This window comes from Monodelphis domestica, chromosome 3, assembly GCF_027887165.1.
Source record: "Monodelphis domestica isolate mMonDom1 chromosome 3, mMonDom1.pri, whole genome shotgun sequence".
Lineage (NCBI taxonomy): Eukaryota > Metazoa > Chordata > Mammalia > Didelphimorphia > Didelphidae > Monodelphis > Monodelphis domestica.
In genome coordinates, this window is record NC_077229.1 from 64790236 (window position 1) to 64921900 (window position 131665).

The following is a 131665-nucleotide window of genomic DNA, read 5'->3' on the forward strand; positions in this document are numbered from 1 at the left end:
GAATCTTCTCAGAGATGAAGAAGTATAAAAAGACTAAGCAAGAACAGACTAAAATAAAAAAAAGACAAATCATCCTTGAAGTTCAAACAAATAATCTGGGTGTCTTTTGTCATTCCATCCCTCCCCTAACCAGCCTCCAGAGTTCCCATTTGTTATAACCCAAGTCTGCCTCACATCTAAAGCATTTGACCAGAATGTGGACTTGCAAAGAGTGCTGGAAGGGTCATTTAATCTCCAAGGATGACAAGACTATCAGCAACGACAATGTGGGATATGAGAGGGAAAACCAGAACACAAGGCTCTCCAGTGTACAGAAATAGAGGCCCTGAAGGACAACTATCTTGGCAGGGAATGCCTTTCAGTTGAAGATCTTTGACTTTTACAAACTTAAGGCTGGACCTCCTCCACTCAGACATAACCCTCCAGAGAGGAAGAAAGAGTTCTCACTTACTTGTGAACAGGGCTCAAGTACAGGGCCTGAATCAGAGAATTTACCTGATGGGGAAGGAATGTCTCTTGTAAATGTGAACCCTGAGTGGGGGAAGGCAGATGTCTTTTTCTATGATAATTGAAGATGGCATGAATATCCTGGTTCTTGTTTGTTCTTCTCTGACTCAGTGGTGACAGATAACATTGGTGGAGATGCAGAGAATGGGGCCATCCCAGGGAAAGAAATTGTTTGTCCAGGATGTGGAATGAGTGAACCCAGGCATAGAGTCTAGGCTGTGGTTTGATAGCCCATGGAGCTTGACAGGAGTACCTGTGTAATCAATATGAGCCAAAAGAAGTGATGGGTAAAGGAGAAGAGATAAGAAACAGAGACCACTAGGGGCAATTGCTAGAGAATGGGATGTCTTCATGTTAAATACATATGGTTTCTTCCCATCTTAAAGCAGAAATGAATCAACCTCCCTGACTCAAACATGACTCTGCTCTTCCAGAGAAGAAAAAGAGTTCCTGAAGGACCATGGATTGAACCAAAGAACATACCTGACTTTTTTCTTTTCTTTAGCAAATTGCTGCTCTTTGTCTCCATGGTGCAGGAGTTAAAGAGAAGAAAAGGTGTGGGGGATATATTACAGAAGGGAGCCTTATTGCAAGGTAGCCTAGCTGAGCTGGGTTCATTCCTTTTATATGGGCCTTCATTTTAATTGCAGAAACCACTATGTGTGTTGTCATGGAAATGGGAACTTTGCTAGTAGAGACTGAGTCAGATGAAGACAGCAAATGGTGGGCTGTTGACTTCCTCTGAAGGAAAGAACCCTAGTATGAAGACTCAGATGGATTTGCTTCAGGATAACTACTAGTGTTAGATTCCCACCCTGTTGTTGTGGCTTCTCAAGTAGTGGGCATGTGGAAAAAGGGGAAAAGGTCCCTTTGGGGCTGGTGTCTAAGGAAGGATTAGAGTCTAGCATGCCCTTGGACTCAACTGTTGTGGAACCATGTGGGAGAGAGCTAGTGCCCATAGATACTCTTGAAGAAACTTTGGCTGGAGTAGGAGGGAGGGTCGTTCCAGAGAAGAAATGGTTGTCTGAGTTGTCTCTGGACATTAATTCCCTGTGGCAGAATTCACAGGCAGGACTGATCAGAGCCTGGGACACAAAGGGTTCCTCCTAGTGTCCAGCCTCAGAAAGACTGGTGGGCCATGTCCTCTCTGCTGGCCAGGGATAGATCCCTGGGAACTGCTGTCTTTGTGCTCTTGCTGGAGAATCCTGTGTCTAAAAGAGATGACTTGAGGTAGAGCTAAGATTGTGGAACAGAAGCAGGGAAAGCTCAAACTACTCTGAGAATCCTCTCCAACCACTCAAAGGGCACAGAGTTCAGTAACTTTCCTGCAGAAAACAACTTGGAAGGTAGACAGGGGATCTCTTTCACTGTGGTGAGAGGAGAATGTAGCTGGCAGCAAAGCTGTACTAAAGAGTAAAGGCACAAGGCAATAGCAACCCTTGCCAACTGCCCACCTACTGATTTAGGTCAGTCATAGTCAATTTTGGTACCCTGAGACCCTGCCTAAGCCAATTAGCAGAACACCCCTTGCCTAAACAGTGAATTTCCAAACCCTAGCAAAAGCCTGCAATGAGGTCTCAAAGCAATCTACGGAGTTGCTGGCTAGTGCAAGCCTGGAGGAGGCTAGAACTCTTGGCAAAGACTGCAGTCAGGCCCCAAACCCCAGTGTAAGATAGTCCACAAAGGATGTGCCTTATATAGATTCAGAGTGCAATGAAGCCCGAAGCCCCAGTGCAAAAGCATTCACAGTGCAACTAGCTCATGTAAGCCCATGAAATTTGCTCCTGTGTAGACTGAGGATAATATTTTAATATTAATAATATAAAAATGACAATTGCATATAAATTAGTTTACTTATTCAGTGACACAAAAATCAAACCACCAAAGATATTTTCTACAACTAGAAAAAATATCAACATTCACCTGGAAGAACGAAAGATTAAGAATTTAAATGAAGGGAATTAATGAAAAAAAAAATGATGGAATATGGCCTAGAAGTACCAGATCTCAAACTGACCTATATAGCTGAAATCATCAAAACAATATAATCCTGGCTAAAAAGTGACAAGATTCAAGCTTTGGGGATAAAAACTCTCTGTTGAATAAGAACTGCTGGGGAAACTGTTAAACAATGTGGCAGAAATGAGGTAGAAAACAATATCTCACTCCCTATACCAAGATAAAGTCCAATTGTTTTATGGTTTAGAAATAAATGGTGATGTTATAATAAAATAGGGGAATGTGAAATGATTTCTTCTCAGATCTGTGCAAAAGGAAATAATTTATGACCAAACAAGAGATAGAAAATATTACAAAATAGAAAATGATTAATTTTGATTTCATTAATCTTTTGTGCACATTAATCCAATATAACCAAGCCTAGAAGGGAAACAAAATGGGGAGAAATTTTCATAAAAATTTCTCTAATAAAGATCTTGTTTCTAAGTTTTGTAGAGAACTAAGTCAAATTTATAAGAATACAAGCCATTCCCCAATTGACAAATGGTCAAAGGATTATAAACTAGCAGTTTTCAGATGAAAGAATTAAAGGTATAAATAATCATATTAAAAAGGTGTAAATTACTCTTCATTAGACTTATGCAAATTTAAATAACTCTGAGGTACCATCTCACATTTATAAGAGAGGCCAATATGACAGTAAAGGAAATTGGATGTTGCAAAACAGACACTAGTGCATTGTTGTTGGAATTGTGAATTGATCCAAACATTCTGGAGAGCAATTTGGAACTAATTCCCAAGAGCTATAAAACTGTACATACCTTTTGATTCAGTAAAATCACACCTAGGTCTCTACTTCAAAGAGATTTTTAAAAAGCAGGGGGATGGGGTGGGATATGCAGGTAAAAGATTTCATTTACAAAAATATACCAGTCCCTTTTGTGCAAAAAATTTGAAATTAAGGTGTCCAATTGAGGAATAGCTGAACAAATTATGATATATAATTGAGAATGATCTAATACTAATGTGCTGTAAGGAATGATAAGGATGATTTGGGAGCTGGAAAGACCTACATGAACTGATGAAGAGTGAAAAAATGCAGAATCAGGAGAACGTTGTACACACACACACACACACCGCAATAGTGTGGGATAATCACCAATGAAAAAGTTAGCTACTGTCAGCAATAAGTGTTCCAGGAAAAGTCCAAAGGATTTATGACAACTGATGCTATCAACCACTAGAGAATATTTGAGTCAGAATGAAGATATTTTTCACTTGAGTTGGATTTTTATTTTAGGATTTTGATATATAAGTATTCTTTTACAGCAATGAACAATATGGAAGTAGGTTTTGCATGTATAACAGGTATAACACATACCAAGTGGCTCCATCTCCAGGATAAGGGCGTGAAGAGATGGTGATCATATGGATCTTATCATTTTGGAAAAAGGTTGGGGGAAAGTGTAATTATATGTAATTAGTAAATTAAAATATCTTTAAAAAAGAAAAATAGCCAAAAACATGTAACATCTTATTTCAAGGATACCCATCATATTTACGCATCATGAACCTGGACAATTCTCTTTAGTTCTAGGTATCTCCATTTTCTCATTCAACATATTCAAAGACAAACTCGTCCTTTCCCCTAACCAATGTTCTTCTAATTTTCCTGTTATTTTAGGAAGAAATAACCTCCTAACCTCTCAGGTTAACAATTGTATTTTCTCATACTCTATAGTTTCTATAAATTAGGAGAATTGCTTATTCCTCTGGGATCTGGGTCAGAGATACCATCTAATTTTTACATTTTGTGTGTCCTAATGAATCCCAAGGAATATATTCCTTTTGAATAGAATTTGGTTAATGAATGACTTAGCCTAACTGACTCACCACCTGTGGGGACAAAAATGGTGAATAGATTAGTGTACCACTTCTTAATTAGCTCTTAACCAGTTTAAGATGCCTTGGGATGGTCAGTGGATAGGCTGAGAATGAGCTCCTAAAAATCTATTAGATTGTGTAAACCTTAAAATTTCTTAGACTTATGCATGTTGGAAATTTCCCCATTGGGAAATTTCATACTTGAAAAAATTTCCTACTGATAGTAAGAACTCTATTGGAATATGAAACTCCTTGGCATGGGAGGATCCTTCTCCTCCCTACTTAAGACTACTTTAGGACAGGAACCTTTTGCTAAACAATGGAAAGGGCTTTGACCTATGCTTAAGCATCGAACAGGAAGTTCTTTGAGTCATGATTGATTTTAGAATTGATACAATAGAGATACTTGGAATGACAAAACCAGGTCTTGGAAACTACAATCTCCACCCTACTCAGAGTAACAGGATTTAGGAAGGGCTACAGCAAAGATCAAGATTTAATTATTTGAGAATATGACCTTCAACAGACATGTGCAAAGGGGGCAGACCTCTGGGCGGTCCTGGGTTAAGCTAGAGCCACCATTGGCACAGGAAAGACATCGACAGTGATTGGTAGATGTGAGAATTGAGGGGAGGGAACTTAGATTTTTTGCTTAAAGATAGCGGGGTCTGAGGACTGAAGGGGTTGATGCTCTGAAGGAGGTCTGAGAGGAGAGAGGTCCTGGAGGGAGGCTCCTGGAGAGGTCTTGAAGGAGGCTGTGGAAGGAGAACTCAGGAGGAGTCAGGAGGAGAATTCTCTGGAAACATTTCTTGAAAGGAGGCTCTCTTGAAGGTGGAGCCTGAGGTTGGCATGAGAAGCCTTACCTAGAGAGATCTTGGGTGAGTGATAAAACCAACTGACTGATTTATCTCTTAGGACTGAGGTCTAGGCCTTATTGGCTTGAGGCCCTTCATTCTTATTCCTTTCTTACTTTCTCTCTTTTTCTATTGATTAATCAGTGTATTATAAATTAAATTTCTCTATAAAACCCACTTGGCTTGGGCATATTCATAAATTGGGAATATATTCCCTGGCGACAATCTTATATTTATATAAACCCAAGACACAGTAGAAAACATATTTCAGTGGTCATCATTGATATATATATTTCCCTTGCTCCCAAACATTTTAATTATCACAGTTTATGGCTCCCACTCTCTTATCTACAACTATTTAATGCTCAAAACTAATTTAATTCTAACAATTGAGACAGCTCAGGTCTTCCCATGGTAGTGACAGAGCCATAGAGACATTATTGGTTATGATGCTGACCTAATAAAAAAATTGATATAATTATTTCCCCAGAATAGTCTATGAAAGAATTTTAAATCATAACAGTTGTGGTGGCTACTGAATTCTCATTTTGCTTAACAAGTAAGTTTCAAATACTGGGCCCATGTGGGAGCTTTTCTTCCACAAAGTAATGCTTTTTCCAATGAGTATAAGGTAGAGCAAATTCATCTGTAATACTTAAAATTTGTTGCCAAATATAATAGCTAAAATTTTGTTTTGACAAAAATAATGGTTAAAAATAAGATTTGTTGTGGTTGCCCTTTAAGTTAAACTATGAGTCAGTAGGCTATTAGTAGTTCTTAATAATATAAATATAATAAAAGGAGAGAAATGTATGAGGGAAATAGAAAATGTTTCCTAGCCTACCACCCTAAAGCTCCTATCTGAAGAAATTGAGTTTGCTCCCTGAGAATGTTCTGATCTCCAGGTGGAAGTCAGGTAGCCTCTTCAACAAGGGTCTCCTTAGCATAAGCCTCTTCCTTCAGCTCAAGTCACAATGCCAAATCTATATAACAGAATGATTCTTCAACCCAACTCACCAAAGCTTAATGTATCTTTGTATGGTTTAATATTAGGAAAACTAAGAGCAAATTGACCATATCAGTAACCAACCTAACCAAAATCACAGATTATCTCAATGGATACAATACCCATTCCTATTAAAACCAATAGCAACATAGGAATAAATGGACATTTCCTTAAATTGATAAGTAGTATCTATCTAAAACGATCACCATGTACCATTTATAGTGGGGTTAAGCAGTCCCAATAAGATCAGGAGTGAAGCAAATTCCTATTATCACTAAGCTTTTTTTTAATACTCTCTGCAGGTGATATGGTATATTTAGAGAATCCTAAAGAATCAACTGAAAATTAGTGGAAAGAATTAATAACTTCAATAAAATTGCAGGATACAAAATAAATCCATGCAAATCAGTATTTTTATATTACCAGAAAAGTCCATCATCAACAAACATAAAGAGAAGTTCCATTTAAAATCACTAGAATCTATTTGCCAAGATAAACCCTTGAATTATATGAACACAGTTACAAAAGATTTTTCACACAAATACAGATTGAAATAAATGGAAAAATATTCATTGTTCATGAGTAGACTCAACTGATTTAATACAAATTGCAGTTCTACCTACATTAGTTTGCTTATTTAGTGCCATACAAATCAAACTACCAAGTAATTATTTTATAGAACTAGAAAAAAATAACAAAATCCATCTGGAAGAACAAAAGGTCAAAAATACCAAGGGAATTCATGAAAGGAATGGTGAAGTAAGTTGGCCTAGTAGTAGTATCTCAAAGTGGTCAAAAAGGCAGCAATCATGAGAATAGTTAGGTACTGTCTCAGAAATAGAATGTTAGATCAATGGAAGAGATTAGAAAAATACTACATGGGGATAAATGACCTTAGCAATCCAGTGTTTGATAAACACCAAGTCCCTAGCTCTTGGATTAAGAACTCACTGTTTAACAAAAACTGCTGGGAAAATTGGAAAACTATGTCAAAAACTGGGTACAGAGCAATATCTCACACCATATATATGAAGATAAGACCAAAATGGGTAAGCTATTTAGATACAAAGAATGATTTCACAAACCAGTAACTCAGAAACCCCCTAGTAAACCCTGAAAAAATGATCTAATATTAAATCTGATGGGGTGTATGGGGTGTTCAGGGAGGGGTAGTATCTCTGGTATGGAGGGCTTGGGGCGTGTTGGAGCACAAAAGACAACACGGCCATCCAATGCAGCTAAGGAAGTCTCCAAGTGTAACGATTTTTCGTGCCAATGGACCCAGGCTTCCAATGCCGAGAGAGTGGGACTGTCTCTGTGCATCGACTTCTCTACTTAAATCTCCTTCACACACAAGTATCTTTGTGCACACTCATCTATCCTAACCCCATCCACCCTCTTCAAGACCTGCCGCGATGGGGGAGTGGCAACGCAACAGGTGGAGGTGACCACTGACAGTTGTAGTCAGGATCCTGCACGTAGGCAGCCCACCGACCAGTGGTCGCTCCACCTTGTGGGCAGCAGGGATGTTCAGCAGCATCCTGGGCGAATGAGCAGCCCTCTCTAGGGCAGCACTGCTCACCCTAATCAAGGGAGGGGACTAGAAAAGGTATCCCAAACATTTCCTGCCCTACAAACACCCCGTCAGCAAACTGCGGCTGACGGGTCATCCCTTTAAGTGGTCGAAATCAAAGAAAACAAAATACAAAGAAACTCCAGCATGGAACATCAGGACATTACTTGACAGAGAGAATACCCCAAGACCTGAGAGAACAGCTCTAATCAGTAAAGAACTGGTGCGATATAACATCGACATCGCAGCCTTAAGCGAAACATGCTTACCAGAAGAGGGATCACTCAGCGAACCCATCACTGGATACACCTTCTTCTGGAAAGGTAGAGCCTCAAATGAAGACAGAATCCATGGTGTTGGCATCAGCAAGAGGCTCATGAAGATCCATTTGCCTCTCAGTAAGACCAGTATGCCACAATCATCAGCGCATATGCCCCAACACTGACCAGCACAGAGGAGACCATCGAGCAGTTCTACTCTGACCTGAGTGCCGTCTGGCACTCAGTGACCACAAATGACAAGCTGATACTACTGGGAGACTTCAAAGCCTGCGTTGGCCAGGACCATGAGAGATGGAAAGGAGTGCTCGGCAAACATGGCGTGGGCAAAATGAACAACAGCAGCCTACTTCTACTCAGCAAATGCTCAGAATTCAAACTCACCATCACGAACATTGTGTTCAGAATGGCGAACCAATATAAAACAACATGGATGCACTCACGATCAAAACAGTGGTATCTCATTGACTACATCATTGTACGCTGGCGAGACATCCAGGATGTACAGATCACCAAAGCCATGAGAGGAGCTGAATGCTGGACAGACTACCGATTGGTTAGAGCGACTCTTCAAATGCGCATTGCGCCTCGCCATCCAAAATGCACCCAGACAGTTCGTGCATTTTACAACGTGAGTTGTCTTAGAGCTCCATCTTATCTGCAAACATTCCAGTCCTGCCTGGACGACAAGCTGTCTGCCAAGGGACCACTCACTGGAGGCTCAACCGAGAAATGGAACCAGTTCAGAGACGCAGGGAAGGAAACATTCAAAGGCAGTCCTAGGCCCCAAACAACGCAACCACCAGGACTGGTTCCACGAGAACAACACTGCTATTGAATACCTATTGAGCAAGAAGAACAAAGCCTTTATGGAGTGACAAAATAACCCAAACTCTGCTCCTAAAAAAGGACAGATTCAAGTCTCTCCAAGCCACGTCACAGTGTGAGATTAGGAAGATGCAAGATCGATGATGGGGAAAAAAGGCAGAAGAAATCCAGCGTTTTGCTGATACGAAAAACTACAAACAATTTTTCAGTGCCCTCAAGACTGTCTATGGGCCGTTAAAACCCACCACCACTCCCTTGCTCTCCTCTGACGGTGACACTCTCATAAAAGATAAAAAAGGAATCAGCAACAGGTGGAAAGAACACTTCAGTCAGCTTCTCAACCAACCCTCTTCAGTCGACCAAAGCGCCTGTAAACCTTAAAATTTCTTAGACTTATAAATGTTGGAAATTTCACCATTGGGAAATTTCATACTTGAAAAATTTCCTACTGATAGTCTATTGAAATGTGAACCCCCCTTTGGCATGGGAGGGTCCTTCTCCTCCCTACTTAAGATTACTTTAGGAAAGAAACCTTTTGCTGAACAATGGAAAGGGCTTTGACCTATGCTTAAGTATCAAACAGGAAGTTCTTTGAGTCATGATTGATTTTAGAATTGATACAATAGAGATACTTGGAATGACAGAACCAGGTCTTGGAAAATACAATTTCTACCCTACTTAGAGTAACAGGATTTAGGAAGGGATGCAGCAAAGGATCAAGATTTAATTATTTGAGAATATGACCTTCAATATACATGTGGAAAGCCAAAGACCTCTGGGTGGTCCTGGGTTAAGCTAGAGCCACCATTGGCACATTGAAGACATGGACAGTGATTGGTAGATGTGAGAACTGAGGGGAAGGAACTTAGATGGTTTCCTTAAAGATAGCGGGGTCTGAGGACTAGGGTGGTGGGAGAGGTTTTGCTCTGAGAGGTGGTGCTCTGAGAAGCTTGCTCTGAAAGAAGCTGGAGGTGGAGGCACCTGAGACTGTTTCTCCATTTTGGTCACATGAGTGATAGGGACTGATCTCTTTTCTTTGCCTCAGCTATCTAAGGGCTTGGGCCTTTTGGCCCAGCCTAAACAGAGGGGGTATTTAAGCCCTATTCCCTTCTCTCTCTCCCTTCTCTCTCTCTCTCTCTCTCTCTCTCTCTCTCTCTCTCTCTCTCTCTCTCTCTCTCTCTCTCTCTCTCTCTCTCTCTCTCTCTCTCTCTCTTCTCTCTCTCTCTCTCTCTCTCTCTCATACCTTTCTTCCTCCTGTTTGTAATTAAAAACTCCATAAAAGGTTGACTGCTGACTTGAGTTTCATTTAGGAATTACATAACTGAATTCCTTGGCGACCTTAAATTAATATATATCAGTCTTTTAAAGTGATTTCCTTGTCACACACCCTTGACCAGATCCCCCAAAACTGCACCATTGAACAACTTGAAGTCCCTCCTTAAATAGAGGAAGTCCAAAAAGCCATTAAACAAGTGAGTGAAGGCAAGGCACCCGGTAAAGATGGGATCCCATCTGAGGTGTACAAGGCCTTAAATGGAAAGATGGGAATTTTTCTACCTACCCTGAGGTTCTCTGACATGAAGACTAGAGGAAGTAAAGAAATTTGTATTTTGGGGGGAAATAGCAGGGGAATATAGGGTTTCATGCCCAAAGCAATCCATTCTTGGTCTCCTTTTGAAACCCAAGGGAGAAAACCTTCTGAATTCCTATTCTGGCTTACCCCCAAGTCCTTTTCCCAGTCTTTTAACTTGATGGAAAAGCTTCAGGATGTCAAGAATAGAAATAGGCTGAAATTGAATGAGAAATCTCCACAATTTCTCTCCCTAGAATTTGGTCCTAGGAGAACCTAGTATATCATTAGAGCAATTCATACCTTTATAGTATTATCAGCAGAAAGGCATTTGGCCTCTTCTCCTCTGGAATCCACTTTTGTCTACCTCTAGCTTTGGGGATGCTTAATCTCCTTTAGGACTTAGATCAAATGTCACTTTCTGGATGAAACCTGTCCTCAGCTGTACCATCTGTAAAAATAGACTCGAATCCAGGACTTCAATCCCCAGAAATCCTTGCTCCACTTCCCCCGAATGCCCTCTAGTCTCACTGAATTCTCACCTGGGCCGAGAGTGAGGTGGGGTATGTAAACCTGGTTGTGAATAGGCTCGGGCTCTTTTGGACTTCTGTTTTGGAGCAGATGCGTCTCTTTCATGATGTGAGGTTATCTTGTCTAGGCCTCTCTGGCCTAGGCATATGCTTTCTTATTCTGTATTTTCTTTAATCCTTAACCTTTAATAAACCTCATAAAAATATAATATTCCTTGCAGAGAGAAACTAATTTCTACATGCCTCAGTTTCCCTAAATTTTAATCTTTACACATCCCCCTCTCAGCTATTAGTCCATTCCTTAAGTCAGTTTATGTTTATTCTTTGTACATAGATTTGTATGAATACACATATAAGTATACATACATACACACATACATGCTAATACATATATATGGTTATATGTTCATACATTTGTGCACATTTAAGACCTAACTTTAATAGATTGTATGCATATACATTATATGTAGTTATACATATACATACAAAAGTGTGTGTATGATCCACCTTTATTATCCTGTAGGTCCACATACATATGTACATCTATGCATATACAGCAATATAGATATGTATACACATATAAATAACAGGCATTCCAATGATATACTTAAGGAAGTAAGAGGTTATATAATAGTGGTGAACTTCATAATGTAATGGATAGTAGGATACTTGAGTTAAGGAGGTAATTAATTACTGTCATTTGGAGTTGCACCAAAGTTTTTGGTTCCTAAGACCCATGGATAACTACTATCTTTAAAAGTAAGAAAGCTGTACTATTAGGTGTGGGTTCAGGAATGAGCAGTTCTTGATTCAATCTCAGCATCTAAGAAGACTTAAACTTCTATATTTAGATTTACAATTTAATGTTTTGGTTAAACTACATTTATATTAAAACCAAAATACATTTTGCGTTTAGTGATGAGATAATGTAGTGGTAGGATGTGAAGGATTGTAAGTATATATTCACCTGTTAATGAAGGGTAAACGGGTTAGGTGATGGGTGAGACTTCCTCGTTGGGAGATAATAAATATGTATAAGAGAACAGGGCTGTGATAACTGTATTTACTCCTAAAAGTAGAATGGAGCAGTTGGATCATGAGAATGATGAGATGACTGTCAATTCTTCTAGAACATTGATTGATGATGTTAAGGCTAGATTAGCTAGTAGTCATCAGGTACATATTAGGAGTAAATTATTTGTAGTCCTAGGGCAGGATTATTGTGAGGCTGTGAATTCATTCATAATTAGTGTTGGCTAGACAAAATAGTATTGAAGATGTAAGGCCATGGGTGATTATTAATATAGTAGCTCCTATGAAACTAAGTGTTGAGTGTATTAGGGCAGCAATGATAACTAGGCCTATATGGCTTAGTGATGAATTAGTGATTAAGGATTTTAAGTCTGTCTGCTGTTTGCAAATAGAGCTCATTCTAATTATGCCTCTTATGGATAGGATAATAAATGGGTATGATAAGTAGATAGTAATAGGTTTGGCAAAAATGGTGGTTCACATAAATCCATAGCCTCCTAATTTAAGTGGAATGGCTGGTAGCACAATTGAATCTGCAATGGGCTCTTCTACATGTGTGTTAGAAAGTCATAGGTATAGGCCATTAATCAGTGTTTTAACTATGAAAGCAATTATGCATATATATATATATATATATATATATATCATAGCATAGCATTAAATATTGAAAAGTTTATAGGATTTATTAGGATGTAATTTGTCAAAATGTGAGGGGAGGCTAAACTGTTGCTTAGGTTTAGTAAGAGTTCAATGAAGAGAGAATTAGACTCTTTGAGTATTTTTAATGTAATTAATCAGCAACCTTTAATTGAATCAAATCAAGAATGTAAAGTACCCCTACTTAGCACTTAGCTAACCATTGAGTTCATAAGTCCCTTATTAGAAAAAGCTCACTGGCCCCAAAATCTCCTCCCCCCCCCCAACCACAGGCAGTACTAAGCAAATTGGGAGGCTGTGATTGGTTCCCATGAAGTGGGGGAGTGACAGTATGTGACATCAAGAAAACTGCTTTAAAAAGGTCATCCCAAAGATTTATTCATTCATTCTGTGATTGTAAGGCAGGCTGAAGGGAGACTTTTGGAGGCAATCACTTTTTCTTGTACTCATCCTGGGCCTGAGCATTCTGAACTGGAGAGGTTTGCTGGGTGAGTGACTTGGGCTGAAGTAAGAGGCCTGTGTTTATGGATTTGGGGCTGAAGACTTCACCAGGACTTCCACAGGGAGATTGGCACTTGAGGGAGCCCTTGCCAGATGCTGAGCTGGACTTCACCAAATCAGGACTTATGGTGGTAGGATAGACAATTCTCTACCTCTTTCCTACATTTTCTCCTGTAATATCTCCACCTTTTTGTAAATAAAATCTGCTTATAGTCATTTTGACTTAAGGGCTAATATTTTGCAACTGGCAACCACAAACTTCTTTTTAAAATAAATAGTCAAACTAACGTTTTATACTTATACTACTAACAATGGGAGTGATCCAATAAGGATATAAAATAGAAAGTAAAGTCCTGTGTTTAAACATTCATTTTGGTTACTCCACCAGGTAATAATGATGAGACTTGGAATTAGTGTTTTTCAGATAGATATGAAATATAATTAGTTCTGATAGTGTAAAGGCTATAATTAAGGAGAGCTGCAAGATAATTAATATGGTTAGGTATGGGTTTTTTTCATGCTAAAGATTCTTTCTTTAGAGGATTTTGGCTTGCTATAATTATTAAAGGAAGGAGTCAGCATGATAGGATTAGTAGGGGGCCTGATAGTGTGTCTATGGAGAAGAAGCCATTAAAATTATAGCCCGTATCTATGTTGTGATATAATAATGATAAGCTGATAATTCTAATTGTAAGGCTATGGGTTGTAGTGTTGATTCATACTCAGAGTATTTTGGAATACCATACTAGTGGAATTAGCATGGAAATTGGTATTAAAGTTTTTTGCATTCTGGGAGATTAAGATTTCAGTAGGCATTGGAGATAGTGATACATATGGCTAATCCTACTTATACTTCACAGGCTAAGAATAATAATAGAATTAGGGGTGACATAGAGTTAGAAAATGTATGGAAGCAGGAAATGAGGAAATGAGTATGACTATTAGAATAAATAATGATAATATTATAGCCTCTAGATATAGTAAAATGGACATTAAATGTCTATATAGTAAAATAGACATTAAAATTAATCTATCGCTCAATTGATTAGGACTCCTATGAGAGAAAGAATGAAGGCTATATTTATGTTAATTATATTATAAGGTATTCATGGGTTTAAACCATGATTGATCCTGTCCAAATCAATTCTCTTAATTAGATTAAAAACCTATTGGGTTCATTCTAAGCCTTTTTGGATTCATTCATGATCTAAGCCTGCTGTTATTAGTATGATTAAGCAATAGGACTGTGTTAGTTTGGTGTTTATGGTAGGTAGCTGATAGATAATTGCCACAAAAATAAATTTTTTTAGAAAGAAACATTTCAGGAAAGAGAGCTCAATAACTCTTTGAATCTAGAAGATGAATTGTTTGAAGAGGTTGTCATGAAGATGCTTGAAGAAATATCCCTAGCATCAGAATGATTCATCATGAACTTTGGAGTATAACTAAGTGAACTTTTGGGGATTGAACACAAGTATTTTGAATATAAACTTGTATACCACAGGGGATTGCCCCTGAATTGGCTTATTGTCAATGCACCTAGCAAACATTGGTTTGTTCCATCTTTCTCTTTCATTTCCCTCTTATCTCTAACTATTGAATTTAGTTTAGCTAAAAGATTTAGCTAGAAGATCTTTAGAGATAGAAGATAGTTATGTAAAATGATTCATTGGCAAGATTAGTCACCCAAGGAATCACAGGGAGAATTGTGAAAGGTAATTCTTGGTCCTCTTTGCCTATTCTGAATTTATACTTGGAAAAAGGGAATTTTTTATTCTCTTTGCCTAGTGGGAGTTAACACTTTACTTGACAATAACTTAAAGTACCCCTGCTTGGGCTGGGTGGAGGAGCTAGCAAACCACTTGGAGAGTTCACACCTCAGTCAGCCAGTGGTTTATGGACTGTTTTGATGGGTATTTGCCTCTGATTTGGAGGGTTCACACCCTCAGCTTTTTATAAAAAATTGACCTTCAGAGCCTTTGATAAGAGTTGAAACCTTCAGAAGATGAGAGGTGTAAATACCACAGACACTGCCCCCTGGGCAGTGCTAGACAATTTGAAACTATGATTGGCCCCTGTGAAGAGGGGAGGAGACAATAAGCCACTATAAAAGGCCCTGAATTTCTGAGGTGATAAGGAAGTCAGCTTCAAGAAGGAATTGAACTTCAGAAAGGAAGTCAGCTTAAGGAATAAGGTCTGATCAAGGGAAAAAAATGGCCTCAGGAGTCATCTTCAGCTCAAGTCTTGTCTAGACCAAGTGTCATGATCTGGATCCAGCTCCACCTGTGAATTCTTGGGTTCTCAGCAGGTGAAGGAATGTTTAAGTGAAAATAAGAAATGGAAGACAGCTCTGCTTGTGTTTCAGCCAGGGGCAAGTTGTATCTGGTGGCTGCTCTACCATGCCTAGACTTGGTGTTTATTCTTATACCCATTTTCTTGGCACACAGATACATTAACTAGCATACAATTCAAGTAAAGATAATTGGAAAAGTGATACATTAACTTTTAACAAATTACTTCAATAACATTCTGAGATCATTCCATATTCTTGTAACTATTGTAACTATTAATTATTGACACGATGAATAAAGGTTCCATACAAGAGAAATGATTTCATCACAGGTGAATTAATTTACTCATTACCCTGTGAGGAGTCTAGGCTACATATACCCTCATCCAAACAACTGTCAGCCCCTGTAGTCTCACCTCAAAGATATCACTCTGCATCCAGAATAGAGGGAGCAAATACTAATATTTCTGAGAAGGGCATCAAATTGATAAAGGAAGGAAAGGGGAATAATAATAAAGCTTCCCGAAGGGAGAGAAGCTTTAAGGTAGGAAGATAGAGGAAGGATAGAAGTTTTGGATACCACGAGGGGGATGGCGGAGCCAAATTATAGATATGAGGTGGCAGGAATAAGTCAGTAATGCAGGCCTTATTAATTATCAATGAGCCACAGCAATACACCGAACAGTGGACTACTCAGAAGGCTTGTACCCGTCCAGTGATCCAAACTTAATACCACACAGGTCGGAGAGATGATAGAGAAAAGAAAGTGCCTGGCCGAAGGCCAGGTCTCAGGTGAGAGAAATAGAGAAAGATTAAAGATGGGGCTTGGCCATAGGCCAAGTGGAATCAGTGGGAGCTGAGATCCAAGTGAGGAAGAGAGGGAAGAGAGGAAGAGAGAGGGCGGAGCATGCTGTGGCTGTATTTAATCTCTTTGATATGCAAATATACACAATACATAGGGATGATTATCATTGGTCAATGACAAGGTATAGGTGTGGTTTCTCTTAACCAGGTGAACATAAAGAAACCTGTTTTCCCACCTAACCTGGGGGAAGTTGGGGTCAAGGGTCAGAGGCTTTCCCAGCCATGTGCAAGACTGAGCATGCTCAAGACTGAGCATGCTCTCTTCTAAGACAATGTGTACACTGTTTCTCTTCCCCCTAGACAGGTGTGGACAGCTACAAATAATTAGAGCCAATACTTTAAGGTAGAAAAGAAATTAACATTATCTAATTTCTTGCTCACAACAACCCTATGAAGTCTATCTGAGAAAAGATGAATGACTTGACCAAGGTCATATATCTCATATCTAACGTGGAATTTTAACTTTGCTCTTTCTGACTCAAAGTCAAATACCCTCTTTAGATTGAAGCAGCTAGGTGATTCCAGTGGATACAGGATAGGCCTCTGTTTTCTTGAAAGAACAGAAAGCAAAATGCCAACTTCCTTCTCACAGAACAGTTCTTTTTGAATTCCTTAAACACATTCTGTGGTCTATCATCTCCTAATTCACAGGTTTGAGCTGAGCAGGCTTCTGGAGGGTATTCTGGAGGGTATCTATTCAATAGATCCTCTTTCTTTCCCTCAATTTTCACATAGTTCTTCCTTCTTTTTCCAAGTAAGACTAATAAGGACTTGTCTGTAAACAAGTTGACTTCCCCAGTTAGGGGAGACTTTTTCTCACTTTGGAGCCACTGAGGGGAACATTATCATAGTCCATTCTCTGTCCTAGTGGAGCTTCCCTCAGTAGGCACTGTTTCATCACTCAATCTAAGAGTAAGATTCTCTACTCCTCTACTAAATGTTCAGAATCCCCATTGAGGGGTCTGTAAGAAACATAAGGGTTTATAATCTCCTCAAGTGGGAAAGCTACTGCTGCTTCTAGCTGAAATACTGGAGGAGCTGATGGAGGTTGAGGAACAACAGGGGGAAGTAAGCCCAAAAGTGTGTGTGTGTGTGTGTGATGGTATTGGTACAGGGGGAACAGAAGGAGAATGAGGTGGCCTTTGGGGGATTTGGGGAACAGAAGAAACCAGAAAAGAGGAAGGAAGGTCCTCAGACAGGTCTCCGGTCCTCTCCTCTCAACCCAATTCTAAATCCTTCTCCTCTTCCTTTTTTGCCTCTATTTCTTTTTTTAAAAAAAAAATTTTTTTTTTAATTTTGAAAATTTAATTAAATTAATTAATTTAGAATATTTTTCCATGGTTACAAGATTTATTTTCTTTCACTCCTCTCCCCAAATTCCCCTCTCTTAGCTGATGCAGAATTCCACAGGGTTTTACATGTGTCATGAATTAAGACCTATTTCCATATTATTGATATTTATACTAGGGTGATTGTTTAGAGTCTATACTTCCAATCATAACCCCATCAACCCATGTAATCAAGTAGTTGTTTTACTTCTGTCTTTCTACTTCCAGTTATTCCTCTGAATGTGGATAGTATTCTTTATCATAAATACCCCAGAATTGTCCTGGATCATTGCTTTGCTACTAGTAGAGAAGTCCATTACATTTGATTGTACCATAATGTATCAGACTCTGTGTATACTGTTTTCCTGGTACTTCTCCTTTCACTCTTCATCAATTCCTGGAGGTCACTCCATTTTACGTGGAATTCCTCCAGTTCCTTATTCCTTTGATCACAATAGTACTCCATATCAACATATACCACAATTTGTTCAGCCCTTCCCCAATTGGAGGGCACCCCTTCATTAGGCAGTCTTTTAGTACCCTTTCAGCATAGTTCCAAATTGCCATCCAGAGGTGGTTGAATCAATTCACAACTCCACCAGCAGTGCATTAATGTTCCAACTTTGTCACATCCCCTCCAGCTTTCATTACTTTCCTTTGCTGTCTTGTTAGCCAGTCTGCTAAGTGTGATGTGATACCTCAGAGTTGTTTCGATTTTCTGCTTCTATTTCTAAGAGCAAGTAGATCTTATACTTTTTATTTTGGGGTGTCAACATGGAAATCTAGAGATCCCCAGTTTATTTAGTTTGAGTGTAGAAACTCCAGGTTTTGACCTGGTCACAGGAGAGTTTCCCCCTGAGGGAAGGTCCCTCTTCACCAGACAGTGAACTTCCTGGTAATTTGGGTGGGAACAGCTAATCCCATCCAATATTAAACATCCCTTTTGTCCCAATGGTTTCTTCCCCCTAGGCTAAAGTCCATGACCAAGGTGACCCAGCCCTAGGCTGAGTCTTTCCCTTTTGTGTCCATTGTGGGGCCCCCACCCCTCACTATTATTCCTGTCTGGAACTTCTCATTTTCCTTTCTCACCATTGTAAAGTCAATCAACTGTCCCTCTAATCCTAAAGCCCCCAGGTCATCTAGAGTGGTATATAGGTTCCCTAAGTTCTTTTGTTCCTTGGAGTCCATCCTGAGTCGGTGGTACTCCCAGGGGCTGGTGACCAGAGCGTCTTGACTCCGGTGCAGTCTTAGAAATCAGCTCTGTTGTCGTAGTAGCAGCGCTAACCCCTTTTCCCTTGATTAAAGAGGGATTTTGACTATTTAATAGTTCTGTGTTTTTTCTAGTTGATATTAATGGAGGCCCCAGCGAGATCCGAAGTCCCCTCGGCCTGAGCCCTCCAGCTAACGAGGACCCCAGACTTGAGGTACCACACATAACCTGTTTGGGGTTGGGTCAGGAGTCCTGTTAGCAAGGGCCAGGTAAGCGGCTCTCTCGGAGGTAGGACTCGCATCTCCGGTTTGGGAATAACTCGCTCTTTAATTAAGGGATCCTTAGTCAAATTTGTCCATAGTCACTGGACATGGGTAACAGCTTGTCTGTTGTCCCAAAATTTGGTGGGGCGGTCAGCAGCCCAAAGAACCACCTAGAAATAAGGCCGCAAGTTACATGGTTTCGAAGTATGGATCTGATGCAAGCAAGTACTTAGAGAAGTGGCAAGCGATGACAAAGGCCAATCCGAAGGTAAGCTGGCCAAGGTGGGGTTCACTTAATGAGGAAAGGATGTTGTTTCTGCAGTCTGTTTTAAGTGAAGCAGGTCGAGAAATTGAAGGAGATGAAAGAGAAGTCTTCAACCAATGGCTCGAGGAGTACACCCAGAGAAAATACAGGTCAGAACGATCCGTAGAACAAGAGACGGTAAGAACAAGAGAAAGGTAAGGGAGGAGGAGGAGAATCAAGGTGAACAGAGCAGGGAAGCCACTAAAAAGCAAATAGCTGATTTACAGAAGGAGGTAGAAAGCCTTAAAGAACTCCTGAAAGGCTCTAGCAACCCAGCAACCTCTTTAGACAGCATACCTGAGCCCCTAGAATCACCTGAGGCACCCATCCCTCAATTCCCTTTTAAAATTAAGGGAAGGGAAGGAACCAAAACAATGCAGGTATCTTTTACTCCTTGGACAAAAACAGAGCTCAGAGCCATGGCCAAGGAATTCCCTAAGGCTAGAGAAAACCCCATAGAATTTGCCAAGGAATTTGAATTAACTCTCTCTACCTACCAGCCTGGCCTATCAGACCTTTACCAGCTAGCTCACATACTAGTAGGTTCAGGAGATGCAGCCCACTGGTTTAAAACTGCAAGTTGGGAGAACCCTTTAGAATATATTAATCAGTTAATGGCCAGAAAGGAAGGACCTGAAATCCATCTTCAGGAGGCAAAAAAAGATGGGAGAGGCTTTGTTAGAAGCAACCCCCAAGGCCTTTCCAAAATCTGTAAATTGGGGAAAAATCCAAACTTGCACTCAGAAAGAAGGAGAATCTGTATTTGATTTTTATAATAGATTTTTAGATACCTTCAGGGCAAATTCTGGACTTTCCTCAGATAGCCCAGACACCTTAATTACCTTTAACACCCTCTATGTGGAAGGGTTAAATAAGGCCCTTGCAAATCTCCTCAAGAGAGGTAAAGTAGACTGGAATTTAACTCCCACCCCTGACCTAGTCTATCTAGCAAGTAAATTCCAACAAACACTGACAGAAGAAAAGGAGAAGGCAGCAGAGGAAATGACAAAAAAAACTAACAAGATCATGAATTTGCAGTTAAAACACTGGGAGCAGAAGGAGAAAAGACCGACTGAACCCTATTCTGCTGAAAAAGCAGGCGGGAGGCAAGGAGCCTGGAGATGTCACTTTTGCCACCAGACCGGGCACTTTAAAAAAGACTGCCATCGGCTCCAGGGTAAGAGGGAAAGACGCCAAGGTAAGTTTCAATACCACTCAGGAAAGTTCCCCCAAAAGGAACTTCATGAGGAAGCCTCACAATGACGGGGCTCCGAGGGTATCAAGGGGGTTTTCACTGAGGTGTCCGCCTCCCCAGTGGGCATCACTCACATTGTGATTGTATCCCATCCTATTGAGATTCTCATAGATACTGGGGCCACAATGTCAGTTTTAAACCCCACGGCCTTTCCTAGCCCCCTTCCTCGGAGTGACCAAAAAGTTTCAATAGTGGGGATCACGAACCACGTGCAATCTGTTTACTTGTCTCAACCCCTCCCATTTATTCTGGGAGAAGTGAAAGATATGCACTCCTTTCTTCTTTCCTCAGATGCCCCCCTGCATCTTTTGGGTAGAGATTTCTTAGACAAATACAAAGCCACAATTGAATTTTCCCCAGGAAAGGAAATAAGGCTTTCCCTATCCCCATCGGATGCCCCTCCCACCTTCCAAATACTTACAGCTCCCATTATAGCCTATGATCTTCCGCAGCTGGAGGAAGTTCCTTCCTCTCTGTGGGCTACTGATTCTTCTGACATCGGGAGAATTTTAAGCGCTCCCCCAATACAAGTTCAGTTAGACCCATCCAAACCCCTTCCAAGGGTCCCTCAATATCCCCTCTCGCGGGAAGCGACAGAAGGAATTAGACCATTAATTGATAGTTATCTAGAGGCAGGTATTTTGATAAAATGTTCCAGCCCTTGCAATTCACCCATACTGGGTGTCCGAAAGCCTGGAGGCCGAGGGTGGCGCCTAGGTCAGGATTTAAGAGCAGTAAATGCCTGTGTTATCCCCAGAGCTCCAGTAGTCTCCAACCCCCACAACCTTTTAAATCAAATCCCACACAGTGCAAAAATTTTCACTGTAGTTGATTTATGCAGTGCTTATTTCAGTGTGCCACTACATGCAGACAGCCAATTCCTTTTTGCTTTCACCTGGGAAGGAATTCAGCTCTGCTGGACTGTTCTGCCCCAGGGTTATACAGAGAGTGCCACATATTTCTCCCAAGTACTAAAAGCAGACCTTGCTGGCCTTAAATTTCCATTTGGGTCCACCTTACTCCAGTACGTGGATGACCTACTTCTGTGTTCCCCAGATGCCCAGTCTTCGAGGGAAGATTCGATTGTGCTCCTTAAGTCCTTAGCACAAAAAGGCCATAAGGTATCTAAAGAAAAAATGCAGTTTGTCTCTTCACAGGTGAAGTTTCTGGGACATCTAATATCAGCTGAAGGGTGTAGCCTGGATCCAGCCAGAGTAGCTGCTATATTGAATTTCCCAAGGCCCCAAACAAAAAGACAGCTTCGAGGGTTCATGGGATTAGCTGGTTACTGTAGGTTATGGGTCCCATCTTTCTCTTTAGTAGCCAAGCCCCTTTTTGATCTCCTCAAGGCCTCATCTCCAGAACCTCTGATTTGGAATGAGGCTGCAAAAATTGCTTTCATGAACTTAAAGTCAGCTCTTTCTAACTCCCCAGCCCTGGGGCGTCCAAATTATTCACTACCCTTTCACCTTTTCCTTTTAGAAAGAAATGGGATTAGCCTGGGAGTTTTGAGCCAGAAACATGGAGACCACTTTAGGCCTCTTGGATACTACAGTAAAAGTCTAGATTCAGTGGCAAGAGGGCTACCATCATGCCTAAGGGCAGTAGTGGCAGCTTCAGATTTACTAGAACTAGTAGAAGTGACATTAGAATCTCCTTTAACACTGCATGTCCCACATGCAATAGAGGTGCTTTTGAACTCTCATCACACTCAGCATTTTTCCACAAGCCGCCTTGCAAAGCTAGAAGCCTCTCTCCTGGCTAAGTCCAACATCACCATTTCTAGGTGTAAAACCCTTAATCCAGCCACTTTCCTGCCAGATATAGAGGAAAGTGACAGGGATTGTACTGAAGGGCATGATTATGTTAACATTGTTGATTCTGTTTTAAGTCCACGAGAAGATCTCCAGGAAAAAGAACTGGAGAATCCAGATTTTTCCTGGTATACAGATGGCTCTTGTCTCCGAAATGAATCCGGCATTTTAGTGGCCGGATATGCCATCACTACCACTGCTGAAGTCATTGAAGCAGGGCATCTCCCTTCGGCAATTTCTGCTCAGCAAGCCGAATTGGAAGCAGTAACCAGAGCTTGTGAGCTGGCCAAAGGAAAGCGGGTAAACATATATACGGATAGCAGGTATGCATTCGGGGTGGCTCATGATTTTGGAATGTTGTGGCAACATAGGGGATACCAAACTTCCTCTGGAACCCCCATCAAGAATGGGGCACAAGTCCGGAGACTATTAGAAGCCCTCTTACTACCAAAGGTAATAGCAATTATTAAAATCTCAGGGCACTCACGAGAGAATTCTCCCCATGCAAAGGGAAACGCCCTAGCAGATCAGTATGCCAAAGAAGCTGCCAGGCAGCTCCCAACTACAATAGGTCTGACACTTTCAGATAAGGAAGAACCTATTTTTGAGAATAAGCTGACCCAGGCAGAAATTGTCTCAGCCCAAGAAGTCATGTCTAGAACTATCCGAGAAAAACTAGAGAAGGAAGGATGTGTTAGAAACAGGGATACTGGATTGTGGCAAGGACCAAATGGGTGTGTAGTCCTACCGGACCCTCTATGTCGCCCCATGATGGAGTACTTGCATTTCATAAGTCACTGGGGACCAGACAAATTGGTCAGCATCGCTCGCAAATAATGGTGGGGGAGGTTGAGGCGAGCAGCGGAGGATGTGTATTTGCAATGTCAAATTTGCCCTAAATATAATATCAGTAAGCCTTTAAAACCTATGCCAGGTAAATTCCCATTACCTGAGGCCCCTTTTCAAGTATGGCAAATCGATTTCATTCAGTTACCACCTCATGCTGGATACAAATTTGTTTTAGTAATGGTTTGCATGTTTTCTCGCTGGGTAGAAGCATTTCCATGCAGACAGGCCACAGCAACAGCAGTAGCCAAATGCTTACTGGAAAAGATATTTCCAGTGTGGGGAATTCCTAGGGAAATACATAGTGATAGAGGAACACATTTCACTGGTTCGGTAGTGTCACAGCTGTTAACAGCATGGCCTGTATTACATCATCTACATTGTGCCTATCACCCACAATCCTCAGGATTAGTGGAACGTGTAAATGGCATCATTAAAGTACAATTAGCCAAATTTACGGAGGACTTAAACATACCTTGGCCCAAAGCCCTTCCAATAGTTCTATTGAACCTGAGAGCCACACCTTTTGGCAAGCTCTCACTCTCACCATTCGAGATAATCACAGGTCGGCCAATGTCTCTTTTTCCACCCTATACTGACTCCATGAGCACCAAGGTTTCCCTCTTATCATACTGCCAGGGACTGAGGAATTCTTCCTCAGAAACACCCTCAACATCTAAAGTGAAGCCCGGAGACTGGGTATACAGAAAGAGGCACCTACGAAAGGATGCCCTACAAGTCAGATGGGATGGACCTCATCAGGTATTGCTGGTAAATCCATCTGCAGCAAAACTAAAAGGAATTGAAAGTTGGATACATCTATCTCATCTAAAGAAAGCCCCAACTCCAAAATGGTCAGTAAAGTCAATGAGTGACTCAAAAATACTGCTGACCAGAAGAAGAAGATAAAAAGAAGTTTGAACTGGCTAAGTATTCTTTTTCTTTTAAAATTTCTTTCATTCACATGTTATCTCTCTGAACCATAGAGGTATTAGTAAGTTTATTTCCATTGAGAATTTTATTTACCCTGAGCAAAGTCCCTTTAAGTAGAGAACCTAGAAAGGACAGAGCTATTCCCCAAACTTAGTGGAAATAAGAAAAGTTTAAAAAGGGACCATTTTTACCTGACTACGGTTTGAAAGTGACAGCTGAGAATTTGCAGCAAAGATTCCAGAGTGCTAATTTGTCTCAAAGTAGTATCAGAAGAGGTTAGGAAGAAATGATGACCTAGAAATAATTGTTAGTAATAGAAGATAAACATTTTAAATCTGGACCATGGTTATGGTTAAGTAGCTTAAAAAAGAAGAAGAAGAAGAAGAAGAAGAAGAAGAAGAAGAAGAAGAAGAAGAAGAAGAAGAAGAAGAAGAAGAAGAAGAAGAAGAAGAAGAAGAAGAAGAAGAAGAAGAAGAAGAAGAAGAAGAAGAAGAAGAAGAAGAAGAAGAAGAAGAAGAAGAAAAAGAATGAAATCAATTTCAAAATCCCTAGCATCTCAACCTCCCTAAAGGGGTGTGTGTGAGTTGAGTGTATAAGGTTTTAAAATTTAGGGAAAATTAGAAGCATTTTTAATAGTGAGAATTTTTCTGCTTTTATATTTCTACAGTTTGTAGGATTTTTATATTTTGGTAAACTAAGGCAATCTTTCTGATTAAGCATGTAAATTACATGATTTTATGATTTGTGTGGAAAAGACATTATTAAAAATTAATAAAATGGAATTACAGATTTAAGGTTAGCAGTGTGGATAATCCTTATAGTGAATAAGCATATAGGGAGTAGATCAAGTCCTGTTAAAGAATGTGTGTTTATAGATTTCTCTTAAGTTTTCTCTTGCAGCAGCAAGGAAGCTGACTGATACCAAAGGAGGAGCCTACCAGAGGACAGAAGTCTGCAAGAGAGGAGGCTGAAGGCATCATCAGGACCCATCAGAAGTGAAAGACTTAAGACTTTGGGAATTGGGGTAGTGTTTTGATTGTTAGTCAGTTTTTGGCCAAAGGCAGACTGCCTGCCCTTCTGGCTCAATTGTCAATTGAATTGGGAACTCCCCCAAATGCCAATCACCAATATCTGTGTCCCTAGACTTTCCCACCAGTAGGGGATGGAGTCCAATCCCATATAGCATTACTCATTTGTCCATGTTTGGTCAGCGACGTTCAGACTTGACCAAAAGGGGGGTGTGTCAACATGGAAATCTAGAGATCCCCAGTTTATTTAGTTTGAGTGTAGAAACCCCAGGTTTTGACCTTGTCACAGGAGAGGTTTCCCCCTGAGGGAAGGTCCCTCTTCACCAGACAGTGAACTTCCTGGTAGTTTGGGTGGGAACAGCTAATCCCATCCAATATTAAACATCCCTTTTGTCCCAATGGTTTCTTCCCCCTATGCTAAAGTCCATGACCAAGGTGACCCAGCCCTAGGCTGAGTCTTTCCCTTTTGTGTCCATTGTGGGGCCCCCGCCCCTCACTATTATTCCTGTCTAGAACTTCTCATTTTCCTTTCTCACCATTGTAAAGTCAATCTGTCCCTCTAATCCTAAAGCCCCCAGGTCATCTAGAGTGGTATATAGGTTCCCTAAGTTCTTTTGTTCCTCAGAGTCCATCCTGAGTCAGTGGCACTCCCAGGGGCTGGTGACCAGGGCGTCTTGACTCCCGTGCAGTCTTGGAAATCAGCTCTGTTGTCTTAGTAGCAGCGCTAACCCCTTTTCCCTCGATTAAAGAGTGATTTTGACTATTTAATAGTTCTGTGTTTTTTTCTAGTTGACAGGGGCAATCACTCCTCACATGTATATAAATGGAGATTTTGAAACTTTGACTTCATTCCCCAGAAGTCCTTAGTATTTCCCCAAATTCCTTATAATCTCTCCTGCTTCTCCACTTTGGGGAGATCACATTATTGGTATTTAAGTGGATGTATACTCCTCCCAGGATCTCTTTTTGACCTTTTTGCTTTAATTATTCATAAAACTTTATAAAATATAATATGTAGTTATTGTTATGGGCAAGAAGGATACCTTTGGGGTTCAGGAAGGATACCTTTTGCAAGAATGCAAGACTCCAAAACTTGGCTTAAAAACAAAAAGAAAAATTTATTAATTTAGAAAGTAATGTTGAGAATGGCCAGGAGGATAGCAAGGTGGGACAGTGAGATGGGGAGCAGGTCCTGGGAGGACAGCATGAATGGAAAGGCTGTTCCTCCATGGGGACAGCATGGATGGACAGGCTGTCCCCCAGAAGACATCAGTTCTGGGGATTTTATACTTTTTACAAGAGATGCTATGTCATGGTGTGGACATGACTTATAGAGTGTTAGTCCCTCAGGCATTTGGTGGGGTGAGGTGGTCATCTGACTGGGGCCTGCCTGGAGGCATAAAGATTCACCTCTTTGTCTATCTTAAGTCTAAAGGACTATCAAAGAGTATAAACATCTCAGGACCCTGGGTGGGGTCATTGGGTGTTTCTAGGTTAAGAGTCAGGAGGAGGCAAAGCAAGGGAGTTTCCCTGATAATAATTCACCTGGGTTTCTGGGGGTACAGTGCCCATGTCAGTTATTATATATTAATTTTAATCTTTACATTTTGACTTACCAGAAAGCAATTATAAATTCTCAAACATTTTTGAGCAGATAGCCTAACAGTAAAGATAGTAAGTTTGCGTGGTCACTGCCCACCAGGAGGGTCTGGTGGTAGAGTGTTTGGGGTGTACCTGTGCTCCTTCCCTGCCCTGTCACCTGCTGCTGCCTGCTGTTTCTCCTGTCCATCTGCTTGAGCCAGCATTCCTCACTGCTCTCCACCCAGCTTGGCGCCTCCTCTTGCTGAGACCAGACCCACTACAAAAGCCTGCCAATCCCAGCCATATTTTTTCCACAGAGGATGATGTTTCTTTCCATCCTAATCCCTTTCTACACTCCACATGTGTGTTTCTAGCCCACCATAGCCATTTTTCAGTGTAGAGAAAAGAACCCCACACCTTCCATTTTTCAAGCAGATTTTTTTAAGCTAACCCTGTACTCCTAGTTTAGAAGGTGTTAGTCAGTTTTAGGAAATAAGTCTGTTTTTTTCCCTTCTTTCTCTTGACACAAAAGGAGCAGTACTTTCCCTATCATATGCAAATACGCTATTGTTTTCCTTGGAACTTTTGCCCCTAGGGAGGAGGTGAAAGAAAAATATTTTTCCAAGCCTCCTAAACTAATTCCTTTCCATGCTTCCTTTTTATGCTTCCTTTTTTTTTTGAAAATAAAATGCTATTCCAAACCATTCTTCAAACTCTCAAAGAACAGTTTGAATTGCTTGAGCTAGCAAGCACATATTGGCTCTGCTTGAATGTCTTACTAGCAGCTTGTGGCAGTGAACTCTACTACTTAAACTACAAACCAAACTCCTAGGAGCATTTGGTTTTTCATTGGTCAGGAAGGGTTTTCAGAGGTCTGAACTTTCACTGCCTCTATGCCTCCATCTTGACTCTGCCTCCTGATTGCCTTAATTTGCTCCTCATTTGTGGTGAGCTCTCCCTTTTCAATTTTGATACTGATTATTTGTTATTTTTTCTTAATCAAATTAACCAATGCTATTTTGATTTTTTCATAAGGCAACTTCTATTCTTATTCATTTGTTCAATGTTTTTTACTTTTAATTTTATTAATTTCTCATTTAAATTTTAGGACTTCCAATTTGGTCTTTAATTAAATGAGGTTTTAATTTGGCCTCTAGTGTGTAGGATGAAATAAAATGACCACTGACCCAAATTATAATTAGAAACCTAGGGTCAGAGTGGATAGAAGATGCAGTCTTTACTCCTCCTCATGACGAAGGGGACCCCTCCCTAATGTCAATTCCCAATACATGAGAGCAGATACAATATTTTATAGATTCCTAATACAAAATCCCCACCCTACTCTGACCAATACCCCATGTTATGGGGGCTGAACTTACAATCTAGGCATGAAGGCCTACTCAATCAGAAAAAAACCCAAAAAACTGGCACAGCATGTGCTTCATCATGAGCTTGCACAGAGGAGTGGGGGAGAGGGGTGAGGCTATGAAAGGATAGTCATGTCCTCATGAGGGATGCCTCTGGCTCCTAAAAGTCAGAGGAGATAAGGAGGTAGGATATCCTAATGGTTTTCTTCCTTGAGATGAGGCCTCCCAACTTACTGGAGTCTGTGGACATAATAAGTACTCGAGGCCTTATTCTGAAATCCTAAACAGGCTTTCATTCCCTAATGGGGTCTAGAATACACATCTACCCATAGAAGAACAAATTAGTTCTTTTCTTTCCACACACCAATTTTTATTTGTACACCCAATTCATTGATTGGAATTTTCTCTATTTTATTGATGTTAAACATTTAGAAATATAAGCTTTCTCCCAAGTACTGCTTTGGTGATGTCCCAGTAATTTTGATGTTGACTCATTGTCATTCTCATGAATAAAATGATTGCTTCTATAATTTGTTCTTTAACCCACCCTTTATTTTTAACATTAGTTTTTTTAGTCTCAAATTAATTTTTGATTTACCTTTACATGGAACTATTTTTCATTATTATTTTTTTGCATTATGCTCTCAAGAGGATGCATTTGTTATTTCAGCTTGTCTGCATTTTTTATGCAGTTTTTCTGCCCTAATACATGGTCACTTTTTGTGTAGAAGCCATTTACTGCTGAAAAGGTATATTGTTTTCTATTTTCATTCAGTTCTATCCAGAGATGTATTACTTCTAAGTTTTCTAAGATTCCATTCTCTTCCTTTAGTTGTTTCTTGTTTAAATTTTGGTTTTATTTATTTAGTTCTGAAAGGGGGAAGCCAAGGCCCTCCACTAGTATAGTTTTACTGTCTATTTCTACCTGATGTTCTTTTAATTTCTTTTTAAATTTAGAGGCTATACCAATCAGTACATATATGTTTAGTACTGATATTACTTCATTGTTTATAGTATCTTTTAACAAGATGTAATCTCCTTCCTTATCTTTTTTATCATGTCTATTTTTCTTTTAGCTTTGTCTAAAATCATGATTGCTACTCCTGCTTTTTTTTTTTTTACTTTAGATGTACAATGATTTCTGCTCCAGTACCTCACTTTAATCTATTTGGGTCACCCTGCCTCAAATGCATTTCCTGTAAAAAAACATATGATAAAATTCTAGTTTTTAATACACTCTATAATCCACTTCCATTTTATGGGTAAATTCATTCCATTCACATGCTCAGTTATCATCACCAACTGTATATAATCCCTTCCATCTTGTTTTCCCGTTTTGATCATGTTCTTTTTCCTTTCCCTCTAACCTCAGCAGTGTCTTGCTTTTTATCTCCCCTTTATTTCCTCCTCCCTCCCATTTACCATCCCTCTTCTCTTGTTACAGTCCCCTCCTATTTTTTATACATTAAGATATGATTCTTTACCCTGATGAATATGATTATTTTCCTCTCTGAGCCAATTATGATGAGAGGAAAGTTTAAGCATTCCCAATCTCCATCATTATCCTCCCTTCTTCTCATGGTAGCTTTGAGATTCTTTGCTTCTACTCTGCTATCTTGACTCTGAAACCAGAAATTGCAAATTATTTTTTAAAAACATAGCATGAGGGCAGCTAAGTGACTCAGTGGATAGAGAGCCAGGTCTTGAGATGGATAGTCTTAGGTTCAGTTCTGGCCTCAGACACACCCTAGCTGTGACTAGCCATAAATCACATATCCCTAAACGACTAGCCTCCTCCTCCACTTACTGCTCTTTTCCTTGGAGGTGATACTTAGATTCAAGTTTATGACAAAGGATGAAGGGTTTTCAAAAATAGAAGTAAAAGCATTGAATAGAACAGGAAATTGAGATGTCTCTGTTTCTGCACCTAAGATACAATAACACAGAAAATCCCAATGAAAGAAATCCATGGAAAGTAGATAGGGGCAGGGTTTATTTTCCATGGTTGGTATAATAAAATGTTATTGAGAAATAATGATTCTTTGACAGATTAATAAGTTTAGAATCAGAATGGAAATTTAGGAGGAGGGGGTCAAAATAGCATGGGGATAGAGGAAAAGGCAAGGGATTCTGTTGTGCTGCTCAGCATTGAGTAGACTGTCCCTTTTCAAGGGAGGAGGATAACCCCAGCTTAGTGATGTGCTTTTTCTTGTTGCTCAGCTCCCAGTGAACCTTTTCTTGGTTCCCGTCAGAGCTTCTGGGGTTTCTCCTATGTGTGCACAGGTCACTCACTCCAGATTCTGAGCCATTCTTCATAAGTCTGGAAAAGAACATGTTGATGGTGACACAGAAATATAGGAGAATGGTGACAGGAACCCTGGATACAAAGACAGGGAAACTGAGTAGCCTAGCAAAGGCTTTGGGAAAGGCACTTGGCTTGCCTGCAATATTGTTGAATTTCTTCCATTATGTCTATAAATGAGAGTTTATTAAATCAAGATCCCCAATTGATTGAATATTTATGTTGGAAAATTTGTCCTAATCTACACCTCAAAAAAGGAATGAATTTCCTAAGAATCCAAGGGTAAGGGGATCCCAATAATGCAGACTTTGTGTGTATGAGGCAGGGATTGGGCAGACTCACCGCTGCAGGATTCTGTTGGTGGAGTTGAACTTGTCAGATCCAGAAAGATGCATATCTTCTGTGTACAGCACCTTGGGAATGGTGGTGAAAGACTGGAAGCTTAAGCTGGCAGCTGTGGCCAAAAAGGGAGAGGAATACCAATACCTCAATCCTGGATATCCAGTCAGCACACCCACTAACACCCTGTGTTTGATTGTTCTTTCAGCATTCCATTCCCTCTCCACCTACCCCAGCCCTAGAATGAAAACCTCACATCCTAGACCTGCTGATGCATCCCATAAAGCAGCCTTGCCCAGTCTTCCAATTTCCCCCTTGCTCTATGTCTCTTGAGCTCTAATCCCAGAGTAAAGCATGGCACGATTTCCAGGATATAACCCAGAGATCCAGTCTTTGAACCTGTTGTGCTTGAGAAAGCTGTTGGTGCTGGGGATGGAGCTGGAGGGGATGTGACTAAAGGGGACGTGGTTAGCACAGAAAGTATTGGAAAAACAGTTGTAAAGAAGGATAATTAATAGCATCAGCTTTGAATGTTACAAGATGGGAAACTAGGTATGAGACAGGGAGGCAAGGTATCTATTGGCTTGGATGTTATTAAAGTGGAAGGAATGTCAGAGGCCATCTTGTCTGTTGTTCTCTATCTGAGGAACAAACCCCTCCACAATGATCTCAACAAATGAACATTCACCAATGCTTTATGGTCCTCAGTGAAGGAGCAGCCACTACTCCTCGAGGCAGCCTATTCCACTTTGGGACAGCACTTACTGTTAGGATGTTTTTCCTAATCTCAAGCCATAATGTACATATTTACAATTTAGATTTCTTGTCTGGGACATAATGAGAAGCCTAATCTCTGTTCCATGTGACAGCCCTACAAAAGCTTGGAAGCAGTTATCATGTCTTCCTTTAGTCTTTTCTATAAGTTAAACAACACTAACTCCTTCACATCATATGACCATGAGGTTCCTCACCAGACTCCTTTGCCTTGGTGGTGAACATGATTTGGAAATCCTAAGTCAAAGGGGGCAGGATCAGTCCTGTGCTCCCCCGCCCCTGACACTACAGGGACCTGGGGGTGAAGGATCCTTGTGGCAAAAACCCATCAGGGCAGGGAATTCCTACCTAAATCAGCTATAGTTTCCTTATTGTTCAAATAGGAACAGAGGGATTTATTCCAAATTCCCACAGAGAACATCCTTCAATGGTAGAAACTAATTTTTCAAAACTTAAATCTCTGGTATTTATGACTTAGGGCTTCTAGATGATATGCAACCTCAGCTCTGCCCTTTCCTTGTTTGGAAAGTGCCTGTTTCTTAGAAAGACATCACCTCTGAAAGGCCTGGGGCCCATTCTTCTTTTAAACAGCATATATTTTGCCCACTTTCCATTTGGGACTAGGCCCCCAGAGGTGCCACATTCATAGCCCACATTGAGGCCCACAAAGTCCTCTGTGTGGCAGAATAAGAATAAAATATAATTGGGAGATATTTAACAAGATAAAGAGATTAGAGTCGTTAACATAGGTAATGCTAATCTGTAGTTTTTAAGCCAATATGCAGTCCACAGGAATCTGTATCTAGTTTGACACCACTGCCAGAACACAGAATCAACCTCTCTTCCTTACCTTGGGAGCCTCCAGGCTCTGTGGCCCACAGGGGACAACCAGGTGCTACTGCTGGGTCTGGTGCTAAAACCGGAAAAAAAGGAAAATTTTTCAAGATGGGCAGAATCTTCTAGCACCTAAAACAGAATGGTCCTCTATCACCTCTAAAATCAAATAGAAGCCATCCTGGAGCAAGATGGGCTCTCAAAGTATATCTAGTCCAATACCCTCATGTTATAGAGGAGGAAACTGAGGCCTGTAGAGTTCTCATGACTTGCCTAAGGACACAAAGTAAATGTCAGTAGCAAGATTTGATCCCAGATCTGCTGACTCCAGAATCATTTTTGCACCCTTAGCAACTTGCCCTAAACTATCACCTTCTGCCTCATGATGCCCTATTCTCCTTCCCACACTAAAAGGCCTGGCCAAACTAGAATCTCTCTGTTCCTCACATAGGGTACTATATTTCTCATCTCCATTGTTTTTCATTGACCCCAACTCATGCCTAGAATGCACTTCTCACCACTTCAGTAGAATCTCTCTTTCTTCCTTGCAGACCACCTTGCAAGGGATTCCTTTCTGATTACTACCAACTGCTAACACTCTTCCATCAAACTTGAATTGACTTTTGAATTTGGGCTACATAAGTGTGTGTATCATACACACCCATCAATGCTCATATAGATGTCATCCCTCACAATAAAATGTGAATGCTTTTAGAGAAAGGATTGCTTCCTTTTATTTTGACTCTACACCCCCATCACCTGACAGAGTAGCTGATACATAGTTGGAGCTTAACACATGTTTGTTGAGTAATTTACTGACTTTGAAGACAGTTTATCTTGTCATCTCCATCCAATTTATAGTAAAAGAAGAGGAAATATTAGAGCATAAGGCCATGGCTCTGAGGCAAGAGGGTCTAGAAAGATCTGGAGTCCTCATTTCTTAACTGGAGTCTTTTCTTCACAGAATCACCAAATTGTACAATGTCAGAGCTGTAAGGATGCTCAAAACACATATAGTTGAATAACATTCCCACCCTAATATGCTACACAAGTGGTCATTTAATATCCATTCAAAGGCTTCCTGCTGTGTCCGAAGTCTTTCTCACTACTTCCCCAAAGCTGCAAAGGCCACTTCTTGGATTCCTTCCTCATCACTTCTGAAGGATGTCATTCAGGATCAGGGGCTTGGATAATAAGGTCTTTGACTAGGTCACACAGTCACATTGGGGCCCAACTCCAGGTGCCAAGTGGGGGTATGAGCCCAAGATTCAAATGAATGTGAACATACTCATCAACACTGTGTAGGACTGGACTTCATTCATTATAACCTGGAATCTTAAAAGGGGACAATGTGGGGGAGTGAGCCCAACATGGCAAAAGAGAAAAATAAAGTTCGGGGTGAATGACCCAAATAAACAGGATCCCATTTGTTGGACCTGGTCACTTGGGAGACAGATCTGTTCCTTGGAGGAGAGACCTCTCTGAAATGCTATGAGAGAATAGGAAGCTTGCAGCGTGGGAGAAACAGAATGAGACAGAGACACTAAGTGTATGAAACAATCCACTCTTTTTCTGCTCTGATCCATAGAAAAATGGAGATGGTCAAACTAGATGCTCTCCCTATTCTCCTGGCTTAATGGGAAGGTTAGGGTCATAAATATAGAGCTGAAATAGACCTCAGTGGCTGTCTAATACAATGCCTTCCTTCTCCAGATGAGGAAAACTGATGCTCAAAGAGAGTAAGAGGCTTGACATTAAGGGCAGCATAGTAAATTGGGTGCTGTCTTTGGGAGTTTGGAAGACCTAAGTTTGAAATTTGCCTTGAGTACTTGCTAGCTGAAATTAATGTCTCTCGGTCTCAGTTTCCTCATATGGAAAATTCAGAAAATAGTAGCACCCATCTCCCAGGATTTTTGTGAGGATCAAATGAAATAACATATTTGAAACTATATAAATGCTATTATCATCATCATCATCAGGAAATCAAATCAGTCATGAAGATGAAGGGTAAAATGAAGGAACTGTTTCTATCTCAATAGGGACATGTCAGGAGAATGGGGAAATTGAGGTATTGCACACTCACGCATTTTGGTGGGGGCCACGGCCAAATGATTGTAACCTGTAGAGAAAGAGAAAGAGATGCACCATGTGAGGAAAGACAAAACTCTGAGGAGAGAAATCTGGGGCCATTAGGATTAGGCAATCAGGTAGTAAAACTATCAGGGCTGGTGCCAGTAGGAAGAGGAAAGGGTCCAGATCAGGAGTCTGCTGCACTTCAGGAAGAACATAAATTTCCACCTCAACAAAGCTCTCCTTGATTGCTTAATTTCCAGATATGTGATGGTTCCTTATATCTCAGGGAAAAGATAAATTCTTCCCAAGAAGCATGGAAAAATCTGGGTCATAACATCATTGAAAACTAGGTAATCAAAATGAAGAAATATGGGTCTCAAAACAGAGAGGGAATAGGGGACATATGGCCAAGCCAATTGAAATTAGCAAATGAAAAAGAAGTTAATTTGTAGGCCTGGGCTACTTACCATTGAAGGAGCATTTATGGAGCCATTACTATATGCAAAGGTGTTGGGCTAAGTCACTAAGTACCTCAATGGAAATTGATGGTTAAAACGCTGAGGAACCACAAGCCATCCCTTAGGTCAATTTCCAGAGAATTAAGTGAATCATATTGGGAGAAAGATAAACTATTTCCTCTGCCAGGGCAGAGGGAGATAGTGCAATCAAGATGCCAAATACTTACTGCTGGTGGATGCGTATAACTGATTGTTATAACTAAAGAAAGATGAAATGAGAGACAGAAATATATATATATATATATTATATACATATATAATATATATGTATATATATATATATATATATATAGAGAGAGAGAGAGAGAGAGAGAGAGACAGAGAGAGAGAGAGAGAGAGAGAGACAGAGAGAGAGAGAGAGTCAGAGACAGAGGGAAGGAGAGACATAAATATTTGAGTAGGGCAGCTCTATCTGGGCAAAAGTTGAAGGAAGGAAAGGAGAGATGTTTTGGGACCCATAGGGTTGGTAAAATGGTATTTTCATCATTCAAGGCACTTCCTTATTCAAGAGGAAGGGATTCATGGAGCAAATTTAGTTTAAGGAGCCTAAGAATAACCAAGCCATTTCTGATCTTTAGAAGTAAATCCTAATATTTTAATAGTTTTTCACCATTTTGAGAGCCAGTGTTCCCAGGAGGGATAGGAAAAAAAAACCATGAAGACAAAGGTTGTCTAAAAGGAAAGAAGAATTTGGGTAGGCTGGTAATTTTCTGGAAATGGAACCACCTAGAGAAACAAAGGGGCATGTTCCAATTCAAGCTACTCACCATCCACATAGAGGCTTTCATTATCTATCATGTAGGGACCCAGTCTTGTTATTCCATGGGTCTGTTCACTCAGCTCCCAGTAAATCTTCTCTCTGTCCAGGACAGGGATGGAGTAATCTTCATGGTAAGCACAATCGACATCCACTCCTGTTGCTGTCCTATTCTTCATAGATCTAGAAATTAATGATTTAGACACGAGGTATCAAAAACATGGCCCTTCCTGCAAGTCACCTGAACCAGACTAAAATGTAGTTCATACTTCCTCTCTAATTTTAAACTGTTGATGATGAACTAACTATATAAATATGTGTGGTTTTTCTGAGTCAATATGCAGGGCACAAGGACCTTGATGTACAATTTAGTGAACTTTGTTTCCTTTTGAGTTTGACTCCAATAGTTTATGTGTTATGTGAAGTTTAGTTATTCAGAGAACATTTCTTGAGAGAAATGGTCCACTTGGAAAAAAGATTTGGAAAGAATTGTAGATTTTGAGTTGAAAAGGACATCAGAACCAACCTTCTCATTTTAAAGATGAAGAAATTAAGGCAAAAGGAAGTGAAGTGGCTTGCTGAGAAGCACACAGTTTGGTAAGTATCTGAGAGAGAATTTTTTAAATTAATTTTTATTTTTAAATATTTTTCCATTTTCCCCATGTTTCAGTGTCTCTATGCTTCATTTTCTTTCCTTCTCTTCTTCAATTCCCCTTCCCAGAGCCAACAAGCCATTCCACTGGTTGTACAAATGGTTATCACTTGATACCTACTATTCCATATTTTTCTTTTGCATTTCTACTTCCATAGTTCTTTCTCTAAATGTGGTTAGCATTCTTTCCCATAAGTCCTTCAAGAGGGTCTTGGATTCTTGCATTGCTACTAGTAGCAAAGTCCATTACACTGAATTGTTCCACAATGGTTTACTTTCTGTGTACAATGTTCTCTTGGCTCTGCTCATTTCACTCTGTGCATCAGTTCATTGAGATTGAGAGAGAATGTGAAATCTGGTCTTCCCGATTGACATAATAGAATTGGCAGGGCTGTGTAAATTCACTGATATCTATGTTTACAAGTGTGTATGGGGTCTGGTTATTTTCAGTAATTTCTTTAGAGAAGTGGAAAGATCATTGGATTTAAAATCAAAGGGCCTGTGTTAGAATTCTAGACCTGACAGTATCTTTGACTAAAGAAAAGTCACTGGAATGTCCTTGGATCTTCATTTTTCATCTGTACATGAAGAAAGTGGTCCAGATGACCTTGAAAGTCCCATATAATTCTCTGACTCTAGAGAAAGGTAATGTTGATATTTTCTAAGCAGTCCTTCACTAAGCACCACTTGGTGATTCCCAAGTTATTCCTTGTATGTGGAACTATAAAGAAAAAGCAAAAACAGTTGCAACATTGTCTTTGCAAAGTTGTGGGGAAAGGAGTTTTTCTCCACTTGCAAAAGGCTAGAAGGAGCCCAGAATATTTCTAATGGCTTGTTGGTTGGGGTATTTTATCCACCTCAGCTTGGGAAAGAAGGAATTAGAACTGGGAAGTAGAGGAAGAACCACCCTGGACACCAGTCAGATTGGAATGTGCTGCTCCTTGCTATTTGAACCATCAGCTCCCATGACTCTCACCTTAACAAAGTCAGCCTGCATCCAAAATAGTGAGAGCCAAAGCTGTTTTTTCTAAACAAGGAGTTGATCTAGAAACAAAAGGAAAGGAAGAAACTGCTGAGTACCTGGCTAAATAGCAAGCCTGGATACCCAGGGCTGAGGAAGAAAGCTTGGGAGAGAGGAGGTAGAGGAGGTGTGGAGGTAGAGTCTCACCAGGTGTTGCAGGCCATCCTCAATGGAGTTGAATTTGCTGGAGCCCCTTTGACCCATGTCTTTTATGTAGAACAGGTTGAGGATGGTGAATTTGAGGTTGAAAACCTTCAAGTAGGAGCTCTCTGATGCTGTACAGGAGAGAAAGAGAGTCCCATGTCTGAGCCTCAGAAATGTTACATGAATGAAATAAAATGCTTCGTTAACCTTCAAGTTCGATTGAAATGTTGATTGTTATAATCATTATCATTATCATTACTCTGGCACTATAAAAACTTGTGGATTTGGAGTCAGAAAACCTGACTTCAAATCCTTCCCCTCCCACGTCCTATCTTTGGGCCTTAGTTTCCTCACGTGTAAAATGAAGAGGTTTGTCCACCTTCAAAGGTTAGAACTCATTATTTTAAAAAAAAATTGCAAAGAAATCTAAAAATTAATCTGGCAAAAACTAGGGATGAACCAGCATCTTGCATGACTTAGCAAAATGAACTTCAAATTAGTTAGATATAAAGGGTGAAATGATAAAAAAAACTAAGAGTAATGAGGAAAATTTTAACTTTCAAATTCATCGACTGGTAGACATTTCATGATCACATGAGGGATAGAGGATAGATAGCAAGATAAAATTTACTATGCTGTTAAGATGAAATGAAAAAATCACTCCTCCCAAACAAAACCAATGTAGGTAAAATTAGAAGGAATGAGGTAATGAGGTGAACCTTTGCTTCCAATTCTTCTGAAAAGGGTCTCCTTTTCAGTTTCCAACAATTCAAATTGGTAAGAGTAAAAGCTGAGGGTGGAGCCAAGGTGGTGGAGAAGGTACACATCCGCATGTGATCTCTATCAAATGACCCTTCACAAAACTGACATAATGCTGTAGAATGAATTCTGACGCAGTGCAACACACAAAAAGATAAACTAAAGTAAGTTTCCAGCACAAACAACTTGGAAGACCATCAGGACAGATGAAAAACAGTGTAGTGGAGGTAAAGGTAGAACAAATTGCACCAGGGCAGGACCCATAAAGGCAAAAAACCTTGGGCACCACTGAAGTAGCAGCAAAGGTCTCTGGAGGATTTGACTATATAGACAAGGTCAGACAATTTCTCAGAAAAAAAATTACAACGTTCCCTATGCAGGCTGCAGGTACAAGACTCTTGTTACTCTGCTCTTATACAGAAACAGCTCTCAGTCTGTGGGTAAGATCTCAGGGTGAGGATGAGTGCTAGCAGATACCAGTGCTTATAACTACAGGGGAGCAAGGGAGCTTGGGTCACAGGTCTAAAGGGGGAAAGAATGCATAGGGTTACTCAGAAACTAGAGCAAAGTTAGGAGAGTATTAAATATGTTGCTTACATTATACCACCTATAAAGAACTGAAAGCAGATAGATCCCGGGAGTTAGCTCTGAAGGCAGATGCATATAGAACCTGAAGAGGGCTCTATTCATCACAAGTCCATATCCCAATTTTAACAGTTTTTTTTTAATTAAAAGGCAAAGAACAAAAAAAGAAAATCAACATAGAAAGTTATTTTTGTGATAAGAGAAAACCATAACACAAACTCAGAACACCGATGCTGTGGCACACAAACTTCCAATAAAAACTAGTTATTGTTCTTAAGGCCCAAAAGAATTCATCTGGGAGCTCAAAAATGATTTTAAAAATCAAATAAATGAAGTGGAAGAAAAACTGAGGAATGAAATGAGAGTGATAGAGGAAAATCATGAAAAAAGAGTCAATGGCTTGGTAAAAAAGACAAAATATACTGAAGAAATCAATATTTTTTATGGTTTTAGAAATCGATATTAAAGCAAGAATAGACCAATTGGTAAAAGAGGCATGCAATGAAATGAAGAGATGAACTTTTTAAAAACCATAATTGACCAACTAGAACAAGATATACAAAATACAATGAATATAAAAACTTATTGAAAGGCAGAATTGGCCTTATAAAAAAAGTGGTACAAAAACTTGCTGAGGTTCAGAACTTTTTAGAAAATAGAATTGGTCAAATGGGAAATGAAGTACAAAAGCTCACTCAAGAAAATCATACCATAAAAATTGGAATTGGGCAAGAGGAAGCTAATGACTCCCTGAGACATAAAAAAAAAATCAAAATCAAAAGAATGAAAAATGAAAAGTTTTATGGGAAAAACAACAAACCTAGAAAATATATCCAGAAGAGATAATCTAAAAATTACTGGGCTATCTAAAAGCCACAATCAGAAATAAGACCTAATAAGACTTACAATCAAAACTACATTTCCTGGGAGCCCATTGACTTCCTGTTGTCATGTACTTTCTGTAGATAGAGGATATTAGCGAGTGGGAAGTCCTCTTGGGTGTCTATGTTGGGCTTGCAGCCAGAATAGTGGTGGTGGTAAACTACATGCAGAGATTTTAAATCGACTAATCAGCCATGGGCATGTGGTCTTTATTTTGTATTATTTCTAATGATCTTTAATAAAACTCCTGAAATATAATATTTTTATTATTGAGATTTAAATTTAATTTTTACATTGATGGAAAGCAGGAGGAATGAGAAAAAACTCTTAGTTTTTTAAAAAGATAGCCTAGATAAATTTGTTTTAAGCCATGTTTTTCCTGCCAAGGCTTTTTGCCCCCCCCCCTCCCGAACTCTAAGAGAACTCCAATCTCTCTATCTGAGCTGCTGCCCTGCTCCTGCAAGTTTGTTGGTATTTTGTGTTTTTTTTCTTTTCCTGTTTTTTTTTGGCAGTTGCCCTCCCTACTGGCTACTACTAGTTTGTGGAACTTAGGCTAGGACTCTTGGCTAAGAAGAAATAAGCCATTTCTCCCGTCCATTTGCTTGAGCCCATGTTCCTCATTCCTCATTGCTGCCCTTGGTTGCTTCTGTCTATACGGCTTGTTCCTGCTCCTGCTCAGGCTTTGACTTTGGCCTCAACCCCTGACTCAAAATGTAAAATGAATAATTTTGATTACTTTAAATTAAAAAGATTTTGTATAAATAAAACCAATTCAACCAAATCTAGAAGGGAAGTTTTAAATTTGGAGAAATGTTATAACAAAATTCTCTGACAAAGGTCTAATTTCTTAAATTTATGAGGAGCTAAGTCAATTGTAAAAAAATTAAACCATTCCTCAATTGACAAATGGTCAAAGGACACAAATAGATTTCAGATAATGAAATCAAAACTATCAATGAAAAAAAGTGTTTAAAATCCCTCATAATTGGAGAAATTAAAATCAAAACAATACTGAACATATATCTAACAGATTGGTCAATATGACAGTAAAGGAAAATAATAAATGTTGGAGGGGATGTGGCAAAATTGGGACTTTAATGTGCTGCTGGTAGAGTTGTAAATTGATCCAGCCATTATTATGGATGGCAATTTGGAACTATGCCCAAAGAGCTTTAAAAAATTCATACCCTGTGATCCAGTAATACCACTACTAGAATTGTATCCTAAAGAGATAATAATGAAAAGTATTTGTTCAAAAGTATTCATAGTTGTGCTCTTTGTTGTGGCAAATAATTGGAAAATGGGGAGGTTGATGGTATGTCCCTCAATTGGGAAATGGCTGGACAAATTGTGGTTCATGATGGTGATGGAATACTGAGCGGGCGTGGGTCCAGCCTCAGTCAAAACTCCAGGGTTTCCCAACTGGTGGGGAACGATCAGTCAAAATAAATAACAAATGGAAGATAGCTTAATCATTATGGCCTTGGGACTGCTTCGCATCTGATAGCTGCTCCACCATGCTCAGGCTTGGTTTTTATTTTTATACCCATTTTCTTGGCAATCAAATATATTACCTAACACACATGTTAAAAGAGAGATAATTTGAAAAGTGATACATTACATTTTAACAAATCACTTGATTAACATTCTATATTCTTGTATTGTGATTACAGACAGAATAAGGGTTGCACACAAGATAAATGATTTTGTCACCGGTGGCTTAATTTTCCCATTACCCTGTGAGAGGTTTTGAGCTAACAAACAATCAAGGAAAATTACTTATTGCTTTTAATAAAATGGAATAATTAATCAACAGTTCTTAAAAGACAATTCAGCAATCATATCATTGAGGTTGAGGGGTACTGGGAACACAATTCAAATTTAATATTAGACTGGCCATTTCTCAAGGTTTACTAGTGTGTTCCTGAGTTACTGATTTGTGTAATTCAGTCACTGAGGCATATTGAAGCTTGATGTACTTGTACTTATTGCATGGGCCGCTATGATTGATTTTTGTGCTGGCTCCATTAGAATGAGAAAGTTTTGGACTTGGCCTGTAGCTGTGGTTTTACTGAGAATTATATACCAAAGTAAAAGTTAACCCATGATAGTCTTTTTGGGGTTTGGTTTAAGTGTCTGATCTTTTGGTGATGTTTTGGGGAATAAGGGTACATGTGTTTTGCTCTTGCATTATTTCTTTTGAGACTAGGGGGAATAATAATCATGTCAATTCCATAGGTAAGGGACATTGATGAGAGAGGTTATGCAAAGGGGATAGAGTGGGCAATCACATCTCGCCAAGGACCACTCTGTGGTCTCCTGAGCTACTGTGCATGACTCTGTCAAGGTGTCGTGGCCTGATGGCTCTCAGAATAATACTACACTGTGTTGTAAGGAATGATGAACTGGAGGATTTCAATATCAAGTTGAAGAACTCCAGGAACTGATGCAGAGTGAAATGAGCAGAACCAAGAGAACATTATACACAGAAAGTGAAACATTGTGAAACAATTCAATGTAATGGACTTTGTTAATACAAGATAATCCCAATGCTCATCACATCAAGAGAAAGAACCATGGGAGTAGAAACACAGAGGAAAAACAACCAATCATTTGTTTATGTAGATACATGATTGGGGGGTTGTATTTTAAAAGATTATTTTATTGCAAAAATGAATAATATGGAAGTTGTATCAGTGATAACATCTATATATCCCAGTGAAAGTGCTTATTGGCTCTGGGATGGGGAAGGAAGAGGGTAGGGAAAGAGAATGAAATATGTAAACAGGGAAAATATTTTTAAAGCAAAATTAATTTGAAAAAATGAAAACAATTTTCTACCCAGAACTAAAAAATGTTTTTTTATAAAGTTAAAGTTTATAGTAGGAACTAGGTATTGAGCTAAATATCTCTCACCCTATACTAAGATAAGATCAAAATGCATATATGATTTAGATATAATGAGTGATCCCATAACTAAATTAGGGAAACATAGAATAGTTTATCTTCCAGATCTATGGAGAAGGGAAGAACTTAAGACTGTAAGAGTAGCATGCAAAAGATGAGACATGGAAAGTTGAAGAAGACATGATTGATGGTCGAAGACCATTGGAAGCAGAGGAGCATGGGAGTAGAAGAGGGATGGGGAAGAATGCCAGGGAAAGAAGGGTCTTTTTGAGGCTTGATCTCAAGAGGTATTCTTGCCTTGCTGGACATCAGTCAAGAGCCAGCTGAAAGATATCCAGGAGTATCAGCCTTGGGACTACTCAAGAAAAGATTTATAAGTGCCTGACAGCTGAAGAGAGATTCAGATCCCATCAGACCTATAGGGGCCTCAGACTCAACAGAGCTCCCCAGTCTAATAGCACCACCTGCCTTATCTTGCTTTAATCCCCAAATATTCTAGTTTATCTTAAAAAGACACTAGGAAGGGGAGGTGAATTTCTGGTTTGCCCAAGGTATCCAGAAAGAAGGACCTCGTAGGCTTTAGATAAAGGGACACCACTAACCTCAACCCAAACTGCCTGCTTCCAGATATCTAGTGTTTATTAAACCAATTTAAACCACAATCAGATTGGAAGAAAGGGATTTATTCAAGGAACTTTGAGGAAGCTAATTCTCTGAGGTTAGTGATCAGCCATTGCAAAGTGCTGGTCAGGAATCCCCACTGAGCCATGGACTGAGGAGAGGCTTACAATTCTAAAACACTCTGCCTATTAATTCTGAGGCAACCCTCCTATCACTCAGTAGGGGAAACCTGCCCCTAACTTACTTACACTGGCACATCACCCAGGATCACCATTTCCCAGAGATATTCTTCTCCTATCATAGCCCAGGAGAAGGGAGTGAGAGAGTATAACAGGAGTCATTCCACCTTGGCTCCTACCTTTCCTCACTCATCCATCTATCTGTAACAGCTCCCTTCAGATCAACAATTAGTAGGCAAACAATAACCATTACAAGATCAAACAAGAAACAGAGAGAATTGTAAGATATAAAATGAATAATTTTGAATTGAATTAAAAAGCTTTAATACAAACAAAACCAATGGAACCAAGAGTAAAGGGAAACAACAAACTGGGGAAAATTTTTTATAACAAGTTTCTGTGATAAAAGTCTCATTTCTGAAATTTATAAGAAAACAAACAATTCTCCAATTTGGCAAATGGTCAAAGGATGTGAAAAAACAATTTTCTGGTGAGGAAATCAAAAGCTATCAAAAATCATTTGGAAAAAATGTTCTAAATGAATCTGGATTTCAGAAATGTGAGGTAAAAAAACCCAGGGGTACCATCTCATACCTATCAAATTAGTCCATGTGAGAGCAAAGGAAAGTGATAAATTTTAGATACTATATGGCAAAATTGGGACACTATGCATTGTTGGTGGAGTTTATGATCTGAGCCAATTTGGAACTATGGCCAAAGAGCTAATAAAATTGTCCATAGTTTTTCATCCTGTAATACCACTACTAGATCTATATCCCAAAGAGATAATTAAAATGGGGAAAGGATCTACTTGTCAAAAATATTTATAGCAGCCCTTTGTGTGGTGGCAAAGAATTGGAAATTGAGGGAATCAATTGTGGAGTGACTGAATGGGGGTATGTGCTGGTGATGGAGTATTATTGTGCTATAAGAAGTGATAAGCAGGATAATTTCAGAAAAAGCAGGGAAGATCTTCATGAACTGATGCAGAGTGAAATCAGCAGCACAGGGAGAATATTGTACACAGGAACAGCAATATTCTAAGATGATCAACTGTGAAAGACAAAACTACTCTCAGAAAGGCAGCAATCTGGGACAGGTTTGAAAGACTGTTGACAAAGGATGTTTTCCCCTCTAGAGAAAGAAATGTGGGAGTCAGTTGCAGATCAAAGCATACTCCCTTTCATATTAGCTTATGTACAGTTTATGTAGCTCTGGTTTTATATGAGTATTCTCTTATAAAAATGACCAATGTGGAAGTATGTTTTACATGATAATACATGTATAATCCATTTCAAATTACTTACAATCTCTCCAAGAGGGGGAGAGAAGGGAAGATGGAAGACAATTTGGACATTATAATTTCAAAAAAACATATACTGAAAATTGTTACTAGATTTAATTGGGAAAATATAATATCTTTGAATAAAATTATTTTTTAAAATAAAGTTAAATTTTAAAAGATATAAGGCATCAGAGACTATTAAGCAACATGCTAATCAGATATGGCTTGATTTCTCAGCAATGCTGAATGACATACAGCTTCTCTAAGAGTATAGGCGATTTTCTATTGGAAATGGATGTCTTAACAAGGCTTATAAACAAGGGCAATAAGTAAATTAAGAGAGGAATATTCAGTCACAACTGAATAAAAGGATGCTTTAGGGATTTTATAGTACATGGGACATACTTCCCTTCCTTGAATTTTCTTATCCAGAATATGGCTTGATGGTCTGCCTCCAATCCTCACCTAAGATCATCCAGAGGCATTTGTCTCCTCATCTTCATCTCTATCCCACTTAGAGCTCCAAACTTGACCTTATTCACCAAAGTTTGATGGGCTACCAGGAGTCATGTGGAGACAATGACATCAGAGAGGTCCAGTTTTCCAGTTCTGACCTATGACCAATTCCAGGATCTCATGGCTACAGTAGCCTTTGGAAACACTCAGAGGCCATAGCATCATAGGACCAGGTCACTGAAACCACAGAGCCAGTATGTAGGAACCAATGCATAAACTAGTGACCAAGAAACATGCCTGGTTGAAGAACAATGCCTCAGAAAAGACAAGACTTTTGGGTAAATGCCTGGGATTTGATACTAAAACGGTGGGCCAAGTGCAAGTAATCACCAAAGGTCCAAGTGAATTATTAAGCCAAGATGAGGGAGAAGGTTGTGGAAACACACCTTAAAGGGAAGGTCCTAGAGCCATTCTTTTCCTCTTTTGCAAGTCAAGGTTGATAGATAAAATGATTTGCCCATATTTGCCTCATTCACCTTCCCCAAGTTCATTGCTAAAGAGCGCTGGAGCCTTTGGGTCTATCTCTATTCCTGACTCCTTGACACCAGGACCTCTGTGGCTCTGACCATAGAATTAACTAGCTGGCATAGTAGAGAGAGTGCTGAGTCTCGAGTCAGGAAGACCCGAGTTCAAATTTAAACTAAGAACTCATTAGCTATACGACCCTGGGAAAGTCAATCAGTCATTGCTTGCCTCTGTTTCCTCATCTGAAAAATGGGGCTAACTATACCACCAAATTCTTAGAGTTGTTATGTGGATCAAAGGAGATACTATTTCTATAAAAAATGCTTAGTCACAGTGCCTGGCACATAGTAGATGTTACATAAATGCTTATTCCATTCCCCTTCCCTTTTCCATAGGCAAGCAGTTGGTAGGTGTAAAAGATAGGTTTTGAAGACAAATTTTACTAATAAACTGGGATCTCACCAATCTACTCACTAGATCAAAGCAATCAATTAGTTGCCATTGATTAAGTGTTTATTAAGTGTCCAGCCCTGTCCTAAATACTAAGGAAGTAAATAAAAATTTAAAAACACATTCTTTGCTCTTGGAGAGTTCATAGAAAAACCTTCCCCAAAGTGCAAAGAGCCTTAGCCATTCAAAGTGAGGTGGTAGGGCTGAACTCTCTTCTTGACCCTGGAGAATAGCATAATAGAGTGGAAAGAACAATGACTCTGGAAGAAGAAATCCTGAGTTCAAATCTCACCTGTGATTCTTTCTACTTTTGTGTCATAGGGCATGCCACTTAAATTCTCGGGGCCTCAGTTTCCCCATATGTAAAATGATGGGGTTCAGCAAAGTGGGCATTGAGGGTCCCTTTCAGTCATGTCCAATCACCCTGAGCTAATTACTTTATTTCTCTAGGCCTCAGTATCCATATCTGTAAAATGAGAGGTTATATATAATAGCTGATACTTCAAAGTTTCCTTCCAACTTTGTGCCTATGTTTGATTATATAAAAGATCTTAGCAGTGGGAACCTCACTCTAAAACTCATCTTCTCCAGGCTGTACATAGAAAGGAATCAGAGGTACAGAAGAGTTCTTGAGGATTGATCTCTAAAATAATTTCATGTTTCCTCTGTAAGACTGGGAAACAAGGCCCTAAAAAGGGTAAACCTCCAACACAGAGACAGAGAGGAGGTACCTACTTACCTGTGGGCATAATAGTAGACACAGGGGTCAGGGGGCTCCTTATCAGTGCTACTGTGGTTCCTGGTGCTCCAGGGCTTTGGGAATGTGTGACTGGCTCCACACCAGCATTACCTCCTACAGGGGAGGGGAGAAACCAAAGCTCAGTCAAGTCATTATTAGTGGATTCACAAAGGAAAGTAAATTGTTGCTATTAATGGCTAAATCCAAAAACACATGGCTTCTCTGACTTTTCCCCACAGGGTAAATAAAATTTTTCTCTTCAAAGCACTGACTCACTGATGGACAATCCCCATATATATTTGATTTAGTGGAATCAGAATCCCATAATTAAGAAGAGGAGAATCATTTTAGCACAGGGACTGTGAAACTGCCCCTCCCATGGAGATGAGGAAGCCTGCAGAGATGACACTAATTCAACAGATATAGCACTAAGGAACAGTCCCTACAGTGGCCCAATGGAAGGCTAAAGAGAGGAAGGACCTGGGAGGAAGACCCTTCTCCTTAGAAAGACAGAAACCAACCCTCCCTGGACAGACACGCCCCATTTCTTCCAAGGCCACACCCCAATTCCTTCCCTGGGAAGCTTATTTAAAATATGCTTACTGGGGAAGAGGCTGGAAGTGGAAGGCACTTGATCAGAAACAGAGGCTGTGCCTGCCTTGACACTGCTGCCCTCTGTGGTTGTGTCAGAAGGACTGGGAGATGCTGTTGTGCGAAATTCCTGTGTGTTGGCTGGAGGCAGGGTGATAGCTGGATTTGGTGTTGCCTGTGGGTTTCTCTCTGACTCTAGAGTCAGGCCAGCTGGCCCTGGGTCCTCCAATGAATTAGCAGCCTCAAGGGAAGCTGTGCTTGTCCAGGCCTTGGGGGTACTTAAGCCTGGCCCTGGGCTCAGAGATTCATGAATGGGAGTGTGAGGTTCTGTTCCTAGTGAGGGTCCATCTCCTGTGGTGACAACCAGATTGGGAGAACTGACTTCTACTTGTGATGAGGAGCTGGCTGTCCAGGGTGCTAATCTTGACACAGTTTCCACATCGACATCCATGCTGCTAGAAGCAGTGACATTTGGTAGTGGAGAGACAAAGGTCACAGTAGGAGCAGTGCCTACTGCATCACTGGCCTCCAGGGTAGATATACTTTGACTTTGAATATTCAATGGGAATCCTGCCTCACTCTTCTGTGGGACTTCAGTGATGATCAGTGGGCTTTGAATTTCAGACAGCTCAGCCTGGGTCACATCATCAAGACTTGAACCAATATCAAAAGGAGTCGCTGTGGTCACTGCTGGCCACAGGGAGGAAGGGCTTGTGTCTCTGGGAGTCACAGCCTTAGAACTTTTTTGAATCTCTCCTAGATTTGTAGCAAAAGGAATAGATGATCTTCCTTCAGCTCCTGTGTTGATCCTTGGAGGAGCTAAAGTGCTACCTTCTATCACTTTTGCTGTAACAGTATTTTCTCTGATCTTTGTGGTAAAAGTGTTCACAGAAAGTGTTGAGTCTTTTTCTAATGCTCCACGTGGCTCACCATGAGCTGTTGTCCCCAGGACAGCTGAGTCAGCAGAGGTGACCAATGAGCCTCCAGGACAAGTGTCTGAGAGCACTGGGGATTTAGGAGTGGTCAGTGGGGCATCTGTGTTATTCTCTACCACTGAATTTAGGAGCTCATGGCTAAGAGTGAACACACGGGGAAAGGGAACAACGTCTATGATTTTTGTGCTGGAAATTAGGTGCATGGAGTCAGTCCTGGGGGGAGCTGGTCTCATGTTCTTGGTCATGGGGGTAACCTTAGATGAGGTTATAGTAGTTGAAGAGTGTGTGCTTTGCCATGTAGGAGTGCTATCTGTCCCAGTGAGGGTGAGAGCCCCAGCTTCAGCTATGGTTGATGAAAGAAGGACTATGCTTTGTCCAGGGAGAGTCACGGGCCTACTTGTGGTGGTAAGATGCAATGCTGAACTCACTTGAGAATCTGGGCTCATGGAAGCCATGGAGGTATCACCCATCATCTTGGCTGGGACAGACTTAGTTGTATTTTCCATGGCCAGTGGGAAGTCTGAGGTCTTCTCTAAGTCTCTAGTTAAGATTTCATAAGCTAAAGTCACCTGTGGAGTTGAGCCAGGAGTGGTACCTGACATGTTCAATACACCTCCCATAGTAGCAGCTGAAGACCCAGGAGGTCCAGGCAAAGAAGGGGTCAGCAAAGCACCTGTGCTCTCTTCCATTGTGCCCAGTAGATTTTGGTTAGGAGTGATCTCAGGATGGAGAGAGACCCTGTCTGTGACCTTGCTGCTGAAGATGACACTTATGCTGTCAGTCCCAGGAACATTGGAGCTCTTGTCTTCATCCTTGTAAGTAACCCCTGAAAATGTTACAGGAGATGAAGTAGAGAATTTGGATGGCAACATGGATATAGGATCAAGGCGATTCATGGTAAGATCTGTAGCTTCAGCTGAATTTGAAGACCATGGAACCACTGTTCTTGTACCAAGGAGAGCCCCAGAGATGCTGCTGATAGAGACAGCAGGTGCTGGTGTAGTCAACACCAAGTATGAGTCTGTCTCTCCTCCCAGCCTTGTCCCTGTAGTACCTGTGGTGTGGGGTGGAGAGGTATAGACAGCTGGCTTTGGACTGGAGCCTTCCACAGGGCTTGACATGAGGTCAGCAGTGCCCCCAGAAGGATGAAAATTGCCAGGGATGAGTGTGCTGATATCTGACTCTGTAGTGGTGCCGGGTCTACTGGTCTCCCATTCTGGGGTGATGCTGGGGGCCAAGCTATTCTGTAAATGTCCACTTTCTCTGCTGCTAAATTCAGTCACTGGTCCAACAGAGAATGAACCCTCAGCAGAGGTGGGCTTCTTAGGCTCCGGAGTGAGAGGTTCAGCTGGGCTTGTCCAGACTCCAATAATGGCAGTGCTTTTTCTACTCCCTAAAGAGGGTGAGGGGATAGTTCTGGAGTAACTAGTCCCTTCACTTAAATTGAGCAGAGAAGTAGAGGTCATGTCAGGTTGAAAAGTTACTCCAGGACCTGTGAAGAATATGTGCTCCCTCTGGCTTATTGCAGGGGTGTCTGAATTCGCTGAGAAGGTGCTGGACTCTGTTTTATCTTCTGCTGGTCCTTCTATAGGCAACAATGGGGTATTTGTGTCTTCTCCAGATGGTGTTGGAATAATGCTGGGAGCAGTGGAAGGTAGGGCATCTGAGCCTGGCTCTAGTGTGGTATGTCTCATTGACAAGTCTGGATCTGGTGTGGTTTCTGTGGCACTTATGGCTGTTGGAAATGAAGAGAGAGGCACAATCGAGGTTCCTGGGGCTGAGACAGCAATACTGAAAGAATCAACTGGAGTGGGCCATGGAGTAAAAGGGGTACTGGAACTCTCTCCAGGAGATATTTCAGCTACAGGTGTATCTTCAAGGGGTAGAGAAGAAATTGTCCCAGATAGGCTGATGTTTAAGGGAGCACTAGAGTTACGGCTAGCTGTGGGTTCTACTGGAGTCATGGAAAGTGAGGGCCTTGCAATTGTCATGGTGATTCCCGAGGATATCTCAGATGGAACTGAGTTTTCAGTGGGAGAGGACATAGTTCTCCTGTGTATCTTAAAGATGAGGTCACCTGTTCCAGTGGGTGCAGTGAGAAGTGGGGCTTGAGTGGCTGTGGCTCTTGGAGTTATATCCATGACACATATGTCTGTTTCAGTGTCTGAAATGGAATCTCTCCCAGTAAAGCCAATTATAGGGATACTGGTAGAGTCTGTTGGTTCTCTTCTCTGGTCAGATCCACTCACTTTCTTCAGTGTCCCTGAAGTCTCAATAGAGAATCCCGTGACCAAAGATGTTAAAGTTAGTTAAAGAGGTTGATGGGGGAAGTTTGGAGTCATTAGGACAGAGATCCCCAGAGCCTGTGAGAATTTCATCCTTCCTGAGAAGAGTAACCAATCCCTAACTCCTGAAATTAGCACCTTCTCCCTGACAAGTTCTTTCAAAACAAAAAGACTGTGACAATGATTAGGATCTACTTCTGCTCTAGGGTGGCCACCATGAGAAAGTATTAAATAGGATGAGACTGATATAGAGATGGATCTGTCCTGTCATCAGGCCCTCAGATGAGATAGGGATCTGTAACTTTTAAATTACTCCACCCTACTTAAACCTTACTTTAGGGGAAGCTAAAGTTGTAATCTCCTGATTGAACAATGAAGGTACTTAGTTCTCACCTTATAGTGAAGCTAGAAGGTTAAGCTAAGTCTACTTTTAGATCTTAATACAAAAAGGTGTTAAGTAACTTTAAAGGTGTTAAGTAACTATAAAGGTTAAATTAATCAACGAAGGTCAAGTAACTAATAACAGATGAACTTAACAAAGAAGTTTTAATTAACTCAAAAATCTAATCAAAGGAGGTGAGAACTAAAAGTATGGGCAGTCCTGGTGAAAGCCTTTGATGTAGTTGGTAGATGTGAAAGATTAGAGGAGGAGACACAAGGGTGAAAGGTGTATATATTAGGGATTTTTCATCTATAAACAAAAAAACACCTTCTTTCCCTGGAAAGGTGAATCTGGATGATCATTTCCTGTGAGCAGCCTGGGCACCACAGTTCAATCCTGGAACTCAGCCTGGAGGAGCTCACTCAGACAGCTTCCTTGAGATGGTCTCGTGGTGAGTGATAAGACCGACTTCCTTTTCCCTTGGGCTCAGGGAGGTCCCTTTGGCCAAGGCCTTTAACTCCTGCCTGGCTCAGCCTGAGCCAGAGCAGTTTAAATTAACTCTTTCCTCTCCCTCTCTCTTCTCCTTAATTCCTTCTCTCTCTATTAATTTAAATCACCATAATTTCCATCTGACTTGGGTATTTTATTATTTGGGATTTTCCCTGGTGACCAAGTAATTTACATTTTAAGTCAGAACTATAAAATTATCCTTACAGTTGTGAATTTTAAAACTACTCCACCACCCTACTCTCAAGCTGTACTTTAGAAGATATGATTTAGCTCTTTCCTGATTACTAACAATGGAGATACTTGGGTTAACAGAATCAAGTCTTGGGAACTATATATTTCTCCACCCTACTCAGTTTAACAAGGTCAGGATGCTTGCACCATACTCAAAGATTTTAATTATCTGAGGAAATGGCCTTCAACAGACATGTGCTGAAAAAGCGGACACAGCCCTGGGCTGTCCTATGTCAAGCTAAGCTATCATTGGTACAGATGAGACACAGGAAGGTGACATAAAACCATCTATATATGACATGTCACTGATTCTCTTCTCTCTTTTTCCCTGGAGAGGTGACTCTGGCTGGCAGCATCCTAGGCTTTCTGACATCTTGGAGTAGTGGCAATTATTTGTCTGGGTTTGGAGCTGTTTTTCCTTGAGCTGATTCAGGTTTGGGCATCTTGGCTGAGCCCTTTTGGAGTTCAGGCTGGTTCTTTCCTCCTTCACACTCCAAAACCTTACTTTCTAGCTCTCCTAATCTTCCCACCTGGTACTAGCCAGGTGGGAGGAATCCTACTCCTTTTCCTTCTTCCTTCTCCTTGATCTCCTCCACTATATCAATTAAATCACCATAAAATTTCCAGCTGACTTGGGTATTTTATTATTTGGGATTTTCCCTGGTGACCAATTAAATTTAGATTTTATGTCACAACACTAAAATTATCCTTTCAGAATTTCATGCTCAGACAAACTGCCTGACGTATACCTGCTCTGGCTAAATGGACAATGAAGTAGTAGTAATCATTTGTTAAGACTCAGCTACCCTATTCAGGGTTTTAGGTGCTGGGCATACATAGGCAAAATCATAAAAGAAGCCTGTCCTCTCGTAGCTGACTCGTATCATGGTATATTATATGTATACACACAGAAATAGACAAAATCCTCCACGAGCCCTTCTTCCAAAGGCTGGTATCACAGCATACTTCAGGACAGAAAGTAATGGGACAGAGGAAGTTGCCAGGTCTTACATCTTAATGCCAAACTCCCCCAACAGTGAGTGTCCTATTCTCAGACTATGAAGATGAATCCATATCATATCTCAAAGCTGGAAAAGAAGGGCCCAGGAGCAAGGATGAATAACAATATAATAGAAAGAAAGAAATAATATTTTACCCATGGCACCTAGGGTGGATTCATAGGTCAGGAGGCCACTGGTCACTGATGTCATGTCTCCTGGCTCTCCATGGTCTGGGATATAAGTGATGGGCCCTACAGCAATCTCATTCCCTAGAAGAATAAATGAGAACATATATCTCAGGAGTGGGGGTAAAAAGGACATTATGTTGTCCCCTTATATTCTGAAGGAAACTCCAAAATATGTACCCTCTTTACTTCATCCTTCATCCAGCAGAGAATCTCTCTAGTACTCCCATTTTCTCATTTTTTTTTCAAACTCTCCAGATCTAATGAGAGCTTTCCTACTTCCCCATCTGGAAAAAGCCTTCATTTTATCCACCTTTCCCTGAGAGCTATCATCTCCTATCTCTCTTCCCTTTTGTGACTGAAATCCTTGAGGAAGCTCTCTATAAAAGGTGCTTTCACTTCTCTTCTTCCTACTCTGTTTTTAACTACAGTCTGGTTTTCAAAATCATTCAAGTGAAATTGTTCTCTCCAATGGTATTAACAATCTCTTAATTGCATAAATCTCTCAATGGCTCTTTCTTCATCCTCATTCTTCTTAAGCTTTCTGCAGCCTTCGATACCATCATCCTATTCTCTTTCATTTTTATAACAAAACTCTCTTGGTTCTCCTCTTACTTGTATGACCACTCTCTTTAGTCTCTTTTGCTAGATTCTTATCTAGCTTAGGGGTGTATGGGGTGCTCAGGGAGGGGTAATATCTCTGGTATGGATGGCTTGTCGTGCCCTTCTAGGGAAGCTCTCCAGCCACTGACCCTCACCTGACAGCCAGCTCTCACTTGTGGCTCCTAATAGCTGCTAGCATGCCACACCCTGGGCAATGGCTTCGACAGGCTGGCTAAACCTTGTGAGAGTAGCCATCGGGTCGATGTCGACCCCTGGTGAACTAAGGCTTTGCTCACCCAGAATGTGAAGACTGCTTTGGTGGAACAGGCGGAAGAAACCAACAAGAAGGTTCAATGGCTGAGATGGCGATGCAGCAAGGCACTGTGGAGTGCTTAGGGTGTGATGGAGCACAAAAGACAACACGGCCATGCAATGCAGCTGAGGAAGTCTCCAGGTGTAACGACTTTTCGTGCCAATGGACCCAGGCTTCCAACGCCGAGAGAGTGGGACTGTCTCTGTGCATTGACTTTTCCACTTAAATCTTCATGCACAGGTGTCTTTGTGCACAAAAACGCACAAAGACAATCGTCATCCTCGGTTCGAGAGACAACCAACATATCTAGCTCATGAATTAATGTAGGTGCCCTATAAGGCTTTGAGCTGGGCCCTTCTCTTCTTCTATAAGATTTCCCTCAGTATTCTCATAAACTATAAGATTTAACCATCATCTCTATACTGATGATTCTCAAATCTGGTCATCCATCCCTTAACCTCTATGGTGATCTCCGGACTTACAACTGCTATTGAATAACTGCCTGTTGGAAATTTTGAACTGTGCATCTTGTAGACATCTTAGCCTCAACATGTCCAAACTTAACTCATTGTCTTCCCCTCAACACCTTCAACCCTTTCTAAATTACCTATGGCTATCCAGGATATCACTGTCCACTCAAATCATCCAGGCTCACAAGCCAAGTCATCATTCTTAAAAAAAAAAGTCTCATTTTTTCTTTAATGGAAACTCTAAACCAGAATGGCAAGAGGTAGGCAACCAGGTCATTGTTGACTGCTTACCTTTCTCACCCACCATATTCCAATGAGTTGACAAGATCCATAGATTTTGCCTTTATCATATCTCTCCCATATCCTCTGTCTCATATAACCCTGTAATTGCTCTGGTATTGGCCTCATGCCTTAACTATTGCAGTACTTTTCTATTTGGTCTCCCTGTCCCAAATCCCATCTCACTTCAGTTCCATTCAACTGCGAAAGTGCTTTTCCTAAAACCTAGGTCTGACCATGTCATTCTCCTACTCAATAAACTTCAATAACTCCGTATGTATTGCTTTAAGGATAAAATACAATACCCCATTTAGCAATCAAAGCCTTTCATGACCATCTCCTCCTTTTTTTCTGTTCTTCTTATATCTTATTCCTACTTGCCCTGTAACCCTCTCCTTTCTCTTCCTTGCACTCACTTTGCGATCTCAATTCAACTTTGGCTATACCAAATTGAATATATTCCTACTGTGTTGCACCCAGTTACTTTATATTGATACTGCAACTTCAAGTGGGAGTGGGGTTTGGGGGAGGATAGAGAATGTATTTTCAATATATTAGCTCACTCTGGGGAGGGGCCATTCTCAAGTAAAGCTCTGCTGTATAAACACAATGGCTGCAATTTTTATGAATATATCCATATGTCATGTTGTAATATTTGATCTTTGGAAGAAAAATCTGGAATACTTTCCTCATTTCCCTGAGTTTCTTCAAGTCCCTGCTAAGAGCTCCTCTGCTTCTTAGGTGATCCTTCTAAATTCTAGTGCCCTGCTTCTCTTGAATATCTCCAACTGATCTTGTTTTTAGATTGTGTGCACATTGTTGTTGTTGGCATATTGTCTCCCCAATTAGACTGTCAGCTTCTTAAGATTAAGGGTCTTTCTTCCTATACCCTGTGCTCTGCAGAGTGTGGGGAAACAGAGCAGACACAATGAATGGTATTCAACTCACTGACACTGATTCTGCCGAAGGAAATTTTCCCTATGTTGCTATTATTCTACAGGCTCCATATATGTTAGATTCAATACTAATCACCACAGAAGGGTCCTTGTAGCTCAGGGACCACCAGATTATGATACTATAGAGAGATGAGGGATCCTGAAATGCATTTACTGACCCAACAGGTGTCATACAAGGTCTTAAGTATACCAAAAAAAGCTCTAAGAGGGAAATGGGAGGGAAAGTGATTTCCCCTGAGATGTTAAGCTCTCCTCCCTGGACACATGTGACCCCCATCCTCCAGTGCTAAAGAGGAAGCCTGATTCAAGCATTCTTCCTTAGATAGAGCTAACAGGCACATGAGCAAAAAGAGAAGTTGTCTCTGCCCTAGCGCTGCTGCCTTCTGTACTGTGGGAGCTGGGCTCAGCGAAGCTGATGTCCAGCTTTCCTTTGTGCTAGCTGGGGTCAGGATGATAGCGAGAGTTGATGTTTCTCCTGAACTCATCTCAGACTCTACTGTCAGGCTGGCTAACCTGGAGTTCTCCAATGAGGAGGTAGCCCCAGGTGAGCCTGTGCTTGTGGAGGCTGCCCAAAAGGTAAAGGCAGAATGAGGCTTGGCCACATGATGTTGAGTTCCTTTTACCAAGGACTCTTTCACCAATAGGGGTGGCTTGTTTCCCCCTGTGATGAGGGCCTGGCAGTCCAGGAAGGTGAACTTGATACAATCTCCATATCCATGCTATAGAGGCAGTGATGTTTGACAGCAGAAGGATCCTGGTCACCACAGCACTGATCTTCACTACTGAAGCAATGCTGGCCTCCAGGGTAGCTGTGTTCTGATTTTCAGACTCCTGGTCAGCTGTCCCTGGTGCTCAAACAGTGACTTCAGAAAACATTTTAGAAACAAAGGTACCTAAGCTAGTCTGTACTCCCATTGAGTTCTCAAGTCACTTAAATTCTGCCTTCATGTTTTCAATTATAAAATGAGGATAATAATAGCACCTCCCTCCAGAGCCTGGTACATAGTAGATGCTTAATTAACCCTTTCTTCTTCTCTACTACTAACTCCTCTTACTCCCCCCCCCCTGTACCACCACTGTTTCTCAAATGTCAAAACTCAGTAACCAGAAAAGGGGGCCCAGGATAGATGCCACATCAAGTCATAAGTTGAAAGGTAAGCATATTTTTCATATGATGATGATAATAAAATGTAACACTTTTAGATTTGCAAAGTATTTTACAAATTTTATCTCTTGTAAAAAATCAATTAACCAACACTTATTAAGCACCCACACAAAGCCAGGCATGGTTCTTGGTATTGAAAACATGGAGACAAAAATAAAACATCCCCTGCCCTTGAGAAGCTTACAATCTACAAGGAGAGTTTATACAATGAGTCCTCATGGACTTAGAAATTTGTCCTAGGAAAGGAAAAGAACACAGACTTCACCTGTTATACAGACATTATAAAATCCTCTCTTTAGTTTTATACTTCAAATCCCTTACCTTCAGCCTAAACATGGATATCCTAAACATGGATACTAAATATCAGTTCTTAAGCAGAACAGTGGAAAGTTCTAGGCAATTGGGATCAAATGATTTGCTCAGTGTCACACAGCTTGGAAATGTCTGAGGTCAGATTTCAACCCAAGATCATCGATTCTTCTGGATCTCTTCCACTGAACCAGCTAGCTTCCCCATTCCCTTTAGTTTTTAAGCTCTCCATTAATGTTATTCCCCCTCCAGAGAGAGAACTGATGAATTCTGAGTGCAATAAAACAAATATTTTAATTTTTTTTACTTTTGTTGTTTTCTCTCCCCACAACATTGTTAATGTTGAAATGTTTTGCATGACTTCATATGGAAAATGGGTATCATATCTCTTGACTTCTCAATAGGGGAGGGAGGTAAAAGTTTTTTTTTTTTTAATTTTGCCTAATTTAATTCCTTCAATTTCTTTTTCTTACCTTTATTCCTAAAGCCATAATTTCTAATATGATGTTAAACAATAGTGATAAAGGGCCATCCTAGCTTCAACCCTAATTTTATTGGGAGACTTCTAAGTTATGCCCATTTGTGATAGAGGCTGGCACCAAAGAAAAAGTGCCAGGCTGAAGAGGGTGTGAAACTGATCACCTTGACAGGGGAGGGGCCCCAAGGGTTTCCTAATTGAAGGAACTTTCTGAAGAGAAACCTGAGCAGAATTTACCTCAGCTCCTGTTGCTCAGGGGTGAGTCAACCTGACTTTCTCTCAGGGGGCTTAGACTGCCAAGACCTGAGTTCCCCCCAAACTCAAGGAGGGAGGTGAAAGGACCCCCTTTCCCTACTTTTCTTTTCCCATTCTTTCCATGCTAGTTATTCTTTTGTATTAGCTGATTGAGTTGACATTAAAAAAAGTTATCTGTTTCTCAAGCTGAGTGTGAGTGAACAGACCAAGGGGAGTTCCTTTGATCTCAAGTAGTAGAGGGGGGACAAGAGTGAATCTGGGAGAGCAGCTTTAGCTAAGGAGGGAAGGAAGCAGGGGGAAAATCTTCAAATCCCCTCTTCTCTCTTTGAGCCAACCCTAAACATCACCTATATCCCTAAACCCCATTTTGAGAAGTGGGGGGTTATCCTCTCTTCCCCCTCTCTATAATGAAAGGCTCAATCCCTTGGGTACAACTTAACCCCTCTTTTTATATACACATTGCAGATGACACTTGCTGATGGTTTTAGATACTACTTGGCATTTTAAGGAAATATCCATTCATTCCTATGCTTTTTCTTTTTTATTTAACAGGAATATGTTTTGAATCTTGTCAAGGTTTTTTTTTTCAGCATCTATTGAAATTGAAATATTGAAATAATCATGTATTTTATATTAATTTTGCTATTGATCTGGTCAATTATGCTGATAGTTTCCCTTGTATTAAACTCGTCTTGCATTCCTAGTATTAATCCCATTCTGGCCATGGTGTATGGCAATGTATCATCTTTGTGATACATTGCTGGAACCTTTTTGCTAGTATTTTATTTAAGATTTTTATATCAATATTCATTAAGGAAACTGATCTATAATTTTCTTTGTTTTGCTCTTCCTCGATTAGGTATCAGCACTATATGTTATGTCATAAAAAGCATTTGGTAACACTCCTTGGCCAATTTTGCCAAAAAGTTTATATACCATTGGGATTAATTGCCCTTTAAAGTTTTGAGAGAATTCCCTTGTGAATCCATTTGACTTTGGGCGGTTTTCTTGGGGAGTTCTTTGACAGCTTAGTCAGTTTATTTTTTTCTGAAATGGAATCATATAAATATTCTATTTCCTCCTTTGTTAATCTGGGAAATTTATATTTTTGTAAATATATAGCCATTTCCACTAGATTATCAGTTTTATTCTCATATAATTGGGTAAATGATCTACTAAAGATTGCTTTAATTTCCTCTTCATTGAGGATGAAGTCACTCTTTTTACTTTTGATACTGGTAATTTGATTTTCTTTCCTTTTTTTTTTCAATCAAATTAACCAATTCTTCTATGCTATATGGGGTAGGAACTAGGTATTGATCAGTAACTAGTATCTCACACCCTATACCAAGATATAGTCAAAATGGCTATATAATTTAGATATAATGAGTAATACTATAACTAAATTAGGAAAACATACAATAGTTTACCTTCCATATCTATGAAAAAGGGAAGAATTTATGACCAAACAAGAAACAGACAGCATAATAGGATATAAAATAAATAATTTTGAATTAAATTTTTAAAAAAAAAGCTTCTGTACAAACAAAACCAATGAAACCAAGAGTAAAGGGGAACTACAAACTGGGGGAAATTTTTTATAACAAGTTTCTGTGATAAAGGTCTTAGTTCTCAAATTTATAAGAAAACAAGTTATTCTCCAATTTGGCAAATGGTTAAAGGATGTGAAAAAGCAATTTTCAGGTGTAAAAATCAAAGCTATCAATAATCATCTGGGAAAATGTTCTAAATTACTTTAGATTTCAGAAATGCAAGTTAAAACAATCCCAAGGTACCACGTCACACCTATCAAATTGGTCCAGGTGACAATAAAGGAAAGTGATAAATTTTGGAGAGTATATATCAAAATTGGGACACTAATGCACTGTTGGTGGGACTTGTGAACTGAGCCAACCATTCTATAAAGCAATTTGGAACTAGGTCCCAAGAACTATAAAATTGTACATAGTCCTTAATCCCATAATACCACTACTGGATCTGTATCTAAACAAGATAATAAAAAAAGGGAAAGCACCTGTTTGTACAAAAAATATTTATAGCAGCTCTTTGTGTGGTGGCAAAGAATTGGAAATTGAGGGGATATCTATCAATTGTGGAGTGGCTGAATGGGTATATGGTGGTGATGGAGTATTATTGTGCTATAAGAAATGATGAACAGGATAATTTCAGAAAAAGCAGGGAAGATCTTTATGAACCGATGCAGAGTGAAATCAGCAGCATAGGGAGATTATTGTACACAGTAACAGAAATATTCTAAGATGATCAACTGTGAAAGACAAATCTACTCTCAGAAAGGCAGCAATCTGGGACAGGTTTGAAGGAATTTTGATAAGGATTATTTTCTATCTCTAGAGAGAGAAATATGGGAGTCAGTTGCAAATCAAAGCATATTCATTTCCACATTAGGAACAGTTTCATTTTATGGTTCTGGTTTTATATGAATGTTCTCTAATAATAATGAACAATACAGACCTATGTTTTATATGATAATACATGTATAATCCATTTCAAATTATTAACATCTCCAAGAGGCAGGACAACAGAAGGGAAGGGGAGAGACAATTTCAAATTTATAATTTCAGAAATCATATATTAAAAATTGTTACTAGATGTAAATGGGAAAATATAATATCTTTGACTTCAATTATTTTTTCATTAAAGTCAAAAATTTTAAAGATAAAAAGCATCAATCAGAGGTTATTAAGCAACATGACTTGATTTCTCAGCAATGCTGAATGACATACAGCTTCTCTAATAGCACAGGTGATTTCCATTGGAAATAGATACCTGAACTCTCCTTGTTCAGATTGGCTTACTATCAAGGTCAATAAGTAAATTAAGAGAGGAAAATCAGTCACAGCTGAATAAAAGGATGTTTTAGGGATTTTATGGTACATGGGACACACTTCCCTTCCTTGAAGTTTCTTGTCCAGAAAATGGCTTGATGGTCTGCCCCCATTCCTCACATAAGATCATCTAGAGGTATTTGTCTCCTCATCCTCATCTCTAACCACACCTACAGCTCCAAACTTGACCTCCTCCCACCAGGTTTGATGGGCTGCCAGGAGCAATGTGGAGACCATGACATCAGAGAGGTCCAGTTTTCCAGTTCTGACCACTGAACAATTCCAGGATCTTCTGGCTACAGGAGTTCTTGGAAAAACTCAGAGGACATAGCATCATAGGACCAGGTCACTGAAACCACAGAGCTAGTATGTAGGAACCAATGCATAAACTAGTGACCAAGAAGCATGTCTGGTTGAAGAACAATGCCTCAGAAAGGATAAGACTTAGAGGTAAATCCCTGGGATTTGGCACTAAAAGAGTGGGCCCCAAGTGTGATTCATCATCAAAGGTTCAAGTGAATTATTATGCAAAGGTTAGGAAGAAGGTCATGGAAACTTACCTTAAAGGGAAGTTCCTACAACTATTATTATCCTCTTTTGTAGATAAGGATGTCAAGGCTCACAGTGATAAAGTGACTTGCCCATATCTGCATCATTCACCTTATTCCAAGTTCATTGCTCAAGAGCAGAGCCTTTGGGTCTGTCTCCATTCCTGACAACTGACACTAGGACCTCTGTGGCTTGGCCCATAGAAGTAACTAAATGACAAAGTGGAGAGAGTGCTGAGTCTGGAGTCAGGAAAGCCCCAGTTCAAATCTAATCTAAGACCTTATTAGCTGTATGACCCTGGGAAGGTCAATCAGTCATTGCTTGCCTCTGTTTTCCTCATCTGAAAAATGGGGCTAACTATAACACCAAACCCTTAGGGTTGTTATGTGGATTAAATGAGATATTTCTAAAAAATGCTTAGTCATATTGCCTGTCACAGAGTAGGTGCTACATAAATGCTTAGTCTCTTCCCCTTCCCTTTTCCATAGGCAAACAGTTGGTAGGTCTAAGAGAACTTTTGAAGACAAATTTTTCTAACAAACTGGATTTCACCAATGTACCCATTAGATCAAAGCAATTAATCAGTTATCTATTAAGTGATTATTGTGTGAACAGGCCTGCCCTAAATACTGAGAATGTAAATAAATTTTTAAAAACAAATTCTCTACCCTTGGAGAGTTCAGAGAAGGAACCTTCCCCAAAGTGGAAAGAGCTTTAGCCATTCAATGGGAGGTGCTAGGTCTGAACTCTCTTCTTAACCTTGAAGTACTACATAATAGAGTGGAAAGAACAATGACTCTGGAAGAAGAAATCCTGGGTTTAAATCTCACCTCTGATTCTTTCTACTTTTGTATCCTGGGGCATGCCACTTAACTTATCTGGGCCTCAGTTTTCCCATATGTAAAATGATGCATTCAGCTAGGTGACCTTTGAGGGTCCCTTCCAGTCCTATCCAATCACCCTGAGCTAATTACTTTACTTCTCTAGGCCTCAGTATCCATATCTGTAAAATGAGAGGTTATACATAATAGCTGATACTTCAAAGTTTCCTTCCAATTTTATGCCTATGATTAATTATATAAAAGACCTTGGCAGTGGGAACCTCACTTCTACCTCTAAAACTCCTCATCTCCAGGCTGTACATAGAAAGGAATCAGAGGTTCAGAAGAGTTCTTGAGGATTGATCTCTAAAATAATTTCATGTTTCCTCTGTAAGACTGGGAAACAAGGCCCTAAAAAGGATAAACCTCCAAAACAGAGACAGAGAGGAGGTACCTACTTACCTGTGGGAATAAAAACAGGGGTCAGGGGGCTCCTTATCGGTGCTACTGTGCATCTTGGTGCTCTAAGACTTTGGGCACGTGTGACTGGCACCACAACAGCATCACCACCTACAGGAAGAGAGGAGGGGAGAACCCAGAGCTCAGTCAAGTATTATTAATGTACACCCAAAGGATTGTTGCTACTAACTGCTAAATCCAAAAATACATGGCTTCTCTGACTTTCCCCCACAGGGTAAATAATAAAAATTTCCCCTTCAAAGCACTAAGTCAGTGATGGACAGTCCCTACATGTGTTAGACTGAGTGCAATCAGAATCCCATCAATAAGAAGAGAATCACTTTAGCACAAGGATTGTGAAACTATCCTTTGCATGGAGATGAGGAAGCCTGCAGAGATGACACTAATTCAACAGATATGGAGCCAAGAAAAAGTCCCTACAGTGGCCCATTGGAAGGCTAAAGAGAGGAAGGACCTGGGAGGAAGATTCTTCCCCTGAGAAAGACACAAACCAACCCTCCCTGCACAGACATGCCCCATTTCCTCCAAGCCACACCCCAATTCCCTCCCTGGGAAGCTTATTTAAAATATGCTTACTTGGGAAGAGGCCTGAAGTGGAAGGCACTTCATCAGAAATAGAGGCTGTCCCTGCCTGGACACTGCTGCCCTCTGTGGTTGTGTCAGGAGGACTGGGAGATGCTGTTGTGCAAACTTCCTCTGTGCTGGCTGGAGGCAGGGTGATAGCTGGATTTGGTGTTGCCTGTGGGTTTCTCTCAGTCTCTGGATTCAGGCCGGCTGGCCCTGGGTCCTCCAATGAAGTAGCAGCCTCAAGGGAAGCTGTGCTTGTCCAGGTCTTGGAGGTACTTAAGGCAGGAAAGAATCCTGACCTTGGACTCAGAGATTCATGAATGGGATTGTGAGGTTCTATTCCTAGTGAGGGTTCATCTCCTGTGGTGACAACCAGATCGGGAGAACTGGCTTCTACTTGTGATGAGGAGCTGGCTGACCATGGAGCTAATTTTGACGCAGTTTCCACATCTATATCCATATTGTTAAAAGATGTGCCCTTTGATATTGGAGAGGTAAAGGTCACACCAGGGCCAGTGCCTACTGCTAGGTCATCATTGGCCTCCAGGGCAGACATGCGTTGACTTTCCAACCCTTGGAGATTTGTCCTTGATGCTGAAGCAGTGACATTAGAAGGCATCTTGGAAATAATAGTAAGTGATCTGGAGACCATTTCGAGTAATTTTTCTGTTGGCAGAGTAGACAGTGCTTCTTCAGTGCTCAACTCATACTCAGGACTGGTGCTTTCTAAAGAGGAGAACAGGGTGGGAGAGTCTCCGATGGCCTCTGTTCCTGAAATGCTGCCTATGGAAGACTGGCTCTCCCCCAATCCTGAGAGGAGAGTGGAAGATGTTATGGTCATTGCTCCAGTTGCCTCAGTTGCAGTAGAAGACAATGGGAATCCTGCATCACTCTTCTGGGAGAATTCAGTGACGATTTGTGGACTTTGTATTTCAGACAGCTCAGGCTGGTTAACAGCATCCAGACCTAAACCCAATCCAATAATGAAAAGGAGTCACTGTGGTCACTTTTGGCCACAGAGAGGAAGGGCTTGTTTCTCTAGGCCTCAGAACCTTTTGGAATCTCTTCTAGATTCGTAGGAAATGGAATGGGTGAGTTTTTTTCAGTTCCTGTGTTGATCCTTTGGAGGAGCTAAAGTGCTACCTTCTATCACTTTTGCTATAACAGTATTTTGTGTGATCTCTAAGGTTAAAGTGGTCAAGGAAAGTTGTGTAAGTCTTTTTCTAAGACTTCATGTAGCTCACCATGAGCAGTAGTCCCCAGGACAGCTGAATCTGCAGAGGTGACCAATGAGCCTCCAGGATGAGTGTCTAAGAACACTGGAGATTTAGAAGTGGTCAGTGGGACATCTGTGTTTCTGTCTACCACTGAACTTGGGATCTTAGGGCTAAGAGTAACTACAGGGGAAAGGGAGACAATGTATATGATTTTTGTGCTAAAATTTAGATTTGTGGCATCAGTCTTGGGGAGAACTGATGTCATGTTCTCAGTCATAGGGGTAACCTCAAATGAGGTTTTGATAGTTGAAGAGTGTGTCCTGTGCAATGTAGGGCTGGTATCTGTCCCAGTGGTGGTGAGAGCCTTGTGTTATAGATGACAAAAGAAGGACTGTGAATGAAAACTATTGACCACATGCATGCATGAATACCACAAAGTACCAGGAGGTGTTTTGTCTATAACTGCAAAATGGGTGTGTAGTCAGAATTCTAAAAAAAGGCTTATCTTCTCCATCCCTTAAAAGCTCCATTCTTATTATCTGTCTTTCCTGATCAATCTTCCTCATATGGGAATAAAATATCCCATCTAGGATTTGAACTCAGGTCCTCTGGAATGAATGCATGCTCTTACTATTGTTATCAAAAACTCTCATGAGTCATTAAGGGATAAAGGACAAGGTTAACCTCCTCCATGGACATGTCAGACTCAGAGTCCATAACTGTGATGACTGTTTTACTCTCTGTATTTCACTAAATTATAACCCCATGTTCCAGCAGGGAAGATAATGAAGGAACTGTTCTTACCAGTGTCTGCAATAGTGGTCATGGTGGTCCTGGTAGATACTTTATCTGTGGGAATGAGTGGGACAGCTGAGCTGGTGGGCAAATCACTTGTGGACAGAACCACAGCCTCAGCTCCTCTGCTGATGTTCATTGTGACTGTGGATTCAGTCAGGGCTGGCTCTTCCATTGCAGTAGCCATGGCTGTGGTCTCTGAAGCAGATGTGTCCAGAGAGGTCATTGGCTTTGGATCTTCTCTACTGACACTGGAAAGACTTGTGGCTGAAGTGCTTGTAGACCCTGCTGGGAGCACATTGGTCCAGGGGAAGGCTGTGGTCGATGCTGTGGTGTCATGGGTAGCAGGGTGTGAAGGGACACCTATGGGGCTCCCTCCTTCTGTCCCAGTCCCAGGTAGTGTTGAGCCCTCTGCAATGAACATAGTTTCAGATGGGCTCATCTCCACTCCAGACCAGGCAGCTGGTGCTACCATGGTCTCTGGCAAGGCAGAGGAAGCAGGCAAAGTGATTTTTTCCAAGTCAATATCAGAGGCAGTGGTTGAGACTGTTGTTGCCAGAACAGAGTGTGTTCTTACTGCAGGGCTGGAAGTTGTAGTCATTATGGTCTCTGGCTCTCCAGCTGTGGTCATTATCCTGCCCTTGCTTTCTGCACTGGGCCCTGTGATCAGAAGGGTGGATAATGGAGTTACAGCATGTTTTGGACTATTGTCTATTTTTCATTAGCCTCGCAATGAAGGGGTCCATCCTTGCCTCCTACACTTCATAAATGAGGAAGGAATCAGTCCAATTTACTGTTAATAGATATATCTTTCTAAGGAAGAAGTCTTGTTCTGCTTGTCAGTTGCCCTCCTCAATTAAACCTTCCCTTTTATGACTTTTAAGTCTGTCTATCTCTTTTGTCTATCTCCCTCTTTTTCCCTGAAAAGGTGAATGCAAGGGCACAATTCTGTGTAGGGGATGTAGAAGTTATGTATGGGAATAAGTATTCAACCCTCTTTTTTCTATTCAGAGAAAAGTGAAGGTTCATATGATGCCTGCTCCCCCAACTCCTTCCATATCAGTGTATTCTGCTTCTAGAATACTCCAGTGATAAGAAATGAGTTCTACCTACTTATTCCTTATTTAATCACCAACATAATCCTTTTTTCCTTCCCTTTTCTCAACAAACAGGAAATTGGAAGGGGTTAAACAGTTGTAAAGTTGTTAAATTCTCATGAGGCAAAAAAGCATCCTCACACTTTTTTTATGTGTGGAATGACTCATTTGTGCCCCCCACTATAAAATGATTAAATTCATCCAATTTTGTTAAAATGTCAGTTTTAATGACATCTTTTCTAAGATGCCATTCCTATTATTCTCTCAACAATTTTCTTTTGTTTCTAGTGATAAAATTACAAGTAAATTCTATCAAACTTTCAAAGAAAGATCAATTCCAATCTTACATAAACTATTATAAAAATATTTAATTCTATTTAAATTATTGCTATTACATAGTATTGATACCTACACAAGGGAAAGACAAAGGAAAGAAAAGAAAATTGAAGATCATAATATACCTACCAATTCAAAAATATTAAATTTATAACATTAGCAAAATAATTACAGTCACATGTTTAAAAGATTTTCCACTTGGGGGCAGCTGGGTACTCAGTGAATTGAAAGCCAGGCTTAGAGATGGGAGGTAAATAGTATTTAGCTAAGACCAAGAGTTAGCAATACATATAGCAGAGTAATTTTAAGTGTCTGTTCAATGAAATTGGGAGTAAAATTAGGACATTAATTATCATCATTAATTTTAGAAACAATTCTATAAATGGAAGCTATAGTAATAAAAAAGACAGTGAAGAAATAAGTATAGGGTGGGTGTTCAGTATTTGCAGATCATATGATGGCCTGTTTAAAGAACCCTAAAGTATCAACTAAAATTTTATTTAAACAATTAAAATATTCAACTAAGTAATGAGATATTTAAAAACAAAACAATCCTCAATTTTTGTGTCTTACCAACAAATATCAAGCAGGAAGATATAGGAAAATAAAACCCATTCAAAATGACTATAGACATCACAAAGAAGAATTACATGAATAGGCTGGAGCCAAGATGGTGGATTAGCAGAAGCTAACCAGCGGAACTCTCCTAATATTCCCATCCAAACAATTGAAAATAGCACCTCCAATCAAATTTGACAGTGGCAGAGCCAACAACAGGTCAAAGTGAAACATGTTTCTTTTTTAAGAAAACTTAAGAAGTTAGCAGAAGAAAGATGTGACTCAGTGGGAGTGGGGCAGATCTGTCTGTAATACTCAGACAGTGGCAGCTGTTGGTAAAGGGGTCAGATATTCTTTGTTTCTCTTCTACCTAGATTTATCTCTGGAGTTGTTGTCACCCTTGTTTGAATACAGGGTCCCTGTGAGAAGGGATCATTACATTCTTTATCATACTGGACACCTACAAGTGCATCTCTCCTATCTTCTCCCATTTCCTGCTTTATGACCATGGAGACCTTCAGTCTTAACTAAACCTTCCCAGGGGAGGAAGTCAACCATCATTCATTTCCTATCTGTAGAGTCAGAGGATAATGATGATTGAGCAAGGGACAGGGTTCAAGAGAATGCAATTATTGAAGCAGGGAAGAACAAAAACTTTTTTATTGAAAACCATTGGCCAACATTGCAGAATGAAAAATCTGAAGGAGAGACACAGGTCTCCCTGGAATGCTTGGAGATCCCTTCTGTTTACCATGGTTACAAAGAAAACAAGGTTTGGCTTTAACTATAAAGGGGATAGGGATAATCTGCTTTCCAAGTACCATTGGGTATGTTTTTCCCTTTGAACAATTTAGATATGTTTTGAGTAGCAAAAACAGAAATAAAAACAAAACTCAACAGAGGCAAATGAGTAAAGATGGTTATTTCTATGTTGGCCATTTCTAACAGCATTCCTCATTCTGAGCCCCCAAACTCACTTTTTCTCCTCTGTCCTATACCCCTCCCTCCCAAAAAAGGTTAAAAATTTTTCCATTGTAATCTCCCCCAAAATAGAGAAATTAAGAAATTAAAAACTCACTGTTTGTGGATCTGATGCCTGGTATCTTATGATTATACCCTGTAGTTGGAGAGGAGAAAAGAAAAGAAGAAAAGAAAAAAATTCAGAAGGAATAAGTTTTGGAGAGAAGATGAAAGCAGGAAGAAGAGGCAATGAAGAGTTGATGAATAGAGGGAGGAGAGGAAAATGGCATAGAAAAAAAGAATAAGTCAGAAGAGATGTGAAGACAAGAGGTGCAGAACGGGAAAAAAGAAGACAAAAAAGAGAAAAGAGGGAGGATGAAGAGAAGGAAGGACAATAAGGAGAGAGGGGGGGCATAGAGAGAGAGAGAAAGAGAGAGAGAGAGAGGAGAGAGGGAGAGAGAGAGAGAGAAGAGAGGGAGAGAGAGAACACACAAATCTTTCAGTAGGGTATCTCTATGTGGACAAAAGGTTAATGGAGGAATGGAGAGGAGATGGTTTGGCACCTATAGGGTTGGGAGAATGGTCCTTCACCATTTAAGAGTAAGGGATTCATGCCACAATTCTTAATAGAAGGAGCATAGCCTCTTCCAATCTTGAGAAGTGAGCTCCCCATGTGTTCAGTTTGTCACCACTTTGAGGGTCAGTGATCCCAGGAGTGAGAGATAAAGAAACCAAGGAAACAAAGGAGGTTCAAAGGGATAGAAGAATTGGGGGCAGGTGGGTTGTTTTCTAGAAAGGGAACCACCCAGAGACAGAGAGGCATATGCCCCAAGTCAAGCTATTTACCATCCACAAAGAGGCTGTCTCTCTCTATAAGCAGGTGTCTTAGATTTCTTCTATATATTTGTTCACTAAGCTCCCAGTAAACCTTCTCTTTGTCCAGAACAGGGTTGGAGGAATCTTCCTGACAAGTACACAGAACATCCACTCCTGTTGCTGTCCCATTCTTCAGAGGCCTGGAAATTGATGTTTCAGATAAGAGGTGTTAAACAGAACCCTTCCTATGGGACATATGAATCAAATTAAAGTGTCATTTCTGAAGAAATCATAGTTGCCCTCTGATTTTAATGTGTTAGTTTAATTTAAAAAGTATTACATAAATGTGTATAGTTTTCTGAGTCAATATGCAGGCCTTAGGGACCCTGATGTATAATTTAGTGGCTTCATTTTCTTTTGAGTTTGACACCTATAAGAATTGAATTAATATTTCTACCCAGACATATATTTTACAAAGTTTATTAGAAAGGGTAGACAATGAGAGCCAGGCCTAGAGACAGAAAATCCTAGGTTCAAATCTGGCCTCAGACACTTCCCAGCTGTGGGAACCTGGGTGAGTCACTTAACCCCCATTGCCTAGCCCTTACTGCTCTTTTGCCTTAGAAACAATACCTAGTATTGATCCTAAGATGGAAGGTAAGGGTTTAAAAAAAAAGAAAGGGTAGAAAATTATAGTTTTAAATCTCATCATTCCTCTAAGTAACCTGACCACGAGATACCTAGCCTGCAAGTCTCTTCCTCTTCCCCCTTCCTTGCCTGCTCTCTTCCCCATCACCTTCTTGGTTCTCTACTCCCAAAACCTAAAGCCTTGACTTTTATTGACATACAGCACATACACAGATGAAAAACCTGGCATAACTGTGTTATGTGAGGAATGCTGATGGACACAAAGTACTCAAGGAGGAGGAGGGAATGAACTTCCTTGACACACACCACTGGATTCGTTTCTGAAATTGCATTATTCAGAAGACGTTCTTGAGAGAAGTACACCACTTGGAACAAAGGTTTAGAGAGGATTGTAGATTTAGAGTTGAAAAGGACACTGGAAGCTATCAAATTCAGTCCCCTCATTTTACAGAGGAATGAAAGTGAGGCTAAGGCAGGTCATGTGACTTGCACAAGGCCACAAAGTTGGTATGTGTCTGAGAGAGAATTTGAACTCTGTCCTTCCTAAATCCTACCACACTGGAGTTGGCTGTGCTCTGTATATTTAGTCATTTTTATGTTTACAAGTGTGTATGGGGTCTGATTTTCTTCAGTAGTTTCTTTAGAGTAGTAGAAAGATTATTGAACTCAAAGTCAAAGGGCCTGTGTTCAAATTCTGAATCGGACAATATCTTTGACATTAGAAAAGTTACTGAAATATCCTTGGGTCTTCATTTTTCATCTGAAAATGAAGAGAATGGTCCAGATCACCTCTAAGGTCCCTTCCAGCTTTTACTATATAATCCTGTGATTCTAGAGAAAATCAATGCTGATATGGTTGAATCAATCAATTTCTAAGCACTCATTTGGTGCCCTTCTATGTTATTCCTTTTACATGGAGTTATAAAGTTAAAGTGAGTTGAGTTACAACCTTGTCTTTGGAAGTTTTATGGGGAAAGAAGTTTTTCTCCACAAGGGAAAGGGTACAAGGAAACCCAGAATATTTCTTATGGCTTGTTTATTAGGGGATTTTATCCATTATAGCTTGGGTAAGAAGGAATTGCCATTGGGAAGGAGAAGCAGCAGCAGCCTGGGCAAAACCTGAGTCAAATGGGAAAGGGTGGTCTTTGCTATTTGAGCTGACATCTTGCAGGATTCTCACCTCAGCAAGATCACACTGCATCCAGAATAGTGAGAGCCAAGGTTGGTCATTGCAAACACAGACTTGAGCTAAAAATAAAAGGTGAGAAAGGAACTTCTGAGTACCTGGCTAGAACAAGCCTGGATACTCAGGGCTAAGGGAGGCAGCATGGGAGAGAGAAGGTAGTGTGTGTGGCAGGAGAAGGGAAAAATGGAGACTCACCAGTACTTTGATGACATTCTCAGCAGCTTTAAATGTTCCGGAGTCTCTGTGGCCCATCTTTGTTGTGTAAAACAGGTTGGTGATGGTAAAGTTGAGGGTGAAAATCTTGGAGTAGGAGCTCCCTGCTGCTGTACAGAAGGAAAGATACCACACATTGTCTGAGCCTTACAAATGTTATTCAAATGAGAGAAAATGCTTTGTAAACCTTCAAGTTCTATCTAAATGCCAGTTATTGTGATGACCATATCATGATCATGACTATTATTCCATGTGGCACTGTTCTAGTCTTTCCGCAGAGGAATACTCAGAAGAATGAAACTACTAAGGAAACTCTGAGGATTTCTCTAGCCATACACATTTTTCTGGCAGGATTAAAAATTATGGACTTGGAGTCAGAAGACCTGGGTTAAAATCATGACCCTGCCATGTCCTATGATTTTGCCTTAGTTTCCTCACTTGTAAAATGAGGAGATTAATCCAGTTTCAAAGAGAAGAACTCATTACTTGGCAAAAATGGCTGGGAATAATGAAAATTAATATGGCATAAATTAGGGATGGGCCAATATCTTGCATGATATAACACAGTAAACTCCAAATGAGTTCATGAGTTATATGCAAAAGGTGGTATAAAACAAATGAGAGTTTTCAGGAAAATTTTTCTTTCATATTAATGGACAGGAGGATGGTTCATTTTCACATGAAGAATAGATAGGAGAAAAGATAAAATGGAAAATGTTGTTAATATAAAATTAAATAGATTTTTCACCATTTCAAAACCAATGTAGCTAAAATGAGGAAGAAATCAGGTAATTGGAGAGAAAAAAAATCTTTGCTTCAAATTCTTCTGATAAAGGTCTCATTTCCTATTTCCAAGAATTAAAATGTATAAGAATAAAAGCAAGGACAGAGCCAAGGTGGTGGAGAAGATATGGATCCCTCATCTGATCTTTACCAAGTTACCATCCAAAAACCTAATATAATTCCTTAAACATGAATTCTGGAGCTGTATAACATACACAAAAAGACAAACATAATTTCCCAGCACAAATGAACTTAGAAGGCCAACAGGACAGATGGTATATACAGGAGTGAAAGTGGAAGTAGAGAACAGTGCACCAAGTCAGACCCCAACAAGCTAAGAGGCCTTGTCCAGAAATGAAGGAACAGCAAAGGCTTCTGCAGTATTTATCCCCAGACAATAAGGGGGAGAGGGATCAGACAGTCGGGTATAATTGAAAATCTGTTATCCAAAAAAAGAACTACATATCCTGAGAGCGCACTGATTTCCTGTCATTATGTACTTCCTGTAGACAAGAGAATAAAATGAGTGGGCATTGAAGCTCTGCCTCCTCTTTTGGCATGCAGCAAGTGGTGATGGTGGTGAGTGAGGATTTTGAAAATGACACTCATGGTTTTAATTTTGTATCCTCTGTATTCCTTGATTTCTAATGATTATTTAATAAACTGCCTAAAATATAATATTTTTTATTATTTAAGATATAATTTTAATTTTTACAGTTTATGACCAGATGGGATGATAAAAACTCAATTTTTAAAGATAGATAGCCTAGATCACTTTTTTAAATTAATGTTTCTCAAGACCAAGGCCTTTAGACCACCCCACCCTCTCAAACACTGAGAGACCTTGAACTCTCTTTGGAGCTGCTGCCTTTTTCTTTTTCAACTTTTTGTTTGGTTGCTTTCTCTGCCTACTGGTAGGGCTATTTTTTAGTTGGGGACTCTTGGCAGAGAAGATATTAAGTTGTTTCTCCTGATTCTACTCATTCCTGCTGTTAAATCCCAGTGGCTTGCTTCTACTCTTACTCCTAACTCTGGCTATTTCTGCCCAATCCTGCCTCCTGGGTTGTCCCAGCCATCCACTCCTGACCTTCTTGACCCATATCCCTCATCCAACCCAAGCCCCAGCCCCCAGGTCCCAGGCTGCTTGTAGCTGCCATTGTGTCTTCAGAAACACAAGCCAACTGGTAAGAACTGGGGTGTTCTTCCCTTAAACAATAATTAGTCTCCATGTAGCAGGGTACCCGGGGGGAAGGGAAGGAAAGAAGGAAGTTACTCTTCCAAATAGGAAGTTGATTACAAGCATGGCGTACTCTATGAAAGAGCAGTGCATTGCCTATTTTAAACAGCTACTATCATTCATGAGTGCACTGATTCTTTTACTTATCTTACCCTGAAATTCGGGGGAGATGTTCATCTCCCTGCAACTTTTTGCCATTTGGGCCTGCCCAGTTTGAGATTCCTAAAACCCATGTTCTCACTAGCTATGGGAGATTCCACAGTACTGGCAAAAGGGATCTGAATGGAAAGAAGAAGGAACTTTAAAGAGATTGGAGATTAAAATTTTAAGCATTTGCAGACTGCATTTTTTAAATGAAAGTCTTTGTATCTTATTGTACTTTCTGATTGTTTTGTTTAAGATTTAATTTTGTGATTTTAATTCCATATATTAATGTATTCAATACTATTCTGTTACACTGAATCATTATAATGTACTGGGTTTTATCTACTGTAATTTTCTGATACCTTTCCCCTATATCTGTACTGAACAAATATTACTGAATAATTTTTTTCCTATATTGGCTTTGTAAATTGTCACATAGAGGATGGATGGACTTCATCAAAACCTGGCTATAATTGTATAATAGCCTTTGGACAATGTAATGAGCTAAATACCTCAAATTGATTTTAAGGGGTCTTCAAACATGAATTTTAGATTTTTTCTCAACTCTGATAATTTTGCCTGCCTCTTAGTTATTTGTAACAAGAAGTAAGGTTCATTTTAGTAGCTGAAGTGAAATGAAATTAAAATTCCCACCTCCCAATGGGACATTATAGTCTCATAGCAAAGGAGCTGGGAAGTAGATCCCAGGGCATGGTACCTCTGGATGGCTTCCAAAAGAGGGGCAACTCTCATTTTTAATATCTCAGCTCACTGTACTTTTTCACCAGAATGATTTTATAGATTCTTGGTGACTTTTTTATACCCAATATAAAAACAGTACAGACATTTTATTTTTCTCGTCCCCTCTGTCACATTTTTGTAATGACGGCAGTCATAGATGTTTAAAACACCTCAAACAAGCTTGAAAATTGTTACATACCTGAAAAACTTGTGACAAGTATCCAATTAGCTTTAAAAATCATACAGCAGACACATGTAAAATATGATAGTGGATTTGTTTGCTATTGTCATTAAATGGGCTAGTATAACTTTGGGGACTTTGATACCTTTCAAATGTACATTACATTCTGAACTACTGTTCTTTATAAAAACTGTTACTTTGTGAAAATAATTTGCTTGCACTCACAGTGGATCATGGCCAGTTTGAAGAGGAAATGGATTTTATTTTTTTGGGTGAAAAACCTTTGTACTCTACCCTTCCTTAGCTGACACAGTGTGTCCATGATTATAAGCTATATATTTTTATTTATCAAACTTTTTTATTATTGTTTTTGCTTGTATATGCAATATACTATTTCAGGTTTTTAAATTTTTTTCTGTCCTTTTTGTAATTGAAGCACATTGTCACCAGTATTGATAATATTTTCTTTAACTTTTTTTTTAAATTTTACAGTAATATAAATTTAAAAATACATTTGTTTTGATGTCAATGCATACCCAAAATGCTTTTTACTATAAAAATTATGTTAATGATTGCTTAAAAAATACATGGGACTTTGTTTAAAGATTTTTTCTGATTCTAGGAGAAGGGAACTAAGAGCCATTATAGAGTGACATGCAGCACATGGTCAACAAGAGATCAAACCAGTCATACATAGATTGATGACATTCTGTGCAAAGAGCTCAAGGACTTGAACCTAGTGTGAGACTCAAGGTTGTGGTGCTTGATATATGTTAAGATGCAGGACTCCTTGAGAACCATATCCCTAGAGAAAAATATATGAAAGTACCTAAGAACTGACCATTCTGTCTCCCCTATATTTGAGAATGAAGGTAAAATCAGACCAGGAATGACACTTCTCTATCAGTCCTCTTTTTCTTTTTCATACTATGGCAACTTCTTGCAGTTTTGGCTGCAAATGGGTAAGTGAAATATTATTGCGTTTTGTCCTACAGACTTGTGGCATAGAAATCACTTTAATTGAGCCCTGATACAAGGACCCATTTATAGGTTTATTTTCTTTTACTTAAATTTTTTACACATAAGACTTTGATAGTATACTTCATCCACAAATTATTTTCTCTTTTATTTATATTTTTTTTACTTCTCTTGCCAATTGATTCATACACCTCATAACACAGGCACGAATTCCTAAGGAATTCCTGTGTTTTTCAACACCCTCTTCAGGAGGGCATGGATAATTATTCTAAATTGCAAAGTTTAAATTCTTTTTGAGAGTAATTTTAGAATAAGAAACATGCTATCTCTCCAAACCCAGAAATTGAAAGGTTTGGAGAAGGCACCATGAAGATGCCTCCACAGACCACATGCTGCACAAGAAGATCCAGAGTGAACTTTGGGGTATGGGGGGATGAAAGCAATTATTTTGTATGCATATTCTTATGCCAAAGGGGACTGCCCCCAACTGGCTTTTTGTCAATGATCGTAGCAATTATTGGTTTTGTTCTCTTTTCCTCTTATCCTCAAATTGTTGTAATTTTAAAGTTGATATGTTTACAAGACGCATCAGAGAGACTAGGCTTCCTCAGTTGTCGGGGGGTGTGTGTGTGTGTGTGTATAATTAAAAACCAGTTACCCTAAAAAAAGAACTACATATTCCAAGAGGCCACTGATTTCTTGTCATTAGGTACTTCCTGTAGACAGAGAAAAATATGAGTGCACTCTGAGGGTCTGCCTCCTCTTTTTACATGCATCCAGCAGTGATCTTGGTGAGTGGGAATTTTGAAAATGGCTAACTAGTCATGGGCAGGTGGTTTTTATTTTCTAGCCTCTTCATTCCTTGATTTCTAATGATCATTTAATAAAACTCCTCAAATGTAATTTTTTAAATTATTTAAGATATAATTTTAATTTTTACAGTTTCTCAGAAGGAGATTACAGGGATCCCTTTTCTGACTGTGAAGGCAAATCTCCTGTTGCATTGTTTGTATTCAGAAACAGATCCCAAGGGAGAGGAGTGCTAGAAGATAACAGTGCTTATAGCCTCAGGGGTGCAGTAGACTCTCCCTGGTCACAGTTCCAAGTAGGAAAAGATGGCTGGGGTTACTCACAAACCAGAGTATAGACCAGGAAGCTGTTGAAAACACCTTTGCTTGCATGATACCACATTTGAAGGACTGAAAGCAGATTGATCCCCAGAGTTAGCTCTGAAAGGCAGCTGCACAAAGAACCTGAAACTTAGAACAGAGCTCCATTAACCACAGGTAGAGATCCAATTTTAATTATCTTCTTTAAAATTAAAAGTTAAGGGCTGGAAATGAGCAAACAACAGAAAACAAAGTCAATATAGGAAGCTATTTTTGTGACAGAGAAAACTAAAACACAAACTCAGAAAAAGACAACAAATCTAGGAAGTGGAGTCAAGATGGTGGTTCAGAGAAAGCAAAAGTTCAAACCTCCAAGAACTTTTCCTCACCAAATCAAAAACACAATTCTTCGAGGGGACTGAAAACCAAATGTAACAACAGGACAGGGCTAGGGAATGCTCCTGCAGGACTCAACTTAAAAGGTATGCCCTACAAAAAAGCCTGAACTCTAGAACACATGGGTTCAAAGGGAAGGAAGAAGGAAGGTCCCAGGACCCTTCCTTCACCTACAGTGCAGAGACTCTAGCAGTGCCTGGAATTTCTAGGCTGGCAAGGGCTCTAGAGTCCAGAGGGGATTCCTAACTGGCACAAGGCTCAGGGTGTTGAACACAGGTGTCATAGAGGAAGCTGGAGAAGAGCAGAGCAGTAGCCTATTCACAGACTAAATATTCCATATCTTGCCCATCCTCCCTTCTTGAGGTTTTTGCCTCAGGGCACACCCACTTTGGCAGATCAACTCTGCCCTGGCTCAATCTTATCAATGGGGCAGATGAGAAGCCTTCAAAGGGCAGGGAATCTCAAGCTCCAACACACCTTCCCCTACAGACTAATCTGTGAGCCTTGAGGTATAAGCTTTAAGGGCAAAAGCTGCAACAAACTACATGGGAAAGTGAGAAGTCCAGCTCCTTTTCAACTTCTTCTGCCAGTTAGGGAAGATCTGACCTCAGGACTTATCAACACTATCATTCTAACCTAGTCAATCAGCAGAGCCGAGAAGTCCCTTCAGGCCAGAACAGTCAAAAATCTCAGAGTCAGCAAATAATGAGAGGGATAGGACTATAGGCAATTATGGAGTGCATGGGGAAAAAGGGGAAAAATATGAGTAAACAGGAGAAAAAGAAAAAAAGAAATTACAATCGACAGCTTCTATCTAGCAATGAACAAAGAGCAAATGGATCAGAGGAGGATCAAGGAACATGAAGCAAAAACACAGAAACTCCAGCAGCCTGGACATAGACTTTGGAAGAACTCAAAAACCAATTCAAAAAACAATTAAGAGACACTGATGACAAACTGAGTAAAGAACTTAAAAAGCCAAATAAGTCATCTGGAAACAGAATATAGTGTCTTAAATGCCAAAATTAACCAGCTTGAAAATGAGGCAAAGGAGCTGAAAGATCAGAAGGAGAAGGTTGACCAAAAAGCCAGAGATGAAATTCAGTCTTTAGAAATTAGAATGCAACAACTAGAAGGAAATGACTTCACAAGGCAGCAGGAAGCTATAAAACAAAATCAAAAGAATTTTAAAATGGAAGAAAATATGAAACACCTCATCCACAAAACAGGAGATCTGAAAAACAGATCCAGAAGAGACAACTTAAGAATCACTGGACTAGACAGGAAGATCATGACAAAAGAAAAATCCTGGACATCATTCTACAGGAAATTATTCAAGTAAACTGCCCCAACATTATAGAGCAAGAGGGAAAAGTAGAGACTGAAAGAATCCATAGACCACCCCCTGTACTCACTCTTCAACTGAAAACACCACAGAATGTTGTAATCAAATTAAAAAAACTACCAGACCAAAGAAGAAATATTACAAGCTGCTAAAAAGAAGTCATTCAGATACCATGGAACCACAGTTAGGATAACACAGCATCTGCCTGCATCTACACTGAAGGCCTGGAAGGCATGGAATATGATATTCAGGAAAGTAAGGGAACTAGATCTACAAGCAAGAATCAACTATCCCGAAAAACTGACTATGTTCTGGCAGGGGAAAATATGGTTCTTTAATAAAATACAAGACTTTCAAGCATTCATATAGGATAGACTAGACTTGCACAGAAAATTTGAAGCCCAAACACAGAATTCAAGAGAATTACCAAAACATAATTAAGAAAGGGGATAAAACCAAAAACAAAATTTTTTAAAGACACCCAATAAGTTAAAATGATTTGTATCCCTATAAGAAAAGAGGATATTGATAACTCTTTAAAATTTTTATTATCACCTGAGTAGGTAGAGGAATTATACATTGAAAGAACAGTGACAAGCTGTATAGGATGAAATGCCAAGACATATATATGAGTTAAACTAGAGTTTAAAAAGAAGATGCGAATACTAAGAGAAATGAGAAAAGAGACAAAGTGGGGTAAATGTATATGTCATAAAGAATCATATGTGGTGGGAGTAGGGGAGAACACCAATATATTGGAAGGGTAAGGAGGTCAGAGAAAGTAAATACTTAAAGTTCATAGCATTGGGAATCTCATGCCTCACTCTGCAACTCCTATTTTCAAGGCTGTGAATAGGAAGGAATGAAAGGCACCGAGGAGTTCTTACACTGTAGTGCTAAAGGAAAGTGAAGGAGACAGAGATGGTGCTTGAGAAAATGAGAACAGAAAGGAAAACCACAACGAACTGAATGAAAACTATTGAACACATTCATATATGAAAATTACAGGAAAGGGTACAATCTATTGGATATAGATGTGGTGTGGGTGACACATGCTCTGCTTGGATGAGTCACTGAATCACGTGGTTGGAGGAGGAAAAAACTACATCCTGATCTCTGGAGGGAGCTGTTCATTTTTGCAACCTCACCCCCTCAGCCTTGCATAGGGCCGACATCATAAAAGCTTGGGTCATCTAACCATCTATTTGCTTTGCAACTATGGACCCATTAGTTAGCCAACCATTCCATTGATATAGGGTTCTCTCTTCCCCCACCATGTCTGCTTAAAGAGTGTTCACCATGGTCCAATAGAAAGAACTTTAGACAAGAGTCAGAAGACCTACAATTTGAATCCTGGCTTGAACACCTTCTGAGTTTTCTTGGTAGAACCTCCAAATGGGTCTTTCTTAGTACTATCCTATTAATATTGTAGGCCTTATATTTGTTAGCTATAGACTAGGCATGATATGTGTTAGCTATTGTTGATCTGTCCAGTGCAGGTATGAATGGGTTGATAGTAACTGTAGCCCTGGACATGTTTCTCAATCCTATCCACAAAGTACTAGGAGGTGTTTTTGTCTACAACTGCCAAATGGGTGTGTAGTCACAATTCCAAACAAAGGCTTATCTTCTCCATCCCTCAAAAGCTCCATCCTTATTATCAATCTTTCCTGATCAAACTTTTGCATATGGGCAGAAAATAACAGATCTAGGATTTGCACCCAGGTCCTCTGACATGAATGCATGCTCTTTCTACTGTATCACACACCCTTCATGAGTCATTAAGGGATAAAAGATAAGCCTAACTGCCTCCATGGATATGTCAGACTTGGAATCTATAACTATGATGACTGTTTCCTTCCTATATTTCAATAAAATACAACTCCATGTTCCAGCAGGGAAGATAATGAAGGAACTGTTCTTACCAGTGTCTGCAATAGTTGTCATGGTGGTCCCGGTGGATACTTTATTTGTGATAATGAGAGGGGAGGCTGAGGTGGTAGGCAAATCACTTGTGGACAGAACCACAGTCTCAGATCCTCTGCTGTTGTCCATTGTGGCTGTGGAGTCAGTCAGGGCCAGCCCTTTCTTTGCAGTAGTCATTGCTGTGGTCTCTGAAATCACTGTGTCCAGAGAGGTCATTGGCTTTGGATCTTCTCTACTGACACTGGAAAGACTTGTGGCTGAAGTGCTTGTAGATCCTGCTGGGAGCACATTGGTCAAGGGGAAGAATGTGGTTGATGCTGTGGTGTCATGGGTAGCAGGGTTTGAAGGAACACCTATGGGGCTCCCTCCTCCTGTCCCAGCCACAGGTGGGGTAGATATTTCAGCAACGAACACAGTTTTAGATGGGCTGATCACTCCAGACCAGGCAGCTGGTGCTACCATTGTCTCTGGCAAGGCAGAGGAAGCAGGCACAGTGATTCTTTCCAAAAACGAAGTACCAGAGGGAGTGGTTGGGGTTGTTATTGTTGCCAGAACAGAGTGTGTTCTTACTGCAGGGCTACAAGTTGTAGTGGTCTTTACTTTTCCAGCTCTGGTCCTTATCCTGCCCTTGCTTTCTGCACTGAGCCCTGTGATCAGAAGGGTGGATAATTGAGTTACAGGATGTTTTGGACTATGGTCCATTTTCCATTAGCTTAGCAATGAAGGGGTTCCTACTTGACTTCTACACTACATGAATGAGGGAGGAATCAGTACAATTTAATGTTAATTGATATATCCTTCCAAGGAAGTAGTTTTGTTTTGCTTTTGACTTCCCCTCCTCGACTAGACCCTCACCCGTTCTATAATTTTTATGTCTTCCTATCTCTTTTGTCTATCTCCCCCTATTTCCCTTCTGAGTATTCTACATTTCCACATCTAATTCTGTCAAAGGTATGTATGGGAATATGTATTCAGTCCTCCTTTGTCCATTCAGATAAGAGTAAGTTTCAAGTGATGCCTGTTCTTCCAACTCCTTCCTCCATATATGTATATTCTTCTTCTAGAATACTCAAATTATGAGGAATAATAAATTCCACCTACATGTTCCTTATTTAATAGATGACATATTCCTTTTTCCCTCCCCCTTTCTCAAGCAACAGAAAATTGGAAGGGATTAAAAAGTTATAATGTTGTTCAATTCTCATGTGGCAGAAAAGAATCCTGCAAAATTCTAATTTTTTCAAGGCTCAATGGAGTTAAATACAAATTGTATGCAAAATAAATACAAAGAAACTGGGTTTATCATTCAAGGCTCTATGTAATTCAATTCAATAAGCATTCATTAAGACATTGTTGTTAAACCACAGAAAGCTTGGGTCTAGCCAATTTTAACTGATATGACTCCCTTCCATATACACTCTGACAACTGGAATCCTCTTCACACTTCATGTGTATCCAGAATTTTTCTTTCTATGTGTCTTGCTCACACTGTATTCTCTGAATGGAATATTTGTACCCTCCACTGTGAAATGATTAAATTCACCCAATTTTTAAAAAAATATCAGTTTTAATGCCATCTCTTCTGTGAAACCATTCCTGCTATTCTCTCAACAATTTTATATTGTTTCTAGTGGTAAAATTACAAGTGAATTCTATCAAACATTCAAAGAAATATCAGTCCCAATCTTACATGAACTATTATCAAAAATAAATAATTCCATTAAAATTATTGCTATTATATAGTCTAGATGCCTAGACTATATAGATAGATAGGGAAAGACTAAAGAAGGAAAACAAAATTAAAGTCCATACTATCCCTAATGAATAATGATTAAAAATTATAAAACATTAGCTAAACAATAGTCACTTTGTTTAAAAGATTTTCCACTGTTGCTGGACTGTATTCCATGAATGGGAGCTTGGTTCTGTACCAGGAAAACTATAAACATATTGCATCAGGTTAAAAAAATAATAAATCTTATTATAATAAATGCAGTAAACACTTTGGCAGGAAATACCATCTGTGTTTAAAATTATGTTTAAAAACTTCAGAATGAATAGATATTTTTCTCCATATGGTAAGTAGTATTTAGCAAAGACCAACAGTCAGCCACAAACATATATAACATAGTAATTTTAAAGGTCTGTCCAATTAAATTGGGAGAAAAATAAGAACAACCATTATCACCAGTAATTGTAGAAATAAAACTAAAAATGGAAGCTATAGTAATAAAAAAAGAAATTAAAAAAGGAGTGTAGTAAGGGGGGAAAATTATTTGTATTTGCAGATGATATGATGGAAAAAACAGAACATTCCTCAAGTTTTGTCTATTAGCAACCAAGATCAAGCAGGAAGAGATAGGAAAAGAAATCCAATCTAAATAAATAAAGAATTATAAAATATTTCTGAATCCATACATCACAAAAAGAATTATGTGAACAGGATTAGTGGTGGCTACCCAGCTGAAATCTCCTAATATTCCCATCCAAACATTTTAAAATAACAACTCCAATCAAATTTTCCACTTGCAGAGTCAACAAAAAGGCAAAGTGAGACATGTCGGTTTCCTAAGAAAACTTAAGAAGTTAGCAGGAGAAACCTGTGACTCAGTGGGTGTGGGGCAGATCTGTCCCTAACACACAGACAAGTAGCAACTGTTGGTAAAGGGGTCAGTCATCTGCCCGAAAGAAATTAAGAGGCTCCCTACCCCACCCCCCCTTGATGGCAGTGGGTATGGATAGCACTGATTGACAACTCTATTGTCCATATTCTGTTCTGCATCACAGGTTCCAAGGTAGAAAACAGTTCTACTAGTCCTTCACAAGGGATCTGGAGCCCTTCTCCAGTTCCAAAGGAAAGAAGAAGGCTAGTTCTTGCAGCTGAAGTGGACCAGGAGCCTCTTGAGTCTCTTCCTGGGTAAAGTTCAGAGTGCAGGCTTGGAAAGCCATGACCAAACCTATTGCAGAATCATACTACTTTGGAAACAAACAAACAAAAAATTAACAGCACTATAGAACCAGCTCTGAAAAGAACAACAGCTTGAGGCCATGACTTTCCTCCCTCCATTGAGCAAAGCTTCATTTTTATATGAAGTTCAAAATCAAGAAATGGGCTGGAAAAATTAGCAAACAACAAAAATGAATTTGATCATGAAAAGTTATTATATTGGCAGGGAAAACCAAGAATAATCTCAGAAGAAGACAACAATGTGAAACCCTCAAAGAAAACATAATGAAAATCGCTACTAATTTGTCCTAAACCCAATTCTGGAATTTCTGGAAGAGTGAAAGATAGAGGTAAGATATATAGAGGAAAAACTGGAGAAGAAATCTGTGAAAAGAGAATTAACACCTTGGCAAAAGGAGCCAAAAATATTGAAGGAAATAACATATTAAAAACAAAATTGGTGAAATATAAAAGAAACCTACAAATTTCCTGATGTACTCCTTAATAAGAAGGACTGACATAAAATGATGAACAATAATTCACAAAAAAAAGAATTCTTTAAAAAACTGAATTGGGCAAATGACTAAAGAGGTACAAAATCTCACTGATGAAAATGATTCTTTCAAAATCAGAATTGTTCAGCTATAAGCTAATGATTTCTTAAGACATCAAGAAACAATACAACAAAGGTGAGAGAATGAAAAGTTAGGGAAAATGTGAAATATTTCACTGGAGAAACAACTGACCTAGAAAATAGATATGAAGAGATGATCTAAGAATTATTGGATTACCTGAAAGCCATGGTCAAAGAAAGTGCAAGAGCATAATCTTTGAAGAAATTATCAAGGAAAGATGCCTTGTTATCTAAGGAATTGAAAGAATTCACTGATCTCCCCCTGAAAGGGATTTAAAAATGGAAATTCTCAGGAATATTATAGTCAGAGGAAACACTTCAAGGAGTCAGAAAGAAACAACTCCAATATCATGGACACAGTCAAGATCATACAAAGTATGGCTTCCAAGTTCAAGGGGTGACCAGTTTGGAATATGATATTCTGGAAGGCAAAGGAGCTAGGTTTTACAACCTAAAACAAACAAGCATTTCTCATGGAGAGACCTGAATTGCATAGAAAATCTGACATCTCAAAAAGAAGCCTCAAAGCAGAAAACAATAAGCATTAAAAAGTAATCAAAAACAATTCAATGAACTTAAATTGTTTATATTCCTATATGGGAAGATGACATAGCTAAGTCTTAAGAACTTTATGATTATTAAGGCAGTTAACAACAGTTTATGTATAAGAGGACATAGGTATCAGGCTATGAGATTGGAATGATTCCTGAAAAAGAATGAAGGGATGATAATGAAGTAACCCCAGAAAGACCAAAGATGGAAAAAAATACCCATCTGCATTTTAAGGGGACAGACCTGGTTTTACATACCCTCCAGAAGAAAAAGATGTTAGGGCAGATAACAAAATGCTTTCTGGGTGGTAAGAGACAAAAGAGGAATTTTAGGAATAGCAAAGGGCGCCTGGACTAACATTTGACTAAGTGAAGATAAACACTCCCTGGTTAACATCCCCATTGTAAATCTAAGAATTGTTCCCCCCCATCTTGGGTTCTGCATTCCTGTGTTAAGAGTTTGTTTCTTAGATAAGAATTCTGCAATGTATATAATTTTGTCTTTAATGTCAAACCAAGGCAGTTTTCCACTAGGGAACTCTGCCCCAGCTGGTAGATCCTTTATTTCTCTCTTTTATTAACAAATTATGGTTCCAATAATTGAAATTCTAGGTGTTTGAACTCATTTGTGAAATGTCCCACTTCAATAAAGAGGTATGCACTGGAAGAAGAGGGATGGAAGAGTTAGAATGGGGGAGATTTTTCACATAAGGTACAAAGAAAGTGTTTTTACATTGGAGGGGAAAAGTATACATTTTATATGTCATATATAATATTTATATATATTATAAATTTATACATTTTATAAATTAACAAAATTTTTAAAAGAGCTATTCTACAGTTGAGAAATGGTCCAAGAATATCAATGGGCTATTATATGCATACACACAAAGGAACAAAAGAAATAGAAAAAATCCCCCATGAGCTCTTCATCCAAAGGCTGGTATCACAACATACTTCAGGGTAGAGAGTAATGGGATGAAATTGTCAAGTCTTACAACCTAATGACAAACTCCCCCATCAGTGATTGTCCTGGTCTCAGATTATGAAGACAATTCCATATCTCAAAATTGAAAACAAGTGCCCAAGCAAGGATAAATACCAGTATAAGAGAAAGGAAAAATATTTTCTTACCTATAGCACATAGAGTGGATTCACGAATCAAGAGACCACTAGTCAGTGATTCAATGTCTTCTGATGCTCCATGGTCTGGTATATGGGTGACAGGCACTAGAAGAATAAATGAGAACATATATGTCAGCCACAGGAATGGGGGTAGAAAGGACAATATGTTGTCCCCTTATATTCTAAAGAAAATGCCAAAATATGTACCTTCTTTACTTCATCCTTCATCCAGCAGAGAATCTCTCTAGTATTCCCATTCTTTAATTTTGTTTCCAAACTCTCCTTATCTACTGGCAGCTTTCTTTCAACCCCATATGAAAAAGAGCCTTCATTTTATCCACCTGTCCCTGATAGCTATCATCTCCTATCTCTCTTCCCTTTTGTCACTGAAATTTTTGAGAAGGCTATCTATAAAAGGGCTTCCACTTCCCTTCTTCCTACTCTCTTTTTAACTGCAGTTTGGTTTGAGAAAGTCAAATTCTAATTTGACTTTCTCCATTTTGTGGCTTTGGGAAACTTCATCTCCCATAGCTATGAAATTGCACAAGCTGTCTTCTGTACCTGGAATGGCCTCCTTCCACCCCTCCAACTCAGACAACCCCCTTCCTCCCCACTTTGGTTCAAGACTCAGCTCCAGTACCACCTTCTACATGAAACCTTTCATGATTCCCTACACTCTTCCTCCATACCTACACCTTGTTAATAGTATTTTTAGTTTATATTCAACACATATTCATCTCTGTAATTGTTAGCCTTGTTAGAATATATGGACCTTGTTAAGAAGGGATCATTTCATTCTTTGTCATACATGACACCTGGGCATATGTCTCTCCTGCCATCTCCATTTCCTATTTTATATATTAGGTTTAATTAAACCTCTCCAGGGGAGAAAAACCAGAAGAGAAGTTAAGCATTAGCTTATTCCTACCTGAAATGCCTGAAGATCATGATGACTGAGCAAGACACATGTTTAGGGAGAGTGTAGTTATTGAAAGAGCAGAGGATAAAAACATTATTAATGAAAACTATTGGGCAACTTTGGTGAATGAAGAATATAGGGGAGAGGCACAAGTCTCTCTGGAATGTTGGGAGATCCCCTCAATGTATCAGATTACAAAGACCACAAGTTCTGACTCTTAATCTTGAACACGAAGGAGATAGGGATAGCCTGTTTTTCCAATCCCATTGGATAATTTCCCCCTTTGAACTAGTTATAGCAAAAACAAAATAGAGAAATGAGTAAATGAAGCTTCAACTTTAGCCATATCTAATAGCATATCTCATTCTGAGCCCCTATCACCACTTTTATTCCTCTGCCCTACATTGCTCCCTTCCAAGAAGATAAACAAATTTTTTTTTCATTGTAGTGTCCCATTAAATAGAGAATAAAGAAATCTAAAACTCACTCTTTGTGGATCTGATTCCTGGCAGCTTATAGTGATACCCTAGTTGGAGAAGGGAAAAGAAAAGAAGAAAGAAATAAATTCAGAGGGAACAAGTGTTGGAGAGCAGGTGAGGGCAGGGAAGGAAAAAGCAAGAACTAGTAGATGAAAGGAGCGAAGAGAAGAGAATAGGAGAAGAAAAAAGAGAATAGGACAGAAGAGATGTGAAGACAAGATTTTGGGAAAGATAAAGAAATGAGAAGACAAAAAAGAAAGAGAAAAGAGAGGGAGAGAAGAAAGAAGAAATATAAAAGGAGAGAGAGAGAGAGAGAGAAAGAAAGGAGAGAATTTGAGTAGGGTATCTATTTGTGGGCAAAGAAAGGAGTAATGGAGAGGAGTTGTTGTTGGGGCCCATAGGGAAAATGGTGCTTCAGCATTCAAGAGGAAGGAATTCATGGCATACTTGTTGGTTGAAGGAGCCTAAGAACAATCCAGTCTCTTCTGATCTTGAGTAGTGAATTCCCCATTTCTTCATAGTTTGTCACCACTTTGAGGGCCAGTGCTCCCAGGAGTGAGAGAGAAACCATGAAAACAAAGGAGACCCAAAAGGAAAGAAGAATTTGGGGCAGGTGTGTTGTTTTTTGGAAAGGGAACCACCCAGAGAAAGAGAGGCACATGTCCCAAAAGTCAAGCTATTTACCATTCACAAAGAGGCTATCATTCTCTATAACCAGGTGTTTTAGATTTCTTCTGTAGAGCTGTTCAGTCAGCTCCCAGTAAACCTTCTTTTTGTTCACTACAGGCTTGGAGGAGTCCTTCTTAAAAATGCAAAGTACATTCACTGCAGTTGCTATGTTGTTCTTCAGAGACCTGGAAATTAATGTTTCAGACAAGTGGTTTCAAATATAGCCCTTCCTGGGAGTCACATGAGTCAGAATAAGGATAGTTCCAATCTGATTTTAATGTGTTAATGTGTTAGTTTATTAATTTAAAAAAGCAATGTATAAATGTATATGGTTTTCTGAGTCATAATGCAGGCTATTGGGACCCTGATGTATAATTTCGTGGTCATCTCAGTTTCTTTTTGAGTTTGACACCACTGGTTTAGTTTCTGAAATTTAGTTATTCAGAGAACACTCTTGAGAGAAGTGGCTGATTTGGAATAAAGGTTTAGAGATGATTGTAGATTTAGAGTTGAAAAGGACATTGGGAGCCATCACATACAGCCTTCTCATTTTGTAGAGGAAAGAGATTGAGGCTAAGACAGTTTATGTGACTTGCACAGGGTCACACATCTGCTAAGTGTCTGAGAGAAAATTTGAACTCTGTTCTTTCTGATTCCACACTTAGCACTTTATCCACTACAATGGAATTAGCAGTGCTCTGTAAAGTCACTTATTTATGTCACTTATTTACATGTTTACAAGTGTCAATGGGGTCTGATTATTTTCAGTAGTTTCTTTATAATAGTGGAAAGAACATTGAATTTAAAATCAAAGGGCAAGCGTGCTCAAATTCTGACTATCTTTGACCTGGGAACAGTTATTGGGATCTGCTTGGGTCTTCATTTTTTCATCTGTAAATGAAAAGAATGGTCCAGATGACTCCTACTGTCCCTTCCAGCTTTTAATCTATAATCCTATGATTCTAAAGAAAGTTAATGTTGACATGTTAGTAATTCATCATTTTCTAAGCACTCACTTGGTGCCTCCTATGTTATTCCATTCATGTGGAGTTATAAAGTGAAAACAGATGCTAACTTATCTTTGGAAAGAGTAATGGGGAAAGAATATTTCTCCACCTGGGAAAGGGTAGAAGGAACCTAGAATATTTTAATGGCTTCTTGGTTGGGGGATTTTATTCATTACAACTTGGGAAAGAAGGAATTGCTATTGGGAAGCAGAAGAAGAAACAGCCTGGGCATCATCTGAATGAAATGGGAATGTACTGATCCCTAATATCTGAGCTAATGTCTTGCATTATTCTCACCTCAGTGAGATCCCACTGCATCCATAATACTGAGATCCAAGCCTGCTCCTTCGAAACAATACCTTGAGCTGGAAACAAAAGGAGAGAAGGGAACTTCTGTGTACCTGGCTAGAGCAAGCTTGAATACACAGGGCTAAGGAAGGTAGCATGGGAGAGAGGAGATAGAAGAGAGTGGAGGTGGAGTCTCACCAGGACTTGCAGGATATGCTCAGCAGTCTTGAATGTTCTGGAATCCTTTTGACTCATCTTTGTTGTGTAAAACATGTTGGTAATAGTGAAGCTGAGTGTGAAGGTCTTGTAGCAAGAGCTCCATGATTCTGTACAAAAGGAAAGGTATCCCATTGGATGAGCCTTGCAAATGTTATTCAAATGAGAGAAAATCCTTTGTAAGCCTTCAAATTCTATCTAAAAGCTAGTTATTGTGATGATCATTACCCATGATCATCACCATTATTCCAGGTGACAATGTTCTAGACCTTCCTCAGAGAAAAACTCAGCAGAATGAACCCACTAATGAAATTCTGAGGATCCCTCCAGCCATACACACTTTTTCTAGCAGTGTTAAAAATTGTGGATTTGCAGTTAGAAGCCTGTGGGAAGCTGAAAAATCCCCACTGGCTGACAAAGTTACAGTTTGGGAGATGGGCACTATAAGGCAGCTTCCTGAAAATGAGCCCCCCACTGATCCCACTCTGTGACTTCTCTCTCTCTCCAACTTCCCTTACTAATGGACTTGTTATGAATATTGTCTCCTTCCCAATAGAGGAATAATAATATGAGAGCAAATACAGGGATAACACAGATATGACTTGTTATGAATATTGTCTCCTTCCCAATAGAGGAATAACAATATGAGAGCAAATACAGGGATAACACAGATATATCCCACCTTAATCCCCTCCCAGATTATTACTCTAAAAGACTGCATTCACAGAATTCAAACCTAAAGATCATTACCCCCCACCCCCCTCTCTGCTTTCCCTCTCCACAGAGTTACACATTCATTCCTATTACAAGCCAGGCAAGCCAAGAACATCAATCACCTTCAAGATACATTCCATTGCAGACAGAAACCAGGCAACATTGCCAGGTGTTTAAAGTAACACAAAGAAAATAGAACTTGTAAATTGTGGAACCCCCAAATATGGTCTGTCTCAAATTATCTTCTAACCATGTACCTAGCTACAAAATGTTTTGTTATTCATCTTCTAAATAATTGTGATTGATTATGAAAGCTGACCAAAAGTATCAATGATTCTCCTTAGATCAGGGAGAACTAACCACTAGATCATTCTGTTTATATCACTCATCTATGGTACCAATATTTCATTGACTATCTCCTTATGCCATGCATCTGTTGTTAAGTTCTATGGAAACATATGTAGAAAATGGATTGTGTGCCAAAGAAGTATGTAATCACTAACCTATACAAATTGTATTCCTGTCATGTCCTATGTTTTTGCCTTTGTTTCCTCACAAGTAAGATAGGAGGTTAATCCATTTTCAAAGTTAAGTACTGATTACTTAATAAAAATTGCTGAAAATACTGAAAATTCGTCTTGCAGAAGTTATGGATAGACCAGGAGTCTTGCATGACATAAAATTCCAAATGGGTACATGAGTTAGATACAACAGGTGATATAAAATGAATGAGAGCAATGAGGAAAATTTTAACTTACATATTAAAGGACAGGGAGATAGTTCATGATCACATGAGAAATAAATAGGAAAGCATGATAAAATGGACAATTTTGCTTACATAAAATCAAATTGTTTTCCCCTTAAAACAAAACCAATTTAATAAATTAGAAGGGAATAGTGTATTTGGAGGGAAAAAAAATCTTTGCTTCAACTTCTTCTGAGAAGGATCTCATTTCTAATTTCCAATAATTCAAATTTATATGAATAAAAGCCAAATGCAAAGCCAACTTGGTGGAGAAGGTAGAAATCCCTCATCTGATCTCTATCAAATTACCCTTTAAAAACCTGATGAAATGCATTACCTGAATTGTGAAGCAGTATTATAACACAAAAAACAACAACTGATTTTCCAGCATAAAACAACTTAGAAAGCTAGCAGGACAGATGGTAGAGGTGGAAGTGGAGCACATTGCACCAGGACAGGCCCCACCAAGCCAGCAGGCCTTGACCACAACTAAAGTAACAGGAAAGGCTTCTGGAGCATTAATCCCCAGATAATAAATGGGTGGGGGAGTAGACAATTGCTTAGAAGGAGATTACATGGGTCCCTTTATACTCACTCTTAAGGTAATTCTTGTTGCATTGCTCACATTCAGATCCTAGTTTGTGGGAGAGATTCTCAGGGTGGAGAAGTGCTAGCAGAAACCAGTACTTGTAGCCAAAGGAGAGCAGGAGACTCTCCCTGGTCACAGTTCCAAGGAAGGAAAGAGTGCTTAGGGTTACTCACAAAGCAGAAAACAGACCAGAAGAGTATTAAACACACCTTCGCTTTCATGATTCTAAATTTGAAGGACTGAAAGCAGATTGATCCACAGTGTTAACTCTGAGGGCAGCTATACAAAGAAACTTAAACTTGGAGCAATATTCAATACACCACAGGTACAGATTCAATTTTAACTGTTATGTTTAAAATGGAAAGGAAAGGGCTAGAAATGAACAAACAGAAGAAAAAGAAATTCAACATACAGACCTATTTTGGTGATAGAGAAAACCAAAACACAAACTCAGTAGAAGACAATAAAATCAATGCTGCTGCATGCAAACTTTCCCATAAAAATAAGGATTGCTCTTAAGCTTAAAGAGAATTAATGGAAGAAGCTCAAAAAAGAGCTTTAATGATCAAATAGATGAGGTAGAAGAAAATTCAGAAGTGATGAGAGTGATACAGGAAATTCATGTAAAAAAAGCCAACACCTTGGTAAAAGAGGCACAAACAATATTGAAAAAAATGAAAATCTTTTAAATAAGAGTATACGAAGTGGTAAAAGATATAAAAATTCAATGAAGAGATGAACTCTTTCAAAAAGTAGAATTGACCATATGGAACGAGATACACAAAAATACACTGAAAAATCCCTTGAAAGGCAAAATTAGCAGTAGGGGAAAAAAGAGGCATAAAAATTTGCGGAGGAAAACAACTTTAGAAATTCTAATGGGCCAAATGAAATATGAAGTACAAATCCTCACTCAAGAAAATCATTCCCTGGTGTCTATCAATGGGAGAATTGCTGAACAAATTGTGGTATCTGATGGTGAGGGAATACTATTGTGTTGAAATGATTGTTGAACTGAAGGAATTCCATGTGAACCACACAGACACCTTCAAGAACTGATGCAGAGAGAAATGAGCAGAACCAGGAGAACATGGTACACAGAGACTGATACATTGTGACAGCACAATCAAATGTAATGGAGTTCTCTACTAGTATCAATGCAATGTTCTAGGACAATCTATAGGTATTTATGAGAGAATGCCAACTACAACCAGAGAAAGAGCTGTGATTGTAGAAATGCTTAAGAAAAACATTCTATTGATCATATGGTCTGATGTTTTACGATTGGGGATTTTGACTTTTTGACTTTTTATTTTTTTAACTTTGAATTGAAAAAAATATTTAATTAATTTAGAATATGTTTAACATGGTTACATGATTCATGTTCTTTTTCTCCCCTTATGCCCCACCCCCATAGCTGACACACAAATCCACTGGGTTTTTCTTGTGTCATTGATGTATCAAGAAAAGATAAGGACTGTAAAATGATTCTAAGTCACATGTATCAAAGAAAGATACATTGATCAAGACCTATTTTCATATTATAATTGCACTACGGTGACCATTTAGAGTCTACATTCCCAGTCATATTCCCCATCAACCCATGTGATCAAGTAGATATTTTTCTTCTGTGTTTCTATTCCCACAGTTCCTCCTCTGAATGTGGATAGCTATGTTTTCCAAAAGTTCCTCAGAATTGTCTTGGATCATTGCATTACTGCTAATAGAGAAGTCCCTTACATTTGATTGTACAAGAAGTGTATCAGTCTCTGTGTTGTCCTGGTTTTGCTCCTTTCACTCTGCATGAGTTCCTGGAGGTTGTTTCACTTCACATGGAATTCCTCCAGTTCATTATTCCTTATAGCACAATAGTATTCCATCACCAACAGATACCACAATTTTTTCATCCATTCCTCATTTGAAGGACACCATTATTTTTCCAGTTTTTTGCCACCACAAAGAGCATGGCTATAAATATTTTGGTACAAGTTTTTTTTTTTTCCTATGATCTCTTGGGGTATTAGAAATGCAGTGAGAGGTATGGCTGGATCAAAGGGAAAACAATCTTTTAAGCCCTTTTGGCATAGTTCCAAATTGCCATCCAGAATGGTTGGATCAATTCACAACTCTAGCAGCAATGTATTAATGTCTCAATTTTGTCACATCCCCGCCAACATTTGCTATTTTCCTTTGCGGTCATGTTAGCTAATCTGCTAAGTGTGAAGTGGTAAATCAGAGTTCTTTGGATCTGCATTTGTCTAATTATAAGTCATTTAAATATTTTTATGAGCTTATTGATAGTTTTGATTTCTTTATCTGAAAATTGCCTATTGCCCCTTGCCCATTTGTCAATTGTAGAATTGCTTGTTTTTTTTTTTGTACAATTGATTTAATTCATTATATGTCTGAGTAATTAGACCTTTGTCAATTGTTTGTTATAAAGATATTTCCCAAATTTTTGCTTCTCATCTAATTTTGGTTGCATGGTTTGTTTGTACAAAACCATTTTAATTTAATGTAATAAAACATTTTGTAATTTTTTCCAACTCTTGCTTGGTCTTAAAAACTTTCCTTTCCTAAAGATCTGGCAAGTATACATACTATACTGTGTTCACCTAATATATTTATAGTTTCCTTCTTTATATTCAAGTCATTCACCAATTCTGTGTTTATCTTGGTATAGGGGGTGAGATGTTGATCTAAACATAAATCTTTCCCATACTGTTTTCCAGTTTTTGAGCAGTTTTTGTCAAATAGTTATTTTTGTTCCAAAAGTTGGGAACTTTATAGACTGTCTTGCCAAGGTCACTTACTCGAAGCCTATTTCACTGGTCCTCTCTTCTGTCTCTTAGCCAGTACCATATTGTTTTGATGACCATTGCTTTTTGGTACAGTTTAAGAGTATCATACTGCTAATGGCCATCTTCCTTCATTTTTTTTTCATTATTTCCCTGGGTATCCTTGATCATGTACTTCCAAATGAACTTTGTCATAGTTTTTTTCTAATTCAGTAAAAAGATTTCTTGGTAGTTTGAAAGATATGGCACTAAATAAGTAAATTAATTTGGGTAGGATGGGTCATTTTCAATATGTTATCTCATCCTACCTATAACCAGTGAATGTTTTTTCAATTGATTAGATTTAGTTTTAGATGTGTGGAAAGTATTTTGTAGTTGTGTTTATATAATTCCTCTGTTTGTCTTGGCAAATAGATCCCTATATATTTTATATTGTCTAGGGTCATTTTAAATTGAATTTCTCTTTCTAACATCTGCTGTGTGGATATGTTGGAAATATATAGAAATGCTGATGATTTCATTTCTGTGGGTTACTTTTTTTTTTAGTTTTTAAAACATTATTTTATTTGGTCATTTTCATACATTGTTCATTGGAAACAGATCATTTTCTTTTCCTCCCCCTAACCCCCCCCCTTCCCTAGCTGACCCACGATTCGTCTGGGTATCACATGTGTCCTTGCTCTGAACACCATTACCTTGCTGTTGGTATTTGTATTAGGGTGCTCATTTAGTATCTCTCCTCGATCATGTCCCCTCAACCTCTGTAGTCAAACAGTTGCTTTTCCCCGGTGTTTTTACTCCCTCAGTTTGTCCTCTGCTTGAGGATAGTTTTTTTTGTTTTGTTTTGTTTTGTTTCTTGTAGATCCCTGCAGGTTGTTCAGGGACATTGTAAAGCCATTACTGGAGAAGTCCATTACATTCTCTTGTACCACAGTGTATCAGTCTCTGTGTACAATGTTCTCCTGGTTCTGTTCCTTTTGCTCTGCATCACTTCCTGGAGGTTGTTCCAGTCTCCATGGAATTCCTCCACTTTATTATTCCTTTGAGCACAATAGTATTCCATCACCAACATATACCACAATTTGTTCAGCCATTCTCCAATTGAAGGGCATCCCCTCATTTTCCAATGTTTTGCCACCACAAAGAGCACAGCTATGAATATTCTTGTACAGGTCTTTTTCCTTATTATCTCTTTGGGGTACAAACCCAGCAGTGCTATGGCTGGATCAAAGGGCAGACAGTCTTTTATCCCCCTTTGGGCAAATTTCCATACTGCCCTCCAGAATGGTTGGATCAATTCAAAACTCCACCAGCATGCATTAATGTCCCTACTTTGCCACATCCCCTCCAGCATTCATTACTTTTCTTTGCTGTCATGTTGAACAATCTGCTAGGTGTGAGGTGATACCTCAAAGTTGTTTTGATTTGCATCTCTCTGATTATAAGAGATCTAGAACACTTTTTCATGTGCTTATTAATAGTCTTGATTTCTTTAACAGAAAATTGCCTATTCATGTCCCTTGCCCATTTTTCAATTGGAGAATGGCTTGATTTTGTACAACTGGTTTAGCTCTTTATAGATTTGAGTAATTAGACCCTTGTCAGAGTTTTTTGTTATAAAGATTGTTTTCCAGTTTGTTATTTCCCTTCTGATTTTGGTTATAGTGGTTTTGCTTGTATAGAAACTTTTTAATTTGATGAAGTCAAAATTATTTATTTTACATTTTGTGACTCTTTCTATGTCTTGCTTGGTTTTAAAATCTTTCCCTTCCCAAAGGTCTGACATGTATACTATTCTGTGTTCACCTAATTTACTTATAGTTTCCTTCTTTATATTCAAGTTATTCACCCATTCTGAGTTTATCTTGGTGTAGGGTGTGAGGTGTTGATCCAAACCTAATCTTTCCCACACTGTCTTCCAATTTTCCCAGCAGTTTTTATCAAATCCTGGGTTTTTGTTTCAAAAGCTGGGGTCTTTGGGTTTGTCAAAGACTGTCTTACTGAGGTCATTTACCCCAAGTCTATTCCACTGATCCTCCTTTCTGTCTCTTAGCCAGTACCAAATTGTTTTGATGACCGCTGCTTTGTAATATAGTTTGAGATCTGGGACTGCAAGGCCACCTTCCTTTGTATTTTTTTTTCATTATTTCCCTGGATATCCTTGATCCTTTATTCTTCCAAATGAACTTTGTTATGGTTTTCTCTAATTCAGTAAAATAATTTTTTGGTAGTTCAATGGGTATGGCACTAAATAGATATATAAGTTTGGGTAGGATGGCCATTTTTATTATGTTAGCTCATCCCACCAATGAGCAATCATTGTTTTTCCAATTGTTTAGATCTAGTTTTAATTGTGTGGAGAGTGTTTTGTAGTTGTGTTCATATAGTTCCTGTGTTTGTCTCGGCAGATAAATTCCTAAGTATTTTATATTGTCTAGGGTGACTTTATATGGAATTTCTCTAATTCTTGCTGCTGAACTGGGTTGGAGATATATAGAAATGCTGATGACTATGTGGGTTTATTTTGTATCCTGCAACTTTGCTAAAATTGTTGATTATTTCGATTAGCTTTTTGGTTGATTCCCTAGGATTCTTTAAGTAAATCATCATATCATCCGCAAAGAGTGACAGCTTGGTATCCTCATTGTCAATTTTAATACCTTCAATTTCTTTTTCTTCTCTAATTGCTACTGCTAGTGTTTCTAGTACAATATTAAATAACAAAGGTGAAAATGGGCATCCTTGTTTGACTCCTGATCTTATTGGGAAGGCTTTGAGTTTTTCCCCATTGCAGATGATGTTTGCTCATGGTTTTAGGTATATACTGTTTATTATTTTTAGGAAAGGTCCTTCTATTCCTATACTTTCTATTGTTTTAAATAGGAATGGGTGTTGTATTCTGTCAAAGACTTTTTCTGCATCTATTGAGATAATCATGTAATTTTTGTCGGTTTGCTTGTTTCTATGGTCAATTATGTGGATGGTTTTCCTAATATTGAACCATCCTAATATTCCTGGTATGAATCCTACTTGATTGTAGTGGATAACCCTTGTGATGACTTGCTGGAGTCTTTTTGCTAGTATCCTATTTAAGATTTTTGCATCTATATTCATTAGGGAGATTGGCCTATAGTTTTCTTTCTCTGTTTTTAACCTGCCTGTCTTTGGGATCAGTACCATGTTTGTGTCATAAAACGAATTTGGTAGAACCCCTTCTTGACTTATTCTGTCAAATAGTTTGTATAGTATTGGGGTTAGCTGTTCTTTGAATGTTTGATATAATTCATTTATGAATCCGTCTGGCCCTGGGGATTTTTTATTCGGGAGTTCATTGATGGCTTGTTCAATTTCTTTTTCTGATATGGGTTGTTTAGGTAATTTATTTCTTCTTCTTTTAGTCTAGGCAATTTATATTTTTGTAAGTATTCATCCATATCACTTAGATTGCCATATTTTTTGTCATATAATTGGGCAAAGTAGTTTTTAATGATTGCCTTGATTTCCTCTTCATTAGAGGTGAGGTCTCCCTTTTCATCTTGGATACTGTCAATTTGGTTTTTTTCTTTCCTTTTTAAAATTAGACTGACTAGTACTTTGTCTATTTTATTTGTTTTTTTTTTTCAAAGTACCACCAGCTTCTAGTCTTATTTATTACATCAATAGTTCTTTGACTTTCAATTTTATTAATTTCTCCTTTGATTTTTAAGATCTCTAATTTAGTCTTCATCTGAGGGTTTTTAATTTGTTCACTTTCTAGTTTTTTAATTTGCATGCCCAATTCATTGACCTCTGCCCTTCTTAATTTGTTTATATATGAACTCAAGGATATAAATTTTCCCCTGAGTACTGCTTTGGCTGCATCCCATAGGTTTTGAAAGGGTGTCTCACCATTATCATTTTCTTCAATGAAGTTATTAATTGTTTCTACGATTTGTTCTTTAACTAGCTGGTTTTGGAGAATCATATTGTTTAATTTCCAATTAATTTTTTATTTATCTATCCATGTACCCTTACTAATTATTATTTTTATTGCATTGTGGTCTGAGAAGGTTGCATTTATTATTTCTGCCCTTTTGCACTTGTTTGCAATGATTTTGTGCCCTAGTACATGGTCAATTTTTGTGAATGTACAGTACTGCTGAAAAGAAGGTATATTCCTTTTTGTCCCTATTTATTTTTCTTCATATGTCTACTAACTCTAATTTTCCTAAGATTTCATTTGCTTCTCTCACCTCTTTCTTATTTATTTTTTGATTTGATTTATCTAGTTTGGGTAGGGGAAGGTTCAGATCTCCCACTAGTATAGTTTTTCTATCTATTTCATCCTTGAGCTCCCCTAGTTTCTCCTATATTATCGTTCTGTAATAAATTATAGAAGAGGGGCAGCAAGCTGACACCATGGATGGAGAACCATTCTTGGGGTTATGAGGACCTAGGTTCAAATATGGACTGAAATACTTCCTGGCTGTGTGACTCTGGGTAAGTTACTTGACCCTGCAGTTGCCTAGCCTGTAACACTCTTTCTCCCTTGGAATGCATACTTAGTAACAGTTTTCTGACAGATAGCATGGTTTTATTAAAAATAAATTTTGAAATATTTTCAGAAAAACCTGGGGAGACTTGTGAGCAGCACCAGAAGAACAACTTATACAATAACAACATCATAAAGATAAATAACTTTAAAAGATTTAGTACCATGACCAATCAGAATACCAGAGGACCACTGATGAAGCATACCTTTGAAAAGATTGGTATTGGATTCAGGGGACAGAATGGGGTATGTATTTTGGAAACAGCTAATGAGAGAATTTGTTTTATTTGATTACATGTATTTCTTACAGTAATGGCTTAAGGGGAAGTAGAAAAGATAGATTTTTTTCCAATGGAAATTTTTAATTTAATATTATCGTGAGGAGTAGATTGAACTAGATAGCCAGGCAGTTCACTTCTAGATCTAAGTCTGAGATGTTATGAGTCTAGGACCAACTAACTTTCAACTTTTTTTGGTTTTTCTCTCAGGCACTGAGGAAGAAATATCAGGAATGAAAACTATATGGACCAGAAAAGCCTGGTATGATCATAGGGAGGGGCTAAAATATGAGGGAAACTATCTGTTTCACATGGTCACATGGTGACATGTGGGGATTGAAATATGAGAAAGGAACCAGGATTTTCTGGTGTCTTTCTCTCTCTTTGGCCCTCCTATCCCAGCTTCTCTTTCCTAAGATGCTATTGGAAAAAGGTCAGGATGCACAAATTGTATCCCTGTTTAGTGCCAGGATAAGAATACTCACTGTTTGTGAAGCAAGGGAAGCTCATTTGATGTTTATAACCTGTAGGGAAAGAAAACAGCCATGAGTGGAGAGACTATGGTTAGGAGAGAAACAGAAGAAAATGAATCTACCTATGATCCAATAGTTAGGTAGTATAGTGGACAGAGAACTGGACTTAGAGTCAGAAAGACCTGAGTTCAAAATTAGCCTCAGAAATTTTAGTTCTGGTACTCTGGGCAAGTAACTTGACCCTGACTGCCTCAGGTTCTTCATCCTAAAAATGGGGGTTATAAGAGCACCTACCTCCAAAGGTTGCTGCGAGGATGGAATGAGATGTTTGCCAAGCACTTGGCATAGGGACTGGTTCAAAGTAAGCGTTATATAGATGTTAGTTATTATTATTCAAGCTGCAAGAGACATCCTAGATGATTAAATCCAAGTCCAAGAGCTTAGAAAGCTAGGTTTCAGTTCTAAGAGAGATCACTTCATGGGACACATATCTGAGGTCTAACCTGTTTCCTTGGCCGGTTTTCCTGAGCCTCGTATCTCCTTATCAAACAAATCCACAAATATCCAGTGCATAAATCTATAGATGCAAAGAGGAAAATGACACAATCCTTGGCCTCAAAGACTGCTTTCCATTGAGGGTGACAGTGTGCACAATACACATTTATATGTTTGTGCTGCATAAATATGAGAGTATGAGATTTCAGAGTTAATGGCTGGCCTCTGTGCCTATGTTACCCATAGAATCTTGGCTGTCCCCTAGACCTGGCATCAGAGTGGAAGCTGACCTTGAACTAGTTCCACTGTACAGGATGAGAAAAGAATAGGGATTCTATGTCCCTCCCCTGTGAGTTTTGGTGACTAATGGAATTTGAGTTATAGATAGCTCCACCCTGGTTCACAGCAGCTGTATTTGCACCTGATTCAGAATAGGCAGGGGTCACTGTGTTTAGCATAGTCCACATGGACAAAGGGCCTGTATCTCCAGAGTCGTGGCCTTAAACTCTTTGGGATATCCCCTGGAATTGTACTAGGAGGCAGGACTGAATTCACTTCAGGTGTTGAGCTGAGCAATGAAATTGCTGAGGATAGGTACTGTTTGTCACCTTGACAGTAAATGTTCTGGCTGTGGCCTCTGTGGGTAAGGGGATTAGAGAGATTTTCTCTGATTCTGTATGTTGGCCGCCATGGGCTGTGGTTGTCAAGGGATGCTATTTAACAGAGATGACTAATAGGGATTTTTCTGCATAAACAGTGGTTAAGGACACCTTGGGGTCTTCAGAAAAAGAATTGGTCAAGGGGTGACTTGTGCTGCTTTCTGACTCAGTGCTTGGAGCTCGAGTGACAGGGCTCATAGGAGACAGAATTATGCCTGACTTTGCTGCTAAGAGACAGAGTTGTCTGTTTGTTACTAGTGGCAGTTTCAGCAGATCTCATGTTCTTTTGCCATGGGCATAACTGGAAGAGGCTACAGGAGTTGGAGGGAAAAGAGTGTCATGTGCCAAGTAGGGCTGAAGTTGTGAGAGACTTGTGACTTCTGAGCCTTAGGGCCAGAGAGCACCCATTCTTCCTTCAGAAAATGCTGGGGAGCTGCTGCTGGTGGAGAGAGCTGGTATTTCACTGGTTGATGTCAACTTTGAGACAGACTCTGTCTGCTATGATCCTAGTTCTTGTAGTAACTGAGATTTGGACTAAAGTGGGGTAAACATCCAGCTCTGGGTTGGACCCTTTCACGGGACTTGCCATGAAGATGGCCAGTCAAGCTCCTCTGAAGGAGACTGTCCAGATGTGAGTGTGCTGAGCTGTGAAACAGTTAAACTACCAGCTCTATGGCCTCCCATCCTGGGGTACTGGGGGAGAAGGAGGAAACACCAGTGAGCTGTCCATTGTCCCTGGTTCTGAATTCAGTCACTGGTGCAACAGAGGGAGTACCCCTCTTAGGAAGTGTGGACTCAGGGGGTTCCATTGAAAAAGGTCCAATTGGGCTTATCTGAGCTCCAATCATGGCAGTGTTCATCATACTCCTAACAAAGGGTGAAGGGACAGTCCTGGACTAGTTGGTTCCTTTGCTTAGGCTAGGCACAAAGTGGAGCCCCTTTCTGACTGTGGGGCTGTGGACTACATGCATTCTGAGTGATTCCAGGAGCATCTGTGTTCTCTGAAAAAAATGCTGAACACTGTTTCTACCATCACTTGGTCCTTCTCTAGACAGAAAAGGGCTTGTTTCTCCACCAGCAGATGTTGAGATAAGTCTGACTCTGTTAATGTCTGGGCATCCTGCTTCTCTGGAGTGGTTTACCTTGCAAGGGACATCCTCAGACTCAGTTTCCTTTACATTGAAATAAGGCATTAGTGCTAGATAAATCCGAGGGGCCCCTTCAAGTTCTAGATATCAGATCCCATGAGGGTTACCAGAATGACAAAACATCTCAACACCATATCCACTAAGTATCTGTTGAAGTAACTGGGGAACTTTAATTCAGAGAAGTAATGGCTCAGAGGGAACATGATGGTTGTTTTCGAAGTATCTGAATGATTTTCCTTTGGAAGTGTTTTCTTGGAAACCCTTTTTTGGTTTGTTTCCCAGGGGAAGAACAAAAGCAATAGATGCAAAAGAACAAAGAGAAATTAAGGTTGGGTGTCAGGAAATCACTTTCTACCACTGAGCACTGCCCCCAAATGAGAGGCTGCCCCAAAAGTAGTAGGTTCTCCCATATGTAAAATCTTACTGAAAAAGTTAGAAATGCTGCACTGGGAATGCTTGTTGGCTAGTCTGGAGTGGAGATTCTGCAGTTATGGGTGGGACTCACTCCAGGCTCTTCCAAGTATAAGATGTCCTGTTTTCATTCTATAATCCTTGGGGACTTAAAAGCTATGGCCAAACCAACTCTCAGAAGCCATTCCTTCAAAATCCTAAAGATGAACCAGTCAATTACTGCCACAAAGCAGAAAGTGAAACCTCAGGAACCGTAAACCCCTGGCAGAGGAGGCAGAGAGTTCTCTAATGCAACATGGACAGTCGACTCAGGAGCTTGAAGTCCATTTGTCTAGGCTGGGACAGACTCTACCCAAAACTCCTGATGGTGGCTTGCTAGGTCCCATAGAAAAACAGGCCATTATCTTTGGCAGTTGGCTACCAGCCTCCAATTCTCATTAGAAATTTACCAATCATAGAAAAGATTCTGAAGGGATATGGTTTATTTTTACCAATATCCTTGTTTCATCCCAAATGAAGTCTAAAGAAGACACAGGTGAGAATAGGGAATGCAATAGATGATCAGGCTTAATTAAGGGCTCCTATCCTGGCCTACTTTGGTTGTTCAAACCCAAAATATTTCTCACATTGGAAAGAGGAAGCCCTAAATAATATGCTCGGGAAGAGAGATCAAAAGAGCAATTTTTGCCACAAAGGCTTGAAGCCAAATGCCCTTCACAAAGGTCTCTTCACTGCAGTCTCTGGATGTGATTTCACTGGGTCTTCTCCAAAGAGTAGGAAGGAATCACTCTCCAGTAAAAGAAGTAAAGAGGAGGCATCTACTAACCTGTATGGTTAAGGGCATGTTTTTAACCCTTACATTCTGCCTTGGAAACAATAGTATGCATTGTTTCCAAGGCAAAGGAGAGGTAAGGGCTAGGCAATGAGGGTTAAATGACTTGGAAATGTCTGAGGCCAGATTAGAACTGAGGGTGTCTGAGTGCTAGAAAGCTGTTTGTCAGTGCTACAGGGCCTCCTGCTGCTCTTTGGTTTAGCATTTGTGTGGTGCACACCACATCAACTGCTTTGTCTGCAGGAAGGAATGAGGGAGAGGTCCAGGGATCTGTCATGTTTAACTCACAGTGTGCAAAGTAACAAATGTATGGTACTCATATGAACTACAAACTTCACAGCCCAAAATTGTATGCAGGGAAAGTCCCCTTACAAAACTACATCTCAGATTTGGATGTCCCAGGATCTAAATAGGACTTAGTCAGCAGTGGAGCCTCTTACCACTAGACTACTCTCCTGTATAGTGATCTGAGGGAGACAAGACTGATTTAAGAGACATAACATGGAAATGCAAACCCCAAAGTAGCCCAAATTAGGCACCCAGAGAGGAAAATGCCAGGGGGGATATTTCACCCAGGAGACAACATGGTAATAATGGAAGGAGCTCAAGAAATAGAAGGTACTATATACCTGGGTTCAATTCCTAACTTGGATACTTACTCCTGCTGTGACTTTGGGCAAACTTTATCTGTAAAATGGGATGTTTTAACTAAATAATCTTCATGTTCCACTCCAGACTTATATTTTTTCACCCTCTGTTGTTCTACAAAGTCTTATCTCCTAAAGGGCATTAAAGAGCTAATAATGATGTTTCAATAATACCATATGACAACCACTGTGCTAAAGACTTAACTATTATTTGATTATCTCATCTTATTTGCTCAGAAATCAACCCTGGGAGGTATGTGCTATCCCCATCTTATAGATGAAGAAACTGAGGCAGGCAGCAATTAAGGGTCACTGATTTGATCAGGGTCATGCAGGTAATAAGAGTTTGAGGCTGAATGGAATTGTTTTCCTGACTTCAGGCTCACCATTGCCTATTATAAGTAAATTTGTTTGTGCTCAAAGTGATGCCAATAAACAGGTGGTATTCTGGTTGAAAACTCAAGTTAGTATCCCGGGGGAAAATATAGAAAAAATATTCAACATTGATGTAATGGAAAAGAAATGGACATTCAAGGAATAGCAGGTAGATGCAACAGACCAGTTGGAGAAGTAATCCTCTATTCCAATGATCCAAAACCCTTAGTGATGGATGAGCTACCATGTTTAAAGCTTGTACAGAGCATATACTGAAGAAGGCTTCTGAGCAAAACAAACTGTTTGGAACCTTTTCCCAGTGAACTCTGGTCCTCGTGATTAAAGATCTTAACAACATTCTTCTATTTGATTCTAACATTTTGAAAAATAAAGAGACTTCAGACAAAATAAATTTCTTCCTTCTGTCTTCATTCAGCGGCATCAACCATGTAATGAAGAGTATGAGAATGAAGGAAAAGCAGTATAAATAATGGTGAAATGGAGAGCCCTTAAAAGACAAAAGGATGACCTGGGAGGAAAGAATTTCTGTCAAACAGAGAAAGCAAAAAGGAGGCTTCTACTGACCTGAAGTGTTGTAGGCAGTCGTGAACACCAAGTAGTCATCTGATGGGGCGATGGTACTACCATAAGACAAAGAGGTGTCAACATTTTTTGTTCCAGAAGGCAGCCTTCTGTTGAATTCTGTGGGAAAAGGGAGTCAGTCAGAATGTCAATCAAATAACATTTACTAACATTTATTGTTTATTGACTTAATGAGTACCCTCATGAGGAAGGCAAAGTACAAAAACTGTTTAGAAAGATAGCTGTCCTTTCCAGATTCAAAATATGTTGCCTGTGTATTCTTTCACTCCTTCTTATCCTTATATTGGCTCCACAGGTCCCACTTTCTGAAAGTCAGTCCAATTTAAATACATTGCCCAGAATAATGACAGTTGGTTTGAGCCAATAGGAAGGGAGGAGTGGAGGAGAAAGGATAAGACTAAAAGTAAGGAGGAGAAGAAGTTATTTTGAGTGCCAAATGACAGCCTCCCAGACAGTTTGAAAGGGAACTTGGAGTGACCAAGACAGACTATCATAAAAGCCCTGAAGTCAGGTCCACCAATATAGATTATGAAAGGAGAGAGTCAGGAGTGATTCCCATGGACTAAAAACTAACAAAAACCCAAGAAGGAGTTGATGCTTCCTTGTGAATCCCTCTGAAATGTGCTCTTAGTCCCTCCTTGGCTCCACAGACCACCCTCTCAAATCCTCTTCCTCTAGATGACTCCCCTTGGCAGACAAGCAAATCTCATCTACTGAAAAATGTTCACTCTCTTCAAATAGCCTCTCTTAGACGAGCAGTGGGCAAATTGTTGCTTCTCCTACATCTTCCAAAGGAAAAAAAGGCCATGTACTTTCAATCAAGAAAAATACATAAAAAAGAGAAAGCTTCAAAGAGAGAAACTGAGGAAGAAAGAACAAAAATGTTCCCAGAAATGGAAATTCAGGTGCAAATCACCAAGACCCAAGAATAGCACTGTAAATATTCGTGAGTAGGAGAACTCTCAGAAAGAGGAAACAGAAACTGGGTCCCATGTACATTAGCCCAGCAGAGGAAGCGGAGAGACTGACTCTTACAGACTTGAAGCACTAGCACTGGTAGTGGGCGCCACGGGCTTATTGGCTGGAGATATATCTTCATATCAGGTTAGGTCTGCCAATGGCAGTGCTGAGACCTAGGCTCTTGCTCAAACATGTAAAAAAGAGAAGTCTTTCAATCCCTCATTCAGCACACAGTTATTGAGAATTACTGTACAGGCAGAGCCCATTCAGATAAGGAGCAACATGAAAAGACCTAAAGCCTCCAATAGGTCCATACAGAAAATCTGAGGTTCTTTGTTCAATCTGTCCCTTTTCTTAACTGCCCCAAGGCACTTACCACAACCCAATTTTAACTCATATATAAAGCCTTTGACCAAAATGAAGAAAGGAAGGGTCATTTGAGGCCCAAGGAAGACAAGACTACACTGAAGAAGAGTGTGAGAAACTAAAGTGGCCATTAGTATCCAAGATTCTCCAGGGGGGGCTCTACCAGAGAACAGAATGTCTTCATGTTAAATATATATGGTTTCTTCCTACCTTAAAGCAGAAACTAATCAACCCCCCTCCCCAACTCAAACATTACCCTGATCTTCCAGAGAAGAGAAAGAGTTCATGAAGGATCCTGGCCTGAACCAAAGACTGTACCTGTCACTTTTCTTTTTGTCAGCAAATTACTACACCGCGAACCCATGGTGTAGTAGAAGTGGTGAAAAGAGGTAAAGGATGAGGTAAAGGTAAAGGTAAAGGATAAGGTAAAGGTTAAGGATCAGGTAAAGGTAAAGGATAATGTAAAGGTTAAGGATCAGGTAAAGGTAAAGGGGACCTTAGTGTAAGGTAGCTCAAATGAGTTGAGTTGATTCCTTTTATAGGGGCCTTCTTTGTGATGTCAGAATCAACTGTATGTGTTGTCATGGAAATGGGAACTTTGCTAACAGACACTGAGTCAGATGAAGACAGTAAATGTTGGGCTGATGCATTACCCTGAGGGAGAGATCCTTTTGTGAAAGGAGTTGCCTAGATTAGTTTGAGGATGTCTCCTAGTGTTAGGTTCCCACCCTGTTGTTGTGGCTTCACTAGGGATGCCCATGGGGGAAAAGGAAAAAGAGATCACTTATGGGCTGATGTCTGAGGAAGAATCAGAGTCTAGTATACCTTTAGACTCAACTGATATGGAATGATGTGGGAGAAAGTTAGTGTCCATAGACTCTCTTGAAGAATCTTCAGTAGTTCTGGAGATGGGGTGATCCTTAAAGAAAAAAAAATGAATCTTTAGGGTGTCTCTGGACATTGTTTCCCTGTAGCACAATTCGTAGTGGGTGTTGTTGGACTGAACAGAGAGCATTTTGAAATGTGAAAGGGATAATTTTGAGTACATTAATTTGAACAGATTTTGAACAAATAAATAAATTCTGCCAAGATTAGAAGGAAAGCAGAAAATTGCGAAGATATTTTTATACATTCAAATCTCAAATATATAGAGATCTTTGCTGTGTTTATAAGAAAAAGTCACCCCCCCCAATTGATAAATGGCCCAAAGTTATAAATACACAAGTTTTGGGTGGAGAAATCAATGCCATATATAGTTATATGAAAAAAAAAGTGCTCCTGTCACTTGTGATTAGAGAAATGCCAACTTCTGAGAGAATCTTTCATACGCATGAGATTGGCTAAACTGACCATAGGGCAACTTGGATGAGGATGTGAAAAAATGAGAACACCAATACACTGTTGGTGGAGCTGTAAACCAACCAATCCATCCATTGTGAAGAGTTATTCAGAACTACACCTGTAGAGTTATGAAATTGTATAGATTCAGGAAACCCATAGCTATGTCTGTTTTCCAAGGACTTTGGGGAAAGGGAAAAGAACTTGTATGTTCTAAAACATTTATAGTAGCTTACTTTGTGTTGTCAAAGAAATGAAAATTGAAGGAATGCTCATGAATTGTCAATTGGCTAAACCAATTGTAGTATATGATTGTGATTGAATACTACTATGCTATAAAAGTGATGAACTGGAAAATTTCTAAGGAACTTGGAAAGGACTATACCGGCTAATGAACAGTAAAATGAGTAGAACCAAGAGAACACTATACACAATGACAGAATTAATACTAGAAGAATAAATTGTGAATGTTATCTCCAGAGTGTAAACTGAAAGGTGGAAACATTAAAGATTTAAATTGTATGAATATACTGGTCTCCCATATAATACTTTCTGTGATGCAGATAGGGTGGGGAGGGGCTGGATTACTTGTGTTCAGAATTTATTCTTTAGATGTGACGAAAGGTAAGTTAAACATAGTAGAGATTTGTAACTTCATTTATGTACAGTCTTGTTCTTTGTGTATAGAAATGTTTGTTTTATTTAGTTTTTTAAACTTTTGAATAAAATTTAAAAAAGCAAAGCAATGGGCAAAATCTTGCTTCCTCTACATCTTCCAAAGGAAGAGTCCAAATTTACAATCCCAAAGGAATAGAAATAGGAAAAGGCTTCAAATAGAGAAATCAAGGAAGATAGGATTAAAATATTGAGAGAAATAAAAAATCATGAAGTCCCTAGGACCCAAGACTTATCCATGAAATCAAGACTGCCCAAAAGCAGGAAAGAGAAACCAAGCATACATGAAGATTTGTCTAGTACAGGGGGGACAGGAGAGACTTTTCCTAACTTGAAACACTGGCTGACAGTAGTGGTGGGTACTAGGGCTTGTTAGCTATTAACTTGGTACCTTCATGTGAGGTTAAGCCTATAATGAGGGTACAAGCATCCAAATTTTCATTGATGCTTGCCAAAAAGGGAATTGGTCAATATATCCATCAGTATACATTTACGGAATATTTGCTGTATATCAGGCAGGGAGTCCTCTCAGATATTGCAAAGACCAATAGTCCCCCACAGATTCATGCATGATCTCTATGTCTTTGGTTATTTCCTCCCTTTCTTAAAGTACCTCCAGGATTACACTCATTGCATAGTCCAATTCTGTATCACACCAAAAGCATTTGACCAGAATGAGAAAATGCAATTTCTGCCCAAAAGAGAGGGTCATTTTAACCCCAAGGACCACAAGGCTACCCTCATGACCAGTGTGGGGAACTAGCATGCTCAACAGAAGTCAGGGATCTTGAGTGGATGGGCATAGAGGTCCTGAGGGGGAACTATCAAGGAAGGGAATGGCTTCCTGTTAAAGACCCAGGGATTCTTCAAATCTCAAGACACAACTGAATCAACCTCCCCACTCAAATTTGACCCTCTGGAAAGAAGGGAGGAGTTCAGAAGTACTTGTGAATACCACTGAAATGGAAGCATCAAGGCCTGAAGCATAGATGAGGAAGGGATGTCTGCTTGTGAGTGTGGACCCTGAGGGGGAAGAGGCAGTTGTCCACTGGATGTCCTTGTCAATTGAGGATGATGTGAATACCTAATTTCCTTTGTTCTCCTATCCCCCTTGTTCTGCTTTTTTTTTTTCTTCATTCTGCTCTGAGCCAGTGTGGGTAAAATATATTGTTGGGTCCCCAGAGAATGGGTTCATCCCAGGACAAGAGTTACTAGTGTAGGATGTGGAGTGGTTGAACATGGGAGAAGAGTCTAAGCTGAGGCTTGACAGCACATGAAGCTTGCCAGAGGCACCTGCCTCTAGGGAATGAACAAAGAAAAGGTTAGCTGCCTCAGTCAAGGTGGTGACCAGGATGAGAATGCTGTCATCTATTGCCATTAGATACCTGATCATAAAGCTAGATAAACTGGTTCATGAGCCAGCATGTGTGCTGAAGGAAACTGGAGTCTCTTTTCAGGGGAGAGCTGAAGGGCAGGCCAGGCCCTGATGTTGTCCCCTAGCCTTGGGGCCTCTGTCCCAGTAGCTGAGCCAGTGAAGTCTGATAGTCTGTTGGCCAGAGGGCCAGCTGACCTGGAGTCAATTTCCCATGTGCTCTTCCTTGGGAAGGTGGACACAACACTTTGAACTGGTGTCTGGTCTAGAGTTTGAGACATCTGTCCTGAGATTCATGGGACTTGGAGATGTGGTCTTGTGAGAAGATCCACTTTGCTTCTCAGATATAAGCATGGGGGAAATGGAAGAAGAGCTGACCCTCATGCCTGGGGAAAGAGTAGAATCTGACCTGGAATCTCCAATTCTGAGTGTAGGAATTAAATTTAAAAAAAAAATTTTTTTTAAATATATTTTATTTGATCATTTCCAAGCATTATTCGTTAAAGACATAGATCATTTTCTTTTCCTCCCCCCACCCCCCATAGCCGACGCATAAGTCCACTGGGCATTAGATGTTTTCTTGATTTGAACCCATTGCTTTGTTGATAGTATTTGCATTAGAGTGTTCATTTAGAGTCTATCCTCTGTCATGTCCCCTCAACCTCTGTATTCAGGCAGTTGCTTTTTCTCAGTGTTTCCACTCCCATAGTTTATCCTTTGCTTATGAATGGTGTTTTTTTCTCCTGGATCCCTGCAAGATGTTCAGGGACATTACACCGCCACTAATGGAGAAGTCCATTACGTTCGATTATACCACAGTGTATTAGTCTCTGTGTACAATGTTCTCCTGGTTCTGCTCCTCTCGCTCTGCATCACTTCCTGGAGGTTGTTCCAGTCTCCATGGAACTTCTCCACTTTATTATTCCTTTTAGCACAATAGTACTCCATCACCAACATATACCACAGTTTGTTCAGCCATTCCCCAATTGATGGGCATCCCCTCGTTTTCCAGTTTTGGGCCACCACAAAGAGCGCAGCTATGAATATTTTTGTACAAGTCTTTGTGTCCATTATCTCTTTGGGGTACAGACCCAGCAGTGCTATGGCTGGGTCAAAGGGTAGATATTCTTTTGTCGCCCTTTGGGCATAGTTCCAAATTGCCCTCCAGAATGGTTGGATCAATTCACAACTCCACCAGCAATGAATTAATGTCCCTACTTTGCCACATCCCCTCCAGCATTCATTACTTTCCTTTGCTGTAATGTTAGACAATCTGCTAGGTGTGAGGTGATACCTCAGAGTTGTTTTGATTTGCATCTCTCTGATTATAAGAGATGTAGAGCACTTCTTCATGTGCTTGTTAATAGTTTTGATTTCTTTATCTGAGAACTGCCTATCCATTTCCCTTGCCCATTTATCAATTGGAGAATGGCTTGATTTTTTGTACAATTGATTTAGCTCATTATAAATATGAGTAATTAAACCTTTGTCAGAGGTTTCTATGAAGATTTTTTCCCAATTTGTTGTTTCCCTTCTGATTTTAGTTATATTGGTTTTGTTTGTACAAAAGCTTTTTAGTTTGATGTAGTCAAAATTATTTATTTTACATTTTGTGATTCTTTCTATATCTTGCTTGGTTTTAAAGCCTTTCCCCTCCCAAAGGTCTGACATGTATACTATTCTGTGTTTACCCAATTTACTTATGGTTTCCTTCTTTATGTTTAAGTCACTCACCCATTTTGAATTTATCTTGGTGTAGGGTGTGAGGTGTTGATCTATTCCTAGTCTCTCCCACACTGTCTTCCAATTTTCCCAGCAGTTTTTATCGAATAGTGGATTTTTGTCCCAAAAGCTGGGATCTTTGGGTTTATCGTATACTGTCTTGCTGAGGTATCTTTCCCCCAGTCTATTCCACTGATCTTCCTTTCTGTTTCTTAGCCAGTACCAAATTGTTTTGATGACTGCTGCTTTGTAATATAGTTTTAGGTCAGGGACTGCAAGGCCCCCATCGTATGTGTTTTTTTTCATTATTTCCCTGGATATCCTTGATCTTTTGTTCTTCCAAATGAACTTTGTTATGGTTTTTTCTAAATCAGCGAAGAAGTATTTTGGTAGTTCAATGGGTATGGCACTAAATAGATAAATAAGTTTGGGTAGGATGGTCATTTTTATTATATTGGCTCGTCCTATCCATGAGCAGTTAATGTTTTTCCATTTGTTCAGGTCTAGTTTTAGTTGTGTGGCGAGTGTTTTGTAGTTGTGTTCATATAGTTCCTGTGTTTGTCTTGGGAGATAGATTCCTAGGTATTTTATTTTGTCTAAGGTGATTTTGAATGGGATTTCTCTTTCTAGTTCTTGCTGCTGAGCTGTGTTGGAGATATATAGAAAAGCTGATGATTTATGTGGGTTTATTTTGTATCCTGCAACTTTGCTAAAGTTGTTGATTATTTCAATTAGCTTTTTGGTTGAATCTCTAGGATTCTTTAAGTAGACCATCATGTCATCCGCAAAGAGTGATAACTTGGTCTCCTCCTTGCCAATTTTGATGCCTTCAATTCCTTTATCTTCTCTAATTGCTACTGCTAGTGTTTCTAGTACAATGTCAAATAGTAGAGGTGATAATGGGCATCCTTGTTTCACTCCTGATCTTATTGGGAATGCATCTAGTTTATCCCCATTGCAGATGATATTAGCTGTTGGTTTTAGATATATACTGTTTATTATTTTTAGGAATGACCCTTCTATTCCTATGCTTTCTAGTGTTTTTAATAGGAATGGGTGTTGTATTTTATCAAAGGCTTTTTCTGCATCTATTGAGATAATCATGTGGTTCTTGCTAGTTTGCTTGTTGATGTGGTCAATTATGTGGATGGTTTTCCTAATATTGAACCATCCTTATATTCCTGGTATGAATCCTACTTGATTGTAGTGGATAACCCTTGTGATGACTTGCTGGAGTCTTTTTGCTAGTATCCTATTTAAGATTTTTGCATCTATATTCATTAGGGAGATTGGCCTATAGTTTTCTTTCTCTGTTTTTGACCTGCCTGGTTTTGGAATCAGTACCATGTTTGTGTCGTAAAAGGAGTTTGGTAGAACTCCCTCTTTGCTTATTATGTCAAATAGTTTGTATAGTATTGGGATTAACTGTTCTCTGAATGTTTGATAGAATTCACAGGTGAATCCATCAGGCCCTGGGGATTTTTTCTTAGGAAGTTCTTTGATGGCTTGATGGATTTCAATTTCTGATATGGGATTATTTAAGAATTCTATTTCCTCTTCTGTTAGTCTAGGCAGTTTGTATTTTTGTATATATTCATCCATTTCTCCTAAATTGGTGTATTTATTGCCATATAATTGGGCAAAGTAATTTCTAATGATTGCCTTAATTTCCTCCTCATTGGAGGTGCTGTCCCCCTTTTCATCTTTAATGCTGTGAATTTGCTTTTCTTCCTTCCTTTTTTTAATTAGATTGACCAGTACTTTGTCTATTTTGTTTGTTTTTTCAAAGTACCAGCTTCTTGTCTTATTTATTAAATCAATAGTTCTATCACTTTCGATTTTATTAATTTCTCCCTTAATTTTTAGGATTTCTAATTTGGTCTTCTGCTGGGGGTTTTTAATTTGATCGCTTTCGAGTTTTTTCAATTGCATTTCCAATTGATTGATCTCTGCTCTCCCTTGTTTGTTAATATAAGCTTTCAGGGATATGAATTTGCCTCTGCTTTGGCTGCATCCCAAAAGGTTTGAAAGGATGTTTTGCCATTGTCATTTTCCTTGATGAAATTATTAATTGTTTCTATGATTTCTTCTTTAACTAAACGGTTTTGGAGTATCATATTGTTTAATTTCCAATTGGTTTTAGATTTGGTTTTCCATGTACCATTGCTAATCATTATTTTTATTGCCTTGTGATCTGAGAAGGCTGCATTCATTATTTCTGCTTTTTTGCATTTGTGTGCTATGTTTCTGTGACCTAATGTATGGTCAATTTTTGTGAATGTGCCATGTGGTGCTGAGAAGAAGGTGTATTCCTTTTTATCCCTATTTATTTTTCTCCATATGTCTATTAATTCTAATTTTTCTAAGATTTCATTCACTTCTTTTACCTCTTTCTTATTTATTTTTTGATTTGATTTATCTAAATTTGATAATGGTTGGTTTAAGTCTCCCACTAGTATGGTTTTATTGTCTATTTCTTCCTTCAATTCGCCTAGTTTCTCCATTAGAAATTTGGGTGCTATATTATTTGGTGCATACATGTTGATTAATGATATTTCCTCATTGTCTAGAGTCCCTTTTAACAAAATATAATTACCTTCCCTATCCCTTTTGATCAGGTCTATTTTTGCATTGGCTTTATCAGATATCATGATTACCATTCCTGCCTTCTTTCTATCAGTTGAGGCCCAGAAGGTCTTACTCCATCCTTTAATTCTGACCTTGTGGGTGTCAACCCGCCTCATGTGTGTTTCTTGAAGACAACATATGGTAGGGTTTTGGATTCTAATCCATTCTGCTATTCGTCTATGTTTTATGGGTGAGTTCACACCATTCACGTTCAAAATTATGATTGTCATTTGTGGATTCCCTGGCATTTTGATTGCCTTCCCTAATTCTAACCTTTTCTTCTTCGGCTCTACCTTTTAGTCCAGTGATTTACTTTGAATCAGTGCCCCTTGTCCCCTCCCTTGATGTTTCCCTTTTTAGTCCCTCCCTTTTTCTTCCCTTCCCCTCCCCCCTCTCTTTCCCTCCCTTTTTGTTCTCCCTCTCCCCCTTCCCCCCTTGGTTTTCCCTTCTCCTTACCCTTGTTGGGTAAGATAGAATTCAAGATCCCAATGGATCTGGATGTTTTTCCCTCTCAGAGTTGATTTCCCTGAGATTGAGGTTTAAGTAAACCCCCCCCCTTCCTCTCCTTCTTATAGGAGTTTTCTTCCCCTCCCCTTCCCATGTGAATCTTTGTGTGAGAACCATTATTCTATTTGGTCTTTCTTTACCCCCTATTTATACATTACATTTTCCCCACATGTTAGTATACATAGATTGATATAAATGTAGTCCTTATAGAAGAGAGTTTGAGTAAAAGAAGAAGATAACATTTTTCCCCTTTCCTTAATATTTACCTTTTCAGGTATTCCTTGCTCTTTGATTTTCGGTATCAAACTTTCCACAGAGCTCTGGCCTTTTCTTTGCAAAAAGTTGGAAGTCTTCTATTTTGTTGAATGCCCATACTTTCCCTTGGAAGTATATAGTCAGTTTTGCTGGGTAGCTGATTCTTGGTTGGAGACCCAGCTCTCTTGCCTTTCTGAAGATCATGTTCCATGCCTTACGATCATTCAGAGTAGAACTTGCAAGGTCTTGTGTGACCCTGATTGGTATTCCTTTATATCTAAATTGTCTTTTTCTGGCTTCCTGTAGGATTTTTTCTTTTGTTTGATAGCTTTGGAATTTGGCAATTACATTCCTGGGAGTTGTCTTTTGGGGGTTTAGTGTAGAAGGTGTTCTGTGAGCTCTGTCAGTGGCTGTATTGTCCCCTTGTTCTAGAATCTCTGGGCAATTTTCTTTGATTATATCTTGTATCACCATATCGAGTTTGGTGTTTATTTCTGGCTTTTCTGGGAGTCCAATTATTCTTAAATTATCTCTTCTCCCTCTATTTTCCAGATCTATCACCTTGTCGGTGAGATATTTTATGTTCTCTTCTAATTTCTTGGTGTTTTGGCTTTGCTTTATTAGTTCTTGCTTTAAAGCCTGGTTTTTTTTTACAGTTTGGTCAAACTGGTTTTGTAGATGCATGAATTTCTTTTGCATTATTTCCCACTTTTCCTCCCAGAGGGCTTCCATCTTTTTGGTCATTTCTGATTCAAATTCTTCATGGGTTTGTGGAGAGTTTCTATTTCCTTTGGAAGATTTTGGAGAATTTTCTTGTATATCTTCTTCTATCTGCTCTGTATTTTGTATTTTGGCTCCATAGAATGTGTCCAAAGTCGCCCCTTTCTTCTTATTTTTCTTGGTATTTTGGGGCTTCTGTGCTTCTGTGGAGTTTGTCATCTCTGAATGTGGAGGATTAGCTTTTCTTATCTCTGTCTGGTGATCAGAGGCTTTAGTCCTGGGCAGATGCTGGTTCTATGAGCTTTCCCTGGGTTAAACTGAATATTCCTCACTGGAACTGGAATGGAAGGGTTGGACCACGAGGTCACACTCTCCCCCCGGCTCGCTTTCCGGAAGTTGCCTTCAGAATCGCTGGCCGTGAGGCTGTTTCGTCAGCCTGCGGGGGGATGGGCTGCAGCTTCCCCAAGCTCCGAGGGCAAGGACTTTCACTGAGACTTGGATAGCAGGATCCAGCCCGTGAGGCTGTCTTGCCCGCCCTGAGGGTTGCTGTTGTTTCCACCAGCTCTCTGCAGTGGAAGCCCCAGGCAGTAACTTTCACCGGGACTCGGGTAGAAGGCCCTGAGGGTTGTTGTTCCTAGGACCCTGCTCTCTGAGCCCGGCGGGGCTGCGGCTTCCTGGAGCCTTGGACTCTGCGCTCCTACCCCTGAGGTCCGAGTGATCTTGGGTTCTGGCTTTTGAGGGGAGCCGTACCTTTTGAACCGGGTCCAGGTCCAGGAGGAGGGTTCCCAGGGTCTGTGCTGTTGATCGTTTTGAATTTCGGCGCCTTAGGAGCTTATATTTTGAGATCGGTCGGGAAGGGTTTTCCGGAGATCTGAACTTTAGCTTTCTCTAAGCCGCCATCTTAACCGGTGTAGGAATTAAATTTTAAGGGTTAGACTAAAACATGAAAATTATGAATAATATGATGGTCACCAATTTAAAGTTGTATTGCTCAAAGTTGAAATGACTTTTAAAAGTTTTTATTTACAAAAGAGTGAAAGCAAAGAAATACAGAAAGGTAGAAAGACACTTAGCCTATCTATCTGAATATTACTCCAGTGCTTGATTCAGCCAGGATTTGTTGACTTTTGGCTGGGATGAAACTCTCTCCAGAAGACAGGAAAGGAAAGCCAGCTATTCACTCACCCATGTTCCCTCCAAGAAGTGGGTCAAGACCAAGGAATTAACAAAATTTCCACTATTGTCCTAATCATGTTTACTGCTGGTTCTAAGAAGACAGAAGACAGGGAGGTCTTACTCTTCCTTCAGAGGATGGATGGTCATATTTTTCCAAGTGGAATGTCACTTCTGAGAGAGCCAAGACAATCTCAAGGCTCCATTAAGGGAGCCCTTATGCTACAAGGGCAGAACTCAAAAGGGATGAAAACTTTGAGGAGGCAGCAGAGGGGATTCCTGCTCTTGGAAGAAGGTCAGACTAGGCAGTATATGGGCTTCCTTCCAATTCTTCCCATTCAGTTCCCATCTCAGAATGAGAGCACCAGATCTAAATCCATCAGCGAAGAAGGTGTTAGGTTTAAGGTCAAGTTAGGTGGTGAGAGGCTCCATTCTTTCCTTTACTCTAGTGGGAAATGAACTCTTTGGGTTTAGAGCTGGAAGGGGCATTGTGGTTCATCTAGGTAAACTCTCTCATTTGATCGATTAAGAAACTAAGAATTTGAGTAAATGACTTTCCCAAGTTCACTTAGGTAGTAATAGAGTCAAGATATGAGTGCATTTCCTCTGACTAAATCCAACATTCCTTACACTCCCCTTATAATTCCATTTTCTCATCTCTCCTGTCAAAGTATTCAGAAGCAGTTTCATGGATGCTTAAGGTCTTCTTTGATTCCATCTCATAACAAGAGCTCTTTGCCCATCTTGGTTCACTCATCACCATGCCCAGCTTCCTATGAGTGGGACCTGGTTGGAGACAACATCTAACTGGTTACTTCCCTCCTTTCTCTGCCTTGTGCAAATTTGTAACTAAATACAGTTCTTTAGCTCTACAAATATGGCTCTCTGTCCCATTCAATCTGTTAGACTATGGTCCACAAGAACTGGAATTATGTCTGAAAGAAGGGTTTTTAACATGATCCATTGGGATTAAGGGGTCCATTTACCCTTATGTAGATTTCAGGGAGGCAAGATCATCAACTTCAATGGGAAAAAATAAAAAAAAAAAACTTTTTTTATTCCTATGTAATCTCTTGGTTTTTGATAATCCTTTGGTAATGGTATGTGCTTTCTTTTATGCATTTAAAAACATTATTCTGTTTCACTAGACAGCTAGAAGGGTCTATAATACAAAAAAGGTGAAGAATAGAAATAGTCTCTCATATCCAGTATTGTGAAAAGTATTTAACAAATGTTTGTTGAGTGACTAAATAGGTTAAATGAAGCTTCTGGCCCTCTCCAGAATCTAGGAAGTGTTCTCTATTGCTTAAAAGTTGGACTAGATGCCTTCTGAATTCCCTTCCAGTTTTATGATTCTGTGTGAGCTGGGACTTGGAGTTAGTGGACCTGTAATCTATTTCTGACATTTGCTAGCTGAGTGACCTTGACAGTAAGTCCTTCCCCTATTTGAGTCTCAATTTGCTCCCTGAGAAATTTAATAGGTCCCTTCCCAAGCTCCCTACCAATTCAAAGAATTCTAAACTGTTACTCTGCCAGGATTTTCCAAAAGAGAGAACTTTCATTAAATTTCCTAAAAGTAGATCCATGGCAGCCAGCTGATGCAGAGGATAAGACTGCTAGACTTATAGTCAGGGAAACTTATGTTCAAATCCTGTCTCTCACACTAACTAGCTGGGATACATACTTAAATTTTCTCAGCTTCTTCATCTGTAAAATATAGATTACAGCCCCTGCAGTGAACATGTTATGAGAATTGAACAAACTAGGGTTTTAAGATAAGCTGACAAGTGGTCAAGAATGAATTCTGGGATATAGGGCTTATACCTATGGGCATTCTGTCCTTGAAGGAGATTAGAATCTATCCCAGGTTGGTGCTGGGTGGGTCTCTTAACCTAATTTAACTTTCTAGTGCAATAAGATTTTTGGTGTGCCCTGTATAAGCTAGCCATCTCCAAAGATCAGGAATGGAGGTGAGAACACCCAGGAGAATGATCATAAAGGAGGCTTCTACTTCTCCATAGGGCTCATTTGTTGATACCCAGAAGATTCTAGATGCCACCTGGTCTGGAATGTGGATGATAGTCACCAAACTAGCATCAATGCTTGAATAGAAGGTTAAAAGATGGACCTGTGGCTCAGTCATGTCAGAAGAAGAAAGAGGGCAACAAGTCAGAGTACACCATGCTCATTCCTTTGATTCAGAACAGTGACAGGGTATTGCCTTGGGAATTAGCATCAGTAGATTTCTGTCATCTTCTCTTGCCTCCTGAACCTCTGCCCCTCCATAGGGTCATTTGTTCATCCTCCTTGCCAGAGCTAGAAATGGTCAACACCCCTGGCCACTCGACAGAAAGATTGCTTCTACCTCATCCTTCTCCCATAGCACCTCATTTTTGGCTTTGAGTGTCAACTGGGCAGACCATGTCCAATTCACTTGTCCTTCATGATTCCACAGGAGGAATTACTTCAAACCATACTTAAATAAAAGAGGCTGCCAACAATCTTAGGAGGCGTCCTGGAATGCTCCCAAAATCCAGGGCCCATAACTAATCAATAGACAAGGCACAACTTCACAGAGGAAAAAAACAACAGCTAATAGATACCATTTATTAAGGATCTACTATGTAGCAGGCACCATACCAGGCACTGGAGATATAAAGCCAAACAGACAGTGCCTAACATCAAGGAGGCTACTTTACAGCAGGATAGAACACAAGTGAATAGAAAGTATGGGCAAGAAGTAAAAAAGAACAGTCCAAGAAGTGAGAATTAAGTTGTTAGAAATTATGTTGTAAGAAATGTGTAACTGAAGAGACAGTCTTCCAAAATTTTAAGTAATGGCTTTTGCCCTAGAGAAGGGGAAGAAAAGTTTCAGGCAGGATGAATACCCATCCAGCTGAGAAAGGGGGAAAGGAAGTTTCTACTTAACCTCCAGTACTGATGGTGGCCATTGACTCTCTGTGGGTGTTGGGATTCCTACAGGTGATGCAGGAGTAGGAATATTCTTGGTGGGTACCAGAATGAAGGAGAGGGAGGGACATTGGGATCATTCTTGTCAGATGGCTAAAGGCAATGATGGAGAACACACTGTAGTCAAAGGTTCCAACTGGGCAGCTAGCACTTTTGTCACTCAAAGTTCCCTGTCACAAACTATGAGCCAGAGTTCACCTCTGATGCTGAAAGACACTGCTGTGAGAGAGGGGTTAGCCTGGGAGTCTATCGAAGAGGCTCCTACCTCTGAGCCCTCCTCAATATGCTCTCAGTCACTTTTCAACCCCACAGACCATTTCCTCAGATTCGCTTCCTCTGGAGGACCCCCTGGTGGACCTGGAGATGTCATCTGCTCAGAAGTGTGGATGGGCTTATAACAGACCCCCACACAACCAGTATACAAGTCCTGGTGTGTCTTACCCAATCCAAAAGAAATGAGCTTATTTTTGATCATGAAGGACTAGAAATTGAGAGAAAGACTTGCAAAGAGAAATCAATGAAGGCAAAGTGAAAATGTTGCCCACATGGGAAGCCCTGTGGGAAGTGTCCCAAACCCAAGGATCCCACTGCAAATACCTAGGAGACGGAGAGCTCCGGAAAGCAGCACACAGAACCCGAGGAGGCATGAAGGTTGGTCCTGCAGAACAAGCTAAGGTGACTCTTACTGGCCTGAAGCACGTAAGTCTCAAGCACTGGCCTCTATCAGCTCCCGCAGCATCTTGGCGCCTCCAACATCAGTGTCCTGCAGGAGCCGGGCGGGAAGGTAGCAGGAGCGCCTGCTGCCGCGCTCACTCCAGCCATCTTGGCTGCTGGTGATTTGGGCTCGCGCTCTACAATTCGCTGCTGGTAAAACGGCTTCCAGTGGGCTGAGCCGTTGAATTGGCTGAACAGCATGCTGGGTAACCGGGTCCCCTGCCGTCCCCTCTGCCTCGTCATTGTCGTCTTGTCGTCGCCATTGCTGTCCGGCTCTGTCCACAGTGTGAACAGCCCGGGAGATTGAGACTCTTCAGGGCCTCAGATGTGCAGGTGGTTGATTCCCCAGCATGGCTGCAGCTGACTGCTGTTCTCTCCAGCCCCTTCACTCCCCCTTTTTTTCTTTAATACTTAGAAATTTGCCCTCACTGCCATCTCAGCTCGCACGTATCCAGCAGATGCCTTCAGGATCTTTCAGCGGTGGGTAGACAAATGGCTTCTGATGAAGCTGCCTGAGCACTGCGGGACATGGTGACGCTGTCTTACTTGTTGCTTTCCTGGGATACAGATGCCAGAGTGTCTGAGTGAAGCTGTCCAGAGTACCCCCACGATGCACCTCCTCTAGCATCACGTGGCCCCTCCTGAAGGCAAATGTTTCATTAAGAATCTTGTCAAGTGGTGAGGAAAAAGCCCCAAGTCCTCATCCACAGGATGGAAGAGGGTCTCCTGGGCAGCCTCTTCATTGGCATAGCTGTGGATAATCATGTCCCAGCAAGGCTGGCACCCTCCATTCTGGGACCTGGTAGCCAGTAGTCCTCAAGAGGTAGCTCTACCTGCAGGTCTTCCCAGCACAGGAGCTCCACCTGAAAGCGCAGGGGGGAGTCTCTTGTGGAAAAGTACTCTCAGTTACTTTCAGCCTCCTGGGAGAACCTCAAATAGAATCCTTTTTTTGGACAGCTTCCTGTGCCCATATCCTGGTTTAGTACTAGGGAATGGGTACTTTTCTGGACTAAATATCACCATCTTATTGATGGGACAGTGACAGGCACACCCGAGATGGTCGACAGAGTCATCCAGACTTGGGCTGAAGCAATGACATCATACTATTAATATTGGAAATGGATCCCAACTCCAGAGCAAACCCTTTCATCCCTCAAAGCAGCCTGCCCCAGAAAAAGAGTCAGACCTCACTTGGAATGCTGAAATATACCACTGTGGAGATGGAGAGATTGAGAATCTATCAATAGGCTCGTCTTGACCCCTCTTCAGTATGGTCTCAGGCATTCCTCACCTCCACGGTTAATACTTCAAATCCACAATCTCTCAAAGATTTTCAGCAAGCTGGCAGATAATACCTACTTGAAGGTGTGAACTCTACTAAAATAGACTCCTAGACAAGCCATGGGGAAATCTTTGTTTCCCATGTGAGTCTGTATTCTCAATTCCAAAGGAATAGAACCTGAGGGAAAGACTTTAAAGAGAGAAAACAAGGAAGATGGAATTTAAATGTTTCCAACAATGGAAAAACATATGGAAAGTCCCCCAAACCCAAGAATACCATGTCAAACTTGCACCATATGTAGAGTTCCCCAAAGGAGGAAATTTAAAAAAAAAAACACAGTTGAATACTTCTACAGAAGAGGAAGTGGAGGGGAAGACTCTTGTTTACCTGAAGTGCTGACAGTGGTGTTTGCCACTAGGGATTTGCTGGCTGGAGATGTGGTGCCTTCATGTGAGGTTAGGTCTGCAATAGTGGTGCCGGCATTTGGGCTCTCGCTAATGCCTGTGAAAAAGGAAAGTCAGTCAATCTCTCAGTCAGTCACATGGATTGAGGCTTTACTGTACACTAGGCAGGGAATCTTCTCAGAGATGAAGAAGTATAAAAAGACTAAGCAAGAACAGACTAAAATAAAAAAAAGACAAATCATCCTTGAAGTTCAAACAAATAATCTGGGTGTCTTTTGTCATTCCATCCCTCCCCTAACCAGCCTCCAGAGTTCCCATTTGTTATAACCCAAGTCTGCCTCACATCTAAAGCATTTGACCAGAATGTGGACTTGCAAAGAGTGCTGGAAGGGTCATTTAATCTCCAAGGATGACAAGACTATCAGCAACGACAATGTGGGATATGAGAGGGAAAACCAGAACACAAGGCTCTCCAGTGTACAGAAATAGAGGCCCTGAAGGACAACTATCTTGGCAGGGAATGCCTTTCAGTTGAAGATCTTTGACTTTTACAAACTTAAGGCTGGACCTCCTCCACTCAGACATAACCCTCCAGAGAGGAAGAAAGAGTTCTCACTTACTTGTGAACACGGCTCAAGTACAGGGCCTGAACCAGAGAATTTACCTGATGGGGAAGGAATGTCTCTTGTAAATGTGAACCCTGAGTGGGGGAAGGCAGATGTCTTTTTCTATGATAATTGAAGATGGCATGAATATCCTGGTTCTTGTTTGTTCTTCTCTGACTCAGTGGTGACAGATAACATTGGTGGAGATGCAGAGAATGGGGCCATCCCAGGGAAAGAAATTGTTTGTCCAGGATGTGGAATGAGTGAACCCAGGCATAGAGTCTAGGCTGTGGTTTGATAGCCCATGGAGCTTGACAGGAGTACCTGTGTAATCAATATGAGCCAAAAGAAGTGATGGGTAAAGGAGAAGAGATAAGAAACAGAGACCACTAGGGGCAATTGCTAGAGAATGGGATGTCTTCATGTTAAATACATATGGTTTCTTCCCATCTTAAAGCAGAAATGAATCAACCTCCCTGACTCAAACATGACTCTGCTCTTCCAGAGAAGAAAAAGAGTTCCTGAAGGACCATGGATTGAACCAAAGAACATACCTGACTTTTTTCTTTTCTTTAGCAAATTGCTGCTCTTTGTCTCCATGGTGCAGGAGTTAAAGAGAAGAAAAGGTGTGGGGGATATATTACAGAAGGGAGCCTTATTGCAAGGTAGCCTAGCTGAGCTGGGTTCATTCCTTTTATATGGGCCTTCATTTTAATTGCAGAAACCACTATGTGTGTTGTCATGGAAATGGGAACTTTGCTAGTAGAGACTGAGTCAGATGAAGACAGCAAATGGTGGGCTGTTGACTTCCTCTGAAGGAAAGAACCCTAGTATGAAGACTCAGATGGATTTGCTTCAGGATATCTACTAGTGTTAGATTCCCACCCTGTTGTTGTGGCTTCTCAAGTAGTGGGCATGTGGAAAAAGGGGAAAAGGTCCCTTTGGGGCTGGTGTCTAAGGAAGGATTAGAGTCTAGCATGCCCTTGGACTTAACTGTTGTGGAACCATGTGGGAGAGAGCTAGTGCCCATAGATACTCTTGAAGAAACTTTGGCTGGAGTAGGAGGGAGGGTCGTTCCAGAGAAGAAATGGTTGTCTGAGTTGTCTCTGGACATTAATTCCCTGTGGCAGAATTCACAGGCAGGACTGATCAGAGCCTGGGACACAAAGGGTTCCTCCTAGTGTCCAGCCTCAGAAAGACTGGTGGGCCATGTCCTCTCTGCTGGCCAGGGATAGATCCCTGGGAACTGCTGTCTTTGTGCTCTTGCTGGAGAATCCTGTGTCTAAAAGAGATGACTTGAGGTAGAGCTAAGATTGTGGAACAGAAGCAGGGAAAGCTCAAACTACTCTGAGAATCCTCTCCAACCACTCAAAGGGCACAGAGTTCAGTAACTTTCCTGCAGAAAACAACTTGGAAGGTAGACAGGGGATCTCTTTCACTGTGGTGAGAGGAGAATGTAGCTGGCAGCAAAGCTGTACTAAAGAGTAAAGGCACAAGGCAATAGCAACCCTTGCCAACTGCCCACCTACTGATTTAGGTCAGTCATAGTCAATTTTGGTACCCTGAGACCCTGCCTAAGCCAATTAGCAGAACACCCCTTGCCTAAACAGTGAATTTCCAAACCCTAGCAAAAGCCTGCAATGAGGTCTCAAAGCAATCTACGGAGTTGCTGGCTAGTGCAAGCCTGGAGGAGGCTAGAACTCTTGGCAAAGACTGCAGTCAGGCCCCAAACCCCAGTGTAAGATAGTCCACAAAGGATGTGCCTTATATAGATTCAGAGTGCAATGAAGCCCGAAGCCCCAGTGCAAAAGCATTCACAGTGCAACTAGCTCATGTAAGCCCATGAAATTTGCTCCTGTGTAGACTGAGGATAATATTTTAATATTAATAATATAAAAATGACAATTGCATATAAATTAGTTTACTTATTCAGTGACACAAAAATCAAACCACCAAAGATATTTTCTACAACTAGAAAAAATATCAACATTCACCTGGAAGAACGAAAGATTAAGAATTTAAATGAAGGGAATTAATGAAAAAAAAAATGATGGAATATGGCCTAGAAGTACCAGATCTCAAACTGACCTATATAGCTGAAATCATCAAAACAATATAATCCTGGCTAAAAAGTGACAAGATTCAAGCTTTGGGGATAAAAACTCTCTGTTGAATAAGAACTGCTGGGGAAACTGTTAAACAATGTGGCAGAAATGAGGTAGAAACCAATATCTCACTCCCTATACCAAGATAAAGTCCAATTGTTTTATGGTTTAGAAATAAATGGTGATGTTATAATAAAATAGGGGAATGTGAAATGATTTCTTCTCAGATCTGTGCAAAAGGAAATAATTTATGACCAAACAAGAGATAGAAAATATTACAAAATAGAAAATGATTAATTTTGATTTCATTAATCTTTTGTGCACATTAATCCAATATAACCAAGCCTAGAAGGGAAACAAAATGGGGAGAAATTTTCATAAAAATTTCTCTAATAAAGATCTTGTTTCTAAGTTTTGTAGAGAACTAAGTCAAATTTATAAGAATACAAGCCATTCCCCAATTGACAAATGGTCAAAGGATTATAAACTAGCAGTTTTCAGATGAAAGAATTAAAGGTATAAATAATCATATTAAAAAGGTGTAAATTACTCTTCATTAGACTTATGCAAATTTAAATAACTCTGAGGTACCATCTCACATTTATTTTTTTTTTTAAATATATTTTATTTGGTCATTTCCAAGCATTATTCGTTAAAGACATAGATCATTTTCTTTTCCTCCCCCCCCCAACCCCCCATAGCCGACGCGTAAGTCCACTGGGCATTAGATGTTTTCTTGATTTGAACCCATTGCTTTGTTGATAGTATTTGCATTAGAGTGTTCATTTAGAGTCTATCCTCTGTCATGTCCCCTCAATCTTTGTATTCAGGCAGTTGCTTTTTCTCGGTGTTTCCACTCCCATAGTTTATCCTTTGCTTATGAATGGTGTTTTTTTCTCCTGGATCCCTGCAAGTTGTTCAGGGACATTACACCACCACTAATGGAGAAGTCCATTACGTTCGATGATACCACAGTGTGTTTGTCTCTGTGTACAATGTTCTCCTGGTTCTGCTCCTCTCGCTCTGCATCACTTCCTGGAGGTTGTTCCAGTCTCCATGGAACTTCTCCACTTTATTATTCCTTTTAGCGCAATAGTACTCCATCACCAACATATACCACAGTTTGTTCAGCCATTCCCCAATTGATGGGCATCCCCTCATTTTCCAGTTTTGGGCCACCACAAAGAGCGCAGCTATGAATATTTTTGTACAAGTCTTTGTGTCCATTATCTCTTTGGGGTACAGACCCAGCAGTGCTATGGCTGGGTCAAAGGGTAGATATTCTTTTGTCGCCCTTTGGGCATAGTTCCAAATTGCCCTCCAGAATGGTTGGATCAATTCACAACTCCACCAGCAATGAATTAATGTCCCTACTTTGCCACATCCCCTCCAGCATTCATTACTTTCCTTTGTTGTAATGTTAGACAATCTGCTAGGTGTGAGGTGATACCTCAGAGTTGTTTTGATTTGCATCTCTCTGATTATAAGAGATGTAGAGCACTTCTTCATGTGCTTGTTAATAGTTTTGATTTCTTTATCTGAGAACTGCCTATCCATTTCCCTTGCCCATTTATCAATTGGAGAATGGCTTGATTTTTTGTACAATTGATTTAGCTCATTATAAATATGAGTAATTAAACCTTTGTCAGAGGTTTCTATGAAGATTTTTTCCCAATTTGTTGTTTCCCTTCTGATTTTAGTTATATTGGTTTATATATTGATATATTGATATATATATTGATAGAAAGAAGGCAGGAATGGTAATCATGATATCTGATAAAGCCAATGCAAAAATAGACCTGATCAAAAGGGATAGGGAAGGTAATTATATTTTGTTAAAAGGGACTATAGACAATGAGGAAATATCATTAATCAATATGTATGCACCAAATAATATAGCACCCAAATTTCTAATGGAGAAACTAGGAGAATTGAAGGAAGAAATAGACAATAAAACCATACTAGTGGGAGACTTAAACCAACCATTATCAAATTTAGATAAATCAAATCAAAAAATAAATAAGAAAGAGGTAAAAGAAGTGAATGAAATCTTAGAAAAATTAGAATTAATAGACATATGGAGAAAAATAAATAGGGATAAAAAGGAATACACCTTCTTCTCAGCACCACATGGCACATTCACAAAAATTGACCATACATTAGGTCACAGAAACATAGCACACAAATGCAGAAAAGCAGAAATAATGAATGCAGCCTTCTCAGATCACAAGGCAATAAAAATAATGATTAGTAATGGTACATGGAAAACCAAATCTAAAACCAATTGGAAATTAAACAATATGATACTCCAAAACCGTTTAGTTAAAGAAGAAATCATAGAAACAATAATTTCATCGAGGAAAATGACAATGGCGAAACATCCTTCCAAACCTTTTGGGATGCAGCCAAAGCGGTAATCAGAGGTAAATTCATATCCCTGAATGCTTATATTAACAAACAAGGGAGAGCAGAGATCAATCAATTGGAAATGCAAATGAAAAAACTGGAAAGCGATCAAATTAAAAACCCCCAGCAGAAAACCAAATTAGAAATCCTAAAAATTAAGGGAGAAATTAATAAAATCGAAAGTGATAGAACTATTGATTTAATAAATGAGACAAGAAGCTGGTACTTTGAAAAAACCATCTCACATTTATAAGAGAGGCCAATATGACAGTAAAGGAAATTGGATGTTGCAAAACAGACACTAGTGCATTGTTGTTGGAATTGTGAATTGATCCAAACATTCTGGAGAGCAATTTGGAACTAATTCCCAAGAGCTATAAAACTGTACATACCTTTTGATTCAGTAAAATCACACCTAGGTCTCTACTTCAAAGAGATTTTTAAAAAGCAGGGGGATGGGGTGGGATATGCAGGTAAAAGATTTCATTTACAAAAATATACCAGTCCCTTTTGTGCAAAAAATTTGAAATTAAGGTGTCCAATTGAGGAATAGCTGAACAAATTATGATATATAATTGAGAATGATCTAATACTAATGTGCTGTAAGGAATGATAAGGATGATTTGGGAGCTGGAAAGACCTACATGAACTGATGAAGAGTGAAAAAATGCAGAATCAGGAGAACGTTGTACACACACACACACCGCAATAGTGTGGGATAATCACCAATGAAAAAGTTAGCTACTGTCAGCAATAAGTGTTCCAGGAAAAGTCCAAAGGATTTATGACAACTGATGCTATCAACCACTAGAGAATATTTGAGTCAGAATGAAGATATTTTTCACTTGAGTTGGATTTTTATTTTAGGATTTTGATATATAAGTATTCTTTTACAGCAATGAACAATATGGAAGTAGGTTTTGCATGTATAACAGGTATAACACATACCAAGTGGCTCCATCTCCAGGATAAGGGCGTGAAGAGATGGTGATCATATGGATCTTATCATTTTGGAAAAAGGTTGGGGGAAAGTGTAATTATATGTAATTAGTAAATTAAAATATCTTTAAAAAAGAAAAATAGCCAAAAACATGTAACATCTTATTTCAAGGATACCCATCATATTTACGCATCATGAACCTGGACAATTCTCTTTAGTTCTAGGTATCTCCATTTTCTCATTCAACATATTCAAAGACAAACTCGTCCTTTCCCCTAACCAATGTTCTTCTAATTTTCCTGTTATTTTAGGAAGAAATAACCTCCTAGCCTCTCAGGTTAACAATTGTATTTTCTCATACTCTATAGTTTCTATAAATTAGGAGAATTGCTTATTCCTCTGGGATCTGGGTCAGAGATACCATCTAATTTTTACATTTTGTGTGTCCTAATGAATCCCAAGGAATATATTCCTTTTGAATAGAATTTGGTTAATGAATGACTTAGCCTAACTGACTCACCACCTGTGGGGACAAAAATGGTGAATAGATTAGTGTACCACTTCTTAATTAGCTCTTAACCAGTTTAAGATGCCTTGGGATGGTCAGTGGATAGGCTGAGAATGAGCTCCTAAAAATCTATTAGATTGTGTAAACCTTAAAATTTCTTAGACTTATGCATGTTGGAAATTTCCCCATTGGGAAATTTCATACTTGAAAAAATTTCCTACTGATAGTAAGAACTCTATTGGAATATGAAACTCCTTGGCATGGGAGGATCCTTCTCCTCCCTACTTAAGACTACTTTAGGACAGAAACCTTTTGCTATGGAAAGGGCTTTGACCTATGCTTAAGCATCCAACAGGAAATTCTTTGAGTCATGATTGATTTTAGAATTGATACAATAGAGATACTTGGAATGACAAAACCAGGTCTTGGAAACTACAATCTCCACCCTACTCAGAGTAACAGGATTTAGGAAGGGCTGCAGCAAAGATCAAGATTTAATTAATTGAGAATATGACCTTCAACAGACATGTGCAAAGGGGGCAGACCTCTGGGCGGTCCTGGGTTAAGCTAGAGCCACCATTGGCACAGGAAAGACATCGACAGTGATTGGTAGATGTGAGTATTGAGGGGAGGGAACTTAGATTTTTTGCTTAAAGATAGCGGGGTCTGAGGACTGAAGGGGTTGATGCTCTGAAGGAGGTCTGAGAGGAGAGAGGTCCTGGAGGGAGGCTCCTGGAGAGGTCTTGAAGGAGGCTGTGGAAGGAGAACTCAGGAGGAGTCAGGAGGAGAATTCTCTGGAAACATTTCTTGAAAGGAGGCTCTCTTGAAGGTGGAGCCTGAGGTTGGCATGAGAAGCCTTACCTAGAGAAATCTTGGGTGAGTGATAAAACCAACTGACTGATTTATCTCTTAGGACTGAGGTCTAGGCCTTATTGGCTTGAGGCCCTTCATTCTTATTCCTTTCTTACTTTCTCTCTTTTTCTATTGATTAATCAGTGTATTATAAATTAAATTTCTCTATAAAACCCACTTGGCTTGGGCATATTCATAAATTGGGAATATATTCCCTGGCGACCATCTTATATTTATATAAACCCAAGACACAGTAGAAAACATATTTCAGTGGTCATCATTGATATATATATTTCCCTTGCTCCCAAACATTTTAATTATCACAGTTTATGGCTCCCACTCTCTTATCTACAACTATTTAATGCTCAAAACTAATTTAATTCTAACAATTGAGACAGCTCAGGTCTTCCCATGGTAGTGACAGAGCCATAGAGACATTATTGGTTATGATGCTGACCTAATAAAAAAATTGATATAATTATTTCCCCAGAATAGTCTATGAAAGAATTTTAAATCATAACAGTTGTGGTGGCTACTGAATTCTCATTTTGCTTAACAAGTAAGTTTCAAATACTGGGCCCATGTGGGAGCTTTTCTTCCACAAAGTAATGCTTTTTCCAATGAGTATAAGGTAGAGCAAATTCATCTGTAATACTTAAAATTTGTTGCCAAATATAATAGCTAAAATTTTGTTTTGACAAAAATAATGGTTAAAAATAAGATTTGTTGTGGTTGCCCTTTAAGTTAAACTATGAATCAGTAGGCTATTAGTAGTTCTTAATAATATAAATATAGTAAAAGGAGAGAAATGTATGAGGGAAATAGAAAATATTTCCTAGCCTACCACCCTAAAGCTCCTATCTGAAGAAATTGAGTTTGCTCCCTGAGAATGTTCTGATCTCCAGGTGGAAGTCAGGTAGCCTCTTCAACAAGGGTCTCCTTAGCATAAGCCTCTTCCTTCAGCTCAAGTCACAATGCCAAATCTATATAACAGAATGATTCTTCAACCCAACTCACCAAAGCTTAATGTATCTTTGTATGGTTTAATATTAGGAAAACTAAGAGCAAATTGACCATATCAGTAACCAACCTAACCAAAATCACAGATTATCTCAATGGATACAACACCCATTCCTATTAAAACCAATAGCAACATAGGAATAAATGGACATTTCCTTAAATTGATAAGTAGTATCTATCTAAAACCATCACCATGTACCATTTATAGTGGGGTTAAGCAGTCCCAATAAGATCAGGAGTGAAGCAAATTCCTATTATCACTAAGCTTTTTTTTTAATACTCTTTGCAGATGATATGGTATATTTAGAGAATCCTAAAGAATCAACTGAAAATTAGTGGAAAGAATTAATAACTTCAATAAAATTGCAGGATACAAAATAAATCCATGCAAATCAGTATTTTTATATTACCAGAAAAGTCCATCATCAACAAACATAAAGAGAAGTTCCATTTAAAATCACTAGAATCTATTTGCCAAGATAAACCCTTGAATTATATGAACACAGTTACAAAAGATTTTTCACACAAATACAGATTGAAATAAATGGAAAAATATTCATTGTTCATGAGTAGACTCAACTGATTTAATACAAATTGCAGTTCTACCTAAATTAGTTTGCTTATTTAGTGCCATACAAATCAAACTACCAAGTAATTATTTTATAGAACTAGAAAAAAATAACAAAATCCATCTGGAAGAACAAAAGGTCAAAAATACCAAGGGAATTCATGAAAGGAATGGTGAAGTAAGTTGGCCTAGTAGTAGAATCTCAAAGTGTTCAAAAAGGCAGCAATCATGAGAATAGTTAGGTACTGTCTCAGAAATAGAATGTTAGATCAATGGAAGTGACCTTAGCAATCCAGTGTTTGATAAACACCAAGTCCCTAGCTCTTGGATTAAGAACTCACTGTTTAACAAAAACTGCTGGGAAAATTGGAAAACTATGTCAAAAACTGGGTACAGAGCAATATCTCACACCATATATATGAAGATAAGACCAAAATGGGTAAGCTATTTAGATACAAAGAATGATTTCACAAACCAGTAACTCAGAAACTCCCTAGTAAACCCTGAAAAAATGATCTAATATTAAATCTGATGGGGTGTATGGGGTGTTCAGGGAGGGGTAGTATCTCTGGTATGGAGGGCTTAGGGCGTGTTGGAGCACAAAAGACAACACGGCCATCCAATGCAGCTAAGGAAGTCTCCAAGTGTAACGATTTTTCGTGCCAATGGACCCAGGCTTCCAATGCCGAGAGAGTGGGACTGTCTCTGTGCATCGACTTCTCTACTTAAATCTCCTTCACACACAAGTATCTTTGTGCACACTCATCTATCCTAACCCCGTCCACCCTATTCAAGACCTGCGGTGATGGGGGAGTGGCAGCGCAACAGGTGGAGGTGACCACTGACAGTTGTAGTCAGGATCCTGCACGTAGGCAGCCCACCGACCAGTGGTCGCTCCACCTTGTGGGCAGCAGGGATGTTCAGCAGCATCCTGGGCGAATGAGCAGCCCTCTCTAGGGCAGCACTGCTCACCCTAATCAAGGGAGGGGACTAGAAAAGGTATCCCAAACATTTCCTGCCCTACAAACACCCCGTCAGCAAACTGCGGCTGACGGGTCATCCCTTTAAGTGGTCGAAATCAAAGAAAACAAAATACAAAGAAACTCCAGCATGGAACATCAGGACATTACTTGACAGAGAGAATACCCCAAGACCTGAGAGAACAGCTCTAATCAGTAAAGAACTGGTGCGATATAACATCGACATCGCAGCCTTAAGCGAAACATGCTTACCAGAAGAGGGATCACTCAGCGAACCCATCACTGGATACACCTTCTTCTGGAAAGGTAGAGCCTCAAATGAAGACAGAATCCATGGTGTTGGCATCAGCAAGAGGCTCATGAAGATCCATTTGCCTCTCAGTAAGACCGGTATGCCACAATCATCAGCGCATATGCCCCAACACTGACCAGCACAGAGGAGACCATCGAGCAGTTCTACTCTGACCTGAGTGCCGTCTGGCACTCAGTGACCACAAATG

The 131665-nt window shown here is 39.6% G+C and overlaps 1 protein-coding gene across 3 annotated transcripts; it reads right to left on the reverse strand.

The window, feature by feature from the left end:
* Positions 1 to 26407: 26407 nt before the first annotated feature.
* Positions 26408 to 120091, reverse strand: LOC103105487 (mucin-16-like). 3 transcript variants are annotated; one of them, XM_056820578.1, is made up of 26 exons: positions 119379 to 120090; positions 104078 to 104194; positions 98938 to 98976; positions 88780 to 88907; positions 88591 to 88658; positions 87302 to 87471; positions 86626 to 86664; positions 85229 to 85324; positions 79962 to 80609; positions 71105 to 71232; positions 70904 to 70971; positions 69106 to 69275; positions 68378 to 68416; positions 65318 to 65968; positions 63306 to 64262; positions 62712 to 62819; positions 53155 to 53268; positions 47668 to 50325; positions 47065 to 47178; positions 37680 to 37807; positions 37488 to 37555; positions 35870 to 36042; positions 34595 to 34630; positions 32528 to 32590; positions 30907 to 31018; positions 26408 to 30582 (listed from the first exon to the last, which is right to left on the reverse strand). In XM_056820578.1, the coding sequence occupies exons 3-26, from the start codon at positions 98960 to 98962 to the stop codon at positions 30405 to 30407; spliced, it is 6939 nt and encodes a 2312-aa protein (XP_056676556.1). In that variant the 5' UTR covers positions 98963 to 98976; positions 104078 to 104194; positions 119379 to 120090; the 3' UTR covers positions 26408 to 30404. The 3 variants fall into 3 exon arrangements, with proteins under 3 accessions (XP_056676556.1, XP_056676558.1, XP_056676557.1); XM_056820580.1 differs by lacking the exon at positions 47668 to 50325 and having other exon boundaries at positions 119379 to 120067; XM_056820579.1 differs by lacking the exons at positions 26408 to 30582; positions 30907 to 31018; positions 32528 to 32590; ... (1 more) ...; positions 37488 to 37555; positions 37680 to 37807 and having other exon boundaries at positions 35900 to 36042; positions 119379 to 120091.
* Positions 120092 to 131665: the final 11574 nt, after the last annotated feature.

Bases quoted from the DNA above. Each gene is read 5' to 3' on its own strand.
- LOC103105487 (XM_056820578.1), bottom strand. From the start codon at position 98,962: ATGAGCTTCCCTTGCTTCACAAACA. The intron at 70,972-71,104 runs GTGAGTCTCCAT...TTTTATTTTTAG, and splicing joins AGAATGTCATCAAAGTACTG to CTCAAGTCTGTGTTTGCAAT. The intron at 50,326-53,154 runs GTAAAATATTAT...CATTTCCAACAG, and splicing joins ATCCACCCTAGGTGCCATGG to CCATAAGTGCCACAGAAACC.